At 37.8% G+C, this 144,179-nt stretch overlaps 1 protein-coding gene and 2 long non-coding RNA genes across 10 annotated transcripts; 1 reads left to right on the top strand and 2 right to left on the bottom strand.

Annotated features, from left to right (window-relative positions):
* Positions 1–58,966: 58,966 nt before the first annotated feature.
* On the bottom strand, positions 58,967–103,482 carry LOC132429609 (uncharacterized). Of its 7 annotated transcripts, none has more exons than XR_009520370.1 (6): positions 103,284–103,482; positions 97,042–97,172; positions 85,311–85,492; positions 71,589–74,267; positions 65,049–65,192; positions 58,967–63,863 (listed from the first exon to the last, which is right to left on the bottom strand). It is a non-coding gene; the product is annotated as an uncharacterized lncRNA (long non-coding RNA). The 7 variants fall into 7 exon arrangements; XR_009520372.1 differs by having other exon boundaries at positions 58,967–65,192; positions 71,589–72,712; positions 73,417–74,267; XR_009520373.1 differs by having other exon boundaries at positions 58,967–65,192; positions 71,589–72,712; positions 74,100–74,267.
* Positions 103,483–103,648: 166 nt separating this feature from the next.
* Positions 103,649–122,837, top strand: LOC138414149 (uncharacterized). The gene is made up of 6 exons (XR_011246569.1): positions 103,649–103,787; positions 106,655–109,632; positions 111,855–111,984; positions 113,674–114,577; positions 121,279–121,441; positions 122,563–122,837. It is a non-coding gene; the product is annotated as an uncharacterized lncRNA (long non-coding RNA).
* A 318-nt stretch (positions 122,838–123,155) lies between these two features.
* Positions 123,156–130,583, bottom strand: LOC132429608 (tripartite motif-containing protein 77-like). Of its 2 annotated transcripts, XM_060018120.2 has the most exons (6): positions 130,173–130,583; positions 129,383–129,478; positions 126,866–127,096; positions 125,814–125,836; positions 125,009–125,106; positions 123,156–123,661 (listed from the first exon to the last, which is right to left on the bottom strand). In XM_060018120.2, the coding sequence occupies exons 1-6, from the start codon at positions 130,581–130,583 to the stop codon at positions 123,168–123,170; spliced, it is 1,353 nt and encodes a 450-aa protein (XP_059874103.1). In that variant the 3' UTR covers positions 123,156–123,167. The 2 variants fall into 2 exon arrangements, with proteins under 2 accessions (XP_059874103.1, XP_059874104.1); XM_060018121.2 differs by lacking the exon at positions 126,866–127,096.
* Positions 130,584–144,179: the final 13,596 nt, after the last annotated feature.

The following is a 144,179-nucleotide window of genomic DNA, read 5'->3' as shown; positions in this document are numbered from 1 at the left end:
TCTTAATAACATGCAGTTTTATAGGCCACCAGTCCAAACCTTCATTATGTAGAAGAACAAAACGAGGCTCAAAAGTGACTTGCCCAAGGTCACACAGTTGGCATGTCTGTACTACAGATGTGATATGTCCCATGAGTGAGCGCTATCTCTCTGAAAAGTGCTGCTCTCTGGCTGGCCTGGGGGCAGACAGCCCAGAGCTTGCAAATACACCTGATGGTAACTTTAGTCATCAGCACCTCTGAACCATTGTTTTCTTTAGCCTCCCTAAGATTACTCATGTTGAGAAAATAGAGGTAGTAATGTATATTTTAAAAATGATTGTTATATTTTTATGATTGTTATACACCTAGGACTGAACCAGATTCCAGCTACTGAAACAGACATAATCATATGACCAATGACATGTCATAAGATTCCCATTCTCTCAGACTTGACCAGAGACTGCCGAAGTAGGGACATTTTTGGGGAAAGATTTATGAGGGTGAAGTCGGGGAGTGAGGACAGGAAACTAATATCAACAATCTACCAGGCACCATGCCAGCCCTGTTATAGATGCTGTATTATACAATACTCACAACATTCTGTAAGGTAGCTATTATTACCCCTATTTTATAGACAGAAAAACTGCGGCTATGAAATATTAAGCCACTTGCGGAATTCAGAAAGCAACAAAGTAACGTTGTTATTTAAACCCAGGGTTGTATGACTGCATAGGGTTTCCACCATACTATCCAAACTTCCAGACAGAAAGATCCAGCATAGAGGAAAAATTTAGTGTTTTCATATTATTCAAGAAGCAAAATTCAGATCCAAATTCAGATCATGATGTCACTGAGGACTTTATGAAAATATGTCTCTTATACTGCTTTTATTTTTTTTAAATGATGAATGACATGATTCTGCTCCTCAATAAAAGAAATAATAGAATCAGAAACAATAAGCAGAATATATTTATAAAGAATAAATCATTCTGAGCAAACCTAATTACTTTCTTTCTTCCAACAGAATTACATGGTCAAAAGATAATGGAAGTATAAAAGAAACAATGTATCTTGATTACTAATATAACAGAGAGTGTCTCTTAGACATTAACTAGCACAATTAATTGAAAATAGTCTCAATCTCCAATAAAAATTGACTACAAAGGAACAAAAGGTCAGTGTCATATAATGTCAGGGGTCAGTGTGGGCTGCCTGCCTTGCCCAGCCCCAAATGCCATTTGTAATCGTTCTTGTAGAAGCACCAATTGTCTGGAATGACAAAGCAAGACAAAATCCTTCTGCCTAGTGCTGGCTCTGCCTATCCAGGAGACCCAACTTGCATTAGATGGAGATAAAAGTGGGGTGGGGGATGGAGAATTCACACACTAGGGAAATGAGTAGCAACTGTAAAGCAAATACATAAGGATTCAGGATAGAAGCGTGCAAAACCACCCTGGAGAACCATCGTGACCTCTGGAACTGTGTTTGTTACCGAATGTAAACTAAATCTTACAACATATCTGAAGAAATAATGTATCAGTCAGAGTCAGCCTTGAAAGCATGGAGAAAGGACCTGCTGGGACAGAAAGTGAACCATTTTAGACTAAGCAACGTTCAGTAACCTGTCCAAGGGCACACTTTTGTTCAGGGACTGAGGGAGAACTAATCCACGGATTTGTCAGTGTCTCCTGATTTTAACCAACAGCCCTTCTCTGATGTTACTCTGTATAAAGATGAACAACGCTGACTCACAATTCTCTACCTCCATTATGGTAGACTCTGCTGGCCTCATAAATCAGAGAGATGACCTGTGGGTGATTGGTAGTAGAAATGCCACAACCTCCTGTAACGGAGATGATTAGAATCTACAGAGCGGTAAATAGAAAGACAGCTTTCTGCTTTCTTCCTAGGAACCTGTGGACCCTTGGTTTAATCAGAAGGCATGAAGAGCCACCTGCAATGCACCTATTGGGACTCTAGCTGGGATAGAGATGGCCAGGCTTGCCAAAGCGATCACACCCTCAGGTTTATCCTAGGAGGCGCCCTCCTCATTACGATTCTACATAGAATGACCATTTGAGATACTTAGGGAAAAAGACAAGGAACATTCCTCATAAATCATGCAGAGCAAAAAGCCTACGTTTGCCGTTGAGAGATAAAAAATATCTCAGGATGTAGCTTCTATTTGCCTAGGCTGAACGTAGGCAAACTCACCCTAGACAAAAATGTGAAGGCTACAGGTTGTTCTTCCATATACCTGGGATCGCATTTTGCCTATGAGTGTGATAGACAGAGACTACTACAGCTCAATGCTTCTCAAAATTGTGCAGATGGGAGCGTGCCCCAAAATCATAGTACTTCCTACAAAAGAACATGAAAGATTGTATGTTTAACTGCTATCAAACCATGTAGTTTTGTACTGAATCAGATGTTGTTTTATACTTGAGTATAGTGTTGATATATAATAGCAGACGCCAACAGTTTAAGAAAAATTCAGAGAAAATGAAAAAATAAGAACATTACATAAGCCTGAAATGTTTGATACATTTTTCTGAAAAAGGATCATTTTTCCATCTTAGCAGTAAGATGCGTCTAGTTTACATGCTGTGTAGGCATATTATTTGAGGAGTACTGACTTGGACCCAGGAAGTGCTTAACTTGCAAAAATTCTACTCCAGGATTTAAACTTTGTTCACTCCTAAAAGAAATTAATAAGTGATTGCCTCTCTTTGGGTTTGTAGTTCACTCCCTTCAGTATCTCAGGGTAGATAAAGTCTCATCTAATTTTAATACAGTCCTTCTTCTGCTGCTGCTTCACTGGTCCCAGGTAAACATTTTTGGATTATTTGACGTAGCATCATTTTTTTTCTAGAAATAACTATTTGTGTTATGTTAGTATGCAGCGATGATACCAAGGCTCTTTTGGAGTCCACATCGCCTTTTAGTGCAGAGTTTGGGGAAGGTTTTTCTGGTATAAACTCCCTAAGTAAGGGTTATTGTTTAAGGCTAGTCCTTTTCAGGCTGTCTAATTGCAAACATCATGGGCAGGCTCCTGTTTACAAATACCTGTGTATCAGAAGACAGTCCTCTCTCAAATAATACTGAATTTGATCAACGTTGAAGCTGGAGTAGAGCCTTCCTAAAAGTGCTTCTTTGGAGCACAATTTAAGGATTTAGAACCACTTACAGTATTCTCCAGTATTCATATTCTCTGAGGCTTATATTTATTTGGACAAAGTAAAGTTTTCCAAAGAGAAGACCCACTCTCCAGGTTTTCCACGGGGTCCACACATACCTCAGACTTGTTTCCAAACAGACCCTACTTCTCTTAAGATCATCACAGTTTAATGAACTCGTAAACATATTAAAGGAACATCTTCTCACTAAGACCAACAATCTTCTTCGTTTGGAGATTATAAACATCATTAGTAGGTGTTTTTACTGCTGAGCTTGACACTGAGCTCAACAGAGCACTTTTAAAAAGAAATGTTTTACTTGATATTTTGTAGGATCTCATTGTATATTGCATTATTTCTTCTTGATTAAACCAATATGTTCATTTTAATCTCAAGTGAAACACCCCTTGACCATTGAATCTTTTCCTAACCTACCATGTGTTTCTAAATCATTCTATGATTCCTTCCCACTAATCACACTTGCAGTTCTGGTCTGTATATAGGCACCATAGATATGCAGGTGCCATCAGATTCTTTTCTCTTATAGGTTATTATAAAATATTGATTATAGTTCCCTGTGCTATACAGTAGGTCTCAACTACCATTAGGGTAGGGCTCTGTCCTGACTTGTGCACCACTGCATGACCAGCATCTAGCAAAGTGCCCAGAACATACTTGACATTGAAAATATATTGAATAAATGAATTTACTGAAATCTCCAGAGGAATATTTGTGAAACTCTGTTATTATATTACCACACTGATGAAACAAATTCCAAAAGAGCTTTGTCTTAACTCACTGGGTCCCCTGGAAAACTTGACTTCAAATCTCATTGAAAACCAAACACAAAACGAAAATTCAAAACAATGAAAAGCTCTCTAGCTTCATCTCTCTAGTGAGATTTCACAATGACATGCCACAGAAATTAAGGGATCTGTTTATAATTTTTCAAACATAAGCAAAACAATTTTTGCAATGCAGTCAGCTGAATAAATAAAGTAGCCTGCAAAAGAAATGTAGGTTTTTCAGACATTATAAATCCCTATTTAAATTCTGGATGATTACGTATTTATGTGCCATAGATTTAAGACTGCAGAACAGATATTTTGTCCAACCTAAAGGCTATCTTTAGAGAAAATGATGCTCAAATTTCTTTATAACAGGATTTTTTAACGTGATGGGTCATGGATTAGCTTCATCAAGTCCATAAACTTCCTGAAATTCTGAGCAAAACTTTCAAGTGTGTCTAAGTACATTTTACTACAGAGAAAGTCCATGGTTTCCTTGTCTCCATTTCTAAGTCAAAAATGTTAAAAACTGCTTCATTAGAGTAAGGTCTAAGAATCATAGTGGCAGGTAATATTACCTTCCCTTAGGTGATATTGATTTTTCACAGGTCATTTGGATCACAAAAACTATAATTTTCAGAGGGTTGGTTCAAGAGACCCTAGATCCTTGCAGCATTCCCTGCAGTGTATACAAATGACTGATCACAAAGTATAGGCTGATATTTTGGTGATATGTAAGGCATAGGTGGTACCACATGTTAATTATTTATAAAAATACCAGACGGAATTTCTCATTACTTTCCTTATCCACGAAGCTGGAGACTTTATAAAAACCCTCAATATAATGATTTGTATTGATGCTATTCAAACTTCGCTGTGGTTTCAATATGATCATTTTTATTAAGAAATTCATTAGTCATTGCATATGGGAAATTGAAAAACTTCTTGGTAAGAATATCACTGTCAAGTCATACGTTTAAGGCTTCCATAACTCAATTACATATTTTCTGAAGAATACAAAGTTTATGATGTCAGGCAGGGAAATTCCATGCGTTTTCAGTCGCAAAAGCAGTTCATTTTAAGTTAGAACCTCTAGGCTTTTTTTATTGAGATATAGTCGACAAATAACATTATATTAGTTTCATGTGTACAACATATGATTCAATATTTGTATATATTGGGAAATGATCACCACAATAAGATGCATTAACATCCATCATCATACAAAGAACCTGATTAAAGATCTTAATTTTTGCAATTACTTGAATGCTGGTTAAAAATAAATTGTCCTGAAATACAAGCTGACATTCTTAGGGAAAAAAATACAATTTGTAAGTCCCTCCTAGTTGACATAAAATAAATGAGGCACTTTAAAATTTTTATTTTATTTAATCATCAGAACAATTCTGTGAGGTATATATTAGCATCCCTATTTTACAGAGGAGAAAACAAGTACAAAGTGGGTAAGTAATCTGCCCAAGATCACTAAATAAATATGCCATGGTATAAATCTGTGTTTCTGTCAACATATTCAATTTTTTCTGCTACTCGAAAGGTTTTTAAAAAATAAATTTATTAGGATATTATTTATGTTCAATAAATTGCATCCACTCACTTAATAGTACAGTTCAATGAGCTGTGGTAAATATATACACCCATGGGACCATCACCGCAATTAAGATATTTCCAGCATAATAGTTGCAGGATATTAGTAGCATCCTCATAAGTTTCCTCATGTCTTTTTGCAGTCAATCCTCCTCTGCTCCTGATTCCAGGAAGTCATTAAGATGGTTTTACTTTTTCACTTTTTAAAATTTTGCATATTTATTGAATATAATACATAAATTCAGCTGTTTAAAGCATGCAATTCAACGTCTTTAGTATATTCACAGAGTTGTGCCACAATTATAACACTCCATTTTTAGGACATTTTTATCACTTCAAAAAGAAAGCCCAGGGCTTCCCTGGTGGCACAGCGGTTGAGAGTCCGCCTGCCAATGCAGGGGACGTGGGTTCGTGCCCCAGTCCGGGAAGATCCCACATGCCGTGGAGCAGCTGGGCCCGTGAGCCATGGCCGCTGAGCCTGAGCATCCGGAGCCTGTGCTCCACAACGGGAGAGGCCACAACAGTGAGAAGCCCGCGTACAGCAAAAAAAAAAAAAAAGAAATCCCATACCTATTAAGAATTAGTCCCTATCTTTACTCTTTCCCCAGCCTCCCACCCCCAGGCCTCAATAAACGCTAGTTTACTTTTTACTTACTCTGCACATTTCATCTAAATGGAATCATACAATATATGGTCTTTTGGGATAAGCTTATTTCACTTACCATAAATGAAAATTCACCCATGTTGTGATATGCATCAGTTCTCCATTCCTTTTTACTGTGAATTGTTTTACTGTATAGATGTATCACACTTTATTTATCTATTCATTATTTGTTAGACATTTGACATGTTTCCACTTTTTGACCATTATGAATAATTCTGCTATGAACATTCATATATGTTTTGTTTCTCTTAGGGTATAATACTTAGAGTGGGACTTACAGTTTCCTGTCCATCATGTAAGGAGTTTGGAAGTTGTCACTTCTCTCCACACAACAAGAAAAATGCTGAACAAACAAAAAATTAACAACTCTTTTTGCATCCATTGGAGAACTGAGGTCTCAGGGCAAACAACTAACTCCAAAATTGGAGGGACAGGCAGGTAGATATAGAGAATCACAGTTCAGTGGAGCAGAAACCCATGAGCTGAAATCTCTGGGAACTGGTACCAGAGTGGGTAAACCTAAACTGTAATTGTTAAATTGCTAGAGGCTCAGTGTAGACAAGTCAGAAAGTTAAAAACTTCAGGAGGTCCTAGTCTTAAAGGGATTCCCCAACTTGGGTAAATTTCACCTCCAGAAGTCTTGAGAAGTTCTCACAATGAAGGAAACGCTTCCTCACACTTCTAGCAGGGGGAGGGGGAAAGTTGCCTTTTTGAAATACTCCTGGAGAATTCTGTTCTTAACAAGACCAGCCCTCAAAAGAAACTGTTTTACCAGAGCCTAACCAACTGGGATTTTACCAGAGCCTAAGCGACTTCAGGAAGGGACATACCCAACTGAAGCCTACTCTGCCCTTTGACATGAAGCTGGCAAATATCCAACTCTAGTCCTCTATAGCCTTCCTTCCTGTCTCAATTAAAGGTGCCGGGGACTGAAAAGCGCTTGTGAAAGTCACAGCCTAGGGGCACAGGCTTACTAAAAGACTGAGACCAAACCATAGGCTATGGAAGGCTTATCTTCCCCCTATACCTTATCACAGCATCATATGGTTCCTGCATAATAACAGGGAATACAGCTAAAAGAACGGCAAGTCCCGGGTTTTATTTGAGAATTCTCTAGGGAAACCCAAAGATAATAGGGAGACAATAACAAGGACACCTGTGAAAATTTTAACCTCTGACATCTACAGCTACAGCAAACGGTAAACATAGTCTAATCCGTAGGCAGATAAACATAAAACCTCATACTAAATGTTATTTAATTCAGTTACTTTTACCCAGTTCATCACGTCTGGCTTTCAACCAAAAATTACAGAACATACTAACAGAGAAAAAAAAAATTTTGCAGAGACAGAGCAAGCCTCAGAACCAGACTCAGATAAGGCAGGGATATTAGAATTATCAGACTGAGAATTTAAAACCACTATGATTAAATGCTAAGGGTGCTAATGGAGAAAGTAGACACATGCAAGAACAGATGGGCAGTATAAGTGGAGAAATAGAAAGTAAGAAGGAATGAAAAGGAAATGCTATAAATCAAAAACACTGTAACAAAAATGAGGAATGTTTTTGATGAGCTCATTAATACACTGGACATGGTCAAAGAGAAAATCAATGGGCTTGAAGAAGTGTTAATAGAGATTTCCAAACTGAAATGCAAAGAGAAAAAAAAAGTGAAAAAGACAGAACAGAATATCTGAGCCCTGTGGGACAATTATAATTCTGTAACATACATGTAATGGGAATGCTAGAAGGAGAAAAAAGGGAGAAAAGAATAGAAGAAATAATTTGAAGCATTAATGACTGTGAATTTCCCAAAATTAATGATAGATACCTATAGTGGTACCTGGATAATACAATAACTCTGTTTAATATTTTGAGTAACTGCTATAACTATTTCCAAAGTGACTACACCACTTCATTCCCACCAACAAGGTATGAAGGTCCCAATTTTCCACATCCTTGCCAACACATTGCTATCTGTCTGTTTTATTATAGTCATCCAACTGAATGTGAAATCTCTTTTGCGTTTCTTTAATGTATAATGATGTTGAGTATCCATGCATATGATTCTTGGTCATTTGTACATTTTCTTTGGAAAAATATCTATTCAAATTCATTTTTAATTGAGTTAGTTGTCTTTATTATTGAGTTGTACAATTTCTTTATATATTCTGGACATCAATCCCTTATCAGATATTTTAAGTGGGCTGTCTTTTTGCTTTCTTGATAGGATCATTTGTTTTTAATTTAATATAGTTCAATTTATGTATATATGTATGTTTATGTATGTATGTATACACGTGTACATGTTTACCACTTGTGCTTTTGATGTCATGTCTACAAAACCATTGTCTAACTCAAGGTCATGGAGATTTACTCCTATTTTCAAAGAGTTTTTATAACCTTAACTCTTAGATTTAGGTCTATGGTTCATTTGAATTAAATTTTGTGTATGGTACAAGCAAGAGGACCAACTTCATTCTTTTGTGTGTAGGTAGCCAGATGTCCTCACACTATTTCTTGAAAAGAATATTCTTTCCCCATTAATTTTTCTTGGCAATCTTGTTAAAAATCAACTGCCCATAAATTTATTTCCAGACTATCATTTCTAGTGAATTTATCTATATGTCTATCCTTATGGCAGTACCACATTATCTTGATTTAAATTCAGAAAGTATGAGGCCCCCAGTTTTGTTCTCTTCCAAAATTGTCTTGACTATAATAGGTCCCTTTCATTGCTATATGAATTTTATGATCAGATTGTCATTTTCTGCAAAAAATACCAGATTTTCATACAGATCACATTAAATCTGTAAATCAATTTGGAGAATATTGTCATCTTAAAAATATTAAGTCTTCTGATGCTTGAACATGGAATATCTTTCTATTTACTTAGATTTTCTTTAATTTCTTTCAACAATGTTTTATAATTTTTAGTATACAAGTGTGCTTTGTAAAATTTATTTCTAAGTATCTTATTTTTAGGATGCTATTGTAAATGGAATTGATTTCTTCATTTCATTTTCAGATTATTCATTGCTAGTGTATGGAATTTTAATTGATATTTATACAGTGATACTTTACCATGCAAACTTCCTGAACCCATTTATTAGCTATAATAATTTTTATGTGAATTCCTTAGGATTTCCTATATGCATGATCATGTATCTGCAAAAAGAGATAGTTTTCCTTCTTCCAGCACAATTTGTATGCATTTTATTTCTTTGTTTTTTCCCTGATTAGAAACTGTAGTACAATGTTTATCAAAGGTGGCAAGACCAGGCAACCTTTTCATAGTCTTAATCTTAGGGGGAGGGCATTCAGTCTTTCTCTTGATGTTAACTGTGAGTTTTTTATAGGTGCCCTTAGTCAGGTTAAGGCAGTTCCCTTTATCCCTAAACTGTTGATAAATTGGTTTGTTCATTTGTTTGTTTGTTTTGTGCTGTGTTTTGTTTTATCATGATGGGGTGATGGACTTTGCCAAATGCTTCTCTGTGTCTATTGTGATGTGTCACATAGCTTTTGTTCTTTATTCTATTAAGGTGATGTGTATATTGCATGGACTGATTTTCGTATGATAAATCAAACTTGCATTTCTTGAATACATCTATACATCAGTTTTGCCTGTTCTAAGGTGTCATATATATTGAATAATTCAGCATATTTTCTTCTGTTCCTGTTCTTTGGACCAGCATGCTATTTTTAAAATTCATCTGTGCTCCTCATGTACCAATAGTTCATTTGTTTTTGTTGTTTTTTTTCTCTTGTATGTGAATAACATAACATTTTTCATGCATTACCTGTTAACGGACATTTGGTTTGCTTCTAAGTTTCGGTTAGAATGAAAAAAACTGCTATGAATATTTGTGTATGAGTTGGGGAATGCCCTCTGCCAAAAAACTTGACTTTCTTGTCCTTTTCAGCTGCTGTTTTTTTAAACTCCAGTGGCTTTTGTTTTTTGTAATGTTTAAGAATTTAAATAATTATTTTTAATATTTGACTCAGTTTATAAAATTTATGTATTTGCTAAGTACAACTCCAATTGTTCATCAAGTTCTCAAATTATTTGGTTGACCACATCAATGTATTGATGTCTGGTTAAGTATTACCTGACCAAGTAATCCTTCTGTTCCTTCTTTTATGTGCTTTGAAAGCATTTGTATGTTATTTTAGTGCTTATCTGCCTTATAATGACGTCAATATATATATTGTTTTCGTGAGGATATAAGCACCAAAGAATTAGCATTATGTTTGTTTTGTGCACCACTGTATGACCAGCACCCAGCACAATGGCTGGAACATAATAGGCCCTGAATACATATTGACCAAGTGAATAAAATAAAATCGCTGGCAAACTATTTATAAAACGTGAAGTTAAAATTATCTCTAGTCTTGGGCTTCCCTGGTGGCGCAGTGGTTGAGGGTCCGCCTGCCGGTGCAGGGGACGCGAGTTCGTGCCCCGGTCCGGAAGGATCTCACATGCCGCTGAGCGGCTGCGCCCGTGAGCCATGGCCGCTGAGCCTGTTGCTCCGCGGTGGGAGAGGCCACAGCAGTGGGAGGCCAGCGTATCGCAAAAAAAAAAAAATTATCTCTAGTCTTAATGAAGCAATTCCAGCAAACATCAATAGTATAGAAACTTTTGACTTTAAATCACATTGGATTTAAAATCCCCAAATAATAAAGATTAAATGAACTGGCTAAATAGAGTTAAGTTTTTTTTGTTTTTTTGTTTTTTTTTTTTTAACACTGAAAGAAAAGCAACCTGGAAGTTGAGACACACATAAGAATTTTCAGTTAGGAATAAGTAAAAAATGGAAATAAGAAAAAAGACAACAAGTCTTTTGGGGAAGAGACAAGAATTTAATAAGAACAAACTCCTTGTGCTTTAATAGAAGCAGATCATAAATTCATACCAGTAAAATTTGGAAATGTTTTCTGGACATCTATAGAAAATAATCACAAGAATTCAATTATCAAAGTTCTTATAATGATTATGGAAAATCAGTGGGATGGGAGTTGGGGGCAAAAATGTTACTTGCTGTTGATAAAAACAGTAAAATCAGAAGAAAACATAATCAGAACTACTGGCTACACAAACTAAAGTAATATGATTATTTTGAGATTCTATCCTAATGGTTCTCATATATATATTTAAAAAAAAAAATATATATATATATATATATATATATATGTAGTAGCCATCTTGATGTTCCTTGCAAGATGATGTCAAAGGCATTTTGGTCTGGGTTAACTCTATCCCTCTATCCCTGGTAACAGAAAAGAGTCCACAGCAGCATTCCCTCCACTAAGAAACAAAAACCTGAAATCCCTGCCCAGTATTTTTGCCAAATTGGATAATCCAATACTAAACAAAAAGCTGTACAGTATGATAAAGGAAGAAATGGAAAAATAAATGAGAAGCTCTGTCCTTAATGAACTGTGTGACATGGAGTATTTCACTAAACAGGGCATCAGTGCTCTCAATGGCTAAGCAAGGAGGCTCAACAAGATGACACATAATATATATTCCATTTTTTATAGTTTTCTAATTTGTCATTTCAAATAATTTTCCACTTAAAGATCCACCTGTGATTATGATCTAAAACTTTACCAAAAAGACAAGTATTGGAGTAAATTTTTAAAATTATAAGGTTGTAAAGAATATCTTGTAGTCCTACATAGGATTACACTGCATTGCATTTTTTCATTAATTCAGTAAATACTAAGTGTCTGTTATGCTCCTAGGTACTGGGTTAGGCTGTGGATATGAAATAGTAATCAACACATTTCAAGTTTTCAGTTAAATTATAAAGAAATAAGGGAGACAGGCCAACAGAAAAATTTTGAACCTTATAAGAAGTGCTATGACTTGAATAAATGCAAAGTATTGTAAAAGCACAAAAGAAAATCACTTCACTTGGTTTTCAGGAAATTAGGGAAAGTTTTTCAAGGCAAATGATATCTTCTATATAAAACTGTGCTATGTTCTATGGAGAGATGCTGCAACAACAAAAAAACACCCTAATTTTAAGGTGATTATAGTTTTGAACAGAAGATAAAATGTAGGTAAATGAAATATTGGATAAGAAGTAAAAACTGACATAAAAAGTGACCTATATAAATTTTTATCATTTTAAAAGAGGAAATTTCCTCCAACTAAGGAAATCAAGATATCTGCAAAGAAGCTGTGGCATATCAGCTGATATTCAAAGGACAAGGGGAAGCACTCCTGAAAGAAGAGATTTATGCAGAGCTACGTAGTGGCCAACAATGTCACTTACCAAATCCTGAAACAAGGAACAGGACTACTACAGACAGCGCGTTGTGACTGATGACATCTTTAGAGTTGGGAAATGTTGAGGAAGGGGTAGCTCTCTAATAGAAGGGTGATTCTGAGTAGACAAAAAGACTTATACCCTACAGTTGTTGCCCTGAGGATTTGAGAAAAAAAAATTGGTACAAAGCCTTATTTTCCCCTTTGCTACATGTAAAAGTACATACTGTTATGTCAGTGCTTGATAAATATTTACTGATTTAAAAAGAAACATACTAATAATTCCCGTAAATGTCTACCATTTAATAACATTTTGTTACATAACCCCATCAGCAAACATAAACACACATTCCAGATGTAAAAGAATGGTTTGAATTCTATAAATAAAACGGGACGAAAATGTTTGAAAAATACTAAAAGATGAGATGAAATTATTAGAGCTTTTGAATGAGAACCATTAAAACTACTTAAGAAATTGATTGAAGGATTTTTTTAAATGTTTTCCACAAAGTAGAAGTAAATTCCTAATTTTCTTGAATGTAACAATAATATCTACTAAGGAAAGTAGAATCAATCCATGGTGGTTTATCCAGTTTATCACAGGGTACTTCTCAACAACCAATTACCCAGAAAGTAGGAAAAAGAAAAGCAGTCTTTCAAGAAAGTAAACTAGATGTCTCTGGAACTTGTGCTCTTGGGTAACAGGAAAGCCTCACTCAGAGTTTCATGTCTTTATATTAGCATCACTTATAATGAGCTTAACTAAATTACGTGCATGGATTACCTGTAAAAAATAGATTAGACCCAGTATGAGAAAGTAGTGACTGTCAAGTGGCAGGCATATTGATAAACACAAGGAAGGACAAAAGACACCCCCATGATGAGAGAAGAGACATAAATGAGAATATAAAAATCAAAGTATGGATGTAACAGAGATTATCATACTAAGTGAAGTAAATCAGAAAGAGAAGGAAAAACACCATATGATATCATTTATATGTGGAATCTAAAATATGACACAAATGAACCTATCTACAAAACAGAAACAGAATCACAGATATAGAGAATAGGCTGGTGGTTGTCAAGGGGGAGGGAGATGGGAGAGGGGTGGATTGGGAGTTTGAGATTAGCAGATGCAAACTGGTACATATATTGATAGACTAGATAAACAACAAGGTTCTACTGTATAGCACAAGCAGCAGTATTCAATATCCAGTGATAAACCATAATGGAAAAGAACATAAAAAGAATGTGTATATGTATGTATATATATATATAACTGAATCACTTTGCTGTACAGCAGTAATTAGCACAACATTGTAAATCAATTTAAAAAAAGAGAAAAAGTGAAAAAAAACCCAAAAACCCAAAAAGTATTTCTGAAAATGTGTTAACCTTAAACACAAAGCAGAGCACTGTTTAAGGCCTAGTGACTAAAAAGGTCAAGTAGGTTCAAGTTCTAAGTATTTTTTTCCTGAACAATATTTGACAGGATACTTATTAAAGGCAAGAGATATAATTATTTAAAAGAACCTGAGGGGAAAGAAATTAACAAGGACTGATTAGCTATTAAGTATAAATGTTTACTTATGCTATATCATTTATTTCAATGAAATATGTCTAATTTAATCTATATTATAAGTGAAAAAACCCAAGGCTCAGAAAATTTATCTGATTTCCTCTGGCTTTCAGATCATTGCAGGGAACTGCCTCACATTCTTATGTAAGATTTGCTTACTTAACATGTTGAAGTGCACGTTATATATGGTAAAATGTACCCATTTTAAGTGCACATTCCAATGAAAATTAATGGATTTATCTACTCATGCAATCACTATCACAAGCAACATGTAGAACATTTTCATTACACCATACATTTCTTTTATGCCATTTATGAATTGCTTCAATGCCTGGCCCTAGTCAATCACTAACCTTATTTCTCTCATGATAGAATAGTTTATAATTTCTTATATGCAAACTTTTATATTTTTATATTGAATATAAATTTTTGTATTTTTATACTGAATATGCATGCTTTTATATTCAAAAAGAATATGAATAGAATCACATTCTTTTGTGTCTGGTTCTTTAATTCAGCATAATCATTTTATAATTAATACATAGTGCTACCTGTATAGGAAATTTGTCCTTTTTAATTACTGAGTAGTCTATCATATGGATATACTGCATTTTTAATATAATCACCTTTGGCTCGATATTTAGATTAGTCCTAGTTTCCAGTTTGGAACGATTACAAACAAAATTTTATGAACATTTGTGTACAAATCCCTATGTGCACATATCTTTTTATTCTCTTGGTTAAATGTCTACCTGTGGAATAGCTGGATAATATTATAGATGTATATTTAACTTTATAAGAAACTTCATAAGCCAAATGGTTTTCCAGTTGCACCAGCAGTGAATAAAAGCTTTATATACTCTATATCTAGCAAATATATAGTATTTTTATTTAAAAAAATTTTAGCCATCCTAATGGCTATATCCATAGGTATTTCATTTTGGTCCTAATTTGCATTTCCCTGAAGTTGAGTACTTTTTATGTGCTTATTAACCATTTAAAATCTTCTTTTGTAAAGCATCACTTAAAATATTTTGCCCATTTTTATATTGTGCTGTTTGTCTTAATGTGTTGAAAGAGTTCTTCATGTATTGCAGATTAAAGTCCTTCATGAGATATATGTTGTATAAATATTTTTTTTACAATGTGTACTTTCTTTTCCTTAATGGTGTCTTTGAGGAGCAAATGTTTTAAATTTTGCTAAATTTATTAGTTTTGGGAACTTATAATTTTTGTGTGCTAGATAAGATATACTTACTATAAGGTTTCAAGGATTATTCTTACATATTATTCTATAAATTTTATATCTTAGACTCCACATTCATGTATAAAATCCATTTCAATTTGATCTTTTCTATATGGTATATGGTAAAGATTGATGTTCATTTTTTTCCACATAAATATTCAGTTATTCTAGCACCATTTATTTAAAAGGCTCTCTTTCCCCATTCATTTATAGTGGCATCTTTGTAAAAAATTTACCACATATTGTGAGTCTATTTTGGATACCATCTATTCTTTTCCATTGAACTCTATACCAATATCACATTGTCTTGACTAATATATATTTGTAAGTCTTGAAATCAAATTGTATAAATCCTTCAGCTTTGTGTTTTCTTTTTTAAAATTTTTGACTGATGTGGGTCCTTTGAACTTCCATATAAATTTTAGAATCTGCTTGTCAATTTCTCTCCAGAAAATCTTGCTACTACTGTAATTTTGATCTAGTTGAACCGTTGGATCAATCTGAGAAAAATTAACATTTTTTAGTAATACTATTGAAATTTTATTTTTAACTTTTTAATTTTCTAATTTTTAAAAATTGAAATATAGTTAACATACAATATTATGTTAGTTTCAGGTGTGCTACATAATGATTTAACATTTGTGTGCATCATGAAATGATCACCACAATAAGTCTAGTAACTATCTGTTTCCATACAAAGTTATTACAAGATTATTGGTCATATTCCTTATGCTATAAATTACATACCCATGACTTATTTATTTTATAACTGAGGTTTGTACCTTTTACTCCTCTTTGCCTATTTTGCCCCTCCCCACCCGCAATTCTCTTCCCTCTGGCAGCCACCCATTTGTTCCATGTATCTGTGAGTCTGTTTTCATTTTGTTTTGTTTGTTTATTTCTTTTGTTCTTTACATTCCACATATAAGTGAGATCAAACATATTTGTCTTTGTCTGAGTAATTTCACTTAGCATAATACCCTCTAGATCCATCCATGTTGTCACAAATGGCAAGATTTGATTTTTTTTCTTACAACTGAGTAATATTCCATTGTGTGTGTGTGTTTGTATACATATATATACACCACACCTTCTTTATCAATTCACTTATATGTGGACACTTAGTTTGTTTCCATGTCTTGACTATTGTAAATAATGCTTCAATGAATATAGGGGTACATATGTCTTCTCAAATTAGTGGGTTTTTTGGTGGGGGGCTGTTAAGTATCCAGAAATGAAATTTCTGGATCATATGGGAGTTCTACTTTTAATTTTTTGAGGAATAGACATACTGATTCCCACAGTGGCAGTAACAATTTATAATCCCACCAAGAGCACACAAGGGTGGGATTGTAAATTTTCATCCATATCCTCACTAATACTTGTTATTTGTTGTCTTTTTGATGATACCCATTCTGACAGGTGTGAGGTAATATCTCATTGTGGTTTTGATTTGCATTTCCCTGATGATTAGTGATGTTAAACATCTTTTCATGTGCCCATAGCCCATTTTTATGTTTTCTTTAAAAAATGTCTATTCAGGTCTTCCACCCATTTTTTGATTGGGTTGTTAGTTTTTTTGACATTGATTTGTATGAGTTCTTTGTATATTTTGGATATTAACCCCTTATCAAATACATCATTTGCAAATATATTCTCCCATTCAGTAGGCTGCCTTATTGTTTTGTTAATAGTTTCTTTCACTGTACAAAAGCTTTTGAGTTTGAGGTAGTCCCATTTGTTTATTTTTGGGTTTTTTTCCCCAGCTTAAGGAGACAGATCCAAAAAAATCTTGCTAAGACTGATGTTAAAGAGTGTACTGTCTATGTTTTCTTTTTTTTTTTCTTCTAGAAATTTTATGGTTTCAAGTCTTACACTTAAATCTTTAACTCATTTTGAGTTTATTTTTGTGCATGGTGTGACAAAGAAGTCCAGTTTGAATCATTCACATGTAGCTGCCCAGTTTTCGCAACACCGTATGTTGAAGAGGTTGTCTTTTCTCTATTGTATAGTCTTGCTTTTTTGCAGATTAATTGAACATAGAAGCATGAGTTTATTTCTGGACTCCCTATTCTGTTCCATTGATCTATGTGTCTGTATCTGTGCCAGTACCATATTGTCTTCTTTACTGTAGCTTTGTAGAATAGTTTGAAATGAAGGAGTGTGTTACCTCTAGCTTTGTTCTTTATCTCAAGATTATTTTGGCTATTCAGGGTCTTTTGTTTTTCCATGCAAATTTTAGAATTAATTGTTCTAGTTCTGTGAAAAATGCCATTGGTATTTTGATAGCAATTGCATTGAATGTGTATATTGCCTTGGATCATGTGGTCATTCTAAGAATATTAATTCTTCCAATCCATGAGTACAGTATATCTTACCATTTATGTCATGTTCAATTTCTTTCATCAATGTCTTCCAAGTAACTAAGGTAACATTGAGTTGAGGATTCATATGGTTGGAATTTAGCAGTAAATACCTTAGTAGTTCACTTTCATTTATAGTTAATTTATTGTAAGCTCTCCTGTTGTAGGACTATTCCTCTGTCTACTGTGTCAATATACCCAACTTCGTGACCTGAAGGTACAGGCGCAGGGACTACGATGTGATCTTACTCTAACTTTGGTAGAAATGTGCACAGTGGAGAAAAAAAAGGTTTGAAATGCATGGAGCCAGAAACTGGTGTGTGAAAAATTCTTCCAAATAGGAATATTCAGCACACAATATATTTCTTCCTCTCTGAAGCCTCAGTTGCAGTCAACTGAGTACTTAGGGCCTCCTGATGTCTCCAGAGCTGATGAAGGTGTTTGGGGAAAGGAAATTTCCTTTGTAAGGGAATCTCTAGAGTAAAATTCAAAGGCAGTAAATATTTTCTACACCTTTTCATATTTGAATGTGAGTATGAACTATATATAGTGATTAAGAACATGGAGTTTTGAATCATACAGACCTGAGTTGGAATCCTATTTTGCTATTTCCTAATTATATGACATTGAGCATGTTTCCATGAATTTTGGTCTCTTTCTCTATAATATCATGTATATGTGTATGTGTATGTGTATATATATATATATATATATATATATATATATATATACACACATATACATTTGAGAGACTGATATTTTTATCTCCATACTATCAAAAAATGTATGTATGGTATTTATTACTGTGCTTTTGAAAGTTTTGTGTTTGATGTTCCATCTAACACCTTTCTCAGTTTTCTCAAGAGACCCTCAGTAAAGATTTACATTCTTTTCAAGGGTTTTTAGAAGTAGTTTTTTTTTAAGTGACTTTGTGATGAGGATGGCTTTAAGGTAGGAACAGGAAAGTACAAATATATTCAATTTACAACCATAATCAAGTTAACTAAAACCAGTGTCACTGCAAGAGGTGACCAAAAAAAAAAAAAAAGGAATACATTGGGGAAATCAGGAAAAGCAGACTGAATATATGAACCTTCAGTGTACCAAATAAACAATAATATTAGAAGACATTTAAGCAGGTAAAATACCTGGGAACAGATCCTAGACAGTCCTGAAGCCAAGGATTATTTGTTAAAAGCCACAAATACGATCTTCGGATACTTTATTTCATGTCCATTCCAGAGTAACTCCTGAGATGTTTACAAACTCAAGATTATTGAAGGACCTATAAAAAGAACAGAACACAAAATATCAACCACCAATCACTTTATAAAAGATAAACTGTGACAAGAGGGAATATACAAACTCTAAAATCCTGTCTCCAGACAGTTTAATGCTTTCATTTTTTCAATGACATATTGGAAATCTTTCATTGGTAAATATATCCAAGACTGGAAAATAAATCAGAGTTCTTTACCAAATTAGATACAATGTACAAATATTGGACATGATAAAGAAACCTGTGGGGAAAACATTTATAGCACAAGGGCTCCCATGTTCTTGGGATAGGTGTTATAAAGCCTATTGTTATAAAACCTATCTCCTCTGGGGATGATGGAGCTCACTTTCATATAGCTAGAACACACAAAAGAAATGAAAATATAAGAGAAGAACTAACAATGGCAAATACCTGTTTTGAGCACCCACTATATTCTAGTTATTTCACATACTGTATTGCCAAACATTACAGTAATTATGAAAATATGAGTTATAAACCCAATATTATGAGTAAAAACTAAAAAGTATAGAGCTAAAATGATCTATGCAAAGTTATATGAGTTGCTGAGATAATACTCAAATTTAGATCTGCTTGGCTCCAAATCCCATATTCTTTTCAGCCAGAGGCTATAGGCATGGTCAATGTAGTAGACCCCGCAGAGTGTCAGTCTAGCACACAAAGAACCCTTAATTGCCTCCCCCTCACTTCCTCTACTACACACACATTCATATTTCATCGATACTGGTTCTTCTAGAAAACTATTTTTTTTAGACTACCATTCAATTCTTTACTTCATATATACCACTTCTTTCCTTCTTGGTCAGAGTTTATTCGTTCATGAGTAGATACCTGATACAAGTTGAGCTAACTGGGATCCCTCCTCCGGCTTTTTGAAATTAATGACAAAGAAGTGAAATTAATGACCAAGGGGTAAAATTAAGCGTGACATATGTGGCTTTGTAGACTGGGAAGCAGAGGATGCCAAACTGTAGAGAAAAAGAAGAAACATATGTACAAAGAGAAGTAAAAGTGAGAAAGAGAGATTGCTGCCTGGGCTTTCAATAGTTTCTATTTCCAGCACCCAATCCCAGTCCTTCCTGGGGCCCAGCTGCACTCTTCCCGTTGGGTTCCATGACGTCATCCCTTTGTTCCACCATAATTTGTTGTCCTGTTTTGCTTAAGTTAGCTCCAGCTGACTTTCTTTATTGCAATCCAAAAGTTCTAATACCAAACATGCCAGAGTTGATTTTCATCAAGAGGATAAACAGGCAACATTTTACTGACCTCAAAGATCAAGTTGCCCCTAGGGGCTTAAATCTTTTCTTACAAAGATCTGGGTAAACCTCTAACTCTGCATTTCTCTATGAGACCCCTGAGGCCACACATTTAGCCCCACCCACATACCGAGGACCAAACCTCTTTCCAGGCAACACTGATTTTAAGATCCTAGAGCAGGGGTTCCCAACCCCCTCGCCATGGACCGGTAGCGGAGACCGGTAGCGGAGACAGGCTGTGCAGCAGGAGGTGAGTGGCCGGCAAGCAAGCGAAGCTTCATCTGTATTTACAGCCGCTCTCCATCACTCACATTACCGCCTGAGCTCCACCTCCTGTCAGATCAGCGAGAGCATTAGATTCTCAGAACACAAACCCTACTGTGAACTGTGTATTGGAGGGATCTAGGTTGTGCACTCCTTATGAGAATCTAATGCCTGTTGATCTGAGGTGGAGCTGAGGCAGTGATACTAGTGCTGGGGAACGGCTACAAATACAGATTATCATTAGCAGAGAGGTTTGACTACACAGACACCATAATAAATCAATTGCTTGCAGATTCATGTCAAAACCGAGTGGCAAATGACAATTAAGCTGCATCTGGTGTCAGGCTTTATAGTGACAAGTGAGTTGATGCACTTCAATTGTACAGCTGCATCTGCTGTCAGGCTTTACGTCAGAACCCGACACTTATTTTAGTCCACACGTGGCCCGCCCATTATTTTATTTACTACTTCCTTCCGCGCCTCTTTCCCGCACTGCACATTTGTCTCAGTCACAGTTTTGGAAAGCCCACAAGCTAACCCTAGACAAAATGAGTAAAAAAACAAACATCGCTGGAGAGCTTCTTTGAAAGGGGGGAAAGACCCAATGATGAGACAGCAGAAGACTCTAAGACTGCCAGAAAAAGAAAGCTGCATTTAAAAGAAAATACCAGGAATGTTACTTAAATTACGGGTTCATTGCAACAGGTGATTCACATTCTCCAAGCCCGCTTTGTTTCGTTTTTTTTTTTTTTTTTTTTTTTTTGCGGTACGCAGGCCTCTCACTGCTGTGGCTTCTCCCGTTGCAAAGCACAGGCTCCGGACGCGCAGGCCCAGTGGCCATGGCTCACGGGCCCAGCCGCTCCGCGGTATGCGGGATCCTCCCGGACCGGGGCACGAACCCGTGTCCCCTGCATCGGCAGGCGGACTCTCAACCACTGCGCCACCAGGGAAGCCCTCCAAACCTGCTTTGTATAACACGTGGTGACCGGCTATCCAACAAAGCCATGAAACCTTCAAAACTGCTTCGCCACATGGAGACCAAGCACCCTGCATTAAAAGACGAACCTTTGGAGTTTTTCAAAAGAAAAAAAAAACGTGAACACGAAGAACAGAAGCAATTATTGAAGGCCACCACTTCATCAAATGTGTCTACGCTGAGAGCATAATTCTGAGTGGCTAACCGCATTGCTAAAGCTAAGAAGCCCTTTAGTATTGGTGAGGAGTCGATCCTGCCTTCTGCTAAGGACATTTGTCGTGAACTTTTAGGAGAGCCTGCAGTTCAAAAGTGGCACATGTTCCTCTTTCGGCTAGCGCCATAACTAGACAAATTGATGAAATAGCAGAGGATATTGCGGCACAATTGTTAGAGAGGATTAATGAGTCATCATGATAGACAATCCAGGTTGACGAGTCTACCTATGTTGACAACAAGGCAACAATGCTTGTTTTTGTGTGATATATTTTTCAGGAGGGTGTGCATGAGGATATGTTATGTGCACTTTTGTTGCCAACCAGCACCCTAGCTGCAGAACTATTCAAGTCTTTGAATGATTACGTATCAGGAAAACTGAACTGGTCATTGTGTGTTGGTATATGCATAGGCAGAGCGGCTGCCATGACCGGACAGCTTTCTGGTTTCACTACTTGGGTCAAAGAGGTCACTTCTGAATGTGAGTCTACGCACTGTGTCATCCATAGAGAAATGCTGGTCAGCCAAAAAGTGTCACCTGAACTTAACAATGTTTGAAAATTATCAACCACGTTGAAATATATGCCCTTAACTCATGTCTGTTCATGCAGCTCTGTGAGGAGAAGGACGCAGAGCACACACGTCTTCTCTTATACACAGAAGTGAGATGGCTTTCTAAAGGTAGATCATTGGCCAGAGTTTTTGAGTTACGAGAGCTGCTCCAGAGATTTCTTTTAGAAAAACAGTCACCACTGACAGCACATTTCAGTGACACAGAATGGGTCGCAAAATGTGCTTATTTGTGTGACATATTCAACCTGCTCAACGAACTCAATCTGTCATTTCAGGGGAGAACGACAACTGTGTTCAAGTCGGCAGATAAAGTGGCTGCATTCAAAGCCAAACTGGAATTATGGGGGTGACAATTTAACACTGGGATTTTTGACCATTTCAAACATTAGCAGAGATTTTGAAAGAGACTGAGCCGGGGCCTTCTTTCTCCCAGCTGGGGCATGATCACCTATCTCAGCTTTCAAAAGAGTTTGAGCATTACTTCCCAACCACAAAAGATCCCCGAACTGGGAAGGAATGGATCTGCGACCCATTTGTGAATAAGCCAGGTGAATTGACTCTGTGCTAGAAGAGGATCAACTGCTTGAGATCGCAAATGACAGTGGCCTTGAAAGTATGTTTGAGACAACTTCAAATCTCCATACATTCTGGATTAAAGTCAGTGCAGAATATCCTGAGATTGCCACCAAAGCACTGAAAAGGCTGCTTCCATTTCCAACATCCTATCTTTGTGAAGCAGGGTTTCTGCAGTGACAGCAACCAAAATGAGGTCACGGAGGAGACTGGACATAAGCAACACTCTTTGGGTGTCACTGTCTCCCATCACCCTCAGATGGGACCGTCTAGCTGCAGGAAAACAAGCTCAGGGCTCCCACTGATTCTGCTTTATGGTGAGTTGTACAATGGTTTCATTATATATTACAATGTAATAATAATAGAAATAAAGTGCACAATAAACGTAATCATGGCTTGAATCATTCTGAAACCATCCTCCCTCTCCCGGTCTGTGGAAAATTGTCTTCCACAAAACCAGTCCCTGGTGCCAAAAAGGTTGGGAACTGCTCTCCTAGAGCATTAATTCAAATGAATCAACATGAAGACTTGCACAGACTTTGGGTAGACCAGACCTGAATTTGAATCGCAGATGCCAGCTGCCTGAGCGATTCTGAAAAAATGACTTAGTCTCACTAAACCTTAGCTTTTTAAAAATGGAGATAATACGATGTATCTCAAATTATGGTTGTATGGATTAGAAAAGAACTATGTAATGTGCTAAACACAGTGTCTGACAAATAGTAGCCACTCAGTAGATGGTATTTTTTTCTTACTCGTCACAGTTCTGACCTTATTGCTAATAAGTGTCATTGCCATCTACGTGAATTCCTTAAATTGGTTTTCTATGTAATTGCTATATAATCTTCCTTTAAAAGAGTTTTCCTTCTTTTCCTTCCTTTCCTTTCTCCTCCTTTCTTTTTTCCCCCTCAAATATCTTTGATTACCAAAAACACAAACTAAAGATATAACTGCTGCCTTTAAGGGTTCATAGTCTAGTGGGAGAAATCTTACAGAGATACGACAGTGCAGGCTGGTGCTACTATAAAGGGAAAACCCCCGTGCTAAGGTGACACAGGTAGGAATATCTCACTCAGACTGGAGATTCAGAAAAAATTACCCGGTGCCCCAGTTCCCTAAGTCATTATTTGGAGAAAAGCTGCTCAGTAGAGCTGTTAGAGCTGCTTCCAACCGGTTCACTGTGAGTGAGAAATAAAATTCTTTTCCATTAAGTGGTTAAGATTTGGGAATTCTTTGTTATAACAACGAACGTTAATTACAATGACTAACTGAACTCTCAAGAACCAGAGCCACATTTCTGAACACAGCCCCCAGGTTACAAATTCCTGCACATAGACTCGGGAACCACTTTCCTTCACAAATTCCTGACTAGTGTTTGCTCTAAAGGTTGTGAATTCTAGATAGCTTGTCCTAGCTCCTTCCTTTTGATCATCCCAGGTTGCTCTTTCTGACCACTCTCCACACCCTTCCCCAGCACAGGCCCCCATGGTGATGTCTGATTGTATCACTTGACTCACCTCACAGTGTCTGTCTTGTCTCCAGCTGCCCAACTATGTTGGGAGGACAAATAGAACAAAGTCCTTATTACAAAGAGGCAGATTTAATTCCATTTTCTCACGTACTCCAAGTCTCAACTTCTGTTTTTATCCTTTTCTTAATTCTCCAAAAACACATTGGTCATGTTCACTCTCAGTGACACTGCTCTGTGATTAGATTAGACAGGATGACTCTTTCCTAACTGTTCCGAAGAATGGCTTTTGTTCTGGGCATAAGCATAGACCTTATTTTTCTGATTTAGTGTTTCCTAATTCCTCTTTATCTGTACTGACACAGTCTACAGTCTTGATTTTTCTCCTTACTCTCCCCATCTTCCTTTCCACTGCCCCTCCTCTTCAACAAACAACCACCATCTCCACACCACACACACCATCACTGATGTGGTTCATTCTCACAATAGATTTCCCGCAGAATCTTGTTTTGTCCTGTACCCCATCCAATAGGACTTGGTTCAGGTTTCTCTGTTCAGCTCTTTCCAGAGCTTTCTCCCTAGGGATAGATCTAATTCTCTGAGTTAGTGAAAGTCTTGTTAGAAAAGGAAATTAGCTTAGAATAGTCTCAGAGTTCTCCCAGATTCTGCTCTTTTGAATATTTTTACCCAGTAGGTTGGGTGCCCAGGAATCTTGCCTGGAAATATACTTGAGCTAGATGAACATTTGGGACATGGTGCTTTGGCAAGTTTGGCTGTCCTTACCGGATTTTCTTCATAGTATACTTCTATCGTTTTTGGTTCAGTTCCACCATATTTTGCACATAGAGGTGTTTGCATTATGCCTGCTTGTGCATAGGAGTGGCTGATAACTACTAATTCTGAGAGGGAGGTCTTTAAGTATGATCTTGGATTTTAACTCCTTCCCAGCTCGAATGCGTTGAATTTAGAATCTAATTTTATAAAACTGAAAAGTGACTTAAATCGAGCTCTCTTTGCAAGAGTTTGATCTTTTAGCCCTAGAATATTTTTATTTTTATTTTTGTTACATTTTTCTTTGTCAAAGTCATGTGAACACATTGCAGGGGGAAAAAGAAACAAATACAAGAATTATTCAATCTCAGCACCCTACAATAAGAAATGTTAGCATTTTTCTACTGTCTTTGAGCCATCTTTTAAATGAATACAGATGTTACAGACAAAATTATAAACATAGTATTCTTAAATTTTGTTGTAACTAATTATCCTACACCATTTGGGGTTTTAGTTATTTGACTATTTGCTCTTCACCTGCCTTTCACCTAAATACCTGAGTAAAGAGATACATAAGTAAGTTCTCCAAGGGGGTTCTTACCAACTTTGGAGTGATACCCAAAATGAAATAATTGTCCAATAAACAGCATTAGTTTATCCACTAAAGGAGGGAGAAATGATTTTTTTTCTACTGCTGTCAAAAAGGATATAAATAACGATGAACCACCAGATGCTATAACACAAATCTTCATCAGATCCTTAAGGTAATTTATTATCATGATCAGCCTTTCCTCCTTTCCTTTCTACTTTTTACTTTCCCACTTCTCTCTCTCTCTCTCTCTCTCTCTCTTTCTCTTATCTTCCAGGAGTAGGCACTGTGCTAATAATATCTGAAGATAAAGAGATGGATAAGATAGAATTTAAACAAACTTTTAACTAAATAGTACAGTATTTAAAGAGACTCTAAATTAACAATTTTAACAAATTTTTTTAGAAACTAGATAGCAGCCATATAAAAAAGTATAGCCCTACTACATCATAATATATTACAGATACTTTTTTCTAAAAAAAAACATTGAAAAATCAATAGAAAAAAAAGAACATATTTATTCCAGACATGGAGGAAGATTAATTTTCAAAGATGAAAGATCAGAGTGAAAAGGAACACATTACAGTCTCTTAGTTCAGACCTGAACTTTTTCTTATCTGGAAAACTTGACTAAGCTGCATTCAGGCTGTTCCAGGAATTATCTGTCTAATCACATTACTGTCCTGCTTAATCACCTTGGACAGAACCCTGTCACACACTCAATAAAGTCCAATGTTCTTGGCAGTTTTTCTTGATCTTATCCTTCTCTACCTTTGCAGTTTCATAATAATTCATGATCTCTCTCCCTTGCCTCCTTTTTCCACTCCCACCACAGTTAGCTAAAGATCTAGTGTTGTAGGATTGCTCCAAGGATTAAATCGCTTTAGACATTCTAATACTTTAAATAATACCTGGTACGTCAAAAGCAATTCAATAAATGTTACTGTAAGTACTATTCACATCACATCTCGCCCTATTAGCACTATTTCTACTACTATTCCTCCTTCTTCAATAACTACTACTTTTTTCTTCCTCCTCCTCATTATGATTATCATTATGACTCAGATTATGGTTAAGATTTTGATTAGCTAGATCCTATAGCTAGCATAGGATGGGTATTACCATCCTCATTTTTCCCTTAAGGAAATAAGACTGGGACAGTTTAAGTCAATTGCCTAAGATTAAAAGGTTATAAAGCAAGAACTGAAATCCAGGCAGTCTGACTTAAAACCTTGTTCTTTCTTCCATACCATTACCATTATGAATGAGAAGGGTGTGTTGTGCAAATCTTCATTTTGCAAACAATGACATAGTTCTTGAAGAACTTGGAGATGTACATGTAAACTACATAAATGGGATTATGTCTACTTCTGAAATTAACAATCTAAAAGTAAACTGAACTGGTGTCAAATATTTGACTGAAACCCAAAAAAAGCAAGGCATATCCAGAGCCAACAAGAGCAGCTTGGCCCTTCATATTCTGAATTTTTGCCATTGTTTAAAAATATAAAGACAGAATGTAACATGTTGGAAGTAAAATGTCAGCCAACGTCCTTAGTCAAAACTGGGAGTTGCTTTATTTTTACAGTGTTCTAAAATAATGTTATGCAAACATTATGACCTACTGAATATATTATTTGATTTTTTCATATTGGGCATGAAAATATGTAATAAGATGTCTTAATTTAAAAAGCATACTCATATTTTCAGGGAAAATATCCCTTGAATTGTATTATTATATAATACTTATAAACACCCTTACACATATTCTATTATATAAGGAATTGTACTAAAGATAGGCATATGTTTCTTTTTTCTCCTCCAGCTTATCATAAGTGAGCTTAATTTTTTTATTGAAATACAGTTGATGAGCAATATTATGTTACTTTCAGGTGTGCTACTTAATGATTTGATATTTGCATACATTATAAAATGATCACCACAATAAACCTAGTAGGCATCTGTTCTCATACATAGTTATTACATGACCATATTCTTCATGCTGTATATTACATCCCTGTGGCTTATTTTTTTATAGGAGTGAAATAGATGATGTTCTGGTGATCGAATGTACAGCAACGTGACTATATGTAACAATACTGTATTGCATACTTGAAATTTGCTAAAAAGATAGATCTTAAGTATTCTCATCACAAAAAAAAGAAAGAAAAGATAAGAAAATGATATCTATGTGAGGTGATGGATATGTTTATTAATTTGATTTTGATGAATATTTTACAATGTATATCTAACATCAAACTGTACACCTTAAATATACATATTTTTTGTCAATTTACCTCAAAAACACTGAAAAAGGGATAGGATTTAGTATGTTATAAGAATTGATATAAGTAGTTGAAGAATTATGATATATAGTAATACAATTATCAAAAACAGTCAGATGTAAGATGGCAGCATGAGTTAGTTAACAACTCACTTTCCATTGTGTAAAGTAAATAGATACCATCTGAATTAATATATCAAGAAATAGAACTAGAAGCATTTTATTAATAATAATAGAGATGACCACTAAGAGAAATAAAATCAGAAATGCTTAAAAGTGATTGCCTCCAGAGAGTGTGGCTGGAGAGGAAAGGAGAAGGGAAATCCATTCCTTTTCATTTTATGTATTTCTATGCTTTCATTTATGAATTTATAGATGCATTATTTTGAAAATAAAAAAGAAATCATAATTGCCATTTTTCTAATACTGCAGACTGTTTCATAATATTAGGACTACGTTTCTAAAATTTCTGGCCCAGGCAGAGGCACTGATTTGGTTAAATGTATCTCAATGCATTTCAACAAATATTTTTTTAGCTTCTACTGTGCTAAAACTATTTCATTCTTCCTTTAGGTCTCTGCTTAACTTGTCTTTGAGAGCTTATTACTAGCACCCTAGCTTAGTTTACATCTTCCTGGTCTCTCTTCCCATTTTATGTGTTTATTCATTGCCTGTCCCACTCACCTAGACTATAAACTCTGTGAGGGGAAGAACTAATACCTTTTAGCTTTTTCCTTCTCCAGAGTAATGTCAAAGCAACTTCTTAGAATGACCTGAGCAGCTTAGAAAGAAAATGATCAAACGGACAAACAAATGATATTTGGAACCCACCCTCTAATTTAATTGGTTTGAGATGGGCTTAGACATGGATATTGTTTAAAGCTTCCCTTAATACACAGCCATGATTGAGAGTCACATCTGGGGGAGTACAACTATAGTATATAGCAAAAAATTCCCAGTATTCCTCTGCACCACTTCATGCATGGGACCAAGAATATATGGGTCTTTCTCATCACCCTATCCCCACAGGACAGGGGCGGGGGAGTTATGAACAAAGAGACATGGTTACCCTTCCACAGAGCAAAAGTAACTAAGCAGACAAAAAAGCTTAGAAATTTAACTTCTGGCAGTTGATCATTTTGCAAGACACTAGATGAGATAGAGGGAGAATAAGCATACATAATTTTTGTAGGAAAGCATGACTGATTCTAGAGAAAATGCAAAGAGGTGGAATTTAGTAGCAAAAGAGAACTAATGTCTGGAGGGTGTGGAGAAGAGATCAGGGCACTGGGAGCACAAGGAAGGTGCACTGGGACTCTCACAGTGAGGCCAGGAAGTGAGGCTTTCCCTCTAATGTTGTAAGATTTCTCTGTCTACCTACCCTGATTCTCATGGTTTGTCCTCCCATTCCACTCCCTCCAGACACTTGGAGACTAATTACTTGAACAGCTTAAGAACCTTCACTAAACTCCAGTGTTCTAATGAAAATGTGGGTGGAATGGTAGCTGCAGCAGATACATGGTGAATTGGAACCACTGCTGTGTTTGTAGTCTACAGACACCTGCTGGAGAAACCATAAAGCTTACCTCCAGACTCACCTCCCCCACTGGGAATTCAACCAAAGTTTCAATCCATATCAGACAGCAAAAACAAAGGAAGTCTCATAAAGGTTTTATGTGTCCCAAGTTCCAAGACTGTTTTTGTCTTACATTATATACATAATGTAAGTAGTTTATTTCCTTTTAAAGAACATACTTAAAGGGATAGAGCTGCTGTTCATTGTTTATTGTAATTTCTGTGTAGAAATCATCTTGTCTGTTTCTTTACATGTATAGTTTTTCTTTATATTTTTTACTGTCATCTGGCACTATAAAGCATCGTTACTGTCTATGTTATTAACAATAGATATTTTGCAGACTAAGTCATGTTTTGTAGATCACCTTTGATTTTTTTACAAGTTAATTATTTTTAAAACAATAACCTCCTCTCTGATTTCACCCTCTTTTGTTCTCTGCTGTATTTCACACCATTAATCAACCCATCCTTGAAACTCTCCTGTCATAGTATTTTGTGGCAAACTGTGTCCTCTTCCTGTGTGTTAGTATCATGTGAAATGCTCTACATGTATTTTATAATACTGCATTGTCAAACTTGTTTTAAACACAAACCATGACAACAAATACAGTTTACACCCCAATACATTCTTTACATTAATACATCATATACATGTATGTATAAGTGTGTATGTGCTGAAATCTATCTCTAGAGTTCTAAAAATGTTTTTAGTATTATTTATTACCCTTTTAGTTCCTGTTATCATTATAAAACCCTTGAAAGAAGAAGTGATACTTGAATAGAATTTTTAAAGACAAGGTATTCTCCAGGTATTCTGTGGGAATTTGGGACGGGAAAGACATGCCAAGTGTAAGGGACAGGACGAACAGAGGTACGTACAGAAGTACAATGAGGCATCATATAGAAGTTCTATAAGATTCTCCAAAATAAAATGTTTCAATTATTGATAAGGAGTCTTGTCTTGGCTTTAGTGTGTGAATGTGTGTGTGTGTGTGTGTGTGTGTAAGTAGAGGGAGTAGATATGTATTATATACTATTTAATAGGCATTATAATCTGCATATTACCATACTCATACTGCCCTGACACTTCTAGTGGTTGGTTTATTTATTCAAGACTTTAGCTCAACAAAAGAATGTTTAAATAATGATGTGGGAACAAAAAGTAAACACATTATTTGATAATCTGTGGGACTCAACAAAAAATTTGTGTGCTAAAAACCTTTGTGAAAGGTAGCTGTCATCTCTGAAATACACAGACTTTTTAATCAAGAATAGGACAGTCAGCAAAAGCTTATATCTCTTATTAACTAATTATTGCCCTTGTGTACCTTGGACCCAGCAGCTAGCCTACCATATAGTTAACATAGACTAAATATTTATCAACTAAATAAACAAAATGAACAAATGGATGAATAAGTATGAGCATAGCCCTAAGCTAAAAGGAACACGATGGAGGTCCTGGGAGGAAAGCATGGGGATGAGGGGTTGAAAAGAGAAAAGAAACCTACATCTTCAAGAGTAATAGCAACTTTACAAGTCCAGAGGGAGAACTTTGAAGGAAGACATTCTAATATCGGGGGGAGGCAAGATAAAGAAATTAATTAAAACCATTCATTAAAAAAATGGGGTTCAGGAGACGAGTAATTGGCAGGATTAACTATATATATATATTTAGTCAGCTCTCTATTCATATATGTTGAGCTTTCAATACAGCTCAACTTCCATTCAAGACAGATCAATAATGAATGCAGTGAACTCTAACAAGCTTGGCTTTGAAATATGAAATCTCTTGGCACTATTATGGGACAATGAGGATGGGGGAAGAACCAAACACAGTAACAATGCTCTGGGCAGGAGTTCATGCAAATGTGCATGATATTTTAATGAAAATATGAGGTTGCCAATGCTAACTTCAAACATGCAGTCACATTACCATGACAACCAGTAGTTCTCTAGAGTTCAGATGTGGAGTAATGACTTGCTTATGCCTGAACATTTAAGTTTTTACTGCTGCTAACAAAGATTAAATTGACAAAGAACTCTGAGTCAATTCTGACAAGCATGGGAAAAATTCATTTCTGAAAACAAATGTTTAAAATAATTGCTGGCTGTAATTGCTTCTTAATTCTTAGGATCACCCCAAGGTGTGTGGCAATACAAAAGCCTAACCTATGAATTTTTCAGTGGTGAATGCTAGAATTCTTAAGTGAAAATGACTTTGCAGCATAAACTTGAATAACAATTATAGCCAGGGTAGTGTTGGAAGTACTTCACTGATGACTACTTCTCTGGGAAGGAAGAGACCCAAGCCAGGTCAATTAATTACATCTCTAAAGAAATCTTTTCTCCTGGAAGACTTTTGTGCTGCATCATTGACACATCTCTGAGTAGTAAATCACATCCTTTAAACACTTATCACGTTCCCTGGTCCCTTGCCTGCCTTCTGTTGACTCTTTAAACATAAACAACTGCCAAGTACTGACATAATTTAAGGAACAAGAAAAAATAGGTTTTACTCCTTTTTCTGCAGCTGGGACTGACTAAGTTTATTGGCACATGCAGAAAGGTAGTCTGTATTTCATGCTACTTGAACTTAGTCTCCCACAACATGTAGCCGGGATACCCCTGAAAGCAGAGAACACTCTGGGAGCTATTCTTTAGGGGAGGGGGAACCTACTTGAAAGCAGGATACATGACTCTCAGTTATCCCGTTCAGGTTCCGAAGCAGAGACTTTTGTAGAAAAAAAAGGGTTGACATTTCTGTCTCTAAGGGCAAGGAAATCTGACTTGAAAATCCAACTTGATACTTGCCACGTGGGGAGGTAGGAGAGGGACAAAGGGGAGGAGGGAGTTTTTAGAGATGTGACAGATTTCTGTTTCAGACAAAGCTCAGGTTAATATATGATCTTGTTTAATCTTTACCTCAACCCCAGGACTATGATGAATGGTTGTGCAGTTTGCTTCCTGTATTTGGAGTTAGTGGTCTCGTACCCTGACTATGACTATTGGAAAGAGGAGATACCTATTTTGTTCGAAAAAAGGCCATCTCCTTGTCAAGCCACTAACCAGAGGAAGTGCATCAGCTCAGAGTGGGTTGATGTTTACTAATGCACAGAAAACTTCCTTAAAGGTTAGCAGTGACTCTGCCACCCCATGAGATTTGTCTGGTTACCCCCATTTAAGAGATAAGGAAATCAAGCTGTGAAGAGCTTAAGTAACTTTCTGAAGGCCACTTAGTAAATGGAGAGTTGATTTTAATATCGTAGTGCCTCTACTTTCAAGACCCCTGCTCTTTCCCTTCTATCATACTTTCTGAGTCTGGGTTTTTGGTAACTAAGTCTGGTTTGGAATAAATTGCTCCCTAACTAAAGACGATGCTGCCTACAAGTAGGTACTTAGTAGGTACTTACCTGGAAGCCAGCAATAATGCTTACCTCCTCCGCCGTCCCTACATTATCACCTGGGTTCAGTAGGAGCCCAAGTGTACCTCAGGTGTGATGATCTATCCTTTCAGAGAAGGTATTTATTGTTCTAATGCCTATGGTTAGCCCACCTTCATTTCATGCAGCTCCTTACATTGAGGTCACCCAAGGATTCCCAGGGACACATGGCAACTAGGTTTTGATGCCACGGGCTAATTTACATTCCTTTCATCTATTTCCAGATTCTATGATTAGAATAAATTTACTACATTCTAGGAACCTCTCACCTAGGTGTATATCATACACACAATAACAAATGAGGAATAGAAAAAGGAACTGAGAAAGTGAGAATAATTGGAGGAAGGAACCTAACTTAGATGAATGCTATGGAAAGCCAGTCTGAGAAAATGAAGACAAGGCCTAAAAGAAGTATAGGAATTATAGGACTTAGTGATATCCAGTAAGCGTTTAACAGCTGACTTTCCGTGGAACACAGAAACCCTAATTTGTAGCATTAATAGCTTTCTGTGTTATAAATACTCCCACTGTGGCCAATTTCAAACTACCAAGCTGATGTCACTGAATGTGGACTTTGGAAGAGATACGAACACCATTATTTTATGTTTCTAATATGCAGATTTAATAGATGTAAGTCACTGAAAAAACATAAATAACAGTCAAATGTAGCAAGATAATTAGAAAATTATCAGTTTTGAGAATTTATTGCCTCTGTTTTAAATTGAATTAATTGTAAGTTTAGTAAGTTTATATAATGTAATATTTAATAATTGCTGTTTTTAGGAGCTGACTCCTGAAAATTTACAAAGGGCCTCTCATGAGCTGGTATGAGCTGGCTCCAGCACACAACTGGAATGCAAGCCAAGAGTGGGCACAAAAGTGATGCAGACAAAGGAGACAATATACGGGAAATGTCTGAATTGAGAAAGAGTTCCGTGTATTAAGCCCATTATTAGCAATCCTACCATGCGGATGCTCCCCAGCTGTTATGGGTTGAATTTTTTTCCCCAAAAAGATATGTTGGAGTCCCAACCCCTGGTATCTGTGAATATGACCTTATTTGGAAATAGGGTCTTTGCATGCAATTGAACTAAGATAAGGTCGATTAGGATGGCCCTAATTCAATATGAGTGGTGTCCTTATAGGAAAGGGAAATTTGGACACAGTTACCTACAGAGATGATGGCCACTTGATGATAAAGACATAGGGAGAATACAACGTGATCACAGAGACAGAGACTGAGAGAAATAATTGCAAGCTAAGGAAGGCCAAGGATTGACTGCCACCATCAGAAGTTAGGAAGAAACAAGGAAGGATTCTCTCCTACAGTTTCAGAGGGAGCATGGCCCTCAATACACTGATTTTGGACCTTTAATTCTGATACATTTGATTTCTATTCTCCAGGACTATGAGGCAATACATTTCTGTTGTTTTAAGTTACCTGGTTTGTGGTACCTTGTTACAGTATCCCTAGGAAACTAATACACTACCTGTCTTTTAAAATTTGTTCTAGCCTACTCTCAATACCTCTGATGACCATTTCATAAAGAATTAAAATACATTTAATCAATAGGTAAAGCTACAGTGACATTCTGTGCTGCTTCAGTATGCAAGCAGAAGGTGGAAGAAAGCAAAGGGACACAGGCAGACAGAGTGCAACCCAGCAGGTAAATAGCTAGGAAGCATGGAGTCTGTCCAAGTATAACAAATCACTATTTTGTCAGAAGATTATTTCTCCACCCATTAGTACAATCTATGTAGTTCTCCCAGATGTCCATCTTGCAGCATTGCTGTGATGATTGGAGCTAATGTGGATGTCAAAACATAGGTTCTTAAAAATGAAACTAAAATAATGATAGTGAGAGTAATAATTGCTAATGTTACTCATGTTATATTCATTACGTTGATTAATTTCTCTAGGCTTCAGTTTCTTCATGTGAAATTCTTTCCTCTACATTTTATAGATGTATTCTTTTTTATTTTTAATTTTTTACTGAAGTATAGTTGATTTACAATGTTGTTACAATCTCTGTTATACAGCATACATTTTATAGATATATTCTTTATTCATTTGCTTGATAACTATCTATCTACCCTGTACCAGACACTGTCCTTGGTGCTGGAAAGGTACAGCAGTGAAGAAAACAAAATCCTTATCTTTGTGGAGCTTACATTCTAGTGGAAGAGACTGATTGCAAAACATAAGTGACTGTAAAGAACATCAAATGGTGATAAGTGTTATGGAGAAAAACAGCAGGACAAAGCAGGATTGAGAGTGGCAGGAGGGTGAGAAGTGGCCTTTGCTATTTTATATAAAGTGGTCAGGAACAAGCTGATTTTGGAGATTATGAAGGAATGAGCCACGTAGATGTTTGAGGGAAGAACATTCCAGGCAGAAGGAAAAAGTACAAATACTCTGAACTGAGGCAGTGCCCATTTTGTTAGAGAAACAACAAGGTGAGTGTGATTGAGAAAAAAAGAGTTACTCCCAAAAACCTCTGGGCATTAGAACATCCTCAACAAAAACATTAATTAATAAGCAACTATAGTCACTTACATGCTAAATATTCTTAATGTTCAATTAATTGGAAATATTCCTCTTTATAAAGTCTGGTGAAAACAATAACAATGCCAATGTAAGTGCACATGAGAAATATAACTGAAAAGTAAAAAAACAGCTGTGGCTTGGGGGAAATTAGAAAGGGTCAAAGGAAAGAATGGGACCTTAGGAAACTTGCCCATGACTAAATTCCACAGAAGATTTCACGTGGGAAGCAGAATATAAAATTCCAGTGGCTGGGGCAGAGAACTTAGAAAGGTGTCTCAAGGAACAATTCAAATAAAATCTTGGAAGAATGAAAGACCATTGTAGGCAATCCACTCCTTGTCCCCAACCTTCTCTTTCTCTACCCACTCAAGCACTCAGCTAATCAATAACTCCTAACAAAATTCTTATATCCATCTAGTCTCTCTTCTGTCCTCCCTCCCCTTCCCTCTTCTCTTATCTTTTTTCATTATCACTAGTCAAGTTCAGGAGCTTAGGACTTTACCAACCTCACACATAAATCATTAAAATAGCCTCGTTAATAATTTCCCTCTCTCCAACCTCTCCCTGATTCCACCACTGACTACACTGTCCTAGGAATTTATCACCGGTATATATGAGCAATGTGAAATGGTAGCATGTAGGACATTTAATCTTCTGAAAAAAGCTGTGGCGGAGGGCAATATTCTTATAGGGAAGCAGTGGGCTTCTGGGCCTTCTAGCATCACAAATGCCAAATGACAGTGGCAGTGGTGTTTCGGTTATAGAAACCCCTCAGTGGGACTGAGTATTATTTCTTCCTCTTCCACAGATATGCTCTCATGCTCTGTATTTTCTTTCATGTGCCATTTCTCAGTGAATTCCTTTACCTAGAAAAGAGTAAGTAAGAAAAAAATTTCAGGCTAGGGGATCGTCCATTTGTTTTTGTCCTCTGGGGCTAATACAGGTATCTCAAGACAGCAGATAGAATAGAACTCAAAAACCCAGGAGTATGCTAATTTTAGTATAGACTATTTCTTGATACTTAGCAAAGACTCTTTGAAAGTTCCATATTATCTCAGCTGTTGTGAAGGAAGGAAAAAGGAAAGAGGTCTTTGTCTGTGTCTGGGGTAAGGAATTAAAAACAGAGAAGCCAGCCTGGTGGTAGCAGCAGTAACTGAAGTAAGACAACTCCAAATAGAAAACGATCTCCAGGGAAACTGAGCCAAAGCTCATTTTCTATCTAGTTCTAACCTGCAGAGATTCTGGACTGTCTTCCTTTACAGCTAACAAATCTCGCTATCTATAATCTGGGCCTCTTCCCATCTATACCACCCATCAATGCCAACATGAATAATCTGTCCATATTTCTCTCCTCTTTGATTAAAATCCATTGATTTCATCCTATTACCTCCAGTCTAAAGTACTTAATATCATTAATAAGATTCATAAAAACTTGGTCTCAATTTCTAACCCTGTTTTTTACCCTCATGAAGTCTAAGAGTTAAGCACATGGAACTATGGTTTGTTCCTTATCATCTGTTAAGGCCCAGCTCAAAGAGGAATTTTTTTATGAAGCCCTTCTTGATATCCCCTGTAGAATGGAATACTCCTTCATACATAATCTTGTGACATTAGTGCTATTATGGAACTTTTCACCTATGATTTATTTATTTGTTTATGATTCTGTCTTTATCATGAGAACATAATCTTTTCTGAAGTGCTCCCATGTTTTATTTTCCATACACCATTTTCAGCTAGCATGGTTCCTAGAACAAAGTTGAACCTTAATACATACTTTTTGAATAAATTAATGAATAGAGAAATTAGTCCAGGGCCATCTAAGTAGCCTATCAAGTAAAAGTGTTAATCTTGAAGCGGTCAGGTCCAGCTAGGAAGGCACTAGTGACTTCTAGTCGAAGAAATGAGTAATGAATACACCACTGACAATAACCTTGAGAAGAATCGAGAGAAGGATAGTCTTAGAAGTAAAGAAGGAACTAATAAAATGAAATGAAGTGAAGGGCTAGAGGTTGAAAACAAATTACAATGAATAGATAAGTAGTTAGACCTCTGGTTTGTAACAAAGATCATTGTGAACAAACAAAGAGGATCATTTTGCAGTTTAGTGTGCCTGCATGCTACACTTCCACTCTATCAGTTAGAGACATGATATAAGCTCGGCAAACTTTCACGTGTACTTGAACATTGGGACTGAAACTAGAGTCATAAAGAGAGCCACGGAGAGAAATTAATTCCTGGAAAGACAATGACATTACTGGTTGCAAAAATGGTAGTATTGAATTGATTATTCATTCCTTGCTCTGACACAAAAGAATAAGTAATAAATTGACTTTCTGGCAACTGTCTAATTTTATGTCTTTACACGTAATATATGTAGGGATGGAGGAGGTTGTGAAAATTTAATCAAGACCTCAACATAGTAATTCCCAGGTTTGCAGACTTTAGTTTAATTCACCTTCATGCAAACCATAGACATTTTCACAAGGAAGATTGCTAAGCTACAGCCAGTGTGCTTGCCTTGGCAGAAGCTGACAGTGCTCCCATGCTGGGCTTCCAATAACCAACTTGAATTTACACATCAACACACTGCCTTCTAGTCCATTGGTTTTCATGAGAAAAAAGTATAAGAAGCCATGTATCAAACTCATTTGTGAGCAAACTCAACTGAAAAATAAAAGTTCACTTTAATGGAAAGAATGCTGGACTAGGACTCAAAACCTAAATTCCGATCTTGAATTGTTCATTATTCTTTGTAAATATTGTAAAAGATAATTTGTTAGACTCAAATTCAGTGGAAATTTTCTTTTAGAGGCAGTGAGGAGGAATGAAAAGCAAGTAATAGATTTAACGCTAGTAAGAATTTCATTCAAGTAGAAAATTGTGGAGACACAATCATGGTGGGGTAGGGGAAAGAGAAAGGCCATGATAAGGTTGTTAGTCTGGGAGGCTGGTAGAAACTAGGGATCTGGATGAGATTTAGGAAAACAAGAGAATGAAAGGAGGCTGTCAGCATAAAGAGGAGCTGTATAAAGTCAAACGATTTACCTTAATTTTGTTCAGCTTTTGATATCTCTGGTAACAACCTAAAATACCTTCCTGCTAAATTACCACAAGTTTCTACTCTTTAGGAAAATGGAAGAGATAGTTTGTGTATGGGAGGGAGATTTTGTACTACTCTGAGTTTTGGCCTGGTTTCTAAGTTCTGAACTTGAGCAGTGACTCCTTGAGAGATTGATTTACTCCAGCTTCATCTCTAACTCTCCCTCTAAGTCTCAACTCCAACTTCATTTGGTCTCTCTTGTGTATATTTTTGCCATTCCAATATTTTCTCTTTTTTCTTCCAGTTTTATTGAGATATAATTGACATACAGCCCTGTACAAGTTTAAGGTGTCCACATTAAGATTTGACTTACATGTATCATGAAATGATTACCATATAAGTTTAGTAAACATCCATCATCTCATATAGATAAAAGAATTAAATAAATAGAGAAAAAAATTTCCCCTGTGATGAGAACTCTCAGGATTTACTCTCTTAATAACTTTCATATATAACATACAGCAGCGTCAATTATATTTATCATGTTGTACATTACATCCCTAATATTTATTTTATAACTGGAAATTTGTACTTTTTGACTGTCTTCATTCAATTCCCCCTCCCCCCTACCTCTGGTAACCAAAAATCTGATCTTTTTCTATGAGTTTTTTCTTCGTTTGTTTTTGAAGTATAGTTAACCAACAACACTATGTTACTTCCTGCTACACAACGTAGTGATTCAATACTTCTATACATTCAAAATGATCATCATGATAAGTCTAGATGCAATGTCACCATTCAAAGATATTACCTAATTATTGACTATATTCCCTACACTGTACATTTCATACCCATGACATTTATTTTCCAACTGGAAGTTTGTACCTCTTAATCTTCCTTACCTATTTCTATACCCTATAGATCCATCCATGTTGTCACAAAAGGACACAATTTGTCTTTTTTAATGACAGAGTAATATTCCATTGTATATACGCACATATACCACTTCTTTAACCATTCAGTTGCTGGGCCCTTAGGTTGCTTCCATATCTTGGCTATTATAAATAATGCTGCAAAGAACATAGGGGTACAGATATCTTTTTGAATTAGTGTTTTTGTTTTCTTCAGATAAATACCTAGGAGTGGAATTGCTGGATCATATGGTAGTTCTATTTTAGATATTTTGAGGAATATCCATGTTATTTTTCATAGTGACTGCACCAATTTACATCCCCACTAACAGTGCGCCAGCGTTTACTTTTCTCCACATCTCCACCAACACTTGTTATTTGTTGTCCTTTTTTTTTTTTTTTTTGATGTTGGGGGTAGGAGTTTATTAATTTATTTTTGCTGTGTTGGGTCTTTGTTTCTGTGTGAGGGCTTTTCTCTAGTTGTGGCAAGCGAGGGCCCCTCTTCATCACGGTGTGCGGGCCTCTCACTATCTCAGCCTCTCTTGTTGCAGAGCACAGGCTCCAGACACACAGGCTCAGTAGTTGTGGCTCATGGGCCTAGTTGCTCTGCGGCATGTGGGATCCTCCCAGACCAGGGCTTGAACCCGTGTCCCCTGCATTAGCAGGCAGATTCTCAACCACTGCACCACCAGGGAAGGCCCTATTTGTTGTCTTTTTGATAAGAGCCATTCTGACACATGTGAGATGATATTTTGATTTGCATTTCCCTGATAATTTGTGATGTTGAGCATCCTTTTATGTGCCTGTTGGCCATCTGTATGTCTTCTTTGGGAAAATGTCTATTCAGGACCTCTCTGCCCTTTTTATAATCAGGTTTTTTTTTCATGTTGAGATGTGTGAGTTCTTTTGCACATTTTGGATTAATTGCAAATATTTTCTTCCATACAGTAGACTGCCTTTTCATTTTGTTGATAGTTTTCTTCATTGTGCAAAAGCTTTTTAGTTGGACATAGTCCCATTTGCTTATTTTGCCCTTATTTCCTTTGCCTGGGGAGACATATCCAAAAAACCTTACCAAGACCAATGTCAAAGGGCATACTGCCTGTTTTCATCTAGAAGTTTTATGGCTTTAGATCTTACATTTAAGTTTTTCATACATTTTGAATTTATTTTTGTGCATGGTCTGAGGAAGCAGTCCAGTTTGATTCTTTTGCACATAGCTGTCCAGTTGTCCCAATATCATTCATTGAAGAAACTGTCTTTTTCCCATTGTATATTCTTGACTCCTTTTTTATAGATTAGGTGACGATAGGCACATGGGTTTATCTCTGGGCTTTCTATCCTCTTCCATTGATCTACATTTCTGTTTTTGTGTCAATAGCACACTGTTTTGATGACTGTAGCTTTGTAGTATAGTTTGAAATCAGGGAACATGACACCTGCAGCTTTGTTCTTTCTCAAGATCGTTTTGTCTGTTTGGGGTCTTTTAAGTTTCCATACAAATTTTAGAATTGTTTGTTCTAGTTCTGTGAGGCATGTCATTGGTATTTGAACAGAAATGACATTGAATCTGTATATAGCCTTGGGTAGTATGGTCATTTTAACACTATTAAGTCTTCCAATCCATGATCATGGTATATCTTTCCATTTGTTTGTGTTGTCTTCAATTTCTTTCATCATTGTCTCATAGCTTTCTGAGTACAGGTCTTGTACCTCCTTAGTTAGATTTATTCCATTCCTAGGTATTTTATTGTTTTTGATGCAATTGTAAATGGAATTATTTTCTTAAATTCTCTTTCTTATAGTTCATTGTTAGTGTATAGAAATGCAACAGGTTTCTGTATATTAATTTTGTATCCTGAAACTTTACTGAATTTATTGATGAGTTCTAATAGTTTTTTTGGTGTCATCGTTAGAATTTTCTATCATGTCTTCTGCAAACAGTGACAGTTTTACTCTTTCTTTCCAATTTGGATTTCTTTTATTTCTTTTTCTTGCCTGATTCCTGTGGTTAGGACTTCCAACACTATGTTAAGTAAAAATGGAGAGAATAGGCATCCTTGTCTTGTTCCTGATCTTAGAGGAAATACTTTCAAATTTTCACCTTTGAGTATGAAGTTAGCTGTGGACTTTTCATAAATGGCCTTTATTATGTTGAGGTATGTTCCCTCTTTACCCACTTTATTGAGAGTTTTTATCATAAATGGATGTTGAATTTTCTCAAAAGCTTTTTTGTTAATGTGTTTAACACTGATTGATTTCCAGATATTAAACCATACTGCCATCCCTGGGATAAATCCCATTTGATCACAGTGTATGATCCTTTTAATGTATTGTTGAATTTGTTTGGCTAATATTTTGTTGAGGATTTTTGCCTCCATGCTCACCAGTGATACTGGCCTATAATTTTTTTGAGGTGGATATCTTTGTCTGGTTTTGGCGTCATGATGATGCTGGTTTCCTAGAATGAGTTCAGAATCATACCTTCCTCTTCATTTTTTTGGAATACTTTGAGAAAGAGGTGTTAACTCTTTAAACGTTTGGTAGAATTTACCTGTGAAGCTGTCTGTTCCTGGACTTTTGTTTGTTAGGAGGCTTTTAAATTACTCATTCAATTTCATTACTGGTAATTGGTCTGTTAATATATTCCATTTCTTCCCACTTCCCAGTCTTGGGCAGGGGCAAGCCTCCTGGTGCTAATAGGCTAGAGGGAGGATTCCAAAATAGTGCTTGCTTTCTAGTGCCAGTGTCAGGGTGGTAGATCAAGAACACAAAAATGGCTTCCATGAGCATCTCCACCCCTCAGGGAAGTTTCAGCTGCCTCCTACCTCTCCAGGAGGGGCTCCAAGATCTGCAAGCATGTCTGACCTAGGCACCTCTCAAACTACCACCTCTACTGGGACTGGGAGTGTGTGATTGTGTGTGTGTCCTTTAAGAGCAGAATCTGTTTCCTATAATCCTCTGGCTGTCCCAAATATAAGCCCCCCTGGTTGTCAAAGCTAGATGTTCCTGCAGCTCATCTTCCAAGGGCAGACCCCTGAGCTGGGGAGATTGATGTGGGGCTTGGACCTTCCATTCCTCAGGAAGGAACTCTGAGGTTAATATCTCTCTCATTTTTGGGTCACTGACCCCAGGGTGTGAGTGCTGACCACACCACATCTACACCCCTCCTACTCACCTTGTTGTGGCTCCATCTTTATATCTTTAGTGGTGGAAAATTCTTTCTGCTAGTCTTTAGGTCATTCTCATAGATAGTTGCTCTGTAAGTAGTTGTAATTTTGGTGTGCCCATGGGATGATGTATGTTCAGGGTCTTCCTACTTCACCATCTTGATCCTGCCCTCCAACATTCATTACCTAAGGTGTTTGGTAATTTGGATTTGCTGCCTAATTTCAAATCAGAGACTTTTTGGATTATTTTTCTTATTTTCTCTCCCAGCTTACATAGTGGGTTGATTCTTTCCTGTGTAACAGTTTTACACAACCTGCAACACATATTTCTTATCACCCATTCTTTTTTGGTTTCTGGACCCAATTCCACAGTGTGTGTTTGTGGGGGAAAAGTGGATCCCACACCAGCAGGATGTCTAGGAATTCAACTCAATTCTGACACTCTGTACCTGGAGATAGCATCACATTCCACAGGTTAAGGATTCAGTCCTACAGGACCCTCCTCCACCCCCTTCAGATGGCAATTGCAAGCCCAGGTTGTTACCTATACTTCTGACTAACTAGCTGTAGATCAGGGGTTTTCCTTGGGTTAAATTAAAAAGCGTTGGAGCTGTCAGTCGCAACCATCTCCCTCACTCCACCTCTGAAGGTTGAATGAATGGGCAACGACCAATGATTTAATCACCCTCAGCTATGTAATGAAGCTTCCATGAAATCCCAAAATGACAGGGTTCAGAGAGCTTTTTCGTTGGTGAACACATGGAGATGTGGGGAGACTGGCACACCTGGAGCAGACAAGGAAGCTCCATGCCATTTCCCACATCCCTTGCCTTATGAATCTCTTCCATCTGACTGTTTCTGAGTTATACCCTTTTATGATAAACCAGTAATCTAATAGGTAAAATATTTCTCTGAATTCTGGAGCTCTGTTAGCAAATTAATTAAACCCAAGGAATGTACAACACCAAGAGTGAACGCTAAGGCAGACTGTTGTCTTGGGATGACTATTGTGTGTCAATGTAGGTTTATCAATTGTAACAAACATATCGCTTAGAAGGGGAATGTTGCTAATGGGGGAGGCAATGGGTGTGTCCCGGTGGGAGGTGTATGGGAAGTCACTGTGCCTTCCTCTTAATGTGCTGTGAACCTAAAAAAATATACATGTCCTAAAAGTTCAGTCCAATGTGTGTAGCTCAATACTCCCTGCAGTCATTACCTTATACTAGAGGGGATGGAGAGTTAATCCCTATCCTGACCTCTAAAATCATAGATTAACTTTGCTTTAATTTTATATAATTTAATCACAGATTCTGTACTCTTTTTTTTGGTCCAGCATCTTTGCTTAATTATGTTCATGAGATTACTCCATATTTTTCCATGTTTTATACACATATTTTGTGCACTGTTTATTCTCATTGCTAGAGAGTATTCAGTGTAGCTATTCTGATAGGTGCAGAGCACTATCTCATGGTGATTTAAATTTGCATTTTCATGGTGATTAATGAGATTAAGTATTTTTCATATTTTGAATTGCCTGTGGATATTGTCTTAGTTGACTTGGGCTGCTATAACAAAATACCACAGGCTGCATAGCTTATAAAAAACAGAAATTTATTTCTCATAGTTCTGGAGCCTGGAAGTCCAAGATCAGGATGCTAGCATGGTCAGGTGTGGGGCCTCTTCTGGGTCTCAGACTTGTGGTTTTATCCTTACATGGTGGAAGGGCCTAGGGCTCTCTGTGGGATGTCTTTCATAAAAGCACTAATCCCATTCATGAGGGCTTTATGTTTAAGACCTAATCATCTCCTTAATGCATCGCCTTATAATACCATCACATACATTAAGATTTCAACTTGAATTTTGGGGGGACACAAACCTTCAGACCACAGCCTAGACCATATATGGCTTACCTTCACTTTTAACTCTTCTATCTAACTAGAAAAAAATTTTGTATATGGTGTGAGATAGGCCCAAAATAAATATATTTTATCCAAATGGCTATCCAATTGATCCGGCACTACTGATTTTAAAGACCATCTTTTTCCACTATAGCCCAGTGTTTGTTTTTCAAAAATCAGATGACGTTGTATTTCTGGACTCTCTCTTCTGTTCCATTTTCAGTTTGTTCTTGCACTGAGATGTAGCAAGGTTATTTAATTATGGATTGGATTGCTTTAATAAATATAAAACCGTGAGGATATTTTCATTTTTTTCCTTGTGTCAATTGGAATGCTGTATCTTTTAAAAGAATTTGTCTATTTCATCTAAATTTTGAAATATTTTTCATAAAGTTGTTCAAGAATCTTCCCTTATCTTTTTAGGTCTGCAGAATAGTATTAATGACCACTTTTCATCCCTGATTTTGATTATTGGTGCCTTTTTTTTTCCTTCATCAGTCTCATTTAGAGTTTATCAATTTATTACTCTGTAAATAACTATCTTTTAGTTTTGTTTGTTTTCTTTAATATATATTTTTCTTGTTTCAGTAATTTCTGCTCTTTTTTATTATTATATACCTCCTTTTTTTAATCTTTTGGTTACTTTTCTAATTTATTGAGGATTGATTAGCTCATTGTTTTATCAATCTTTTCTATTTTTTGAAATATGCACTCAAAGCTATAAAATTGTCTGGAGACACTGTTTTAGCTATATGCCACAGTATAATGTATAGTAGTTTCATTATAATGCCATTCAAAAATATTTTCTTGTGTCTATTTTGATTTATCTTTAGTCCCATGAGTTATTTGGGAGTGTATTGCTTAATTTCTGTACATATGGGAATTTTTTTTTTTTTTTTTTTTTTTTTTTTGCGGTACGCAGGCCTCTCACTGTTGTGGCCTCTCCCATTGCGGAGCACAGGCTCCGGATGCGCAGGCTCAGGGGCCATGGCTCACGGGCCCAGCCACTCCGCGGCATGTGGGATCCTCCCGGACTGGGGCACAAACCTGTGTCCCCTGCATCGGCAGGCGGACACTCAACCACTGCGCCACCAGGGAAGCCCCCCATATGGGAATTTTTTAAAGGTTTAAAAGTTTTTGTTTTGTTTTACTGCTTATTTTGATTTATTTTTGCTAAGGATCTCTACCTTCTATGAATTGTGGCCAGAAAACATATCTGTATGATTTCAATCCTTTGAATTTGATGAGTATGCTTTATTGCCAGTACATGGTTAATTGCTGTTAAGTGCTCCTTGTGGGAATAAAAACAATGTGGCTTCTGCAGAATTACATTCTATAAGCCTTATTCTGTTGTTGTGTTTTATATATGCCAATGAAATCAAGCCTTTTATATCTTTTTCCTATCTTTTCCCATTCAATGTATCTGTATTTTTTTACATATATCTCTTTGAACAGAATATAATTGAGTTTTGTTTTCATCCAGGCAGATAACAACTGTCTCTTAGTTACATAGTCTATTTACAGTCAATATTTCTTTTATATGTGGGTTTATATCTACAATCTTGCTCCACATTTTCTATTTGTCCTACCTAGTCTTATGCTTTTTTTTGTCTTTTCTTGACTTCTTTTGGATTAGGTTTATCCTCTATTTTCCCCTAAATTAATTCTATTTAATCCTCTTTTACTACACTTCAGTAGTTTTACTGATGTTATAACGTGTACTTGAGTTAATTGATAGTTACCCTCTTCCCAGGCAATGCAAGCACATTAGAACACCTCCCCATTCAACTTATATGCTTTTTTTCATTTATTTTAATTATATATTTTAATCCCCATGAGACAATATATTAGTGTTTTACACATTCAATATTCACGTAGATTTACCTGCATATTTTATCATTGCTGTTGCTTTAACCGAGTTTCAGGAACTGAAATTTTCTTGGCCACCCAAATGACTCAAACTAGCTGTTTTACTTCTGATGCATCCTTAGACCTAGAGTGTATCCCCTCTGATTCCAGCCCCAATCACAGGGGACTTATCAGGGCCACCTTATTTGGTAACACTGGCTTCCAACTTAATTCTCCATAGACGCAGAAGCCTTCCAAAAGTACTGCTCAACCTGTCAGACACCTATATTAGATTGGCAGATGCCCACAGAGCAGAAGCAATTCAAAAAACCAGGTTTCTCTCTGGATTTCTGTTTTCTTTCAGAGGTTGATGCTAGGATTATTATTTTATTAGCCATCTGATAACTTTAAGAATATGTCATTTTTTCAACATTTTTGTTATTTTATGACAGAAGTTTGTTTCAAAATATTTAGCATGCTACTATAAAATGTCAATAAATACCTTTTATAAGCCTTTTTCTCATAATTAGACTAAGAGTTATTTTATTTTTCTTTGCACTTTTAAGTACCTGCCTTGGACTTAGCAGGCAAAAAGTCAGTTTTATTAAATAAATCATTCACCATACTCAAATAGCTCCAAGGAAAATACCACAATACATAAATAGTGCTATCTCAGAGGTCCGTATGTTTAGAGGTAAGCCTTGGTGAAGACAGAACATAGTGTTTCTATGGCAGTGTTTGAATAACTCAAGTAATTACCTAGTGCCAACAAGTCACTAAAGATATTAATAGCAATAACTGAAATTTACATTTCTAGTGAAGCTAAGTGCTTGTTAAGGAATTGAAGTGTATTGTAATAAGGGTTATATTTTTCACTGACTTCCCAAACTGGGCAGAACCAAATAATGTTTTCCCTCTTTGTGATGGTACAAGAGTTTGTTTCACCCAAGAACCAGTTTTATGAGCAGCAACCTGCAGATCTATATTAAGATAAAAGAGAAGATGAGTGAAAAGTTAAAATGGGGAAGCACATCTACTGCAAAACTGAGAAAAAATAAGGACAAACATGACAATTTAGACTAAATGGAAACATTTATTGATTCTACTTGCTGTACATACCATGTAAGGCATTGTTCGTTGCCTACAGTTGCAGGTAGCTATAAAGGGAAAATATGGCATTGCTTCCCAACACCCAGGCATGTATATCATAAACCATTTCTCCCACTCCTTCCATCAATATGATTATAGCGGTTCTTTCCTTTTCCCCTGTCTTTCAGCCTTCCTTCCTTCTTTCCCCCCTCTTCCTCCTTCTCTCCTGTCCTTTTCCTTCTTTACCCTTCCGTCCTCTTCATCTATTTTCATTGTCCCTTTAATACCTTTAAGTATCAGAAAACCACTGGATCCTTATTCCAATCTGGGTTTTGTCACTTGGGAAAGGCTCCAAACATTTATTGTCACAGTTGACTAACCTATAAAATAAAAAGTCATTAGAAAAGTAACATTTAATATGTCTTGTTGTTCCAACAGTCTATAAGTCTATGAATTCTCCATGTTCATACACATCTGTATCTTTGGCCACAATTGTTGGTCTTGTTTTAGGCACATGATCCAAGCTGACCAAATGATTCTCTTCTCTGAAATGTTTGGACTTAGAACCAGATATAGCAGCAGTTAGTAACTCTTTCTAGGGGTCAAATTGTAAGATGTAAAACATAGCAATTACTTGCAGTCAACTTTGCTGCCAAGAGGGGAAATTTCTACTGAAGGGAAAGATAAATTTAAATAATTTAAGTTTAAATCACATAAAAACAATTCTGAGCTTTGATAATCTCTTCTTATTTATTTAATTCTGAGTGATGCTATATAAGATAGATTTAGATTTAGAAGATTAAGTCACAGGATATACAAGAAAGATTTTTTAAAAATCTATTGTATGAGCCAATTTTCTTAAGCCACTTACATATCTTACTGAAAAAGGGAATGCTGGAAAGGCTGGGATAAAGGATTTAGATAAAAGAGATCCAAGCAAGAATTACTATTTGAAGATCACTTATTATGAATCAGGAACTTTACAAATATTATTGTCATTCATGAGATAACCCAGAAAGATAAGAAGTATTATCTCAATTTTAGGTATGAGGAAATTGAGACTCAGAAAGATTAAATCAATTGCCAAATTTATACAGCTAGTAAATCACTGAGCTGAGATTCAGCTCCAGCTCATTATGACCAGAGAGCACAAACTTTTTCCATTCTATGATACAGAATTTTCTCTCAGTATGTCACTATGTAGATATTAACCTTTACAATTAGATTATAATATGTTTGGAAGTATAGGAATGAAATAATTTATGAACTAAATTCACATAACAATTTTTTAAAAAAATTCACATATCAGTAAGTTACTTAAAAACAAATCCAGGAGAATTTACTTTCCTAAGAATATATAATATTCTGAGGAGTATGTATGATTTTGTAATCTGTAAATTGCACATTTCTGATGGAAACTAAGTTTGAGATTATGTATTAATGCATATGTGTTAGTTTTGTGGGAATTTGCTTCGTGACACTTGGACATCTTAATTACGCAATACCATATGTATTCTTGGGGCTCTGGAAGATGAGTTTTTGTGACCCACACTGATTTTCACAGTTGAATGTCCCAAGCCTGCTCTTTTTGACAGACATGCTGGAATTTTTTCATGTGCCTCATGTTCCAAATTATTACTTAAATTATTGCTAATAAATATAGCTGCCATTTATTTACTACAATTGATATTCTCAACAACCGTGAAATATAGGTACTGATATTGGCATTTTACAGTTAGGTAAACTGACATACAGGAAGGTTTTCTTATACAAGATCACATGGCCTGTAAATAGTACAATCAGCTAACAAGCCCAAAGCTGTCTGACTCTAAGGTGAAGATGCCATAGCTTCAAACAACCTCAGTCAGTCAATGTTGGCTCCATAGACTTACTGAATCAAAGGGAAATATTTTTTAAAAATGTAAACACAATTAAATCAAATTCAGTAATTATTTCTGGAAGTATGATCTCAAAATTGTATATATTACATGTTGATATATACAAAGCTTCCTTTAGAAACAATACAGTGAAAACTTTTATCCACACAAAAACCTGCACCCACATTGTTTATAGCTGCTTTATTCATAATTGCTAAAATTTGGAAGCAAACAAGATGCCCTTCAATAGTTGAATAAAAAGCTTGTACTTAACATGCAATGGAATATCATTTAGCACTAAAAAGAAATGAGCTGTGATGTCATGAAAAAGCATAGAACTTTAACTGCATATTGCTAAGTGAAATAAGCCAATCTGAAAAGGTTACATCCTCTACGATTCCAACTATATGACATTCTGGAAAAGACAAAACTATAGAGAGAAGAAAAGAGATCAGTGGTTGGCAAGGGTTCAGGGGTGGGAGGGGAAGAAGGAAGGGATGAATATACGGAGCACAGGGTTTTCTTTAGGACAGTGAAACTATCCTGAATAATACTATAATTATAGACACAGGTCATTATACATTTGTCAAAAACTCACAGAATGTACAACACAAGGATGAACCCAAATGTAAACTGTTGACTTTAGTTAGTAATAACATATCAATATTGGCTTATTAACTGTAACAAAATTATCACACTAATGCCAGATGTTAATAATAGGGAAACTGGAGGGAGTGAGGGGGGAGTATGGGAACTCTGCACTTTCTGTTCAATTTTTCTGTAAATGTAAAACTACTCAAAAACTAGTCTATTAATTTAAAAAATATAGCAGATGCCAATGTTGTGGAGATCATGAGTATACCACCACAGATCAAATGAAAAAATGACTATTTACAAAATATGCAAATGGATTCTGCTGTTTGAAATAAAATTCCCAGAGACCATAAAACCACATATTTTAAAAATTCTTAGATTCCAGTGAAGTTGTTATATCGTGGAAAATAATGATGATGTTTATAAATGTAAAAGATGAAGATTCCATGATGGACTCATGTAAGATGGATTCATGTAAGAGTCTGAGTAAATTTTTTCACATAATGTGAGAGAGAAAAATTGTGCTATTTCTTAAATATTATATTGTTTGAAAAAAAGTGATTGAAATATGTAAGTGTAACTAATTTAATAACTAGAGCAAAACAACTAGCTATTAGACTATCTCATATATGATAAATAAATTTATATTTGTCTTGGGTAAAACCCTTTCATTTGTAAAACTCCCATTCGGAATATGGAGGCTTACTCTATTGGGGGGATTATATTATATTCAGGAATTTACGGTATTTTTTAGGTGCGTATCGTACATTGGGTTGTGGGTTAGACACTGTAAGGTAGGTACAAAATAAGACAACAACATACAGTTCCTGCTCTGAATCCTTAAATATGGTCCAATGATAATATGGAATGGCACGGAGATAATTCAAGTGTAACTCTAGTCAGTGCTTAATATTTATAAGTAATAAGTGTGAAACATGGAGTTTATTATGCTCATTTAACTAAGGAGAAATTGCCTCTGTCTAGAAAATTCAGAAATGTCTCTGTGGAGAAGGCAATATTTTCAATGGGCTTAAATGGATTTGAAAGATGGAGAGGGAAAAAGTGGAACTTCAAGGTAGAAAGGATTTTCACACAGATGGAGGTACAGAAAAGAGTAAGTCATGTCCAAGGATTGACAGTTGATTCAGTTTGGTTAGATCACAGGGATCTGAATACAGAGTGGAAAGGAGAATTTTTATGGAAATTATGGATAAGGGTTAGTCCTGTGTTGCTCTTACCAAATCCAAGCTCATACTGCTTGCTCACTGTGCAACAGGCCAATAAATCAAGAGACATGGTGTTGGGGCAGGGAATGGAGACTTTATCTGAAAAGCCAGCAAATGGAGAAGATGGTGGACTAGTGTCCCAAAGAGCCATCTTCCCTGAGTTGGAATTCAGGCTTCTTTCTTACTAAAAGGGGAAGGGGTAAAGTCAAACATGTCCTGGTTCCTGTCTGCCTCTGGATGGGATGTGTTCATTTTTTCCTTCCTGCAGTCATTCACAGGTGGGCCTGATCAGGATGTTTCCTGTGAGCTAAACAAAGGCATTTTAGCTTAATGCTCATATCCTGGGAAGCAGGGTTCCCAGAGATGGGCTATTATGTGTAATTTTAGCTTATAGGCAACATCCCTTCAGTGATTAACTTGTAATACAATACAGTTTCTTCCCTGTTACAGGGCTCTGACATAGAAAAGTGAATGTTAGTCCTTCATTCAGTTAGAAATTTGATGGGGGGAGATATTGAAGATATTGAAAGTTTCTGAGCAAGAAGATACCCTTCAGAAAAATGAATGTTTCATCTCTTTTGCGATAATAAAATTTATGTTACTGCATTATATATTTTCATGTCTATTTGCCCTTTAGACCATAAGATCCTCAAAAGCAGATGTCATTTTATTCATCTTGTTATTTTCAGCACTTAATACATAACTGGTACACAGTGTAAATTCTATAAATGCTTACTAAAGAATAATTGAATGGTACTTCTATTAATCATTTAAAAAATAATTTTAAGAACCCTAGAAGTATTGGTTTTAAAATAATCAAGTCTGAGTTGATCCAAATAACCATTGATTTACTACTTCTGATTGGGCTCTTCCTCTAACCTCCTTTGTTGGACAGCAGGAGTAGATAGGAAAGAGGCAACAGAAGGAATGGAAAGGTCATGGTTCAAAGGTAGACTAACCACCTAATAAGCCAACCGCTGCTTTTCTTTAAATCCAGCATCCTTTCAATATACTGGACCTGGTAACTGGACCCTTGGATGGTTCCTTGTGCCTGAAAAGCTTTTGTCACATGTCTCAGACCCCAGCTTCTCTGAGATTGTGGGCTTTCTCCTCCAAGGTTCCTGCTGGAAGTTAGAGTTCAACCTTGAAACTCAGGCCAGTGCCTGGAATCCAGAGAGTCACCTGCTGACAGGTGTTCTTCAGGAGATTCTTCTGGAAATCTAAATGTTGCTACTTAAAGGTTCTCCCCACCCCCACTTTCAGGGCACTTCTCTGAATCCTACACTCTGTCCTCTAGACTGCCCTTCCCCTCAGCACCTGTCACTCAGTTTCTATACTCAGTGCCTCCGCTCCTATATAGGAAGATTTTTTTCTTGGTCTGGTCCCAGACTGCTATAAATAACTGAGCCATATACAAGCAGCTCCCAAGATGTTACTGAATATAACATTAAAGCAGTCTTTATTTTTAATTTAAAAACACACAAAATAACCCCGCTAAATTTAAAAATACATACGCAAAATAACACTTCTTTTTTATGCTTTATCAAACTAGCATAGCAATATTAAATGACGAGTCAGTTGGCTTAAACATGATCAGAAAATGTGTACTTGAAGCTAATTGCTTTTTAAAATATGACAAAAGGTCTTAGAGAAATCAGAGGTAGTTTTAATATAACATATTCTGATGTCTGAGAAAGGTTGTCCTCAGCACTGCATAAACTCAGGTGAAACTTAATATTGTTTATTTTTAACATTTCCAATGGTTATTAACTAACAGACCATCGGGGTTGGAAGAGACTTTAGAAGTCAGCAATAATTTCCTTTTTGAATGGAATAACTGCAGTAAACTTATAACCTTTTTAAAATAAACTGATTAGCTAAGCTAATTCCTTTCCCACATGGAGGTACTAGGCAATCTATCTGAAAAACTTGACTGCATCTATTCCTGTTGCAGCAAACAGAAAATTTCTTTTGACATCTTTTGCTGGTAGCCTTTTTAATAGCAAAGCTTTATCCTGAAAGGAACATAAAATAGTTTCTAATAGAAATAATATTATAATGAATTTGTTGTAATAAGTTGCCTCCTCCATAGTGAAGACTTTCCCCTGAGTTATGCTGATGACTTTTGTACTGTCACTAGCCCTCTCCCCATCTCTGTTGTGGCATTACCTCAGGTATTGCTTTGGTCCCTCAATTGTCTGTCTCCCCACCTGAGTGAGCATTCTTAAGGGTTGCATCTTTGTTTACCCAGAACCTACTGCTGTGCTTTGCACACAGCAGGGTTTCAATAAATACTGTTTTAAAAATAGGATAAAGGAATACATGAAGGAAAGATGAATAAATATATATTTGTATCAACACAGAGCAGAATGTATATTTGGAATTGAGTCAGAGTTAAAAATCAGCAAAGCCTTTGAAAAATAACCTGACTTTCGCATTCTTCCTTTTCTTCTGGTGTCTTTATGGCAGACGTAATGTAAGCCAAACACTGCATCTTCTTTAGGGTAGTGAATTCTTACTCATTCTTCTTCGGACAAAAATGTAAAAATTATGTGAAGCCTTTCTCTTTCATTCCCTTGGGCAGGACTTTATTCCTACTTCTATCATTGCTTATCACATTGTATTGTCATTTTCTCTTCTAGTATTATCTAGGCCCTAAGTGAATATTAAATGTGAATCTTTATGCATCATTCCAAGGTTATTCACTGTGTTTTGTAACTTTGGATTTAAATTTGCTGCCCTTGACACATTCTCTATGTTTATAGATACATTTGATGGATATATATTTATTTTCTATTGTTATCAGTTTCACGCCATAGGTAATTAGCCTTTTAAATGGACTTATATTACTTTTTTTTTTTTTTTTTTTTTGCAGTACGTGGGCTTCTCACTGTTGTGGTCTCTCCCGTTGCGGAGCACAGGCTCCGGACGCGCAGGCCCAGCGGCCATGGCTCACGGGCCCAGCCGCTCTACGGCATCGTCCCGGACCGGGGCACGAACCCGCGTCCCCTGCATCGGCAGGCGGACTCTCAACCACTGCGCCACCAGGGAAGCCCTGATTTATATTACTTTTTACTCTACCACATTAACAAATATTATTACAATGTAGTAACAGTGGTCTGAAACCTGTGGTAAATAAATAAAATTGAAAGTGTATGGCACCAATAATGAATATACTGCTGAGTTTTGGTAATTTAATTCACATGCGGTTCAGTGGTTTGCATGTCAGTTAACGATGGACAGTCTTAAGCTGACTGAGGTAACCACTTATAGGGAAGTAATGTGTATTTTATATTTTAAATAGTACAGTCTTGTTTTCATTTTTCTAAGTAGCAGTGTGTAGTTCAACAAATTCAGCAGTTAAAATGTCCAAAACAAAATTCTCTACCTAAAAATACATGACTAACGATGATAGATAGATAGATGGATAGACAGACAGACAGATAGACAGGTATGTGTACATATAAATGGATATATACTTCTATTTATCTCATTCTATCTATCTATTGATTTATTGATCTATTGATCTGTCAATCTGACTCTAGAATACTATACTGTGAATGAAATGGGAGCTTACTCATATGCAATGAGTTGTTTCATTATTTGTTTGTAGTCTAGTAACCTTTGGGACATGCAAGGCCTTGTGGCCTAGGGGTTTTTAAGTTATTTCTGGTGGCACCGCCTCTATCCTCTCACGTCCGTCCCCAAGCTTGTGATCCCAACCAAAGCTTCACCACTGTTGACTAGCCAAATATTGCACTGTCAAGTTTCTGGCATCACCTGAGGTTTCAGACAACACTGGCTTTGATTTCCCTGGCAATCTTTTACTATCCAAATTTCCGAAGGCAAGAATTTAATATCATGTCATTTAATTCCCTGTGTATCACAACTTTGATTATCCTTACTTACAATCCATTTCCTCTACCTTTACTTATGACTGTATCTTGGATCTTTTCATCACAGTGAAATGCTGTACAGCAGAATACTAAACTATGACATTCCACTCTCTCACTACGACTTCCTTTTCCTCCAGTTCTCTCCCTTTTTTATTGCTACCAAAAGTTCCATGCAGTCTGGTTACGCTCTCATCCCTTTATCCCTCAATTCTATCCCAGACTATTGTATTCCATTGGTCTCTACTTCCTCTCCTATTCAACTTAAGCCCTATAAGAGTAGCAGGCATCATTTATTGAGTACTTATTAAGTGTCAGACACTGTGCTAAGTATTTCAAATGCATTATTTAATGTCAATTCTCACAACTCTGTGAGGTAGATACCATTATCTTCACATGAAGGAAATGTGATGGTGAAAAATTAATTAAAAGTCATTCAACTAAGTGTCAGAATGAGATTTGAATATAGCTTTGTCAAGCTCCAAAGCACATTATGCAAGAGAACGCACTTAACTCATTTAAGATAAACTCACTCAGAGGTTACTGTACATCAGGCCTTATTTTGGGCCCTGAGAATACAAAGATTGATAAGAAACAAATCTTTTCCTCAAAAAATTGAGGTTAGTTGGTGGTGAAAGCTTGCATACAATCAAATAAATACAAAACAACATAATGCAATAATAAAGGAAAACACAAGGTAACATGGTAACAAATGGGAGAAAATTATTAACTTTTTAAACAGGAATCCTTACAGATGAAGCAACAATTCAGCTTAATCTTAAAGAACAATTTGAAATTGACTAGGTGGAAGACAATTTTAAGGGACATTTCAGGAAGAAGACACACCATGTGCAAAGGTGTGGAAATATACCTCAACCTGCATGGTCTTCTACTGCTAGAGAACACAGAACTGGGAGGTGAAACTATCATTTAGCCAGAAGGAATATCTTCAAGAATCTTGAGTGATTTCTATGGAATTTGGATAGTTTTCTGTAGGAAATGGAGATATGTTATAGGGTTTTATGGTTTGGTGTATGTTTTAGAAGGAGGACGCTCCCAAGACACTGGAAATGACAAAGTTTGGGAGCAGGGAGACAAGGGAGATATACGAAGAGTTGAGGAAAAAGACTGAATAAATGCCTGAAACCATACGGGGTCAGTGCAAAAAGAATACATTCAAGGAAAATACTGGAAGTTGAATTATGAGAATTTAGAAATGTATGCAGGAGTATGGAAAGGAGAGGAATAGAGGCATCTTGATGACTCAGATTTCTGTCTGAGAAGACTGTTAAAGTGGTGATGCCATTATAGGGGTAAATAGATTAAGGAGAAAAAGCACATTTTTGGGAGAAGATAATGTGCTTAATTTTGAAATTATGAGTTCCAGATACTAAAGAGAGGATTTCCAGAGACAGAGATTCTGAGAGTCAAGAGTTAAAAGGGCTTACCTTTTGGTGAGAATGGGTGATGTGAAGAGAGACACCTGGAACACAAGTTCGGGAGAAAAAGGACCTAGCATCTAGCAAAGGAGACTGTAAAGGATTTAGATAAAGAAGATCAAAAAGTAAGAAAATTACCCAGTCACAGAGGTGTCCTCTAAACCAAGGGAGGGGAACAAGAGAGGTGGGAAAAAGAAGTTTCAAATAGAGCAAGAACAAATAGAACCTTTGGATTGGTGTAGTAGGAACAACTTCACTGGAATTTTGGAGACAAATCAATTAATAATTAGTTGAATAGTTAAATAGTTAAAACTATTTCTATGTATCCAACTTTGTTTATCAAACAGTTGAATACATTTATATTGATTTGTACCAAAATATCCCTATATATGTATATCAATATAAATAACTCTACTTTTAGGTTTTTCTCTTTTTGTGGATATGCATTACTTTTATTTTTTTAATATTTATTTATTTATCTTGGCTGCTCCAGGTCTCAGTTGCGGCATGGTTGCGGAATCTATTTTCCCATCCAGGGATTGAACCCAGGCCCCCTGCCTTGGGAGTGCAGAGTCTTACCCACTGGACCACCAGGGAAATCCCTGGATGTGCGTTAATTTTAGATTTTGAACATATAGCTACATTTTTAACATACTTTATGATGATTTTTAACATTAAAATACAATCATCAGGGCTTCCCTGGTGGCGCAGTGGTTGAGAGTCCACCTGCCGATGCAGGGGAGGTGGGTTCGTGCCCCGGTCCGGGAAGATCCCACATGCCGCGGAGCGGCTGGGCCCGCGAGCCATGGCCGCTGAGCCTGCGCGTCCGGAGCCTGTGCTCTGAAACGGGAGAGGCCACAACAGTGAGAAGCCCGCGTACGGCAAAAAAAAAAAAAAGCAATCATCAGTAACTTTATTTTTCTCATTGCAACACGCCCTCTGATTTATGAAAAAGCATAACAAATGCTTTCCTTGTTATTTCTTGTATCTACTCTCATGCTTCCTGTTCCTATCATATGATTCCACATGATTATAATTAGTTACTTTCTCAGTAGTGAATAAACAATCATTTGCTTTTACTCTGCCAAACATATACCACATTTAACAAAAATATACAATCTTGTTAAAATTGAAAGAATTGAGTTTAAACTTTTGTTGCTTGACCTTTTCTGATTCAAATAAATTTATGTTTATAGCAAAATATAACATGTTAATTGTGTAGTAGACACTAAAGTGTCAATGTTTGGGAAAAGTAATTATTTTAGGCGAAAAGTAGCTAAAAGTTTTATTTTTAACATGGCTTTCAAAAATGTTGTTAAAAAAAGAAGTATTTAGAAATACATTCCAGAAAACACCCACTTTAGACTAAAATTGTTTCCTATTCTGAAATGACAGAAACATTGATGATTGTGCCCATTTTAAGTCTCAACAGGTCATAAGGTTCCTTTGCAACCATGCAATAATAAATTACTAATTAATAATAAGAACATGCTTCTTCAGCAAGTGGTTGCCTGTCCCTGAGATAGGTCAAGGCAGAATAAAATTTTCACCTGGGTTTAGGCTGCAGATTTCTGCACTGAGGATACTAACTAAAAGGCTGTTGCTTGACATAACTAGACAGTGATCTTTGTGAAATAAAATGGTTGGCTGATTTCATTCTGTTTACTTTTGCTTAGGAGGTCGCCTGAGGGTGGGAGGGAGAACTCTCTTGAGCAGCATTTATTTTTACAACAGTCCGCATCAGTTGAATCCATGGGCAAGTCAACTACATTTATTAAGCATCAAGAATAAATACAGTGCTGTGAAAACAGGTGCTGTGCTCCTACCCACATAGAGTAAACATTATAATATCAATGGCTGAATATATAGACACACATAATTCAAAAAGAGTCATGTACCAAAATGTTCATTACAGCTCTATTTACAATAGCCCAGAGATGGAAACAACCTAAGTGTCCATCATTGGATGAATGGATAAAGATGTGGCACATATATACAATGGAATATTACTCAGCCATAAAAAGAAACGAAATTGAGCTATTTGTAATGAGGTGGATAGACCTAGAGTCTGTCATACAGAGTGAAGTAAGTCAAAAGAGAAAGACACATACCATATGCTAACACATGTATATGGAATTTAAGAAAAAAAAATGTCATGAAGAACCTAGGGGTAAGACAAGAATAAAGACACAAACCTACTAGAGAATGGACTTGAGGATATGGGGAGGGGGAAGGGTAAGCTGTGACAAAGCGAGAGAGAGGCATGGACATATATACACTACCAAACGTAAGGTAGATAGCTAGTGGGAAGCAGCTGCATAGCACAGGGAGATCAGCTCGGTGCTTTGTGACCACCTGGAGGGGTAGGATAGGGAGGGTGGGAGTGAGGGAGATGCAGGAGGGAAGAGATATGAGAACATATGTATATGTATGGCTGATTCACTTTGTTATAAAGCAGAAACTAACACACCATTGTAAAGCAATTATACTCCAATAAAGATGTAAAAAAAAAAAGAAAAAAAATTAACTAGAAACATGTAGTTGCAGAGGGGTCCCACTTCCATTATCACAACAAACAATTTAGTTGTAGTTGATTAAACGTGCCCCCAAATCCCTGGCCACGTTTTTTGAGAGGTGGAATTTCTTTCTCTATCTCTTTAGTTTAGGCTGACCCAATAACTTGTTTTGACCAATAGAATCTGGCAGTAGAAGCCCTGTGGAAATATCAAGACTGAATCTAAAGACATCTACAACTTATACTTTTGAGCACTTGGATGCTCCCTCTTGGAACCAGCTACCATGCTGTGAGAAGTCCACGCCACATGGAGAGGCTGTGTGAAAGAGAATCATGATAGGCTGGTCAGCAGCCTCATCTTCATCTGAGATCCAAGACAACAGCCAACAGCAAATGCAGCCATTTAAGTGAACTGTCTTGGACATTCTAGCTTAGCAGTGCCTCCAGATGACTGTAGAACTAGCTGACATCTGGTATAGTACGGCAGAAGAACCAACCAGCTCAGCCCAGTTAACACAGAATAATGAAGAGTAATTAAAAGTTGTCATTTTCACGCACTAAGTATTGGGTGGTATGTTACACAGCAATATATAATTGAAACACTAATTATTATCTGAATATTTTGTCTTTTAAATTTCCCAAGGATGCTTGCTCATTAAAATTTTGAGTTTTTGTTTTTGATGAGATTCATTTGATCAGAATGCATGTACTTAGAGATCAATGAGATCTGGCTAAAATAAAGACATTATTCCTTAGTAACTATATGACTTTGAGCTAGGTATTAAACTTTCCTAAAGCTCAGCTTCCCTCTCTGGAAAAAAAAAAAAAAAAAGGTAAATAACACCAACTTCTTACAGTTGTTGTAAGGATTAAAAATAAGTAAGGAAAAAATTTAGCACAGTTCATGATCCACAGTCTGAGATCCACTTACAAATATCAGTTTTCTTCTCATTTACCATATCCATATATAGCCATATATTTATTTTTCTTTCTTGCACTCCCAACTATACATATTTCCATTTTGTTACCTCTCAAAAGACTGAAAAAAGCAATCAACAAACATATTGACGAACTCATAAACAAATGATTCTGCTTGATGTTTGGAAGTTGCCAGAACATCCTTCTAAATTCTATTTCAAAATATGGCTCTTGCAACTCTTCAGGCAGGTACAAATAAATTCCACTAGAATAAACCTGAGCTGCCAATCTCTTTATAGCTCCAAGTGGCTCCTGGAGAGAAGGGATAGTGTGGCTGAAAATTATACTTTTCACCTCCCTTAACACTGATAGCTATTCATTCCTGATTTCCCCCCTCTCCATTCCCCATTCATGACCTCACTAGCTATTGAAACTTTACTTGGTAATTTGACTATCCAAATTATTGTTCCTCTACTTGACACAACTTCTGTCCTCACAAAACATTCTGCCATTGCACATATTTTGAACTCCCGTGTAATTATCCATCTCCTTTAGGAAACTTTCTAACTAGAGTCCATTTCATCAGGATCTCTCCTTTCTTTAAATTCAGGAAATTTAAATTTCACAAATTGGTTAGGGGGCATTTAATAAGGTAATGTCATGTGGCATGTCTTTTGTACTCATGTTATTGTGTAACTGTTCCATGACTATCGTTATTTACTCAGCCAGATTGAAAGCTTCTTGAGAGCAAAGTCCAGCAGTTACTCAATGTGTGACATTGAGCAATTTACTTAACCTCTTAAAACCTGGAAAATGGGGGTTATAAATACATTCTCTCCCAGTTACTTGAATTTAATGAGATAAAATACATGTAAAATACATAGTTTAGCATGTAATTATGTTCATTATAAGTCAGTTAATTTTATATGCAGTTTTTGACTATAATGGCTGACAAATGCCTGATGGGGAATAGATTGAAAGACATAATGTTTGATGGCATCCTTGATGTGCTCATCATGTAAATAAGAAAATACTATTGCACAGGGCTGACCTGATGCAGATGAAAAGTAGGTCACTGCTATAGAGATGATACATGGAATACCAACATCCATTCCTTGATTCAGTGATTGTTTCTTTCAGGAATATCATTATAAAATCAATTATGCCTTCAAATATTAGAGTTATAAACTTCAAATATTAAAACTTCATTCTGATTGTTTTAGTTCCAACACAGGAAATAACATCACATGAATGAGAATGATGTTTTGCTCTTGGATGCAGGCCTAAAATAAAGATCCTGGGCAAATGAGGACAACAGGAAAACTCTAAGAACATCAGTGAACAGTGGTGAAGAGTAGCAAAACAGAACCAATGTGAAGAGAGTGGGAAATAAAAAAGATGAGCTGAAAAATCATTAAAGTCAAAGTTTACCAACTTTGCAATTTTTATGACCTCCAGGGCACTTGAGTTTGGAAAGGACCTAACAAACATGTAGCCCAACCCCACAAGTCATGACGGAGGTGCCATGTTATTTATATTGAAAAGGATAGTAATTCACAGCAAGAAGATTTTATGTGCTGATCAAAGCAAGTTGCAACTGCTTGCATAGCTGTCCTGGGCCCCCTTCATGTAGTCTCTGCACATTTCTCCTTTGTTCCAAACTTGGGAGCATGCTCTAAGAAACAACAGCGGAAGCTAGTGCTTGCTTGTTGAGAGCACATGAGTACATCACTGTCTTTTGAGGCTCTTTTATAATTTCTGTAGAACCAGGGTCATTACTTAAAAGGATTGTTTACCACCTGGTTTTGATTGACTTCAATAAAGGAATATGGAGTTTGAACAAGAATAAGTCCCTGGTCTCCACCTCCTTTCAGATGCCTTTCCATTAACTAATAGGAGGGGAGTAAATGTTACATCTCTCATTACAAGGATGTAAATTCTAGGAGCAATGAGCACAGTGTGGGTATCACGATGGATGATGAGGAAAATAATGTCACTGTGTGTGAATGATCCAATCCCCCATATAAAGATCACCAGGGATAACTGTTGATCACACAAAGCTGAATTTATTAAGTTTGCTGAGCACAATGTTAGCAAGAGTATCTGTAGCTCTCAAAAGGGAAAATTTAGAGAAAGGTACTTATAGGATTTAGGAGAGAAGGAGATAGATAGACGTAGTGGTTTTAGAACAGAAGTCAATAAGCCTGGTCTGGGCAGGGATCGGTCAGAATTTATAAACAAGGCAAATTGCTGACCGTCAGTGGTCTTCTTTTTGAAATATGTGAGTTTAGAGATAGGGTAAGCCAATTCATCTGTGGTCTTATTTTGGAACATATGGGTCTATGGTGATGTTAAATCAATTTGGGCTTATGTGTGTTGCATACTATGATTTAGTACAGATTGTTATGCAAATCATAGTACAGTTTGCTTTGTAAATTGTCATTTTTCCTTTGACTTCTCAGAATGTATGTAATAAGCCCTTAAAAGAAACATTCAGGCTCACCACTGTGGTGAATTTCTAACAAGGGAGAATGAGAAAAAAATACTTTTGTGTCTGAAGGGAATATTCCAAACTTTTGTGTGAAAAACCAATGCTGTTATTATTTAACTCATTCCATTCAAGTAGCTTACTGAAGAAATACCTGGTAAAAATACATCAGATACTGAAAAACTGTGGGTAATTTCCATTTCCGGAATATATCAGATATATTTTCGTATAAGAAAAATTGCCAGGAACATCTGGCACAGTGAATGATTCAGCCATAGTTTCTCAACCTGTTTCCTAACAATGTCATCAGAATGACTGGAAAAGCTGGCACATTTGCCTTTGAGTCTCAGGAAGGTACTGTGAGCATCCCAGAATATGATAAAAGCAATAATATACCATTTGAGGAGCAAAATAAACAGTTTTTTTCCTGATGCACTGGCAAGGAGAGTTTGAAATATTTGAAAGAGGAGGTAAGATAGCAAATGGGTAGAGTAAATACACTGTACTACCAGGGAATCCCCTAATTCATTCACAAAGAAAGAAGCAGGAAACAGAGGGAGTCAAGTTTGCAATCAAACCATTATAAATAACTCTGAGGAAGCTCGGCTGTGAAAACATATTTCCAGCTTTATTACCACAATTGTACTAAAGAAAAATAATGCCCCAGTCTATTAAAACTCATTGTTCGAGTAGAAACAATTTTTTCCTGAGTAGTTAAATATATTTGGCCATAAGCGCTTGAATAAGCATAATACTTGCTGGCTTCATTTACTAGTAAAAACAAACAAACACAAACAGTGTTCAGAACTAAGCCCAACACAGAAACACTTATGATTCCAAATCATAGCGTATGCAAAAGTCTATTACTGTGTGTTTATTCCAAGAAGAGCCCTATTTAGTGGAAATAATTATTTAAAAATTATTTCTCCATGGGCAAATGAACTTGTGTTAAATGTGTAATTATGACTCAGGTCTCTTCAGAGTTTACAATTTATTCTTATATTATTCTAAAAGTTTATCCTCACAATAGCCTTGAAAGCAGACAGAATCAACTCTGTGTTAATCAAGAATATTTTAATTTCAAGGAAATCAAAGTACTTTAAGAACAAAAAGGAAGATAATTGGTTCATAAAACTAGGAAGTCCAAGAATTGTAGCTGCTTCAAGCATGGCTGGAGCCAGGACCTTTTAGGGATGTAATTCTCCTTCCTTCCCTTCAGTGCTTTCTTTTGTGTTTTGGGTTCATGTTCACTCTCCATTGGTTAAAATATATGGCCACTGCAGCAGTCCTTAGCCCATACTATAGCTTTCCTCCAAAAGTTCTTTTCTTACACGCACATATCAAATTTCATAGTCTCCAAGTGGCCTTGCTTGGGTCAGGTTCTCATCTCTGAATCAGTCACTATATCCAAAAGGATGAGGCACTTTGACTGCCATGTGGTTATATGCCTGTGGCTGGGGAAGGGAGTGGTTGCATAAGGAAGGATTAAGTTTTCAAGGAAAGAAATACTAGGCAAACAAATAATGTATTTCTAATACAACCTCCAAAGTACAAACGAGCAAATTTAAGCCCAAGGAAATTAACGTAATTAGTGACCCTAATTAAAGGAACTAAATATCTTTAGTGTAAAGTTTAGTCTGCTTTAGTTGAATCATAAGATTTATCATAATCTAATTCCAGGTAGTCTCTCAAAGTTTACCTACTTTATTCTCTTAGATATACCCTTCAAACTGTAAGCATCTTTCAGGTTCTTAAGATGATGGTTTCCCTCATCTCCAGGCTTTCTAACTCTTCCCCCTTGGTGTGCTCCTTTTCATCTCTTAATTTTAACTTCAACAGGAAATCTTTTTACGTTTTTAAACTGCCTTTCTAACACCTTCCACTGTTAGCTGCTACTGCCATCAGCTCTTGCAGTTCCCTGTACTTGCACAAACATAGCTCTTGGCTTATATATGTATAATTTGTCTACCCAGTTGTTAGCCTGCTAGACTATGAGCTTCACGAGGGTAGGCATTTTTCACCGCTATACTATATGCCTAGCAGTGCCTGGGACACAGTAAGTGCTCCATAAATATCTATTGAATGAAAAAATGAGCACTGGTACAGTCAGTTTTTTTATTCCTGCACCAGAGCTCATTAAATCACACCACACAATTTTACTAAAGTGCAGCAAAGTCCAAAAAAATTAAAAGACAAAAATGTCAAGCTTAATTTGCTACCACAAACAGTGCAGGAATAGCAAAATTCAACAATTTCACCCTGGCTATAGAGCTCACTTCCCGGCTGTGCAATGCCCCTACTAGACGCTTGATGCCTAATGAGAAAGGGCATTCCCTAAGCAAGGAAAGAAAAGAAGTGTTAGCCATAAATTAGAAGTTTGAGTTAATTGCTGGAATGTTTGTAACTCTAAGAAGAAAGTCACTGCTACTCTCTGGCTGATTTTTAAGTAAGGTGAAAATTAAGTAAATAAATGAGGCAGAACCCAATAGCAATCATTTTATGCTAACAGTCATAAAGTTGGGGGGTATGGTTAGAGTTAGAAGGAAAATATTTGCTTTCCTGTAAAAAACTACTTTATGGCAGAAAAAAACTTTTAAAAACATTCAATATCTATTTATGATAAAAACTCTCAAACATACCTGAATATAATAAAAACCATATATGACAAACCCACAGCCAACATCATATGCAATGGTGAAAAGCTGAAAGCATTTCCTTTAAGATCAGGAACAATACAAGGATGTCCATTCTCATCACTTTTATTCAACATAATACTGGAAGCCCTAGCCACAACAATCAGACAAGAAAAAGACATAAAAGAAATTCAAATTGGACAGGAAGAAGTAAAACTGTCACTGTTTGCTGATGACATGATACTCTATATAGAAATTCCTAAAGATGACACCAAAAAACTATTAGAACGCATTAATGAGTTCATTAAAGTTGCAGAATGCAAAATTAATATATAGAAATCTGTTGCATTTCTTTTTTTTTTTTTTTCCAGTACGCGGGCCTCTCACTGCTGTGGCCTCTCCCGTTGCGGAGCACAGGCTCCAAACGCGCAGGCTCAGCGGCCATGGCTCACAGGCCCAGCCGCTCCACGGCATGTGGGATCTTCCCAGACCGGGGCACGAACCCGTGTCCCCTGCATCGGCAGGCAGACTCTCAACCACTGCGCCACCAGGGAAGCCCCTGTTGCATTTCTATACACTAACAATAAGTTATCTGAAAGAGAAATTAAGAAAACAATCTCATTTACAATTGCATCAAAAGTAATAAAGTACCTAGGAATAAATCTAACTAAAGACGTAAAATACCTGTACTTGAAAAGCTAAAGACACAGATGGAAGAAATTGAAGATGACACAAACAGATGGAAAAATATGCCATGTTCATGAATTGGAAGACTTAATTTGTTAAAATGAACATAGTACCCAAGGCAATTTACAGATTCAATGCCATTCCTGTTCAAATACCAATGGCATTTTTCACAAAACAAGAACAAATAATTCTAAAATTTGTATGAAAACACAAAAGATCCTGAATAGCCCAAACAATCTTGAAAAAGTAGAACAAAGCTGGAAGTATCACACTCCCTGATTTCAAACCATACTATGATGCTACAGTAATCAAAACGGTACGAAAACAGACAGTAGATCCATGGAACAGAATGGAAAGCCCAGAAATGAATGTACTTTTATATGGTCAATTAATCTATGACAAGGGAAGCAAGAATACACAGTGGGGGAAAGACAGTCTCTTTAATAAATGGTGTTAGATAAAGTGGACAGCTTTGTGTAAAATAATCAGACTGGATAACTTTCTCACACCATATACAAAAATAAACTCAAAATGGCTTAAAGACATAAATATAAGACCTGAAACTGTAAAACTCCTAGAAGAAAACGTACAAGCTTTGACTTCAGTCTTGGCAATATTTTTTTTGGATTTGTTTCCTCAGGTAATAAACACAAAAGCAAAAATAAACAAATAGGACTACATCAAACCAAAAAGTTTTTGCACAGTAGAAAAAAAAGGCTGCCTACTGAGTGGGAAAAAATATTTGCAAACAATATACCCAATAAGGGGTTAATATCCAAAATATACAAAAAACTCATACAAATTAACCTCAAAAAAAGCAAAAAAAAAAAAAAAGAAAAACTGATTAAAAATTAGCAGAGGACCTGAATAGATATCTTTCCAGAGAAGACATTCAGATGGGCAACACACACATGAAAAGATGCTCAATATCACTAATTATGGGAAACACAAATCAAAACCACAATGAGATATCACCTCACACCTGTCAGAATGGGTGTTATCAAAAACAACAAATAACAAGTGGTGGGAAGTATGTGTAGGGATGGGAATTTTTGTGTACTATTGATGGGTCAGTAATTTGGTGTAGTCACTATAAAAAACAGTATGGATATTCCTCAAAAATATAAAATAGAACTGATATATGATCCAGCGATTCCACTCCTGGCTATTTACCTGAAGAAAACAAACACACTAATTCAAAGAGATATATGCACCCCTATGTTTGTTGCAAAATTATTCACAATAGCTAAGATATGGAAGCAACCTAAGTCCCATTGATAGATGATTAGATAAAGAAGATGTAATATATATATATCACATATACATGCATACACACATACATATATATATAATGGAATATTACTCTGCCTTGAAAAAGGAAATTTTACCATTTGCAACATCATGGATGAACCTAGAGGGTATTGTGCAAAGTGAAATAAGCCAGACAGAGAAAGTGAAATACTGTATTATTTGACTTACATGTGGAATCTAAAAAACAAAAGAAACAGAATTGTAGATACAGAGAACAAAATGGTGGTTTCCAGAGGGGAAGTGGGGAAGAGGGTGGGTGAATATCGATGAGGAAAATTAAGAGCTACAAACTTCCAGTTACAAAATAAATGAGTCACAAGGATAAAGTGTACAGTTTGGAGAATATAGTCAATAATAATGTAATATCTTAACAATGTAATATCTTTGTATGGTGATGAAGGTGGTCAAAATGTACAAACATCCAGTTATAAAATAAATAAGTACTAGGGATGTAATGTACAACATGATTAATATAATTAACACTGTTGTATATTAAATATGAAAGTTGTTAAGAGAATAAATCCTGAGAGTTCTCATCACAAGGAAAAAATTAACATTTTCCTTTAGTAAATTTTGTATCTGTATGAAATGATGAGTATTCACTAAACTTACAATGGTAATGATTTCATGATGTATGTGAGTCAAATATTATGCTGTACACCTTAAATTTATACAGTGCTGTAAGCCAATTATATCTTAATAAAACTGGAAGAAAAAGAACTAGTTTGTAGCTTTGGAGTCTTTTACACTACAACTCTGCCTTCTCATTTTCTGGTCTTCTTTTATAGAAAGGAACAGGTTTCTTCATTCCTTTTTGCCTGAGAATGTTCAGTCTTTCTTCCTCTTCATAGGATAGAAATTCTCTTATTCAGTTCATTCTATCTTCTTCCCTTCTGGCTCTCCAAACCATTTCACTTTCCATTCCCCCACCATGTCCTTCCCCGTACACAGATTTTAAAAAACTAATTACATTATTTGAAATGCCTACTTTGCAGAACTTCAAATATCTAGGAATCTTCATGGGAACAGCCTCCTTCTACTCTTGTTCTTAATCACAGATAAAGCAAACATTTGAGACCTCTTCACTTGTATATAAATTAATACGCTCACTCAATGCCCCCACCATAGCTCTTTGTTTCGTTATTGGCACACCACTTACCAAACTGTATTTTTGGTGGATATTGTTGGTATTTTCTGTCCAACATCTTCTCTCTTGGAACTGCTTGTCACCCATCCACATGTTCTTATTGCTTTTTAAAAATTAGCTTTATTGGGCTTCCCTGGTGGCGCAGTGGTTGAGAGTCCGCCTGCCGATGCAGGGGACACGGGTTCGTGCCCCAGTCCGGGAAGATCCCACATGCCGCGGAGCGGCTGGGCCCGTGAGCTATGGCCCCTGAGCTGTGCGTCCGGAGCCTGTGCTCCGCAACGGGAGAGGCCGCAACAGTGAGAGGCCCGCATACCAGAAAAAAAAAAAAATAGCTTTATTGTGATATCATTAATGTACAGTAAAATTTACCAATTTTAAGAAAATAAAGAGTTTTGCTAAAGCTATTGGTGTAACTGCCACCAAAATCATAATATTAAATATTTCCATCACCCCAACATTTCCTTCACGTTTCTTTGTATTCAATCTCTTCCTCCCATTTCTGGCAACCATTTGTCTTCTTTTCCTCACTATAGTTTTGCCTTTCCCAGACTTTCATATATGGGAAATCATATAATATACAGGGGGTTTTTTTGTGCCTAGCTTCTTTCACTTTCCGTAACCTTTTTGAGATTCATCTGTGTTGCCCTGTGTGTCAGGATTTCTTCCTTTCACATGGTTTTAATGACCTTGATTTTACATGATTTTGTTACCCAAATCCTGATTGATTGGTCCAAGGATGGGTCACTGGGCCAAGCTCAACCAAAAAGAGTTTTAGAATATCTCTTTCTATGTCTGAAGTCAGGAAATGTAGAACTAACAAACTGAAGATAGCACTATATCCTAAAGTAGAGAAAGCTAGTCTAAAGTGAAAGAACAAAGGACACAAAAAATCCTGGAAGCATTTGAGTTTCTAGCTCCAGGTTTTTCGAAGATTAGCTATATTCCTGTCCTTCCTGTAGCTTAGCTGTTGAACATGTGTTTTGATTTTATAACTCAATAAAGCAATCAGTCAGTTGGCTCTGGCTTTTTTGTCACATAGAACTCAACTATAGCTGATGGATACTGGATTATTATGGCCTCTAGCATATGAACTCCTTGTAGATAAGGGCCATGTCTGACTCACATTTGCACTTCCATCATCTGGCCACAGGCATTCCGTATGTCTGTTAAAAAGTTTAACTAGCTTTATAGTAACTAGACTTATTGTGGTGACCATTTTGCAATGTATATAAATGTCAAATCATTATGTTGTACACCTGAAACGAATATGTCAACTATATTTCAATTAAAAAAAAAGTTTAGCTAGCCTGTATCAAGCCATATATGATCATCATTATTTGTTGAGCACATACTAAGTGTGTGACACTGGGGTTAGTGTTAGGGGTAGAGATGCTATGTTTGTCTCCCATCTACCTCTCCAATCTCATTTCACACCAATTTCATTCTTTTTTCTCCAGCCACACTGACTACTTCTATACATGGGTTGTTTAGAGGCTTGGCCATTCTACCTCTTAACTCACTGTCAAGGAAAACTTTCCTTGCCTTGCAATTAAGACTTGTTCAAATCTCCCATATATAGATCCTCAGAAGAACATGCACTGGTATCTTTAAATAGCACTGGTTAGAACTGCAGTTTTGTATTTATTATTGTGATGATTTATTTAACTTCTGTCCCCTCTGGTAGCTTAAAAGCTTGAAGAGTGTAGGGCTCCTATTTATATTCATACACCATTATATCTCCAAAGCCTAATAAAGTGCCTGGGACATTAGGGGTCCAATATATATTGCTCAATCTATGAATGTATGAATAAGATTGAGACTTGCTTTAAGGAGATTATAATCAAGTTAGTCTATACACATTTTTAAAGTGCATTAAGTCCTCTTTTTATTTGCTAAATCTGTAAATCATAGATGAATCATGGAACAATTAGGGAAGGCTTCATGAAGGACACAGTACAAGAACTGAACATTATTTGAAAGATATCTGCAAGTATACTAACCTACTTTTGTTGTAGTAACTAATATTCCCATTATCTCAGTGGTTTATGACAACAAACATTTATTTCTTAGGTTACCTGAAGACTATGATATGGCTGCAGCTCTCATGAATGACACACAGCCTGGCTTGGCTCAGCTCAGTTTAGCTCCACCTGTTTTCTCATTCTAGAAGGCATGTAAATGGAGTAACCACTATCTGGGACTGACTGTTTTAATGGTGGAAGCGCAGAGTTAGAGGGACTGAGCCACACCATGAATGCACATTCTGCTCATTTCCATTAGCCAAGTCAAGTCATGGGCCCAAGGCCAAGATCACTGGGAAAGGAAATGTGCTCATTAACCATAAGTAAGGAGCATGGTAGGGGGAATTGTAAGGACTGGTAAGAACAAAAGGACAGATGAGAGAATGCTCTTGTAAACAAATGTTTTGGAGGACTTCAATTTATTTTTTATTAAACTTCCTATCTTAGAATATTTTTAGATTTATAGAAAAGTTGTGAAGGTGGTACAGAGAATTCAACACACCCACATCCAGTTTCCCCTTCTGTTAACATCATATATTCATATGGTACATTTGTCATAACTATGGAAGCTGTATTACATTATTATTAACTAAAGCCCATACTTTATTCAGATTTCCTTAGATTTTACCCAGTATTCATATTCTGTTCCAGGACCTTATCCAGGAAGTCATATAGCATTTAGCCATTATGTCTCCTTAGGATCCTCTAGGTTGTGATAGTGTCTCAGACTTTTTTTTTTTTTATGACTTTGACTATTCGGAGGAATATTGGTCAGGTATTTTGTATAATGTACCTCAACTGAGGTTTTACTGATGTTTTCATCATAATCAGAAGACTTATATGGTTCTTAGAGCTGAAGATCGTAGAAGTGAAGTACCATTTTTATCACATCACCTCAAGGATACATACTATAAACATGACTAATCACTATTGATGTTAACCTTGATCACCTGGCCAAAGTAGCGTTTGTCAGATTTTTCCTTTGTAAAGTTCGTCTTTTTCCTCATTTCCATATGGAACTTTTTGAAAAAATATTACTATGCCCACCCAGTACTTAAGGAATAGGGAGTTTTGCTTCACCTCCTTGAAAGTGGAGTATCTACATAAATTATTTGGAATTCTTCTACATGAGAGATTAGTCTATGCCCTCCCTTTGTTTACTTATTCAATCATTTATATGTATCAGTATAAACTCATGAATATTTATTTTATAAACCTAGAGTAAATTTCCCTGGATTTTTTTTTTAAAACAAAGTCCAAACTGTGATCATATTGTCTCACCCTACTTTCTGAAAAGACTGATTTACAACTGTTGGTTCTGTAACAGAGAAGAACAAACCTAATAAAATAAAAATTAAAAAAAAAAAAAGAGGAACAAACCTGACTCCATACTGTATCTATTCCTTTAGCTCTAACCTTTGTGCTCTGTTGCTTGTGCTTAGTCATGCTGGCTCTGCATCTCTGTAAAAGAATATTGCCTTGGGCTTCCCTGGTGGCGCAGTGGTTGAGAGTCCGCCTGCCGATGCAGGGGGCACGGGTTCGTGCCCTGGTCCTGGAAAATCCCACATGCTGCGGAGCGACTGGGCCCGTGAGCCATGGCCGCTGAGTCTGCGCGTCCGGAGCCTGTGCTCCGCAATGGGAGAGGCTACAACAGTGGGAGGCCTGCGTACCACACACACACACACACACACAAAAGAATATTGCCTTTAGCCTGAAATGTACATGATAGCCCATTCTCAAGGCTCTGCCTCCCAGGCTTGACCTTTAAAGATATTAACACTTTCCATTCATATAGAGTTAAAAAGTTGCAGAACAGAAAATAACATTTGCCTTGTTGGAAGATTTACAGGAACATGGTGACCAGACCCTCATGGACAGATTGGAGAACAAAGGATTACCTTAACCCCTCCAGGGTCTGGCCAGCACCAAGAAGTTTGCAATAACCATCCACATCCCCTTTCCTTCTAGTATAAAAGAAGTCTGAATTCTAACCTGGGTAAAAGGGTTCTTTGGGACACTAGTCTGCCATCTTCTTGGTCTGACAGCTTTCTGAATAAAGTCGCTATTCCTTGCCCCAACACCTCGCCTCTTGCATTATTGGCCTGCCATGTGGTGAGTAGTATAAGCTTGGACTCTATAAGAGTTTTTAGGGCATGTTTGCATCTGGAGTCTACTGAAACAGAGCTGAAATGTAGTGTCACACATCTGGGTGACACACATTCTAGAAAACCAATGGCTGAGTTACTAAGGGACTGGATTTTGAGAGAAATGCTGAATATACATATCCTTTTCCACCCTTATATTAATGATATATACAGGTAATATTAAAGCTAGGAAATGATGACTTTTTTGAAATGTAAGAAAATATACAAAAGATTGGCTTGGTGTGGAGCTGTCACATTTTACATGTTATGCTACAGAGTAAATGTGAGATACTGTAGCTGTAAGATCCAAATGTGAGATACTGTAGTGGTCCAAGGAAGAGATCTTGGGCTTCCAACTGGCTGTAGAGAAAGTAAATGGGGTTAGTGTAAAATATAAGAACGAAATTTAAAGCAAATATACAGAGAAACTACGGTAACTCCATTTCTAAACAAAAATTAGAATAGGTGTTTTTAATTGATTTGAAAACAGGACAAAATTTGTCTGGGAAAATGCAGAATGCTGAAATGCAGAATACATTTCTGCAGAATGCAGCTAACATATTGAATAGACTGTTAGGTATAATTATAAATATTCATTTACTATCACAACAGCCTATCAGATAGGTTTTATCATCTACATTTTTCAGCTAAGGGAGAGAGACACAGAAAAATTAAGTAACTGGCATATAGTAAGTTTCTAAATCTGGCACCAGAGTCAATGCCATTGTCTCTACCCTGCATTGCGTCTCTGGTTGGACTCTGTTAGTACATGTGATGGACACAGGGATAAACCATCCAGACTTCCTTCAGGGAAGGATGTGTGCCCTCATTTCTGGGAGTGCTGCCTGTAGACAGACTTCTACAAAGTGGGTAGAAGAAGTCAGCCCCTTTGGGGAGTGTGCAGACCAGAGACTCTCCCTAGCACAGTCATTTTTGGGGCAACAAAAATCCAATGACTACAGGAGTTGGGGTTGTAATGGCACAACCGTTGTGTCCCAAAGGGGAGCATTTTGATAGGCCATTTAAGCTCTGGAGCTACCCGTAGAATTTGTCAGGGATCTTACCAGGTCTGCATTGCAGTTTGACTCCTGCCCAGTCCTGCTTTCTCTCCTTCCTTTCCACAGGTCTTGATCATAAGGGCACTTCCTACTAAAACGCTGTGCACTAAACTCTGTCCCAAAGTTAGCACCTTGGAAACCAACCCATGACAACACGCCTGCATGTGAAAGGCTATAGAAAATGAAGGCGATTTTCTCTAATTCCAGATTCCCCATCTACGTTAATAGAAAGGAAATAATAATGATTAACATGGCAATAGCTATATGTGTCAGGCATTAGTCTAAATACTTTATATATTTTAAATAAGAGTATTTTCCCAGAAAATGTGTGACGGTGGTAATAGTACCCCTATTTTACATAGGAGGAAACCAGTTCACACAGAATTTTAGTAACTTGTCTAAGATTGCACAAACAGATGTAATTTGCTGAATGGAAGTAGGTCTGCTCTATTTTACATATAACAATTGTTGCTCCCAGAGCTAATTAAAGGCAGAGCTGAGACAAGACCTGGCCCAGTGCTTTTCCCCTTTTTCCAGGCTTTTTCTGGTCCACAGTGCCATGGGGGTTGTTGAGAATACCCTAGCTTACATGTGTGAATGCACTCTGAAAAGAATAAAAATTGACGTAATTTTCCTTTCTTTTGCCTTTTTTGACTGAAGACTAATATATTAGCCTAAATGTTACCAACTTTTTAAAGTTAAAAACCAACAGACCGGGCTTCCCTGGTGGCGCAGTGGTTGAGAGTCCCCCTGCCAATGCAGGGGACACGGGTTCGTGCCCCGGTCCGGGAGGATCCCACATGCCGCAGAGCGGCTGGGCCCATGAGCCATGGCTGCTGAGCCTGCGCGTCCGGAGCCTGTGAAAAAAAAAAAAAAAAAACAGACCTACATCAAAAAAGAGATAAACTAATTTTCTAACCTGTCGATTATCTACATACTCGAATAAATCCTCAAATCAGAAGTCAGTAAGTTTAAAAGGGACAAATAAAGAAAAGACAGCCTTTTCCTATTTGCTTCGAGCAATGGTCTCATACTGAGACATTTACTAAGGGCAGCAAATAAGGTCAGAGAGTCCCATGTGGGAGATGGTACTGACAGGGCAAAGGAAAATTTCACCACTAAAACAGTCTGAAAGTGAACTGGGCGTACTCACATTCACAGAGTTGGGATGGGTGATGGTGATAAATGGTAGCAACCAAATCTTTCAGTAACATCCATGTAATAAACATTTATTTAGTAACTACTACAAACTCAACAAGGCCATCCTCTTAGGACTGCACAGACATAGCCTATTATCGTCCATGTTCCTAGCCCCCAACAGACTATGGGCTGTTTGATACCATAGTCTATGCCCTACTCACTGTGTATCCTCAGCACCTTTTGCAAGTGTGATGCAAAGTAGGTACAAAATCAATGTTTGTACAATAAGTGAATTAATGGAGGGGGCTTCTTGAGGATATTGAAAATAAGTAAAAATTTTCATTTAAGTATTCTGCATTTCAGGCTAACAAGAACTAGAGTAATGACCATAGTTAAGCTCAAGGGTGTCACTTGCATTGTCCAGCAAGCAGTCATATTTGGAAGAAAGAAAGAAAGGGAGAAAGAGAGAAAGAGAGAGAGAGAAAGAAAGAAAGAAAGAAAGAAAGAAAGAGAGAGAAAGAAAGGAAGGAAGGAAGGGAAGGAAGGAAAGAAGGAAGAAAGGGAGAAGGGAGGGAGGGAGGAAGAAAGAAAAAAGAACTAAAGAAGGAAAGAAGGAAGAGAAGATTTATAAAAGCATTAGATTAAGTCTTAAATGGCAGACTGTAACTCTCCAGGGAGAAACAACTATTGCCAAGAAATTAAATTTTAATAAAAACTTAATCTGCCTTATGTTGTATTCGATTTGCCACACTCTTTGATTTCTTGTACATTGACATGGTAATCAGATAAACACAAAGGTGCTACACTTGCTTTTACGGTCATATTTTTCTCCTTTCAGTGAGGGTAAGGTTGAAAGAAACCCCACTTCAGATTCAAACAAGATTAAAGCCAACGCTAAAATTGTCAGTTCAAATAGAACATGATGCACGTTGGTGAGAACAAATCTTAATCTTTCAAAATTCAAAGCAAATGTAATGCTCTTAGTTGCTTCAGGAAGAGTTAGAATTTGTAAATAATATTTGTGTAATGGACTTCATTTTAATTACAGTCATGTTCTTTCCACATGCTAGTGCTGAGGGTGGAATGGGAATACCTTTCCAAACCACTACTGTTCAAGGACACCATGCTCTGTTTCCAGGGCTTAGGAGTGTCCTGGACAGTTAAGAGAGGAGTAGCCACAGCACAGGTAGCTCAGGTGTACTCAACAAATCTTCTGGCTGATCAGCAACTCTCCCCGAAGGTTCTCAGACTTGAAGCAAGTAGGTGATGATGGGCTATCCGGTCTAAGAGTTCTGAGATCAGATAACACGGAACCTCACATAGGTGATGTGCAGTACCTCTGCAAATGGTCACAAGCATAGGACTACAAGCTTTCTCTGGCATCCATGGAGCTGTGAGCACTGGTGACTGAAATGTACTTGGCAGTCTCTTGATGATTCTGGGTCTCTACTCATACCACCCCTCTATCTGTCCTTCTTCTCAGGCTCCTATGACTTCCTCCAAGGTCACTTTCCATCTAGATCTCCTTCATGCTCTACCCCTACCTTTCAATTCATGAATTTCAGCTAGTTTCCCTTAGGAGTGGGGCTAGACTGCACTTATCATAAAGGAGAGACCTAAGCAAACAGGTTTTGTTGACTATTAATCTGAATTGAACTCCATCAAGAAACATTTTGACTGTTAGCTATCTACACTTAGATTAGTTTCACTCTCAGATTTGTCTCTTGTTCAATGTCCTATGGACTCATAGTTTTGCTAAGACGTGGTATAAATAAAACACTAAAAGAGCTATTTCACTATAAACTTTGTAAATTATTGAGAAACAAACATAAATGTTTTATGGTCATGTGGAACGGTCATACTAAAATTAAGAGAGAGGTACTCTCCCCACTCCTCCATGAGAAATGCAGCTCAACTTCAGGTCATTGTCTTTGAAGACTATACTGGGCGCCAGCTTGGTGCCTCCAGGATTCCAGCATGTCAGCAGCACCCGTACTCAGTAGCTCGTGCCTGCTGCATTCAATTTATCCATGGAAAGGGAGCTGGAGCATGAAGAGTGGGAAGAGAATTTGATAGAAGCAATAAGGCCACTGACCAAATTTATCCATGGCAATTTGAAGTAAAATATTTGTAGAGATGTTATCAGGAAATGAGTGAAACATAGACTGCATACAGGTGAACAGGAGAAATAAGCAAAAGATAATTTAATGAATCTTAAAGTTGTAGATAACTGAGACAATGGCGAATAAACAGAACACAAGCAGACATTCATCACAGTGTAAATCTGGCCAAAATGGCTGTATCAAGGGGTGAAGTGGAATTAAGAATATATGTCTGAGTTTGATTGCTTGTGTTTGGCTCCGGTTGAGATATATCATTTGCAGAATGGATTTCCCAAGTATAAGATGAAATAACAGATAAAATTTAGTCTGCTGGGATATGATGCCAACAGGAAGAAACAGAGGTGCTTTTAGGATGCTATCCTGATGACTTACAGTCCTGCCTGTGCTTCGACACTGGAAACAAAAGGCAACAACTTTGCCCATGAAGATGTACTTATTGTAGAAGGCATTAGAAGGCTAGCTAGCAAGCAACCTCAATTCCCCAGGAAATGTGCATTCACTGCAAAACAACTATTATGGGAAGCATTGTGTTCAAAGGGCAAGGATGTCTGTATGCATCCTAGGGAGCTGAGAGTTAGGATTTAAATGTGGACTTTGACTTGAGGTCTGAGGATTCTCCATCCTTATTGTACAATGGGACAAGTGCTCACCACTGCATCAAAGACCTATATGTTGTTAAAAGTTCTTCTTCACTGACTCTAAGCCTGTCACCCATTCCAATGATACCTTAGAGTTCTTAGAGTTAAAAAGATCACTATGGGGCTTCCCTGGTGGCTCAGTGGTTGAGAGTCCGCCTGCCGATGCAGGGGACATGGGTTCGTGCCCTGGTCCGGGAAGATCCCAGATGCCGTGGAGCGGCTGGGCCCGTGAGCCATGGCCGCTGAGCCTGCGCGTCCGGAGCCTGTGCTCTGCAACGGGAGAGGCCACAGCAGTGAGAGGCCCGTGTATCGCAAAAAAAAAAAAAAAAAAAAAAAAAAGATCACTGTGCTTAGTACGATTTTTTGTGGCATAAAACACTGGTAAAAGTAGATGAAATGAATACCAATAGAAACTGAATGTAATAAAAGCCTAATGATGAACTGCAATACTCCAGGGGAAAACTTATATAAAATATCTAATAAAGTTGTACTATAGGAAAGAGAGGCCCTTGAAGAGATGGTGAGAAGAAATGTTCCCAAGGGAATTTAAAGGGGACTCTTAAAAAATGGTAGAGGGAGAAAGGAAAGATTACAACAACGAGAATAAAAGAAGCAGTTATCTCAAGCTATGACACTTAAGAGGGTTTCACTTCTGGACCACAAATTTTAAGAGCACATAAGGTTACTGGAAAACAGCAGAAGGCTACCTTGTGGCCAGTGAATTCCTGGAAGGCAGGAGGTACAGAGATCATAGAACAAGTACAAAGGCCAGGAGGTGAGAGAACTCATCATGGGTACCAGGAAGATGGCTTTGGTGATTTTTTTTTTTGCAGTACACGGGCCTCTCACTGTTGTGGCCTCTCCTGTTGCAGAGCACAGGCTCCGGACGCGCAGGCTCAGCGGCCATGGCTCACGGGCCCAGCCACTCCGCGGCATGTGGGATCTTCCTGGACCGGGGCACGAACCTGTGTCCCCTGCATCGGCAGGTGGACTCTCAACCACTGTACCACCAGGGAAGCCCGGCTTTGGTGATTTCTAAAAGAAAGAAAAAAGTCACAGCTGAAGAAACTCTTTTTGTTTTAACACCTGCAAGTAAATTAACTCACAGGCCAGGAACATGGCAGCAAGGCTGCAGAGGCAGGGAGGAAAATAGGGTAGGTATTCATCAAATTTCTATATAATTCTCCCAGCTCATCATGAAATTTGTGGCTTTTGTTTAAGTATGCTAATGTACCTCTATCCCTCTAGTGCCTGATGCAAGCCTCGTGTAAGAATACTGCCTCGTTTCTTATATTGCACCCTACTTTATTATATTACACGTGCATATTAAAACACTGACCAAAGTGAGGCTATTTATAAAATTTGCCATCTGCAGCCCTCAAGTTCATCAAATGAGGTATAGAAGTTACAAGAACAATTCCAATAGGTCTTCTGCACACTTTGGAAATTTGTGGCAAGGAGCTAATATTTTACCTAAATTAATAGGTAAAATAAACTTTATCTAACATTTAGATATGCTAACCAACCAAAAGTTAGATGTCACAGGTTAGTTTCCCTGGGAAGCAGATTCTGAGAAGCAGATTAACTTGCAAAATGTTTAGTAAAAAGTACCCTTGGGATCCACACCTATGGGCCTGTGGAAGGAAGGAGATGGAAACAGGATGGGGTAGGGAGAAATGGATATGCAAGGTAAACTTAACAACAGTCTCAGCTGACCCCATGGGGAGCTCTGTAGTTATAAGGATCCTTCAGCATTGTCCCAACTTGGGTCAACACAGCCAGATCTTCATGCCCTGACATGTACTAGAGATTTCATGTGGGCCACCCCGCAAAGAGCGTGTGTTTGGGCAAGGTGGCGCCATAGCTGGGATGATCTCTGAAGGGGCTTGTGATTCACAGTCACGACTGACAACCCTCTCAGCTGTCAGGATATTGAGTCCTTCACTGATGGGGCATCTGGAAAGCTCATCAAATGTCCACCCTCTAGGATGTCTGTGTGTCCAAGACTACAGCAGGTAATATAGAGAAGATAGATGCATAAAATATTTAAGATATTGTTCTCTCCCTTGAGTAGAGAGTAGAAGAGCCTATGTAACATGTCCATTCAAGAGGAAGTAGAGTATATTTGAGTCAGTTCAGACACTTGGGAGTTGTGTGAGCATAACTCTTCTATGGCTCAAATTTTTACTTGGAAATTGTAGGTAACAACTGTATTAGTTTTCTGCTGCTGTAACAAATTATACAAATTTAGCAACGTAAGACAACACACATTTATTATCTCACAGTTATCTAGGTCAAAAGCCCAGGTGGGCTTGGCTGGATTCTGGGCTCCGGATCCCACCAGGTGGAAATCAAAGTGTCCACAAGCCTGCATTCCTTTCTAAAAGCTCTAAGGGAGAATGCATTCCTGCTCATTCAGGATATGGGCAGAATTCAGATTCTTACAGTTGTAGGACTAGGGTCTTCCTTCCTTTGCTGTCATTTGAGGGCTGCTCCCAGGTTCTAGACACCAGATATATTCCTTGGCGTGTGGCCCCCCTTACTGTATCTTCAAAGATACTAACAGTGGGTCACGTCCCTTTCATGCTGTGGATCTCTCCTGCATCTTCTTCTGTCACATCTCTGATTGCCTTTAGTGTCTTCTTTTTCCACTTTTAAGGGCTCATGTGATTAGACTGGGCCCAGCCAAATAATCCAGGATAACCCCTCTTTTTTAAGGTCCATCACCTTAATTTGCAAAATTCCTTTTGCCAAGTAATATATTCATAGGTTCCAGGGATTAGGGTGGGGACATCTTTGGGAGCCATTATTCTGCCTATCACAATGACTCATAATGATGTGTGAGGAGATACTTTTAAATGTCTGTGTATCTGTCACAGAGTGAACCCTCAGCAAATGAAGCTCACACCGGGAGTTTGGAAAAGAGATTGATTAATAAGCACTGGAATCATCAGTGAAAGCTTCATAGAGAATAGGGGCTGAGTCTTGAAGGATAAAGAGAATTTGGATAAAGGAAAGGATGGAGAAAAAGGCCATGATGTCCTAGAATAATATAAAGAAAAGAAAAAATGCAGCAAGTTCTTATAGCAAGAGGCAAGATTTAAAGACAAATAGTCCTGAATTCAAATGCTTACTTTGCTTGTAATAAGATCTGTTATCTTAAGCAATTTAGTAAACCTCTCTGGGCCTCAGTTTTTGCTTTTTAAAAAATTGTTGTTGTCTATTGACAACATTCTAGGACAAAAGCAAGATATTTTAGTATCCTCTCTTTGCTTCCTCAGTTTCACTGATTACAGCAAACCCACATTGTCTTTACAACCACATTTATAGCTATTCTGGGGGGTAAACAAATTCATCTCTAACCTACTTGTGTCATTGCAAAATACTGAGGTGAATAGCTCCTCAGGTTTCATAAGCAGATAAGGAGAAGGGCTAGAGCAACAGTTTTCAAATTTCCTCAATGCTTCAACCCATCAGTGGAAATTTTGGCGAATGTATTTCCAATATATGAACAATATGTATATTCACTGAATATATACATTCATCCAAATGTGTTCATACATTGGAAGTACATATTATACATATGTGATATTAACATATACATTTGTGTAAATATGAATAAACCTAAATCATGTTTTATTTTAATTTTAGATAAAATAATTATTAACAGAAGTGTTAAGAGATTCCTTTTACGTTACAATTGATTGTCATGCATAATTCTTAAAGTGCCTTTGAATAGAGATCGCCTTGAATTTAGTTCAGAATGCCACAGCGTGTTCATTCTAAGTCTGTCCCTGACACACTTGCACTGTCTTCATAACCTCAGAGAGCATCCTTCTTTTTTGACTTGTTCAAAGAACCATCCCAACAAGTACCTAAAAAAGGTATGTTTGGTCTCACGGTAAAAGACTGAACTGGGGTGGCTTCTACTTAATGTTGCTTTAAGAAGTACGCAGATCAAGAGAAAATTTTCAAACAGCCTAAAACTGTTACAGATCAAGAATTCAGTGAAACTTGTTCAGGAAAATTCTGGAGATTAAGAAGTAAGGTAAAGTGTGCGTTTTACTTGGTGCAACTGCATGTGACTGAGGTGTCAGGGTCCCAGTCCTCAGCAACTGCCAGGTGGCCTCGTCACTATAGGGAAAAGAGCTCTTGGGAGCCTCCACCTGTGCTTTTTTTCCTCCAAGAGGAGTGTTCTGACAGCTCAAGCTTCTTCTCTGAGGAAAAGACTGCCTCTTGCCTCTGTTGCTTCTGATTGCCCCCCGTCCTCATGGATTATGCCTCTGACTTCAATATTAAGATCAACGCCCCCTACACACAAGCAGTTCTTACTCCTCCACAGCTTAAAATTTTAAAAATTGCCTCACACACGTGGAAGCAACCTCTGTCCATTGACAGAGGAATAGATAAAGAAGATGTGGTACATATATACAATGGAATACTACTCAGCCATAAAAAGAATGAAATAATGCCATTTGCAGCAACATGGATGGACCTAGAGATTATCATACTAAGTGAAGTAAGTCACACAGAGAAAGACAAATATCATATGATATCACTTATATGTGGAATATTAAAAAATGATACAAATGAACTTATTTTCAAAACAGAAATAGACTCAGACATAGCAAAAACTTGTGGTTACCAAAGGGGAGGGGAGGAAAGGATAAATTGGGAGTTTTGGATTAAAATATACACATTACTATATATAAAATAGATAAACAACAAGGACCTACTGTATAGCATAGGGAACTATATGCAATAATTTGTAATAACCTATAATGGAAGAGAATGTAAAAAAGGAATATATATATTTTTATATCTGTCTATCTATCTATCTATCTATACAGCTGAACCACTTTGCTGTATACTGGAAAGTAACACAACATTGTAAATCAACTATATATATTTCAATAAAACTTTTAAAAAGAAGTGAGATTTGGATCCACATATATACACTATTGATACTAAGTATAAAATAGATAACTAATGAGAACCTACTGTATAGCTCAGAGAACTCTACTCAGTGTTCTGTGGTGACCTAAATGGGAAGGAAATCCAAAAAAGAGGCGATATATGTATACCTACAGCAGATTCACTTTGCTGTACAGTAGAAACTAATACAGTATAAAGCAACTATACTCCAATAAAAATTATTTTAAAAATAAGAAGTGAAAAAAAATTGTCTCATGCATACCTTCCCTCTCCATCACAATACTAGTGAATAGAGTTAGATTTGTAGAACCTTGTTAGAGAAATTTAGATTTAATGTTTCTTGAAATGAATCACTGAGGATTTTGTTCTGAGAACTTAAAAGACTTTAGGAAGATGGTCTTGTCAGCTGGATTGGAAAAGCATAGGATATGGTGGCTGGGAATGATTGGGAGTGGGGAGAAGGGCTCAGAGTTGTACTAGCCAATAATCTAACCATGGTGTGGGGAGATGCTCGCATGGGTCCCCCACCTATGTCTTTCTTTGGAGTGATAAAAGAGAAAGTTTAATCAGGTGTTTACAATATTTATGATAGTTATTTGCAATGCACATTGGATGAGCACACTGCTAGATGCTATATAAAAAAGGAAAATTAAAATTTGATCATAAATATATGCTTTCAGAACTTCCTCTTTTTTGTAATATAATCTACTCTGGGGATTGAAAAGGAGAAGTTCAAGTGAAATTAAATTATTAAGTAATAGGTTATTAAGGAAGTCAGGGGCTGGGGGGATTCTGGCACATAGTTGAAAACTAACTATGTTCTGGTTTTGGTGCTGCTACCAATTGACTGTGTGATTTTGGGCAAAACACTTAGATCTGTAGTTTCCTCAGCTTAAAAAAAAAGTATTCAATAATACAAATTCCAAGAATCTTCTTGATTTAGAAAAGAATATGATTGTAGAAGAATAAAAAATGCTGAATTGGGGGAAATTTTCCTTCTTTCTTCTCTTTTTCAAGCATCATGCATCATTCTTCAACCACAGTTGATTTTTCTTCAACCGTGGTTGAAGAAATATATAAATAATATATAAGTAATATATATGTACTTATATATTATTAATCTATAGCATATGTGATCCTATTTTCAAGTGTTTTTAAGAGGATGTAGCATATAATTAAATAGTCCCTATATGGCATTTTAACAGTAACTCAACATAAATAGAACCAACATTTAATAATAATCATTTCTTCATAAAAACACAAAATGATCAAAATTACATTTTCCTCTGGAAGTTGTACTGTTGCAATATTGTAAAAGAACTAAGAGATTTCCAAGGTAAGAAAGCTAAGTGCCGTGTTGATAATTTGAGGAAGTCCATGCATATGATACATATAGAGGACTCCTCAATTATCGCTCTGATGGATAGAAGCATTAGCACAGAGAACCTAAAAACAATTATGTTACATCTAACTCTGAACTAAGCTTACAAAATTATGTGTAAACATGACTGTATCTAATGTCTTGACTGTATCTAATGTCTTGAGGATTAACAATACTTCAAATTAATACTTCGAATTAAATAATGAAATTTCAATTCAAGAGACACAGGAAGTGTCCAGTTTCACCATCAACAAGTGCTTTAAAGAGAATGAAAATTATCACCTCTGCTTCCAAGCAAAGAAATAGCTTAAAACTGACCAACCTATTTCTTCAAGTTTACTTTCTGTAGACAATTAATACTTTGATTTAAATAATACTTTTGGTGGATTGGAGTAAGCTTGGAGTCAGAAGACGTATATTTATATATTGGCACCTACTTTTACTAGCTATGTGACATTGAGCGAGGCCACAAATCCTTGAACTTCAATGTGATCATCTGGGACATGAGATAATAATAGAGATATATCTACCTGTGTTCTTCAAATGAGTATGAATAAGACACAACAAAATGATTAATGTGGAATTACTTTGTAAAGTAAGCTTATAATGATTTGATGAATTATTATAGATAAAATGTTTTTTATCTATATAGATATTTATTATAGATATATTATCTATTAGATTATATCTAATAGATAATAGATAATATAATATCTAATAGATTACATCTATTATATATAGATATATATTTATTATAGATGAAATTATTATTATTATAGATGAATTATTATAGATAATTTGATGAATTATTATAGATAAAATTATTATAGATAAAAAATATTATAGATAAAATTATTATAGATAAAATTAAAATAGATAATTATTATAGATAAAATTGTAACAATATAAATAATTATTATATCAAGCAACTTCATACTTCATGAAAACTTTCTGAACTAAACCAAATTTTTAAAATGACTCTACTTTCAAGTATAATATGATTTATCTGAAAAGACATAGAAACAAGAAGACTTAGCATTCTTCCACTAACACCATGTGAGCTTGGAGTTGTTTCCTCAGCTGTAAAGAGTGAGTATTGGTTTGGTGGCCTCCATGTTTTCTTGAAGCCCTAAAGTATGATTTGAGGAAAAAAGTCAAAAGAAAGTTGACTTTTGGAAGTCACATTTGGCATTAACAAAGGAAAACAGATGCTAGTGCATCTGGCTTTGATTGCAGATACAAGAATGAAAGAGAACCGTAAAGATTCAGTGGTATCTTTAAATCATATCAGCTTTTAAGAATAGTGGGTAGAATGACTGTATAAATAACCTGCATATGAATAACACAATATGACACTCATGGAAGTTTACAATAACCATGACAACCAAACTCCATATAGCTCCATATAGCTATGTCATGAGTTTCTTTCAAAATGCAAAGTACTGTAAGACACCACACAGGACTGCTAAGTTTTCAATCAGACTCTCAACTTTGGCATATATGCCTCCATAAACCCATGGGCACCGTACTTTGCACAGAGCCATGTGATGTTGTTTTGAGCAACCAGAGCACTAAAAGTCTGCAAATAGATCAGTCCTAGGCTGTCAGGCAGAACAAGACACGGGTACTCAACCTCGGGGACCTGGAAACCCTCCGAATTGGATGGAACATTTCATACATTACCTCATATGATGCTGCTAAGGAAGTACAGTAGGTAGAATTCTCCATTGTTTCCTCCCTCCCTCTGTTCTTCTCTTCTTTTCTTCCTTCCATCCTCTATATATTGAATAATAACATTTCAATGTGACTGCTAAGTACAAACATGACCCAGTGGAACTGTTTAGCTGAGGCAAGAGCCCATGTACCTGTCAAACCACCAACATATAAATAAAGAGTAGAAATGAGTCACTGAAACAAAGATCATGAAGAATAGTTCTCTAAGAAACACTTGAACTGACCCTTGAAAAGTTATCAAAATACATGAAGAGGGAGAGGCAAGAGAACATTTTATAAGTTTCAAAGAGAAATCAATTGGGTGACGTTAATTCAGTCTCACCTCCCAGTGTATCACCCCCTCACTAACGAATAAGCACAAACCACACACAGGCAGTTCTCCAGTTTAATATACAGTTCTGTGTCTCTGTTTCTTTGCCTCTGCTGCCCCCTTTGCCTGAAATACTCTCCCAACCTCCCATCCAAACTTGCTGACTTTTTCTTTGAAATGCAGATCAAGGGTAACTTTGTAAATCTTTGTGAAGCCTTCTTGGGCTCCCCCAGATGGCTTAGGCTTGCCTTCCTCTAGCTCCCCACTGCCCACTGACATAACTCCACTGCAACGTCCATCACTTTGCTGTGTCCATACCTATTCGTGCTGTGCCCAGGCTACCCGGTGTACTATTTGTTGTCTAAATCTCAGACCATCAACAGTGCAAAGCGCTTAGTAAATACGCAACATATGTTTCAGGAATGAATAAATTCTACAAAAACATTTGTAAACTTGGTTCATGTATATTGGGTAGTGGATTATTGGCTCTAAGTGTTAAGGGCTCCGTCTAATTGAGGTTATTCTCAAAGATACTACTATATGGCTTAATCCATAGTAAGAGAATTACAAAGGAATGGTTTGAGACTGCTGGACCCTCACCATCAAAAGAACTACCAAATGTAAATAGATAGCTAGTGGGAAGCAGCTGCATAGCACAGGGAGATCAGCTCGGTGCTTTGTGTCCACCTAGAGGGGTGGGATAGGGAGGGTGGGAGGGAGATACAAGAGGGAGGAGATATGGGGATATACATATATGTATAGCTGATTCACTTTGTTGTAAAGCAGAAACTAACACATCACTGTGAAGGAATTATACTCCAATAAAGATGTTAAATAAAAAAGAACCATATGAAATGTGTATATCAACCAATGCATAAATATTCACAAAAAGAGATAAATGAGGCACTCATACAACAACAGTGTCTGAGTCTTCTACAAGTGGTTTGTGATTGCAGGCTGCTTGTAACACCTTAAATAAAAGATTAATCTGTATGAGTTTTAGGTAGGTGGATGGGTAGGCAAGAACAGAGAACTGGTAACAAAGAGAAAGAATATTCAGATTAGTATTCAGAAATACCTAAGGTACATAATTCATTTCCCAGTGAGAATGAAACCCCCAAAATGACTGTTGCTAAAAGTATCATATTTACATATTGACATCTTAAACAAATTTTTTGCAACATTTTTAAAATAAAAATGGAATTCTCTAGAGGGAAAAGGAATTTCACACATGTCAACCAACATCTGGAGATGGTGTGGCAATGAGAACCTGAAGGTTTTCCAGCTTCACAGTAGGTCACAATCCATGAAAGCCCTCATTTAGAATAAAATTGAGTGTGTAAAATGTACCCAGAATTCTCATGTGAGCTGACTTCCCAGTCACCACTGGAGGGAAGGAACTCCTTTCTATGCCCTAAGGAGTAGCAAGAGGAGGGAATAAAATCATCAGAAGTTAGAGCTGAAGTGTTTATGGGGATCATCTTCTTTTGCTATCCTTATTTTCAGATGAGAAAGCTTTCAGAGACCAGAAAGGTGAAGAAACTTACCAGGTAGTCAAAGAACTGGAAAATGTCAGAGACCAGTCCCTCCCACCAGGAAACTTGCACAATCCTCTTAGATAGCCTCATCCACCAGAGGACAGACAGCAGAAGTGAGAAGAACTACAATCCTGCAGCCTGTGGAACAAAAACCACATTCACAGAAAGATAGATAAGATGAAAAGGCAGAGGTCTATGTACCAGATGAAGGAACAAGATAAGACCCCAGAAAAACAACTAAATGAGTGGAGATAGGCAACCTTCCAGAAAAAGAATTCAGAATAATGATAGTGAAGATGATCCAGGACCTCGGAAAAAGAATGGAGACAAAGATCAAGAAAATGTGAGAAATGTTTAAAAAGACCTAGAAGAATTAAAGAACAAACAAACAGAGATGGACAATATAATAACTGAACTGAAAACTACACTAGAAGGAATCAATAGCAGAATAACTGAGGCAGAACGGATAAGTGACCTGGAAGAGAGAATGGTGGAATTCACTGTTCACTGCTGTGGAACAGAATAAAGGAAAAAGAATGAAAAGCAATGAAGACAGCCTAAGAGACCACAGGGACAACATTAAATGCAACAACATTCATATTATAGGGGTCCCAGAAGGAGAAGAGAGAGAGAAAGGACCCAAGAAAATATTTGAAGAGATTCTACTCAAAAATTTCCCTAACATGGTAAAGGAAATAGCCACCCAAGTCCAGGAGGCACAGAGAGTCCCATACAGGATAAACCCAAGGAGAAACACACCGAGACACATAGTAATCAAATTAGCAAAAATTAAAGACAAAGAAAACTTATTGAAAGCAGCAAGGGAAAAACGACAAATAACATACAAGGGAACTCCCATAAGGTAAACAGCTGATTTCTCAGCAGAAACTCTACAAGCCAGAAGGGAGTGGCATGATATACTTAAAGTGATGAAAGGGAAGAACCTACAGTCAAGATTACTCTACCCGGCAAGGATCTCATTCAGGTTCGGTGGAGAAATCAAAAGCTTTACACACAAGCAAAAGCTAAGAGTTCAACATCACCAAACCAGCTCTACAACAAATGCTAAAGGAACTTTTCTAAGTGGGAAATACAAGACAAGATAAGAACCTACGAAAACAAACACAAAACAATTAAGAAAATGGTCATAGGAACATACATATCAATAATTACCTTAAACATGAATGGATTAAATGCTCCAACCAAAAGACACAGGCTCGCTGAATGGATACAAAAACAATACCCATATATATTCTGTCTACAAGAGACCCACTTCGGACCTAGGGACACATACTGACTGAAAGTGAGGGGATGGAAGAAAATATTCCATGCAAATGGAAATCAAGAGAAAGCTGGAGTAGCAATACTCATATCAGATAAAATGACTTTAAAATAAAGAATGTTACAAGAGACAAGGAAGGACACTACATGATGATCAAGGGATCAATTGAAGAAGAAGATATAGCAATTATAAATACATATGCACCCAACATAGGAGCACCTCAATACATAAGGCAACTGCTAACAGCTCTAAAAGAGGAAATCAACAGGAACACAATAATAGTGGGGGACTTTAACACCTCACTTACACCAATGGACAGATCATGCAAAATGAAAATAAATAAGGAAACAGAAGCTTTAAATGACACAATAGAACAGATAGATTTCATTGATATTTATAGGACATTCCATCAAAAACAGCAGATTACACTTTCTTCTCAAGTGTGCATGGAACATTCTCCAGGATATATCACATCCTGGGTCACAAATCAAGCCTCAGTAAATTTCAGAAAATTGAAATCATATCAACCATCTTTTCTGACCACAATGCTATGAGATTACAAATCAATTACAGGGAAAAAACCGTAACAAACACAAACATATGGAGGCTAAACACTACGTTATTAAATAACCAAGAGATCACTGAAGAAATCAAAGAGGAAATCAAAAAATACCAGGAGACAAATGACAATGAAAGCACGATGATCCAAAACCTATGGGATGCAGCAAAAGCAGTTCCAAGAGTAAAGTTTATAGCTATACAAACCTACCTCAAGAAAGAAGAAATATCTCAAATAAATAATCTAATGTTACACCTAAAGGAACTAGAGCAAGAAGAACAAACAAAACCCAAAGTTAGCAGAAGGAAAGAAATCATAAAGATCAGAGCAGAAAGAAATAAAATAGAAACAAAGAAAACAATAACAAAGATCAATAAAACTAAAATCTGGTTCTTTGAGAAGATAAACAAAATTGATAAACTATTAGCCAGACTCATCAAGAAAAAGAGGGAGAGGACTCAAATCAATAAAATTAGAAATGAAAAAGGAGAAGTTACAATAGACACCACAGAAATCAAAGCATCTTATGAGACTACTACAAGCAACTCTATGCCAATAAAATGGACAACCTGGAAGAAATGGACAAATTCTTAGAAAGGTATAACCTTTCAAGATTAAACCAGGAAGAAATAGAAAATATGAAAGACCAATCACAAGTAATGAAATTGAAACTGTGATTAAAAACCTTCCAACAAACAAATGTCCAGTACCAGATGGCTTCACAGGTGAATTCTATCAAACATTTAGAGAAGAGCTAACACCCATCCTTCCCAAACTCTTCCAAAAAATTGCAGAGGAAGGAACACTCCCAATATCATTCTATGAGGCCACCATCACCCTGATACCAAAACCAGACAAAGATACTACAAAAAAGAAAATTACAGACCAATATGACTGATGAATATAGATGCAAAAATCCTCAACAAAATACTAGCAAACAGGATCCAACAACACATTAAAAGGATCATACACCATGATCAAGTGGGATTTATCCCAGGGATGCAAGGATTCTTCAATATATGCAAATCAATCAATGTGATACACCATATTAACAAATTGAAGAAAAAAATCCATATGATCATCTCAATAGATGCAGAAAAAGCTTTTGACAAAATTCAACACCATTTATGATAAAAACTCTCCAGAAAGTGGGCATAGAGGGAACCTACCTCAACATAATAAAGGCCATATACCGCAAACCCACAGCAAACATCATTCTCAACGGTGAAAAACTGAAAGCATTTCCTTTAAGACCAGGAGCAAGACAAGGATGTCCACTCTCACCACTATTATTCAACATAGTTTTGGAAGTCCTAGCCATGGCAATCAGAGAAGAAAAAGAAATAAGAGGAATACAAATTGGAAAAGAAGAAGTAAAACTGTCACTGTTTGCAGATGACATGATACTATACATAAAGAATCCTAAAGATACCACCAGAAAACTACTAGAGCTAATCAATGAATTTGGTAAAGTTGCAGGATACAAAATTAATGCACAGAAATCTCTTGCATTCCTATACACTAATGATGAAAAATCTGAAAGAGAAATTAAGGAAACACTCCCATTTACCATTGCAATAAAAATAAAATACCTAGGAATAAACCTATCTAAGGAGACAAAAGACCTGTATGCAGAAAACTATAAGACACTGATGAAAGAAGTTAAAGATTATACCAACAGATGGAGAGATATACCATGTTCTTGGATTGGAAGAATCAATATTGTGAAAATGACTATACTACCCAAAGCAATCTACAGATTCAATGCAATCCCTATCAAATTACCAATTCCATTCTTTACGGAACTAGAACAAAAAACCTTAAAATTTGTACAGAGACACAAAAGACTCCGAATAGCCAAAGCAGTCTTGAGGGAAAAAAATGGAGCTGGAGGAATCACACTCCCTGTTTTCACACTATACTACAAAGCTACAGTAATCAAGACAATATGGTACTGGCACAAAAACAGAAACATAGATCAATGGAACAAGATAGAAAGCCCAGAGATAAAGCCACACACTTCTGGTCAACTAATCTATGACAAAGGAGGCAAGGATATACAATGGAGAAAAGACAGTCTCTTCAATAAATGGTGCTGGGAAACTGGACAACTACATGTAAAAGAATGAAATTAGAATACTCCCTAACACCATACACAAAAATAAACTCAAAATGGATTCAAGACCTAAATGTAAGACTGGACACTATAAAACTCTTAGTGGAAAACATAGGAGGAACACTCTTTGACATAAATCACAGCAAGATCTTTTTTGATCCACCTCCTAGAGTCATGGAAATAAAAACAAAAATAAACAAATGGGACCTAATGAAACTTCAAAGCTTTTGCACAGCAAATGAAACCATAAACAAGACAAAAAGACAACCCTCAGAATGGGAGAAAATATTTGCAAACAAATCAACGGATAAAGGATTAAACTCCAAAATATATAAACAGCTCATGCAGCTCAATATTAAGAAAACAAACAACCCAATCCAAAAATGGGCAGAAGACCTAAATAGACATTTCTCCAAAGAAGACATACAGATGGCCAAGAAGCTGCTCAACATCACTAATTATTAGAGAAATGCAAATCAAAAGTACAATGAGGTATCACCTCACACCAGTCAGAATGGCCATCATCAGAAAATCTACAAACAACAAATGGTTGAGAGGGTGTGGAGAAAAGGGAACCCTCTTTCACTTTTGGTGGGAATGTAAATTGATAGAGCCACTATGGAGAACAGTATGGAGGTTCTTTAAAAATCTAAAAATAGAATTACCATATGATCCAGCAATCTCAGTACTAGGCATATACCCAGAGAAAACCATAATTCAAAAAGACACATGCATCCCAATGATCATTGCAGCACTATTTACAATAACCAGGTCAGGGAAGCAACCTAAATGCCCATCACCGGATGAATGGATAAAAAAGATGTGGTACAAATATACAATGGAATATTACTCAGCCATATAAAGGAACGATATTGGGTCATTTGTTGAGATGTGGATGGATCTAGAGACTGTCATACAGAGTGAAGTAAGTTAGAAAGAGAAAAACAAATATCGTATATTAACGCATATATGTAGAACCTAGAAAAATAGTACAGATGAACTGGTTTGCAGGGCAGAAATTGAGACACAGATGTAGAGAACAAACGTATGGATATCAAGGAGGGAAAGCCATTGGTGGGTGGGGGTGGGGATGGTGGTGTGATGAATTGGGCAATTGGGATTGACATGTATACACTGATGTGTATAAAATGGATGACTAATAAGAACCTGCTGTATAAAAAAAATTAAATAAAATTCAAAAATTAAAAAAAAAGTCTTAAAATCTTGATTAAAAAAAGAAAGAAAATGTCAGAGTTGGAGCTAAAACCCAAGATTCTGATTCCCAGTCCAGTGTTCTTTATTCTAACCTAGATTATGTCAAAATCAGGTCAAAAATAAAATATTACAGCTACTAGGATTTACATTCAGATGAGTTTCTACAAGGAACTAGATTTTGCTTCATGTTACAATGTCAAGCCTTTGTTTCCTTCTTGTTTACATGGACCACAGTCTCCTAGTGACATCTGGTGTCTAAATCAGGGTAATACAAAATATAGGAATAATAAAAATAAAGTACTTTTGTATTTATGTTTATTAACATTTTTCTAGGGTTATTAAGTCCAAAATTTGGAAAGTATGTTAAAATTTTTGAAGATAGTCTTTCATTGATCCCCTCTTATTAATATGTCTATAAACAAAGCTCTGTTTTATAGTAATTTTCTTTTTAATAACAGTGAATTGTTGCCAGTATTGTGCCATCTGAACCTAAATTACATAATCTACTCAGAAAGACATAAGAGAACTTACTACATGACAGAAACAGTTCTAGCAAAGGTAGATATCTATTACCCCTTTCTTCAGGAACCTCACTGCCTATCTGGAGAAATAAACTCGTTAGAGGGAACTATAATAAATGTGATAAGGGCTAAAATTAAGACATGTAAAAATATGCTGATGAAAGGATGATGAAGAAGGAGTGACTGACTGGGAAGTCAGGAAACCTTCAGAGAAAATGAGACCTTTTTAACTTAATTCTGAAAAGGGGTTGGAAGTCCACTTGACTTAAAAAGCAAAAGGTCTCAATTCATTCTCTCAAATGTATCAAAAAGCATCTAGCATCCAAATATATTTTTATTAAATTTAATTTCATGAGTATGAATGTCACTGATATTTCTTCAGTATTGATCAACTTGGTCCTTGTAGGGAAAAAGAGTATGTTACTGTTTCTGGTCAATAACACAGGGGTGTTCCTAGTGTTCTCAATATTTCTTATTTCTGTATCTGGTAAGTAGAGGAGCTGGGGGACAGAAACCAGAGTTGTCTGACTTTGAGACACTCAAGTGTTATTTACTGAGTGCCTACTATGTATCAGATATTCTCCGTGGTGCTAGAGATAGAACAGTAAACAAAAGCCAGGCCCTCATTTTACTTACATTCTAGAGGGGAGAAAAGTCAATAAATAAATAAGTATAATATATTGTAAGTCAGATGGCTATAAATATTATTAGGAAAAATTGATGAGGGATGGAGGATAGATAGTGCTGGGAGGAGTATAATTTTAAATATGGTGGTTATGGAAAGCCTCCCTGAGAAACTGACATTTTAGCAAAGACCTGAGGGAGGTTATGGAGGGAGACGTGGGTATTTGGGGGAAAGTGCTCCAAGTGAAGGGCACAATAAAACTCTGTGTTGGAAGCACGCGTTGAGTGTGAAGAACACCAAGGAGGACAGTGTGATTAATGAATGAGGCCTGAAAAGAGAAGGATAAGTTAGGTCTGAAGAAAAAAATGGTGGCCAGATCACGCAGGTCTGTTGGCCATTGTAAGGAGGATGGTGGGAAACCACTGTAGAGTTTAGGGTTCAAGGGTGACATTACCCAATCTGACCTAGCTGCTATGTTCAGAACAGACCATAGGAGGGAGGCAAGCGCTGAATCAGAGACACCAAAAGTAGAGTATCGTATTTACCCAGGAACCAGATCAGGGCCACCTGGAAGAGTTGGCCTTGGGAGAGGAATAATTAGATTATTTATACATTTTGAAGGTATAATTAACAGTATTGATTGATGGATCGAATATGTATGAGAAAAAGAGAAAAGTCACTTGGGAAGGGGCGGTGACTCCAAGTTGCTTAAGCAACTGGAAGAAGTTGACGTTAAATGAGATCGGGAAATGTACAGAAAGATCAGGCTTGGAGGAGCTGGTATCAAGAGTCCAACTTAGGATGTATTAAATTTGAGATGTCTATTAACTTTGCAAGTGAGGATGTCCAGTAGCAGTTGAATAGAATCTTAAGTTCAGGGGAAAGAACATTTGAACATCATCAACGTACAGATAATATTTAAAACCATAAGAGTGGATGATATCACCTTGGGAATGAGTGTTGATACAGAAGAGAAGGGATCTAAGAACCAAACCCCAGTGAACCCCAGTGGAGAGATGAGAAGAGTCAACAATGGGAGCTAGAAGAAACAACCAAGGGAAATAGGAGGACTGAGAGGGAAGCTTTCAGAAGCCAAGTGAAGAAAGTATTTCAAGGAAAGAGTCATCCACAAACCAATCAAAAAATGGACAGATGATCTAAATAGGCATTTCTCCAAAGAAGATATACAGATGGACAATAGGCACTTGAAAAGATGCTCAACATCGCTAATAATCAGAGAAATGCAAATAAAGACTGCAGTGAGGTATCACCTCACACCAATCAGAATGGCCATCATTAAAAAGACTACAAACAGTAAATGCTGGAGAGTGTGTGAAGAAAAGGGAACCCTTCTACACTGTTGGTAGGAATGTAAAATGGTGCAGCCACTATTGAGAACAGTACAAAGGTTCTTTCAAAAACTAAAAATAGAACTATTATATGATCCAGCAATCCCACTCCTGAGCATATATTTGGAGAAAACTGTAATTCAAAGAGATACATGCACCCCAATGTTCATAGTAGCACTATTTACAATAGCCAAGACAGGGAAGCAACACAAATGTCCACCGATAGATGAATGGATGAAGAAGATGTAGCATACATATATATATGAATACTACATGGCTATAAAAAAGAATAAAATAGTGCCATTTTCAGGAACATGGATTGACCTAGAGATTATCATACTAAATGAAGTAAGTCAGACAAAGACAAATATCATATGATATTACATATATGTGGAATCTAAAATATGATACAAATGAACTTATTTACAAAACAGAAACAGACTCACAGATATAGAAAACAAACTATGGTTACCAAAGGGGAAAGCGGGGTAGGGATAAATTACGAGGATGGGATTAACATATATACTACTGTATATAAAGTAAATAACTAACAAGGACCTACTGTTTAGCACAGGGAACTATATTCAATATCTTGTAAAAACCTATATGGAAAAGAATATGTATATGTATAACTGAATCACTTTGCTGTGTACCAGAAACTAACCCAACACTGTAAATCAACTATACTTCAATAAAAAAATTTTTTTTCAAAGCTATGGAGAAATTAATTAAGACAAAGACTGAGAGTTTACCAATGATTTTAGCACAATGGAAGTCATTCATAATCTTGAGAAGGGCTACTTTTTGTTTATTGTGGAGACCTTTTGGAGTAGATTCAAGACAGAACTGGAAGAGAGAGAGGGGACAGAATGAGTAAAAGAGACTTCTTTCAAGGAATTCTGATACATAGGGAAGCAGAGAAACCAGGTAATAGTTGGAGATTATTTAAAGAAGGTTTTTTTTTAAAAAAAAGATATTACAGTATGTTTGCATGATTTTGGTAATGGTCTGGTTGAGACAGAGAAATATTGCATAAAAGAAGAGAGAGAGAGTCTAATTGCTGAAGTGAAAGGGAGTGAGACCCAGTGTACAAGTATTAGCATATAGGATCACGGTTAGTTCATTCCTAGTAGCATGAAAGAAGAGAGAATACTCATGTGCAGATAGAACAGGTTAGTTGATGTGGTGGCAGCAGGACAGAGGAGCTCACTACGGATTGTTCTAGGGTACAACCAAGGACCTGAGTAGCTGAAGTAGAATGGAAGTTCTCTGAAGGAGAGGTCAGGATTTTGGAAATTTAATCCATGGACATTTATCATGAGTTATGACAGGAGTGTTAGAAAAACTTATATGACACACAGGAGTGCTGTAAAGACATATATGATATAATCTTAAGGCAATAAATAAGAGTAATAAGTAACATAATCTAATGATATGAGCATTATGCTGGGGGAGTTTTAAGGAGAACAGAAGGAAAATGATCTGGAAGTGTCAACTAGGAGAAAGAAGGACAGACAACCTTTCTACATCTAGGTCCAGCAACAGAAGAGGTATTAGAAACAAGCCAGCTACCTCTTAAGAGCATGTATGCCCTAAATTTGTTATTGATATTTTTATTTCAACAGATATTTATTGGAATGCCAACTACCTTCAGGTCAATAAATGAGAACTTCATAAATAAGGGCTTTAGTATCGTTTGAGCCTGCCATTTATTTTAATGTTTCACCCCATTCATATGTATTGGAATCCAGCGTGTTTTAGAGAAGATGGGCACTCACATGTCTATGTTCTAGCCAATTTCCAACTCAGAAAACAATATTGTGCTTCCCTACATATCTTCCTGCTATTTCAATGGACAAAAACTGTTCTCTGCTTCCTCTCTGGCACTCAGCAGAAAGAACGCTGCCTGCATGTTTCCAGAGCATGAGGCTCTAATCAAATGGTGCTTTATATTGCCTCCTAATGGTGACGCAGCCTCTTCAAAGTGCTTTCAGAGTCTGTAGAGGAAAATTACCCAACAGACATAAAACCTGCTAGGAACTTAATCATGCACCCTAAGCAGCAGATCACTCAGATATAATAGGCTAGAGATTTCATTTAATTTTGTTTTGTTGGTCACATATAAGCATCCCTGTACGCCCACGTGTTCCCTCTTCCAGACTTACAAATCGTGTTTTCTTGAATTTGTTCTCTTTTTCAATTCAAACAATCCTAATGATTCTTCTTTGACAAGTCTTTCGCTCCGACAGTTCAATTCAATTCATCCACATGCTTATTATGAGCAAGATCTCAGGTCCTAGTGGGAAAAGGAATGAAAAGATGAATGAATTCTGGTCCCTGCAGGCCAAAGGCTTGCTGTGAAGGGGAAGTTTGGCTCACATTGCTTCCCTAACCTTTGGGCTGAGTGAGAACAGAATATTGTCTCAAGCTTCCTCACATCAACACTCCCCTGGGGTAGTGCCTGGAAAGAGGGATTATTAAGAGGCACCTCAGATGCTTCTTGTGCACATTGAGCCATCCTAATAATACATCTGTATTTCTCATCTGGATCTTCCCTTTATTAAGGGCTAAGGGATTCTATATTCCCCAATTTCTTCCTGCTTCGACGTTTTAGCATGTATATACTAAAACACATTTCAGTTCATGTAACTACTTTGCCAAAGTTCTATTTCTCCCTTTGTTTATTCTAAAATAAACTTTGCAGTCTTTAGCTAGGAATACAAAGTATTCCAAAATCTGCCTGCAAGCCATCCTCTGACTGTAGGTGGGGACACAGTCCTTTTTCATGGAATAAACAGTTTGTTGGAGTTAGAGACCTCATTCCAAATCACAGCTATTCCTATGAATCAGTCTTGGTGGTGTGTTGTGTGGTATGATAACATGAGTTCAAAGCAATGGCTGAGCAAACTTCAACATCCTCATCTGTAAACTGGGACAACTACAGGCCACCTCATAAAAAATGTGAATGTAAATAAGATAATGTAAACCTTTGTTTTAGTACCTGGCACTTAGTAAGCATTAAAAAATAATAATAGCTATGATTACCATATCATTCTGCTTATTCTATTTCTTTATGTTCCAGACAAGTGGACTACTAGTGACCCAGAGGTTCATGCTTATTCCCATCTTGGGAATCATATGTAATCAAGTGTACATCACTGTAAATGGGGTCTCCCCCTACCCTCTATCAAAGTCAACTGCTCTTTGTAAGCTGAGCTCAAATGCCCTCCCTTGGAGGGCTTCCCAGACCATCTCACAGCAAGGATGATCACTGTTCCCTCCTCTCTGCACAGTTGTTTCTTTCCTACTTGGCCATGATCACATATTTGTATGCATTGAAATTACTATTATAAAAATGTGATTTTCCTTAAAACTATTTATAATAACGTGCAATTATTTTGTCTTGCATATGTTCTTAATGCTTCACCCCACTGCCATCTTCCAGATTATTTCCTCCATGAGAGTAGGGGTCAGCAGCTCTTGTGCTCACCACTGTGAGATCCATATCCTGACTGAGTGCCTGTTACATAATTACATCTGGCACTCAATAGATATTTGATTAAAAAATTTCATATTTTAAGTCAGGAATCATGTTTTATATATATATATATATATATATATATATATATTTTTTTTTTTTTTTTTTTTTTTTTTTTTTGGTACGTGGGCCTCTCACTGTTGTGGCCTCTCCCATTGCAGAGCACAGGCTCAGCGGCCATGGCTCACGGGCCCAGCCACTCCATGGCATGTGGGATCTTCCTGGACCGGGGCACGAACCAGTGTCCCCTGCATTGGCAGGCGGACTCTCAACCACTGCGCCACCAGGGAAGCCCTCATGTTATATTTTGTATCCCTTAAAAAACTACCACAGAGTAAAGTATGTGACAAGCAAATTTACTTCTCCTGATGAATGCCTACTTCAGTATAGAACAGAAATGCCAAAGAAAAAAAATCTGCAGTTAACAAGACAGTTGTTTCACTAGAGACACTGTATTAGTTTCCTAGGGATGATATAACAAAATTCCACAACTGGGTGGCTTAAACAACAGAAATTTATTGGTACAGTTCTGCAGGCTAGAAGCCCAAAATCAAAATGTTGGCAGGGTCGGTTCCTTCTGAGGGCTGTGAGAGAAAACTCTGTTCTGTGTCCCTCCTGCAGCTTCTGTTGGTGATAAGGATTGGCATCCTTGGCATGTAGAAGCATCACCCTGACCTCGGCCTTCTTCTTCATAAGACATGTTCCCTCTATGAACGTCTATGACCAAATTTCCCCTTTTCATAGGGACTCTAGTCATATTGGATTATGGCCCACTCAAATGGCCTCATGATTTCCTCTGTAAAGACCCCCTCTCCAAAGAAGGTCACATCTGAGGTACTAGGGGTTAAGACTTCAATATATAAAATTTGGGGAAACATATTCAACCTAGAACAGGCACATATAAATTGGGCTGGAGCATAGAAGTGACACATTTCTAGACTTAGTCCCACCAAAAAAGATTTGAGGTGGCTTATAAGGGGGTTGTGGAGTTTGGGTGAAATGGGGTCTAAGGACTGTCATTGAGTATGGGGTTTCTTTTTGGGGTAATGGAAATGCTTTAAATTTGATTTTGGTGAAGGTTGCACAGCTCTGTGAATACATTAAAAACCATTGAATTGTATACTTTAAATGAGTGAATGATATATGAATTATATCTCAATAAAGCTGTTAAAAACAAAACTAGGAAAAAAATAAGATTCACGAAGTACAACAGAATGAAAAATAAACAAGAATATAGGGAAGATGTACTAAATAAGCATACTTCCCTAACATGTTATGGGCCATAAAATGGTTAAACAATAACAATTCTAAACTGTTTCAGCCAAAGGAAGATATTCTATGCACATTTCTGTCCAATGGAAGGAACTTTTTCATTTGAGATCTCCATGAAGAATACACTCTTTTTGGGAAGAGAAGTGCATTTTAAATGGTGCAGGCAGTGGTCAACACACACAGGGAGAAACAGAGACAGAGGGGGGAAATAGAGGGACACTGCACATATACACCTGGATATGTACAGTGAATTCTGAACACTAAGGATGTACATATATATGGTTAATTTCTTTTCAGTACAAAGAATCATCTGAATGCAGAAGAACAGAATATGAAGACGCATAGAAGAGCATTTGCAGAATTTAGGCCATGCAAAAGAGAAGAATTCTTTAATTGTATTTCAAAGTCCTCAGTTATAGAACTCCTCCATATTTGGGGCTGGGACAATGTTACCTTACTCTTGCTGTCAAGATTTTAGAACCCAGAATGTACAAACCCAAAGCTATAATAGTGATGATGATGATGATTTTGGAGGTGTCCTATCTGCTGAAATATGAGCTAGCACAAACATCTGTCCCACTTGCTTATTAATCCAAATTACTTTCCTGTGTGCAGAGTTTTAACTGAACGATAGAGTTGATCCGGGATGACAAAGTCCAGAGTGTTTTTGTCAGTAACTTACTCCATGTTTATGTAAAGTCAATAACGAAAATAGAAAGGGAAAAAAGTGTTTATGACCTCAATTCTTTTCAATTGAAAGGAGGTACAGAAAGAAACTTAAAAAAATGAGAAAACTACTCTGGCCTCTTAAGAATCTTGGCTTCATACCTCTAAAGAAGTTATGCTTCCTCTCCTCCCTGCTTCTCATTCCACCCCATTATATAGCACCATGTTCCCTGGGGCTTCTGAATGAAGGGCATGACTCAGCTGTGTTATGTATCTATGATAGTAAATACACTGGTCTTGCAATGCCCAGGCTGCTTTCTAGTGAAAGTAAGACATTCAGATGCTTAGACTTGACAAAAAGTAATAATAAAGGCAGACTTCTCCTACTGAGTTACTCGGCTTAGCTGTAAAAATTGTCTGAAATACTTCCCACTTATGCCTAAAAACAAAACACACTAATGATTGCCATAGATAATTTTATTTTATATTTTATTCTGTAACCAAACTGAATATTATCATATATATCTAGTGTGTTGCTTACTTAACATTTCATTTATTTTCAACTGCCTGTAAACCATTTATCACAATCCCAGACACATAACAAATAAGCAATAACTGTTAGTTATTATTACATTATTATTTCTTTTATTTAAAAAAATTGTGATCCTTACTATGTGTTGTTTTATTTACTCAAAGATGATTCCAGAATTTTTACAGCAGCTGTTGCAGCTTGTTAAGAAAAGTAATTAAGAATGAAAGTACTATGAATAATTTTGTAGCAGTTTAAATAATTTTAAAAGCTAAATAGTTACAAAGTAAGAGGACTTTACATTGTTCTGTTACCATTTCTTTTAAACCACAGCTCCTGATTCCTGGTCTACTGTTCTTTCTATTAAACAGCAAAATCCAGTTGAATTATATATTAGTATATGATAACAAGAAAATAATACCCAGATAGAAACACAGATGGAATTGGGCAGTTTTCCCAAGATCAGGAAGAAGAGTATCTAAGAGACACAGGGATGGTCATCTAAACAGAAGCTAAGCTGTAGATAGATATTTTGGCAATCCATGCGGGGACCCTGGTTCTTCTGGAATCTGAAACTATGTTGCAATTTAGTCCAGAGACTAAATCTGTTCCCTCACTATTAGCAGTAGCTGGAAAATCCCTACACACTGTAAAAACTAAATAATATATATATATTTTATGGGCAGAAGGTTAAAGGATTTTTTTTTTTCTTTTTTTTTTTCTTTTTTTTTTTGCGGTTCTCGGGCCTCTCACTGTTGTGGCCTCTCCCGTTGCGGAGCACAGGCTCCGGATGCGCAGGCTCAGCGGCCATGGCTCACGGGCCCAGCCGCTCCGCGGCATGTGGAATCTTCCCAGACCGGGACACGAACCCGTGTCCCCTGCATCGGCAGGCGGACTTTCAACCACTGCGCCACCAGGGAAGCCCAAGGATTATTCTTCTAGAAAAACTCCTGGTTTCCACTTCATATCAACTTTCTTGTGACTGGGCTTTCCAAAGAGGGCCCTCCTTACTGGCTTGCCATTTAGGGATAAGCCATTCCCTTACTCAGTTAGGTCTGAGATCTGGAAGCATTCCTTAACCTATCAATTCAGCTAGGACAAAGGTGGAGTTTTAAAATCTAATTTGTACTATAACACATTTTTAAAGGAGAATTAAAAGAAAAAACTGGAGCAAAAAGACATAAAGAAAAAAATTCTAATCCAAATTCAAACTCCACAATCTGTTTCGACTGGTTGGCGTAATTCTTCATTCTTCCTGGAGAATGTCACCTTGAAACCCTCACCCTCAGGTCTTCATCACCACCACCCCCAACTCCCTCCTCTCCTTTGATTTACTTGCTGTGAAGGGGAAGAGCTGGAACAGAAGAACAGATCAACTTCCTCATCGGAGTGGACAAGAAACAATGAACTGAATTACAAAACCTGCATTAATATCACTTCATATAATCATGTCAGAGTCACAGGTGGATGAGCCAATTCTGAGGAACAGCTCGATTTTCCTGCCACTTCTGAAGGGTAAAGAGGTCTTTCTCCTCCAAAGCCATTCTAGCTAGCAAACTTATATCAAAAAAAAGAACTTTTTTGCATACTATTGGCCAGTGGCTCAAAATACATCTTGTTTAGTTCAGCTCTTGGCAGAAGAAAACGTGGAAATTCATAAAGAGTTTCTTAACCAAGATATAGTGCATATTGGAAATGGACGCAGTCATAGTATAGACATTTCTGAAGAAAATTACAAAGTATTCTAGTGCAAGAGGGCATTGAGTACCCCAATATAAATCAGAAGAGTGTGAAATAGCTCACAAACAACCTCGTCTAAGCCCTCAAATGGTTGCTTAACGAGCTACTGCTCCAACAACAACAAAGTCCTTATAAACCTAAATAACTTGCATCAGAGATATCGTTGGCAAGAGATCCTTGCCTGATACCCATTGGACTTGCGATAAAATCCAAAATCCTGAACCTATAAATGAGAAGTGTTAAATTAATTAAAACAGGAAACTATTAGATGGTGTGGCCCTAATGCCACGGTGGCCCATGTAACCAAACCCAAATCTAACCCTATAAATGCCTTAATGTTATGAAATCAAAATGCCAAACACAGCCAATCACAAACAGGAAACAAGGCTTTAAACTATACCCAATCAATAATTTTCTTACTTTTCTCCCGATTTTTCTCTAGAAAAGCCTCTCCCTGTGCTCCTGTCGATGGAGCATTCCTAACCACTTCTGGCTTGATGTTGCCAAATTCCATTCGATTTTTGCTCTCATAAATTCTTAAAAATTTTAATATACCTGAGTTTATCTTTTAACGGTTCTGGTTTCAGACTGCGGAACCAAAGGAGACTCCCTCCAACCTCCCCCAACACCCCCAGGAGCAAGAAGCAACCAAGCAGTTGTACCTGCTGAGCCCTTGAATTCCCTGCTTTCTCGATGCCTCTGGAGATGGTGGGTACATCCCTCTTGGATCCTAGCTCAGCAGCTTTTACATTATTAGCTTCCAGAATTTATTCGTGCATTTCTTTTTCCAGACTAGGTCCGGAAACTGGCCAGAGTCAGACTGGGTTTGACTTACTGGACTGGGTCTGAGGTTGGACTGGGCCTGACTTAAGCCTCGGGTAAATAAAATTTTGTCCTAAGGCTGAACAAACAAGTTAACCTTATCAACAAATATTTTGAATTCATTGACCACAGTGGAGAAATTTTAACTTCGATAAGCTTATCTATATATGAGGTAACCTAGAGAAAATGAGGTCTCAGACAAGCACTCACCATAAAGGGTACTGGGAAAATTATTTTTCCTCTGCTACAGTTCCTGGTGACCAAGATGGGACCTGCTGGGACACCCCACTCGTTCCAGAGCCTGCAAATGGGATCCTGGGCAAAATGGCAGAAGCCAGCAAAGGGTGAGAATTCCTACCAAAGTCAGTTCTCTCAGATCTCTATCTGTGGTGCTTGGTAGAGAGAGGAAGGTAAATTTCATGCTGTTCCTTCCTTTCCAAATTCAGATTGCCAGGCCAAAAGAAAAAAAAGTAAGAATTAGATCTTTGACTTGTGACTCATGAATTTGCTTTCAGGTACTCATTGGTTGTCTGCGCTTTCTCTCCCAGGAACAGCTATTACCTTCTTGTCTGTTTTGTTTTGTGTCCTGAGAACTTGGCTTGACAATTGTCATGTTGTGGACCCCTAAAATATGACTGGAGATAAATGTGGGTTACATCCTATTGGTGGCTAGATATGGCTGAACAGAAACGTGCATTGTACCATATTTGCAGTTAGGGTCCTACCACTATTGCCAGCTCTCAGGATAATTGTCTAATCCATTTTTTCCTTTGCCGATCTGTGCAAGTGGCTCTGGATATTGAGAGGATAGTATCTTTTGCATCCCTTTAGACCATTGGGAATGAAGAGGACATTGAAAAAGGTGATTAGAGGGCTAAAGACACCTGAAGCACTTAAGTTGGTGACAATCTTTCTTCCAATGTCCTGGCTCTTTGCACTAATAGCAGAAATTAGAAGGGCTTTGGTTTTGTTTGGGAACCTTCATTAGCTGGAGTTGAAAATTAAGAATTTTAGCAGTCTTTCTTTTAGATGACTCATCTAGGGTACGAGTGAGATGATTTGCCAAATTAACTAAATCTGGAGTGGACATAGTTTCTCATTCCACCATGGTCCTTTTAACTGAAAAAGAAAGACACCAGTTCAAAATGTTAACAAGCATAGAGTTAAAGGCTACACAAGTAGATTCAACATCTGAAGGAAGATGAGGATTTTCTTTGAAAAAAATCTGAAGTTGATTATAATAGCCATGAAAAGGTTCATCAGATTTTGGTGTGCTAGCCTGAATTTTGTTCCAATCAATAGGCTTAAGAAAAGCTACTGTAAGTGCTGGGTAGAGTTCTACAGCGAGTGTTCTAGCCTCTTGCCAAAAGTTAGGAGTTTGTTTTTTTAAATCTCTTTCAGGGAGTTCCCATTGGGCAAGTTTCATCCAATGTTTGGCCTGACTCTCACCAACAAGCATGTAAACTAACTGATATAGATCTGAAAAACCAGGCTGGGAAGTCTGATAACGATGTTGAATTCTTCAGCAAACCTATGGGGTGGGGGTGATCCTTAGTTACGTTAGGAAACTCTTTAACTGTGGCTCACAATTTGGCCTTAGTCCAGGGAACATAAAAAACTTGAGGTTTGTTTGTATCATCAGAAGACTTAACTTTAAAGGGGCAGGTTCTGATAGGTTCAGAGGAGGAGAGAGTGTGGAAAGTTTTAGGAAAACAGGGAAGTTCGGTGAGAGAGTTGGAATGGAGAAGCAGAGGTTATAGGGGAGGTAGAGGCAGTGCAGAACAGAAGGAGAAAGATGGCGCTGGAGGTGGGGCCTGAGCACAAGGATGGCTCCCACGCATCTGGATAAAAAGACTTGGGAGGTTGGGGGAGGGAAAGAGCAGCCTCAGAAGCCATTGTGTCTTTCGTTAATTGTTCGTTTGCCTCAGTTATTTAAAAATTGTATTTTTCAGAGAAGAAATTTTAGACTTCTGATAACACTTGAAAGCCTCAAAATACCAATCGACATAAGTATCCCATTCAGTTTTGACAATTTTAAAGCCATGGCTGTCCAATACAATTTTAAGTAAGTTTGGGGAGTTCAAAAAGTTCCCTGTAATGGGCATCAGTGTTCTAAATTACTTTTGGTTAAGTAGGTCCACTTAGATAGAAATGTGCGTGACTGCGGACTGGAGGGACTGTGGTTTTAATTTATAAAACCAGCTGGGGTTTCTGAAAACAGGGGGCATGCTCAAAACTTTTAGATAACTTGGATGCCATTTCTTAGAGGTTTTACTCTAGAAAAGCAAAGAAAAGTCCTAAACTGCACAACTTCAATAGGTACAGGCTGGTTCCAAAGGAATCTGACCAAAGGCTTAGCAGCATGTTTCCAGTAGGAACAGCCCAATTTCAAAAGAGTCAGTGCAAAGTACCAAATGAGTATTCAGAAAAAAGATAGAGCCTTTAACAGAAAGGACAAAACCTTCAAAAAAAAAAAAAAAAGCAGGTCCCGTGAATAAAGCCTGGAAAGTTTTAAAATGCAAAAAGAGCACAGCTCCAGGGTCTTCAAGAAACCAGTGAGCTCAGTGGGCTCTGTGGGTACCAGCACCAAAGAATACCCCCAATAACCAGCCTCAGAGTTATTGGGGGGTCTTCTCTGGATCCCACTCTCTGACACCAAGTAATGTTGACCTACACAATAAAACAGCCAGTTATTTTACCAGCAAAATGAGTTTATTTGAGAACAGAAAAAAAAATGCAATTTGGGACATACAATTTATGGTGGTGAACCACAGGCAAGTCTGGAGGACAAAGGAGAGGAAAGTTCTTTTCTAGGAAAGGGAGAAGTGAAGGAGTTGTTATAAACAGAGAGTCCTATTATAGGAACTGGAAGTTTTCATTGGCTAAGCTGTGACAGTTTCTCATTGGCTGGTCTGTGTCCAAGCAAGGAGAAATTCTTTCTTTTTCCTGCTGGGCAGTAAAGTAGTAACCTTCTTCCTGTTGGAGACATAAAGGTAAGTTTCTTCCTGTTGGGTCTGCAACTGACATTAAGTGGTAGGGCATGAGCGCTCCCCCTTCTGGCCTCCCAACTCCATTCTAAATGAGGTTTCTGTTTATTAATTTTCCTAAAAAAATTGAAGGTAATGTAGTTGAATGGATAGGTCAGCTTCATTGTCGTTTAGGTTGCAACCCATTTTTTGAGGAATTGAAAACAACTGTATTTTTCTTACAGATCAAGTCTTTACAAGAACAGAAATGCAGCTCTAGAACAATTAAAAGCTCACCTATCTTTTTACCAATCGCCAAACATCCCCTATTCATCTCAAAAGACTTGTAAGTATTGTAAAATTCTGGATTTAGGATCAAAAGTCCTTCTTGAAGAAACTTGCATTCATTCCCTGTATCTTCGAGACGTAAATGTTCTACCTGGTCTTCTCTAGGAACTGAGGGCCATCTCTTTGAAACAGAAACTTCAGAGAGATAATTCTTATCAGAGGAAAAAGAAAAAAGAAAAGAAAAGAAAAAAAAGGGGGAAAGCCTATTTGGAAACTAATCAAATGAAAAAATGGAAAATCTTAACACTCTCCACAAATATTAGTAAAAAGTTTGTGCCATCTGAGCTGGTAAACTTAACTTATGCATCTGCCAGAAACACAGTTTGGATCCAACCACTCTTTTCTAAACTTGTGGGTTTGTATTATTATACTATTACTAAAAAGCTGGCTTCGCCCCCTGGTGGGTGTCAGCCAAATTGCACAACCAAGTCAAAGATCAGGAGAAGGAAGGTTGTATTACTTGCAGCAAGTAAGGAGTGGACCGGGGATCTTTCCCACAGCAGTGTCTCCCTGCAGAGCAACATTGGGGAAGTTTTAAGCTAAGTGTACATACATTCTCATGAGGGGGTTTGAGCAGAGGAGAATTCAGTATAGAATTAGGGCAAAGTTCGACAGAGTCCAAGCTCTAGTTGATTGAATTCAGACAGGGTCAACATCATCATTCCTTAGGTTCCGCCTGATCTGGTGGTTGAGTGCTCAAGGGCGTCCGATTTCTGTGAAACAGCTCGAAAATGTTCTTCAGGTTAATCTTTACCATTGTGGAACTGGGAGTCTTTACAACTGATTTATTATCTTTGTTATTGTTACTTCTGTTGCCTGATAACAGTCATCTGTTCCTGAATTATTTTGTTCTTTTAAGATCATTAATTACTGAGACCTGTTCAAGAACAAGCATTGTGGCCAGGCTTAGATCACAACATAGCTTAGGCCAAAAAATAGCTTTTCTTATGTCAAGAAACCCATGTCCGGTTCTCCTCTAGGGACCCCTACCCTATCTGCTTCTTGGTAAAATTTTAGAACCATAAGTTCTTTGTTTTTGCCTCCCTGTATGTTTATGTATGTCTATGTATGTATCAGTGTGTGATAGTTTTCTGCTTCCAATGGTATTGACAAAGTTAATTTTTAAAGTATTCTATTTAGTTGGCTTAAAGACAAAGCATTTCTATACATCACGTATACTATCAGGAATACAGAAACTAATCCAAATGCTTTTCAGAATTAAAGACCATTCCTACACTTGAGTTAGCCTAATGTGGAAGAAAATCTCTCAATAGTAATTTCATGTCCTTTATGCTGTAACAGATGTGTAGATGGAGTACTATGGCAACACAGAAGATGAAAACGTCTTCTTGGCAAAATCCAGAAAAAGTGAACTGCAGAGGTGATATTTGAGAAAAATCTTAATATACAACTAGAACATTTCCAGAAAGCTAAGTGGTAATGGGCATTTGAGGCACGAGACAGATTTTATAAAAGCCTAATGCCACAAAACAGCCAAGAATGTTTCAGAAACCATTTGAAATTTTATGTAATAAGTTTTTATGATAGATGATGGGATTAGAGAATGGGAGAGTAGAGTTGAAGGAGAGATGAGGTTGAAGAGCTTAAGTATTCAAGATTCAGTGTTGCAAGTAAAATAAACTAAAATTATTTTAAGCAAAAGGGAGGATGGACAAAGGGGTAGGGGTTTATTACAAGGACACAAGAGTATCTCATAGAACCCAAGGGTAGGAATGACACTGGGTGTCAAGAAACCCTGGAATCAAGATCAAGGTCAGGAATTAAGGGAGTACTCCATTTCTAATACTATCTCTGCTCCTCTCTGGACACGTGCTTTATTATACTTTCTAGTTAATCCCAGTTCTCTGTGAATGTATCCATGTGGTAGGCAGAAGCTGACTGGTCACATATGTAACACTTCCAGCCACTTCAAACTACAATTCAATACCTCAGCAAAGAATACCATCTGCTAAATGGAATCAGGTATCTTTTCTTCATTCAACTAACTGTACCCAGAGGCATGAGGTTTTCAAGGTAGATGTCCACTGCAAGAATAGATTAGTATAAGGTCCTGGGAAAATGTGCATAACCTGATGAAAACAATTCAACTTTATTTTGAACGGTTAAAAAGAGTAAAGGCAAAGATTTTCAAGCAAGAGTCAGATACGATCGCATTTATTTTTTAGGAGGACCCTAGTGGTGGTTGGATATGACTAAAAGAGAGAACAGCAACCAGGTTTACTTTGTTTACTATTGTATCTGCTGCACCTGGCATAGTTCCTGATGCATAGGAGACTCAATAAATATTTCCTTGGTAAATGGATAAAGAACGCCTTAGGCTTTTATCCTGAACAACAATGGAGAATGGTGTCATTTATTCAGATAGGGCAGATAGGGAAGCTGGGTGGAGGTGGGGGTGATGCTGGAGAGTGGACAGTAAATGTGCTGGGGGTGGTAGTGAAGTGACTTTTATGTATCAACTTGACTGGATTAAAGGATGCCCAGAGAGCTGGTAGAACATTATTTCTGGGTGTATCTGTGAGGGTGTCTCTGGAAGAGATTAGCATCTGATTCAGTAAACTGAGTAAAGAAGATTCGCCCTTACCAACGTGATTGGGGTCCTAACAGGACAAACAGGTGAAGGAAAGATGAGTTTCCTCTCTCTCTTCTTGAGCTGGGTCATTCATCTTTTCCTGCACTCAGACATCAGAGGAAGTGGTTCTTGGGCCTTCAGACTTGAAGACTTATACGAGAGACACACCCCTACCACGCCCCTTCTCGGGCCTTCGGTTGAGGACTGAATTATACCATCAGCTCTCCTAGCTCTCCAGCTTTCAGGCAGCAGGCTGTGGGACTTCTTGGCCTCCGTAACCATGTGAGTCAGTTCCTATAATAAATCTTCTCTTTTGTATATCTCTATATAGCCTATCAGTTCTGTTTCTCTGTGGAACCCTGACTAATACTGGTGGGCCTGATAGACTCTCAGGTGGAGATTTCAATTAAGCAATTGGATGTTTAATTCTGGATCCCAGGAGTGAAGTCTAGGCTGACAAAAAACATGAAAAAATGGAGGATTCTATCAAGATCAGTGATATTAGTGACACTGACTTCTGTGACAAATCTATAGGATTTAACAAAATAGAAGTTTATTTTTCACATCTATAAAATCCAGTGAGCATTCTTTTTTTTTTTTTTTTTTTTTGCGGTACGCGGGCCTCTCACTGTTGTGGCCTCTCCCGTTGCGCAGCACAGGCTCCAGACACGCAGGCTCAGCGGCCATGGCTCACGGGCCCAGCCGCTCCGCGGCATGTGGGATCCTCCTGGACCGGGGCACGAACGCATGTCCCGTGCATCAGCAGGCGGACTCTCAACCACTGCGCCACCAGGGAAGGCCCCAGTGAGCATTCTTGATTGCTGGTTACTCCTCCAAGTAATGATTCAGAAATGGATGCTCTTTCCATCTTGAGGCAATACCACCCCCTAGAGCCTCTGATATCTCTCCTAGGTCTTGTGTATTCAGTCAGATGATTGAAGTGAAGAGAGAGGATTATGTAGGAAGTATTGAAAGGCTAGGCTTGGCAGTGGTATATATCACTTCCTCCTATATTTTATTAACTCTTACACAGTAATGTGGACCTACCTAACTTCAAGGGAGACTGAGAACTTCTGGCCTAGTTGTATGCCTAGGAAACAGGAAATGTGTTTGGTGAGCAGTTTCTACCAGAGCATGGATCATACTTAGAGTTTGAAATCACCTCAGGAGATGCTATAGAAAGAAGAGAGCACAGGGCCAAAGGCAGAGCCTTGAGACAGTCCAACACTTAAAGGGCTGGTAAAGGAGGAGCTGGCAAAGGAGACTGAGAAGGAATGCCAGTTTGAGAGAAGTGATGTCATCTGGTCTGGAAGAGAAAGTGTTAATTGGGGAACTAGCATTTCACTTTACTAAACTCTTTGAGGATCTGTATTGTAACATTTAAAAAATTGTTTTGAATATCCTTAAGGGCAGGTTTATACAGAAAAAAAAACTATTCAGAATTTTTAATTTTTATAATCTATATTTGGTTGATTGAAGTTTGAAATTTAAAAAAGAACTTGTTCTTTCTTAACTTTAGTTTCAGTATATATATCTTATTCAATTAATAAATCAAGTAAATTTTAACAATAACCCTGGGACCTTTCATAATTTTAGTCTTATTTTACACAGTTAATTAAATACTGTCAAACATTTTAAACAGCATTTAATGTATTCTGTTAATTTTTAAGCAATTCAATCACCTGACAAACCTTATCAAGTACTTAAAATTAATCCTTATAAGTCTAAAAAAGATTAATTTATAATTATGGGGAATATTAACTTCTTTTACATATTTCAGTAAAACTGCATATAAATATAGCAAGTAATTTCAATTTAAAACCCAAAAGATTAACTGAATTACTCAATTATAGAGCTTATATTAGAATCAAGTCTAATCGAATAGGCCAAATTCTCTTAAATATCACACAGCACAATTTTGAAATAATAATTAATGGAATAATAAATAATTAATTTGGTTACCTAAACATTTCTATGTTTAAATCTAAATATTCTAGAGGTAAAAGTATGCTTTCTCACAAAGGAAGTATTGGTGCCATGGCAAGGAGTCTTCAAGGATACTCTTGCTTGCATTTTGTTGCTTGCATTTTGTCTCATCTTGGAAACTTATGACTTGTGGATTTTAATTTGGTCAAAAGTGTGATTTCTGGCTCCCACATTTACCAGCAGGGTAATTTTGAACAAGAAATCCTGATAGAATGGTTGTGACACTTAAATGAAATAATGGAAGTAGAAAAGCTTAATTAACTACCCTTTGTTAAGTCAATCACTGGCTGGTACTATTACTGATTGATTTTTCAGACCAATTAGGACACACCGCCTGGAGCTATAAACTGAATGAAACTCCAGATGTCCAAGCTATTTGGAAGAAACTAACATCACAACAAAACTGATTTTCTTATATACAGAAGGAAAACTGTTGGAGAGGTGGATGACTCTTGGTTAGGAAACCTTTATAGGAATTTAAAAACTGATTTTGACTGGAATATTCTTTTTTCCCACAGAGACGATTTCCTTCAGTAAAGAAATAAGCAATCACAATTATCTAGCTGTTTGACAACGTGAGAAGTTTGACGTGTAGACATGACCATCAAGATGTATCTTTGAATTCTGAAGGATCTAAATGTTTTTTTGGTATGGTCCACTGTATTGTGAAAGAATTATTATTATTTTTTTACTTGAAGTATAGGTGATTTACAATGTCAGTGTTAGTTTCAGGTGTACAGCTAAGTGATTCAGCCATATATATATATATATATATATATATATATATATATATATATATATATAATTTTTCATATTCTTTTCCCTTATAGGTTATCACAAAATATTCGGTATGGTTCCGCGTGGTATAAGGACCTAAATATTTTAATGTATGTGAAACATCATAAAACATCACTGATGTGCTCCCCGAGCAGCGGCAGGGATGCACAGAGGCGCAGGAGGAGAAGGAGGCGGGGAAGAGGAGGGGAGTCGCCGCTTCCCAAACACTCTCCGGGGGGCTGTGCGCGACGCCCGCCGCCGGGAGTCCGGACCCAGCTGCCCGCGGCCTCTTCCCTCCCGCGCCTGCAGCCCGGGAGCAAAGTTGCCGAGAAACAGCGGGCCGAGGGCGCAGCGGGGCGGCGCTCTGGCCTCTCTACGCGCGCCGCTTGGGGGAGGCGGCGGCGCGGACCAAGGGGAGGCAGCAGCAGTTGGAGGGCTTGGCCGGACGCAGTAGACGTAGCCTCGGCGCGGCGGGAACGGCGGCCGAGGCGACCCGACTTCGCGGCGCCCGGACGTGAGCCGGTCCTCAGACGGCAGCCACGGTGCCAGAGTGCTTCCCGGGGGCCCCAGGCGGCTGCGTGAGCCCCGGAGAGGAGGGCGCGGTCCTGCGCGCGGAGGAGCGGGAGGCCCCACACCCCCGCACCCTACCTTCTCGCCGAACTCTCTAAAAATAACTCCGGCCCGCTGGGGCCGGGAGGAGCCGCAGCCGCAGTCCCCTAGAGCAGCCAGGGAGGCGTGTAGAACCAGGGTCCGGAGGGAGCCTTCCCGGCTGCGCGGAGCGAAGTTGGCGGAGGAAGCAGGAGCTCCCGGCCGCCGGCCGCCGCGCGACCCTCGCCCTGCCGACCCGCTGCCGCCGAGGTTTGACTAATTGGGCCGAGGCGGGCGGGCAGAGCGCGCAGGGCGGAGGCGGCGGCCGAGGGCGCAGAGACACCCTGTCCCGGGCCGCGGGGGCAGATGGTGTCCTATGTGGATAACAGCTTCCGCCAGGCGGTGATGAAGAACCCGGCTGAGAGGACCCCCCCCCCCGCCCCCGCAGTTGTTGACTGGATAATGACGCATTCTCCTAAGCGTTGGGATGGTGACTACAGGGGATCCTGCTGCCAACCGTCTTCAGAAAAATAAGCCCTCCTGACCCTTGGGACCATCAGACACTTAGGATCTAACGCTTGAAAGCGTTGCTTCGCATGTTAGGTATTGGATGCCATTTGTTCAAATCGAAATGCTCTCCTCTGCCGCTGTTATTGTTTAATGAGGGGAGAAGAGAATAAAATAGACTCTTCCACTGGCTGCCTTTGGACAAGGCCCAGGAACGGCACCTGGTACTATTATTTATTATTATTTTTTTTCTGATGCAGCCGTCACATATGGGGATCGTAGATAGATTGCATATATTCATCAAACGTGTGGAAGATGGATGATAATTTTACAAGGAAAATTCATTTCACAGTGTCTCCAGAAAGTTCCTATTCTAAAGGGTTGCTTTATCAAAAACAAGGAATATCCTGCTTTGGTTGTGTTGCACTGCCTCTCATGTGCCTTCTGCGTCTGTTTGTTTTACAGTTGTCAATCAGTCAGTCTTCTGCGTCTGAAAATGCACGTTCCAGGGCTTCCCTGGTGGTGCAGTGGTTGGGAATCCGCCTGCCAGTGAAGGGGACACGGGTTCGATCCCTGGTCCGGGAAGATCCCACATGCCACGGAGCAACTAAGCCCGTGCACCACAACTACTGAGCCTGCACTCTAGAGCCCGCGAGCCACAACTACTGAGCCCACGTGCCACAACTACTGAAGCCTGCGCACTTAGAGCCTGTGCTCCTCCACGTGAAGCCACCACAGTGAGAAGCCCGTGCACCACAACAAAGAGTAGCCCCCGCTCGCCACAACTAGAGAAAGCCCACGCCCAGCAACAAAGACCCAATGCAGCCAAAAATAAATAATAAAATAAATAAATAAAAGAAAATGCACGTTCCCAGTCACACTGTGATGGAAAAGCAAATTTCAGTGAAATGTTTCAATGCCTTTCAGTGTTTGAAGTTCCTAGTGAAATCACACATGCTGAGAATGTTAGAACCTAGCAAGGTGGGTCAGAAATTATGTCAAAGGCCTTTAGTGGAAATTAGAGAGCGGGGAAGTGGTGTCTTTGGTTGGTTGATTAGAATAGTAATGACTCGAATGTGTGTGTGTGTGGGGGTCACCAAACAAGACTTGAAGAGACAAAACCTCCACTGTGACAGGGTGTGGATTGTGCCAAAGAAATGAACTGTTAAACTTTTCTGTTTCCGTGCCAGTTGTGGAGAACAGAGTGAAAACCGACCAGCACAGAACTTGGCCTGAGTCAGAAGTGGGCCAGTTACTACTGAATGGCAACGTGAAAGCTTCACTGAGGGTCTGAAAGCAGCACATTTCCTCCCACCACACCTTCATAGATCGTCACCTTAGAGAAACCTACCAAACATTTTGAACGTTCGTAAGTGTCTACCCTACTAATTTTGATGCTCATTTGGTTATTACTAATGCAAACTCATGTTTATTTATTATTGTTTTAAAGAGAAAGTAGTTGGAAATGTGAATGTTTTCCATCTTTACCTGGCTTTTCAAAAATAATCTTCTAAAAGTTTGAAATTTACTCAAAAGTAAAAAAAAAAAAGCATCACTGATGTAGTGGGGATTACTTGAACTCTGGCAACCATTACTGGGAGCCGGATGTGGGTGACTCTTGGGACTCTAGGCTGCTGTAAGGGTTCCTAGGTAAGAAAGAATGGTACACTGAATCTGAGGACATATTTCTTCTTTTATGTGAGTGGGAAGATAATCATGACTGTCTCTTGACCACTTCCCCAGTGTTGGCAGTATATAGAGAAACCTATATACTGGGTTGGGTTTGTGTGTTCCTTGATAATCACAGTGGAAAGGTGAGGTTTTTTAATACTGTTAAAATTTCCTTCATATGGAGGTGCCCAGCTTGATCCTTCAGTTTTCCTGTCAGCCCTTTGATAAACACTGGCCACATGTAATGAGGGATAAATCAGGAACCTGACTATACCCAGCAACTCCCTATCTGAGAAGACCTTCCCAGTCGAAGTAAATCAATAATACTTTATTGTCGTTTAAGCTTTTTCTACTTTAACCTCCTTTTATTGCTATTTAATATGAAGATACCATGAGATAAATTTTGTTGGTTCCATCTTTTTAAAAGTAAAGTCATCTCTCATGGCCCATTATCTAGAATATATGCTGTGGTTGCTCACCTGTTTTGTGAGCTGGATGTAGTTACAAAAATATATGTGTGGTGTGTATGATTCCAACTTAATGGTCTTTTTTTTTTAACTCTCAGCTTTATTACCAAAGACACACTCTCAGACACTTCATTCAGTCCTCAATTCTTTTTTTTTATATATAAATTTATTTATTTATTTACTTATTTATGGCTGTGTTGGGTCTTCGTTGCTGAGGGCGGGCTTTCTCTAGTTGCAGGGAGCGGGGGCTACTCTTCATTGTGGTGCACGGGCTTCTCATTGCGGTGGCTTCTCTTGTTGCGGAGCACGGGCTCTAGGCGCGCCGGCTTCAGTAGTTGTGGCACATGGGCTCAGTAAATGTGGCTCGTGGGCTCTAGAGCGCAGGCTCAGGAGTTGTGGCGCACGGGCTTAGTTGCTCCGGGGCATGTGGGATCCTCCTAGACCAGGGCTCGAACCCGTGTCCCCTGCATTGGCAGGCAGATTCCCAACCACTGCGCCACCAGGGAAGCCCAAAGATTAAATTCTTAAAGAGAATGTTGAGGATTCCAAAAATAAATTTGAATAATGGATTATTTTCGTGGACAACACACATATTCAATATTTCTTGAATTGCTAACTACTTAAACTACACTTTTTTTTTTTTTTGGTCTGGGGAAATACAGGAAGCAGACAATATTTTAAAAATCCCATATGTAGTTAGGTATAAAACTAATGAATTTAATTTACTTTCTTGAAAATTATTCAGAAAAGACATACAATCAGATTTGTAGGAATGTTATTTTTGGAAAACATTTTATGGGAATAATTTGGAGGAATGTTATTTTGTACTTAAAATTCTGAATATATGTGGTATGATGAGATGATTTCAACATGTTATATAGGCAGCACAGGACAGTGAACCCTGAGAAAGAGGAAACAAATGAGGGAAACCCAGTGATAGACCCACCTTACTGCCTGAAGATTTCTAGGTCACAACACAGGGTGGGGGCACCCTGAGTGTAGATGTGAGTTCAGGGAGGTCAAGGTGGTTGGCGTTCCCAGGACTGAAGCCTGCTTGAGGGTAAAGCTGCACAGAGAGACAGAGACAGACAGAGACAGACATCTCTAGAGGGCCCCAAAGGTGGAGTCTGCAGCTGAATGCCGGTCAGTTAATGTTTGTGAGGAAATATTCCAGGTCAAGAAAAGAGGACCCCAAAGAGAACCAGTAGAACAATCCTGCATCTCACACAGGGCTGGGAATAGTTGTTGTTTCCTCATTCACAATGGGAAATCCTTGAACTACATGGGATATAGGGGAGAGGATGTGGAAGGGGATTGCCCCTCTGGTGGGGAAATCAAGCCCAGATTAAAGACTTCTCTCTCCCCACTAACAGTTTAAAAGCACGCTTTGAAAGTCAAGATTTGTTCCAGAGTTAACCCCACTTCTACACTCCTGTGCAACCATGCCTTCTGTGGCACAAAGAGGCAAAGATAACAGAGAAATTAAAGGCGGTTCCACCCACACTCTTCAAGTAACAGACACCCCTTCTCCCAATTACTCTGGCCTGAAGGAAGGGCTCTCCCAGGGCCACTGGTGCCCATGCCACTGACACCACTCTGCCATTTTGCTGTTGCTACACAGCGCAGCTTCATGACTGAGCCTGATCTTGGGTCAGGGGTGGGAGAGAAAACAAGAAAAAATGAGACTCCCCACCTCCACACTTTCTGTTTTCAGGGGCCTCTTTGCTGATCCTCTGACGGGAAAGAGAGGGTCTCTTGGAGTTTTTCTGTGAGCTCCTGCTGTGCAGTTCAGAGACTGGGGACTTTCTTTGGTCCCGGAGTAAAGCCAGGAAAGAAAAGAGCCAGAGGAAAACCAAATTTTTGTCACTCAGTTCTTTGAGATTATAATTCATTAGACTGATGCGCGGCCTGTGCAAGCACCAGGCTGACCTGGCTCTGCTCAGAGACACCCTCTGGTCTGAGTCTTCTTGTCCCTGACAGTCGATCACTCTCCCCAGCCTCTGCCACCCCCTGCCCTGCTGTGGAGCCGTCGGGCTCACGTGAGCTTTCCGCAGGTATCGGAGCAGTGGGCTATGGCAGTCTGGCCTCTGTCAGAGATCAGGACTTCTCCTGATGTGCTGCTGGGTAAACTACAGCAATGCCTCTCCCACCCCGCTCAGATGCCTCCCCAGTCCAAGAAGCCTCTGCGTTCTACAGCCAGCTCTTCGCCGGGCCCTGGCAGCCCTTGGTCCAGTGCAGAGCTGCGATGTGAAGTATGCTTCGTGGGGCTGGAGTGTTCGCTAGGCTCAGGCTGGGCACGTGCTGGGGCAGTTTTCAATCTGCCATTTCTGCCCTGCCAAGGGAGCCAGCAGGCACACACATACTCCTCACAAGCAGAGCCCAGGCCTCCCACATCCCTCCTGTTAGTCCCAGAGCAACTCCAATCAGCCAAAGGAGCTAGTCTTCCCTACACAATATTATACACTAAATGGTCCAAAAGGGTTGTTTATGTACTTCTTAATGAAAGAAGTTTAATGAGAGAGCTTAAGATTTTAAAGAGAATGTTGGGGATTCAGAAAATTAGTGAAACATTTTGGAAAATAGATTATTTTCATGGAAGATATACACAGTTATATTTTTTGAGTGATTTGCTTACTATAAAAAGAAGAAAACTTCCTTTCTTTAGTTTAGAAAATACAGGAAATGAACAATAGCCAAAAAATACTCTAGATGCAAGTAGGTAAAACATTAGTGAGTTCAATTTACTTTCTAGAAGATTAGTCAGAAAAGACTTTGTAATCATATATGCATTATTGGATTATTTAAATTTCTGGGAATACAGTCCTAAAATGAGAGGATTCTAAGTGATTACTGTATACATATAAATTTTACACTAGACATGGATATCAGCAATTTTACACTAGACATGGATATCAGCAATATTAAAGCAGTGTCCTTTCCTGGGTCAAAATATCAAGTACATATTCTGAGATGTCAGTAGCAGATGTTATGATCTCAGGACGCTGTAACAATTAAGCCATGGCCCATTGGCACAAGATGGAGAAAATGACCACAGGAACCAAAGAGAACGCCTCAAACTCTCCTGATGTATGAATGTCTGATTTATGCCTGAACAGGCACGCATTGCATGTGGGTGTAAAATAGACTTCTCAATAAATCTGCTGTGGTATTTACCTAATGCCATCCATGAAAATCAATTTCATGTGGATTGAGTTCAATGGGAAAGACAAATTCATCATTTTAAAAGGAGTGAATATTAAAAGAAAACCTTTTTGACCCTTTGTTACACAGTGATTTCCTAATAAAGAAAGAAAAACCACAAATTGAATAAGAAAAATGATCAATTAACTATAAACATTAAGCATTTCTGTTATCAAAAGTCATCTTAATGGAAGAGAAATGCTAGGAAAAACACTGTAATCCATAAAACTAGCAAAGGATAAGTGACCAGAATATACCAAGAGACCTGAAAATCTGTAAGACCAATATAAGCCCACTACCCCAAGCACAGAAGGACAAAGAATAAGTTCACAGGAAAGAAAGGCAGATATACATAAAAAGATGCTCAAACTCATAGGAAATCAGAGAAATAAAAATTAAAATCACAATCACTACCTTCAGATATTTTTAAAAATAACATTTATAATATTATTAATATTTTATTTTAATAACATTAATATTTTTTAAAAAACATTAAGCTCTGGTGATGACAAGAGGAACCCAAAATATGTTACAGGAGTAAAAATTGGTACAATTCTCTTGGAAATCAATCTCTAGTGAAATTCAAGTTGAACATATTTAGAATCCTGATTGAATAATCTAGACAAGAACAAGTGCTATATGTGGCAGGTACAAATTGGTCATAACAGCATAATATACAATCACCAAAATAATAATAAAAAAGAAACTCTGGCCAATCTCAACTCCATTACTGGTGAAACGGCTAAGTAAATCTAAGTATAGTCTCATTAAAGAGCATCATATGAGGATTGAGAGCCAGGAAATTAACCTGTGCATATACAGTCAACTAATCTTTGACAAGACCAAGAACACACAGTGAGGAAATGATAGGTTGTTCAATACATGATGTTGGGAGACTTTTAAGTTCCTTCCTGCATAGGGCAGTGCTTAGGTGTTACCAGGGTTAAGAAGTGCTCAAAGGAATTAGGAAAGCTCTTGGACGTTCCCAGCGATCCAGTGGTTAAGAATCCACACTTCCACCGCAGGGGGTGTGCGTTCAATCCCTGGTCAGGGAACTACGATCCCACATGCCTAGCAGCCCTGCCCCCCAAAAAAACAAAAACAAAGGAAAGCTCTTATCCAAAGCACTGGGTGGTGCTTAGCAGTACTGAAGCAATCCTGACTCCAGGCTTCTAAAACACTGGACCCACGAGGGTTGGGTGATCCAGTGCCAGGGGTCCTTAGCCCCTGAATGGGAACATCTAAACCTGGGAGTCACCTAGCAAGGCAGGGTCCTGATGGACCGTAGTGACCATGATCCTGGAATTCTCACCCCTCTTCCTTCTTGACCCAGCACTGACATATTTGCCTCAAAGGTCATGGGATTCCTCCTCTTCTAAGTCAGATCAGTGCTTAGTAACCATCCAGAAGAGCTTCTCTTTCCAGTGGGTAATTCCTGCCATGGGGGTGGAATAGAGGAAGAACACTCATCCCACATGACCCTTTGCTGGGACCCACAGCTTACAGTGAAACCAGGGCTTAGAATCTAGTTTCCAGAAACTCAAATGGAAGGCCCCACCGCAACATCATCAAAACCTGGCATACGTCATTTATTCAGCAAAACAAATATCTAGCAAAGGCCAATGTTGATAAACTTGACAGTCTAGATGAAATGGGTAAATTCATTGGAAGATACACACTACTAAAGCCCACTGAAGATAAAAGTAAGTAAAATGAATAGCTGGATATCCATTAACAGAATTGAATCTGTTATTTAATAAATTACTCTCAGACTTCTCTTTTGAGCAAAAATGAAGTAACAGGGATGGGATTTGCTCTTCTATCTTAAACAAGGACAACCCAGAAATGTGACATATAAAGGCAACAGTTTTCAGACATTTGACAATAAGCATCACAGGAGAGTAGACTTAGGGACCAAAGGAAGGGAGCCTTGTGACAGTCCCATTTTACTGCCTGGAGATTTCTAGACTTGTCACAGGGAGGGGGAACCCAGACAGAGCCCAGTGGTCTCCCCGAGTTGAAGAGACAGGGTTGGAAGTTCAGTAAAACCAAGGTGGCTGGAGTTCCCAGGATCGAGTACTAGTTGAGGGTAGAGTTGCACAGAGAGAGCTCCAGAGAGCTCCCACAGCAGGAGCCTACATCTGAGTACAGATCAGTGAATGCTTGTGAGGAAAATATCCAAGATCAAGGAAAGAACCACCCCAAAGGGGAAGATGGAGCAATACCTCAGGTCACACAGGGCTGGGAATAGTTCCCACTATCCAGAGTGAAAAATCCTCACGGTACAGGGCATATCTTTTAGAACACTCAGGGGGCAGGGAGGTTGGTATTGTCCCAGTGGTGGGGAAAATCCAGCCCAGATTAAAGACTTCTCTGCTTTCTCCTTACACCGTTTATAAGCAAGCCTTGAAAACCAGAGATTCTTCCAGAGTTAACACCACCTTCTAGCCCCTATAGGACTGTGGTGGTCCTCAAGTCAAAGCAACAATAGAAAACACTTAAGAAGATTTCACGCACACACCCCACTTTGGACAATAGGGGCCTCTTTCTGCAGTTCCTCTGGAAAAAGGAAAAAAGGGCTCTCTTGGGACAAAGCGTCCCCATTTGCCATTTTACTGTTGCCACTCACTGTACCTTTTTGACAGTGGCTGATCTTGGGGCAGCACTGGAAGAGAAAAAGAGAAGATGAAAAGAGAAACAGTGATCTCCTCTCACACTTTCCTGTTTGCAGGACCCTCTTTTCCTGGTCCTCTGACTAGAAACCAGGTGTTTACGTTTGAGCTTTTGCTGCATGCGCATGCTGTGCAGATCAGAGAACTGAGTCTTCCTTCAGTTCAGTCAATGCCAGGAAGGAGAAGAGGAAAAATAATTCTACCAACTCACCTCCACTGTGGGTAATTATTCAAGTCTTAACTTCTCTCCTCATTTCACTTTCTAGTTTTAATTTTTCACATTCCTCACATGGTTACTTTTTATGGTCAGTTCAGAGCTTTCAGTTGTAATCTGTAGGTGAGACAGACTATGGAGAATTTCCTCCGTTTTGGCCAGTGCCAGAGTCAATACAAAACTTTTCAGTATGCAACAATTCTTGGACCCCTTCCAAAGATGAGGGCATTATTAGATTGCTTTAAATCCCTAAGCAAATATCTGGAAATCTAGTTATCATTTCTTTTCCACCACAACTTCATAGAAATACATATAATCCCCAAATTATTCCCTAAGCAACTTCTCTTTAAAGAGAGAGAGCAAAAGTTGGAGAGATATACTCCAATAAAGATGTAAAAAAAAAAAAAAGATGGAGAGAGGGAAGGAGAAAGGGGAGTGGGGAGAGAAAGATTGATTCTTCTAAAATAGAAGAAAAAGAAAAAATTGTTTTTCCTTTTGATAAGCTCTCCTAGAATCTACTCTTTTAACAGCTTTCCTATCTATCATACTCAGTGTTAACTAGAGTCATTATGGTGGACAACACATCCCCAAAGAGATAGATTTCAGTGTCTGATCACTTTACAAAGTTGTAAGATCTAAGTCAGTGACACTCTCTGAAATGAAATTTCACTGTTAACAGCTTGGATGTTTTGTGCCTGTAAGAAATAAAGTTTACTGTCCATCCTTGAAAATGTATATTCAAGGTATTTTCACTCTACATATCTTCCTTAAAAGTACTGCAGTATCCAAGCATCTAGGTCTTATTATCTATACTACTACCACTCTGAGAAAATATGTGTATGTTCCTAAAAATCTCTGTTCATCATTGAGAGCTACTAATAGAAACATTGAGGAATCAGATCATACACAGTCTATATTTTGCCAGTTAAAATGAATTTCTGAGCCATGTACCTGAACAATAACTTAATTCACATCTTTATTTAATATTTCTCATCGCTTCTTGAGCTGCTAATTGTGTCTACATTATAGTAACTTTTTTTGGTTATATAGCCTTTGCTTTTAATAATTTTCCTACACATTCATTCATTTGTTCCAATATATTTTTGATGTCTCTCATATCCTTAACCAGGTGTTTCATCCCTGGAATGTGGCTGGGAAGAGGACTAACGTTGGCCTTCGCTTCTTGCAGTCTGCAAACTAGAAAAGAAGACCCAAAATCTATTGTGAGTTTTACAAAGAGAAAGAATAAGCTGTTCTTGAGGTCATATTATAATTGACCTAATCTAGTTTGGTAAACTGAGGATTAAAAGAGGAATAGGATTTAGCCAGATGAGTGCAGGGAGAAGAGAATTCTACGCTGCCCTTGAGTTTTGACAAGGACTCTCTGGAAGGAGAAGCCTCTGTGCTTTTTGTTCATGCATTTGGCTGAGTTTCCACACCCATGTATTCTTTAACCTCTAGCAACTTCAGATGGCAAATGAAAAGTACATGTATCCTACCCAATAAAATAAAAGAGATTACTTTTATTTAAATAAAACAGAAAAGACAAATGTACATCGTTAACATTATTACCACTTTAAAAAATAACGCAGCCATGATATCTCCTGAAGGTAAAATGAAGTTAAACACAGTGAAGTATACTTGATTTTCCCCCATTCTAGAAGTCCCCAGGATAGAAGCCCCTCAGCTATTAGAATTGCCGAGACCTTGGTCAGGTTTGGGAGCTGTTCCTGATCATTTGGGTCCACACCAAATGAAAGGTCTGAGAGGGAAAGAGAAAGAGCGTGAGAGGAAATTACAAATGAGGGAACTTCTGGCAACATTAATAAAGCTTATTATACCACATTCATAATCTAGAAACACCCCTATCCAGCCCTGGGGTCTTTGGATATAGTGGGGTAAGAGTGGGCATGTAGAAAAGAGACTGAAATGGTCCTCCACGCTGACACACAGAAGTAGAAAAATATCCTCAGAGTTAAGTAGCATATCATTCCTACTTGTCCAGGATTCATTGCAAAGTCCTATAATCCAGGTGCGAGAGTTTCCCACATTCACCTCCCAGTAATGTTTGCCAGTGGTGAAGGTCTGAGCACCCCATGAAGGAGTATTCTCTGAACTTGCTGGATTACGGGGCACGTCTTGATGGTCAGGACTGCACTGCAAACGTCTCAGGTCTTCAGTCAGAGCCACATGACAATTTCTTATTTTATGATCCAACGTAACATACACTTCAGTAAAAAGAAAACAGTAAAGTCAAAGAACAGAGTTTTAAAGTTCTGAGGGATGGACAAGTGTGGCGGTATTGTGGCAGAGGTTTAGCAACCAAATCTCTGGAACAAAGCAAAGCTGGTTTGCCTTATTTGCTGGGAATATTCCAGCCCACCGTGACCATTTTCAAGGTGCCAGCCATTCAGTAATTGCTCCTAAAATTCTGGAACTTGTAACAATTCGCTCCCATGAGTGTGTCAGTACGAGCTAGCTCCAGAACACCCCTTTACCAAAGGTGACTAGACAGAGTGTGTCACTGGAAATCCAGAGAAAGAACAGGAAGGGCTTCTTGTCTATCTAAAGAGCCAGAAAATCTCTAATCGTACAACTAGATGAAGAAAAATTTTGAGAATACATAAAGATGTGGGATATCAGGCTCTGGCTTATTTTTACTAACTAACTCCTCAAAAACTGAGGAGTTCATTCATAGATGTCAAGAAAATAGCAAAAAAACAAAGAAAAAAACAACCAAAAAACAAAAAAAGAAAATAGCAAAATGGCCCTTAATTCACTTAAGTCCTCTCATTAATCCACTCTCACAAAATAAAATAGTAATAAATATATTATACATTATACTTTAAATATGATATTGTTTTTATTTTTAGTCCTAAATAGTGATCACATTGCTTAACATTTAAGCAAGCAAAAATAAAATAAACCAAAACCCCATCTGTGCCTTTTTTTAGAAGTGATTTCTCTCTTAGGATTTCTAATGGAGCCACCGCTGAATCAGAATCCAGCTCATCCCATCTCAGGCCTGCTTCTCCTTTGTCTGCCAGGCTCACCCTTCAGTTGCATTTGTCTTAAGGGGCCCTCTATGCAACAAATCATGGGTTCAATTTGTTTTGTGGTTGTACTTGTTGTATATAAAAATACTTTTAAGCTTTTTAAAAGTCTTGTGATTTTTCAAATGTAATTATTACATTCAATATTCAGATAAACATTTAAATAACAACATTAAGGTGATTCTAAGAATCTGAATATCCGCATATAACCACAGTTAACTACAAGATGAAATACACTGAATGGATATGCAGTTTTATAGGGCAGAGTGTTCTTTTTTTTAGAATTTTAACTCACCACAAGTAACTATATAAGAAACTGTCATATTCGATTGATTGTTTTTGACAGACTTCAGTCAGCTTTCTCTGACTGATAATTAACAATAAACTATAAAGTTAGTTATAAAGCAGTGCCTGCTTCCCTGTTCTCTGCAAAGAACAGACAGAGCAATGAAGAGAGATCACCAGCATGTATCTAGCCATGAAGGAAATATTACTGCCTTCACCCAGAGAGCTGCCTCTTACCTCGGAAACTGTTAAGCCTTTCCAACATCCCAGTGATGGTCCATGTACTGAGCTGTGGGTCCATAGGCTGAGGAATGTACAGCTGCATTAACTGACTCCTGTAAAAAAAAAAAAAGACGCACTTACTAACAGGGCCAAAGGTACCATTAGCAGTCCACTGATGGGGCTGCATCAGAATCCTCATAATTAGGTGTGAAGGGTGTGAATTTAATTCCTCAGATGGAGGAACACTACAGTTGCTATTATATTTTACAATCTGTTTCCCTGCTCTTAGCATATCAATCTTAGAATATGTCACCTCAATCATAATTGTGTGTTTCCTCTCTTCTAGCTTCCCTAGGGGATCCACAGAGCAATTCCTGAAATCTAATAGGTGGCAAATAGTTAGAATTTGCCATCTGATACATATGGATCCTCAGCACTATCGTATGTTCTTTCTTGATGATTCTACCTCCCTCCTCGTCTCAGCATCCGCCTACCTTCTGCCTCTCTGAGCTTATCTGCCTTTCCCATAGATGACCAGAAATAATCCTCAAATATCAATAATTAGAATTTGGAAATTAGGGGGCAGGAAAAATAGTTGTCTCTTTGCAACTTCTACAGTAAGGCTTGCAACTGAAACTACACTCCCCTCAACCCTACTTTCACCTAAGGGTAGACTATATAAAACCTGGCAGACTTTTAGAGAAGGAAGGAATAAACGCAGACAGAAAGAAGCTTCTCATTAAAAAGGGAGGGTCCATCTCAACAGAAATAGCCTGATCACTATCACAATTACCATGATTTGAATAGGGGGCAAACTTACCTTTTCATTGTGTCTCCCACATCCTGTAAAGAGAAAGAAAGGAAGGCTTAGCTTTCAGCAAAAGCTCTCCTGTTTAGTCTAGTTTGAGGATATGAGATTATACTGGGAAATTCACTATCTCCAGTTTTCTTCCTTGGGGAAAATCATTTGCCATTTCCCTTATCCTTAAAAAGATGAAACCCAGTCTCACATTTACATACAGTTGATAAAATCATACTCTTGATAAAACTGTAAGTCAGAAGATGTTCTTAGGGTGCACGAATGGCTGTGCCTCGTTGTAATCTACAGCTGGATTCACAGCGTTCCGCAAAGTTCTTATAAGGGTGTGAAAGCTGGAACTTCACAACAGAAAGAAGGCATACATCCCATATTCACACATATTACCAAGTACACATACAAAGTTAAATTATCTGCTCACAAGCTGCTCTCTTGCAGCTGGTCAGAAACTGTAAATATAGTCGTCCCTGAGTATATGAGGGGGATTCATTCCAGGACCCCTTGTATACCAAAATCCATGGATGCGCAAATCTCTTATATAAAATGGCACAGTACTTCCATATAATGTATGCACAATTTCCTGTATACTTTAATCACCTCTAGATTACTTATAATACCTAATATAATGTAAATGCTGTGTAAATAGTTGTCAGCATTGACAAATTAAAGTTTTACTTTTTGGAAATTTCTGGGTTTTTTAAAAATATATATTTTCCATCGGCAGTTGGTTGAATCCCCGGATGTGAAACCTATGGGGATATGGAAGGCTAACTGTATAGTAGAGGAATAGAACAAGAAGGTTTGGGAGATTTTCTTCTGGATCTGTTACTTGAACTTTTCCACACAGTTATCCTTCTTCCATATAAGGCAAAAGTGATGTTTCGTCTCCAGATTATACTGGAGGAGCAAAACCCGCCATCATAGAGGCAGAAGAAGAATCTGGACTTTGGAACCAGAAAAATAATGGAGGCCAAAAAGGATATAACTCCAGTGGATATAAATGCTTTCCAAGCAGGCTGGTGTTCAGCACCCTAACGTCCTTCCTTAGTCCTTACCTGGAGCATGTCCACGTCTGCTTTAAGGCACAGTTCCTTCAGCTCCTCATATATTCTTCTCAGGAGTTTCCCCATATGAACCATTCTGGCTACATTTCTCCTGAGTCGCTGAAAAACAATCTTGCCTTCAATTGCCAACATCTCTAAATGTTTTTGCTTTTCTTCCTGGAGATATTGATATACCTTAGGGTATTCAGCTCCTATCATCACCATCCGTAGATTCACAAAGCCCTGCAGTGACATTGGATTAATTAGATCATGTATCTGGATGGTTTTATTCTTCTCCTTTCATCTATTGTCTACGTGTTATGTATAGAATACTTGTCTTAGTTTGTTTGGGCTACTATAACAAAAGCACAATAGACTGCATAACTTATAAATAACAGAATTTACTTCACACAGTTCAGTAAGGTGGGAAATCCAAGATCAGTGCCAGCAGATTTGGTGTATGGTGAGAGCCACTGCCTAGATAGCTATCTTTTTTTTTTTTTTTTTTTTTTTTTGCTTAATAATGATTAAAATATATTCTACTTTACAAAGCACATTCACATACTTGGTTTTCATTTTTTTTACCATATGCATGTATCTTTTTTATTGAAGTGTAATTGATTTACAATATTGTATTAATTTCAGGTATACAGCAAAGTGATTTGGTTATACATACATATATATATATATATGCATATATCTATATTGTTTTTTCCCAATTCTTTTCCATTATAGGTTATTACAAGATATTGAATATAGTTCCCTGTGCTATAAAGTAGGTCCTTGTTGTTTATCTGTTTTTTATATAGTAGTGTGTATATGTTAATCCCAAACTCCTAATTTATCCTTCCCCCCACTTTCCCCTTTGGTAACCATAAGTTTTTTTCTATGCCTGTCGGTCGATTTCTGGTGTGTAAATAAGTTCATTTGTATCATTTTTATTTTTAGATTCCACATATAAGTGATATCATATGATATTTGTCTTTCTCTGACTTAATTCCCACGATATGGTAATCTCTAGGTCCATCCATGTTGTTGCAAATGGCATTATTTCATCCTTTTTCATGGCTGAGTAGTATTCCATTGTATAAGTATACTACGTCTTCTTTATCCATTCATCTGTTGATGGACATTTAGGTTGCTTCCATGTCTTGACCAGATAGTCATCTTTTGGTTGTGTCCTCACATGGCAGGAGGGCCAAGCCTCCACAGGGCTTCTTTTATAAGAATCCCACTCATAAGGACTCTGCCTTCATGACCTAATCACCTCCCAAAGGCACGACCTCCTAACACCATCACTTTGGGGGTTAGAATTTCAACATTTGAACTTGGTGGGGGGGGAGACCCAAACTTTTGGACCATACCTTCTGTTTTCTCTGCTCCAGAAGGATGGTTTCTCAGAGAACTGCTGGTTCACTCCCTTCGCTTCTTTAGATCTCTACCCTGATGTAACGTTCATAATGAGTCTTCCCTGACCAGCATACTTTCTCCCCAAGCCTGTACTATTTATACACATCCCTGCTTTAATTTTCTCCCAAGAACTTTACAAATGTGAGGTATTATAAATGTTACTCTTTTTTATTTGTCACATGACTTCTCTTACTAGATTATAACCAACTGGGGTCAGTGATTTTCTTCCTTTTGTCCATTTCTGTACCTCTTTGTGGGCCTAGAACAGTGAGCAATGCATCATATGCCCTCCTATGAATGAGTGGTTTATTAGGAAATCCATCCTAAATGATCAAGAAAATTTTATTATTGCCTTTGGTATTTTCACAGCACTGTATACAAATTTCTGTTTAATGACATATTCTATACCATAGCCTGTTGATATGTCTTCTTTAGAAGTGATTGAGTTCTTTGAAAATAAAAATGTAGTTTATTTTTATTAAATCTTCAGTTTCAGGTTCCCAGTTCATATATGTGAATCAATGAATGATACAACCCAAAATCCTTAGGTAGACGTTCACAATCTTGCCATGGTTATAATTACATTTCTAGCCGTAACTCTCACTGCCTGCTTCATACCCTATGTACTAATTAATAGGAGCTACTTGCAGGTCCCAGACAATTCCATGATTTGTCTCATTTTTAGCTTTCTTGTCCCTTAGGTGTCTGTGTCATAAATACCCATTAATTTACAGATTCTACTAACACATTAGCATTGGGATGATTTTTACTTGTTTGAGAAGATTTTCTTAACATTCAAAGTTTATTAATCTCCTACAGAACTCTATTTTTACCTCCATCCCAGTGACCATTGCATTTTGTTTTGTGATACTGCATTTTCTTGTCCCTGCTAAAGTATAATATTAGTGGTAGACATTGCTTCATCAAGAAAATCAGGAAAAACCTTTTAGTTACATATTGGGTTCATTCAACATGAAATCCTATATTGAAGGTCATGTATGTAGCTCTCTCTGATCACTCACTCAGGGGACATTATGATTTAATTCAAGTTCTTCCACTGTAAGTTACGAGGCTATTTGTCCCAAGCTGGTTCCAGTGGATACAGGGTCTACTGCTTACCTCCCATACTCTGAATATGTTGGTCACTTTTTTTATATTTCTCTGATTTTCTTTTTTCTTTTTCCAAATAGATTTCATTTGCATCAGAAGGTTCTCCTGCAAAATAACTATAAATTGGAGTACTAGAAAAGCAAAGGTAGTACATTTCAGATACTTAAAACAAGATAGAAGTGTATGAACATGGGACAAACAGTAAAGAGAGCAGAGATGTCAGTGATTTTCCTTGGGAAACTAACTGATAAATCAGAGATCAACCAAAAATAGAATGCCTAAATTTAGAAAATGTAATCTATTATCTGAGGAATCTAACACTGATATTGTAGTAACCTGGTCAATTTTCAGAAGTGAATCTTGCTTTATATTTAATTGTGAAATATTAGCCCTCAGTTTTCCTATGGCACTATAAGAAAATATTGGCCAGTGTTTCTAAATCTGCTATAATTAGAACAGGATCATCGTAATCATAGTTGTAGGAGCCAATGACTGTTACTGAAACTAGAGATTTATCCAGCACGTTACTTACACTGAAATACCAGCACCCTAATTCTCATCAATTTCATCATCATTCCTGTCTTTCAGCCCAACAGAATTTAAACTTAAGGAGAACAAGAATGTTGTCTAGTTTCTTCACTGCTTTATCCCTAGATTTCAGAATAGTGCCTGGCATGTGGTGTTCAGAAATTCGATTTGTTTCCTACATAAAATAATAATAACAATCAATGTATTTGCCTCATTGCCTATCAGATACAGGGTCGTCCACATTTCAAAGGCATTCAGAGATATCACTTACCCTGTAGTGCTCTGCAACCTGCTTTACTGGATAGTGTTCATGCGTGGCATGCTCTGGGGAATGAGAGCAGAACAAACACAGCAGGCTCTTGTCAGTTTGACAGAAGTAGAGCTTTATCACTTGGTGTATCCTACACATCTGCTTGGCAGAGCTAGGTAACTGGCAGACAACTGATCCTCTGGTAGGAAGAACATGTTCCTTAGCAAAAATAGTGCTTTTGAAGTCCATTTTCGGAGATACTGCCTTGCACACAGGACAGCAAGGAGCTGTTTGGACATCTTCCCACAAGAGACAGAGGCAAGGAGTACAAAATCTGTGCCCACAGCTAATGGTGACAGGGTCTGTGAAATTGTCCTTGCAGATGGAGCAGATGAACTCACTGGGGAAACACTGCGTGAAAGCAGATTCCATGTTTCTGAGAAAATAAAAGGAAAGGACATTCTTTACCCTTGGCATGTGAGTTGAGCTTTGAGCCTTCTCTCACTAATACACATATGTACTGTAGGAGGACAGGCCATGTTTTGAATAGGATGGCGAGGCACAAAGAGAGTCCTACAGACTGGTAAAATGCATTATTATTTTCTTACATTGGCCTCCAGCACTACTTCTCATTTCCCTATTAGAAATCCAGGATTTTTCACATATATTATCTCTCTTTCAAAGACAAAGAAATCAGAGGTTCTGGGCTCATTCATAGGCAGTGCGTCATATTGTGTCCAAAACTATCACAATTTTCCCCTTTTTTCCTCTCTCTGATTGGTTAGCACAGGGTATTTGTTCCAATTCTGGCCAATGAAATAAGAAACTAAGACTCCTAGGACAATTCCAGAAAAGATTTTCTTGCTTCAGAAGAGATGTGTGGAATTAAAAAAAAAAACACTGCTTTTTCTGTTTCTGGACATTTTTTGGATACAATACCCATTTGCATAGCCATCTCGTGGTCACAACGTGAACTAGCCTAAGGAGAAAAGACAATAGTCTAAGGATAACAAAAAAGATGGAAAGAAACTGGGTTCTTAACAATGACATTGAACAATAGTTACCTAATTCTGGAGACGCCAATTTCTGACTAAATTAACACAAATCCCTATACTAAAGGCCTAACAGAAGAAAGTTTGTGCTCACTACCACATAAAAAAAGAACTTAGCACAGTATCTACTGTCATATGTGATACGTCAGGGGTTCAACAAAAATTATGAGGCATATCATAAGGCAAGAAAAATGTAGTCTGAACAAAGCAGTCATCAGAACCAGACTTAGATACAACACAGTTGTTAGAACCATCAGACAAAGAATTTAAAATAACTGTGATTAGTATGTTAAAGGCTTTTATAAAAAATGCAGACAACATGCAAGATAGGTAATTTCAGGAGAGGGATGAAAACTATAAGACAATCAGATAGGCTAGATATAATATATGCAGAGAATTTTGTGTTTGCGTTCAGGAGTAGTTGCAATACAAGAAAGAAAAGTATCAGTGACCATAAATGGTAGGTCAATATAAAATACCAAAACTAAACACAAAGAAGAAAAACGAAGAGTAAAAAATTAAAACAGAACAGAGCATCAAAGAGCAGAAGGACAACATTAAATGCTGTTTAACATTGTTTAGCATCTGTGTAATTAGATTTCCAGAAGGAAAATAAAGATATAACAGAGCAAAAGAAACATTTAAAGAAATAATTTGAGAGACTCTTCCAAAATTAGTGACGGACACTAAAATAAAGATCTACGAGGGAAGATGGCGGAAGAGTAAGACGCGGAGATCACCTGCCTCCCCACAGATACATCAGAAATACATCTACACACGGAACCGCTCCTATAGAACACCCACTGATCTCTGGCAGAAGACCTCAGACCTGCCAAAAGGCAAGAAACTCCCCACGTACCTGCGTAGGGCAAAAGAAAAAAAAAAACAGAGACAAAAGGATAGGGACGGGACCTGCACCAGTGGGAGGGAGCCAAGAAGGAGGAAAGGTTTCCACACACTAGAAGTCCCTGCGTGGGCGGAGACTGTGGGTGACGGAGGGGGGAAGCTTCGGAGCCTTGGAGGAGAGCTCAGCAACACGGCTGCGGAGGGCAAAGCAGAGAGATTCCCGCACAGAGGATCAGGGCCGACTGGCACTCACCAGCCCGAGAGGCTTGTCTGCTCACACGCGGGGACAGGCGGGGATGGGAGCTGAGGTTCCGGCTTCGGTTGGAGCACAGGGAGAGGACTGGGGTTAGCGGCGTGAAAACAGCCTGACGGGGTTAGTGCGCCACAGCTGGCCGGGAGGGAGTCCGGGAAAACGTCTGGAGCTGCCGAAGAGGCAAGAGACTTCTTCCCTCTTTGTTTCCTGGTGCACGAGGATAGGGGATAAAGAACGCTGCTTAAAGGAGCTCCAGAGACGGGCGAGAGCCGCGGCTAACAGCGCGGACCACAGAGCCGGGCATGAGGCACTAAAGCTGCTGCTGCCGCCACCAAGAAGCCTGTGTGCGAGCACAGGTCACTCTCCACACCTCCCCTCGCGTGAGCCTGTGCAGCCCACCACTGCCAGGGTCCCGTGATCCAGGGACAACTTCCGCGGGAGAACGCACGGCGCGCCTCAGGCTGGTGCAACGTCACGCCGGCCTCTGCCGCCGCAGGCCCGCCCCCGCACTCGCTGCCCCTCCCTCCCCGCAGTCTGAGTGAGCCAGAGCCCCCAATCAGCGGCTCCGTTAACCCCGTCCTGTCTGAGCGAAGAACAGACGCCCTCAGGCGACCTACAGGCAGAGGCGGGGCCAATTCCAAAACTGAGCCCCAGGAGCTGTGAGAACAAAGAAGAGAAAGGGAGATGTCTCCCAGCAGCCTCAGGAGCAGCGGATTAAAGCTCCACAATCAACTTGATGTACCCTGCATCTGTGGAATACCTGAATAGACAATGAATCATCCCAAATTGAGGAGGTGGACTTTGGAAGTAAGATAGATTATTTTTTCCCGTTTCCTCTTTTTGTGAGTGTGTATGTGTATGCTTCTGTGTGAGATTTTGTCTGTATAGGTTTGCTTTCACCATTTGTCCTAGGGTTCTGTACGTCCGTATTTTTTACTTCAAAAAAATTTTTTTTCTTAATAATTATCTGTTATTTTAATAACGTTATTTTATTTTATCTTACTTTATTTTATCTTCTTTCTTTCTTTCTTTCTCTTTCTTTCTTTCTTTCTTTCTTAGTTTCTTTCTTTCTTCCTTCCTTCCTTTCTTCCTTTCTTTCTATTTTTTCTCCCTTTTACTCTGAGCCATGTGTATGAAAGGCTCTTGGTGCTCCAGCCAGGAGTCAGTGCTGTGCCTCTGAGGTGGGAGAGCCAACTTCAGGACACTGGTCCACAAGAGACCTCCCAGCTCCATGTAATATCAAACAGCAAAAATCTCCCAGAGATCTCCATCTCAACACCAAGACCCAGCTTCACTCAACGACCAGCAAGCTACAGTGCTGAACACCCTATGCCAAACAACTAGCAAGACAGGAACACAACCCCACCCATTATCAGAAAGGCTGCCTAAAATCATAATAAGGCCACAGACACCCCAAAACACACCACCAGACGTGGACCTGCCCACTAGAAAGACAAGATCCAGCCTCATCCACCAGAACACAGGCACTAGTCCCCTCCACCAGGAAGCCTACACAACCCACTGAACCAACCTTAGCCACAGGGAACAGACACCAAAAACAACAGGAACTATGAACCTGCAGCCTGCAAAAAGGAGACCTCAAACACAGTAAGATAAGGAAAATGAGAAGACAGAAAAACACACAGCAGATGAAGGAGCAAGGTAAAAACCCACCAGACCTAACAAATGAAGAGGAAATAGGCAGTCTACCTGAAAAAGAATTCAGAATAATGATAGTAAAGATGATCCAAGATCTTGGAAATAGAATAGACAAAATGCAAGAAACATTTAACAAGGACCTAGAAGAACTAAAGAGGAAACAAGCAACGATGACCAACACAATAAATGAAATTAAAAATACTCTAGGAGGGATTAATAGCAGAATAACTGAGGCAGAAGAAAGGGTAAGTGACCTGGAAGATAAAATAGTGGAAATAACTACTGCAGAGCACAATAGAAAAAAGAGGGGCTTCCCTGGTGGCACGGTGGGTGGGAGTCCGCCTGCCGATGCAGGGGGCGCAGGTTCATGCCCCAGTCTGGGAGGATCCCACGTGCCGCAGAGTGGCTGGGTCGCTGGGCCTGCGCGTCCGGAGCCTGTGCTCCGTGGCGGGAGAGGCCACGGCAGTGAGGGGTCCACGTGCCACAAAAAAAAAAAAAAAGAAAAAAAAAGAAAATATAATGAAAAGAACTGAGGACAGTCTCAGAGACCTCTGGGACAACATTAAATGCACCAACATTCGAGTTATAGGGGTCCCAGGAGACGAAGGGAAAAAGAAAGTTACTGAGAAAATATTTGAAGAGATTATAGTTAAAAACTTCCCTAATATGGGAAAGGAAATAGTTAATCAAGTCCAGGAAGCACAGAGAGTCCCATACAGGATAAATCCAAGGAGAAACATGACAAGACTCATATTAATCAAACTATCAAAAATTACATACAAAGAAAACATATTAAAAGCAGCAAGGGGAAAACAACGAATAACACACAAAGGAATCCCCATAAGGCTAACAGCTGATCTTTCAGCAGAAACTCTGCAAGCCAGAAGGGACTGGCAGGATATATTTAAAGTGATGAAGGAGAAAAACCTACACCAAAGATTACTCTACCCAGCAAGGATCTCATTCAGATTTCATGGAGAAATTAAAAGCTTTACAGACAAGCAAAAGCTGAGAGAGTTCAGCACCACCAAACCAGCTTTACAACAAATGCTAAAGGAACTTCTCTAGGCAAGAAACATAAGAGAAGGAAAAGACCTACAATAACAGACCCAAAACAATTAAGAAAATGGGAATAGGAACATACATATCGATAATTACCTTAAATGTAAAGGGATTAAATGCTCCCACCAAAAGACACAGGCTGGCTGAATGGATATAAAAACAAGACCCATAAATATGCTGTCTACAAGAGACCCACTTCAGACCTAGGGACACATACAGACTGAAACTGAGGGGATGGAAAAAGATATTACATACAAAGGGAAATCAAAAGAAAGCTAGAGTAGCAATTCTCATATCAGACAAATTGACTTTAAAAGAAAGACTATTACAGGAGACAAAGAAGGACACTACATAATGATCAAGGGATCTGTCCTAGAAGGAGACATAACAATTGTAAATATTTATGCAGCCAATATAGGAGCACCACAATACATAAGGCAAATACTAACAGCCATAAAATGGGAAATCGACAGTAACACAATCATAGTAGGGGACTTTAACACCCAACTTTCAGCATTGGACAGAGCATCCAAAATGAAAATAAATAAGGACACACAAGCTTTAAATGATACATTAAACAAGATGGACTTAATTGATATTTATAAGACATTCCATCCAAAACAACAGAATATACATTTTTCTCAAGTGCTCATGGAACATTCTCCAGGATAGATCATATCTTGGGTCACAAATCAAGCGTTGGTAAATTTAAGAAAATTGAAATCATATCAAGTATCTTTTCTGACCACATCACTATGAGACTAGATATCAATTACAGGAAAAGATCTGTAAAAAGTACAAACACATGGAGGTTAAACAATGCACTATTTAATAACGAAGTGATCACTGAAGAAATCAAAGAGGGAATCAAAAAATACCTAGAAACAAATGACAATGGAGACACGATGACCCAAAACCTATGGGATGCAGCAAAAGCAGTTCTAAGAGGGAAGTTTATAGCAATACAATCCTACCTTAAGAAACAGGAAACATCTCAAATAAACAACCTAACCTTGCACCTAAAGCAATTAGAGAAAGAAGAACAAAAAAAAAAACCCAAAGTTAGCAGAAGGAAAGAAATCATAAAAATCAGATCAGAAATAAATGAAAAAGAAATGAAGGAAACGATAGCAAAGATCAATAAAACTAAAAGCTTGTTCTTTGAGAAAATAAACAAAATTGATAAACAATTAGCCAGACTCATCAAGAAAAAAAGGGAGAAGACTCAAATCAATAAAATTAGAAATGAAAAAGGAGAAGTAACAACTGACACTGCAGAAAAACAAAGGATCATGAGAGATTACTACAAGCAACTCTATGCCAATAAAATGAACAACCTGGAAGAAATGGACAAATTCTTAGAAACGCACAACATGCCGAGACTGAACCAGAAAGAAATAGAAAATATGAACAGACCAATCACAAGCACTGAAATTGAAACTGTGATTAAAAATCTTCCAACAAACAAAAGCCCAGGACCAGATGGCTTCACAGGCGAATTCTATCAAACATTTAGAGAAGAGTTAACACCTATCCTTCTCAAACTCTTCCAAAATATAGCAGAGGAAGGAACACTCACAAACTCATTCTACGAGGCCACCATCACCCTGATACCAAAACCAGACAGAGATGTCACAGAGAAAGAAAACTACAGGCCAATATCACTGATGAACATAGATGCAAAAATCCTCAACAATGTACTAGCAAACAGAATCCAACAGCACATTAAAAGGATCATACACCATGGTCAAGTGGGGTTTAACCCAGGAATGCAAGGATTCTTCAATATACACAAATCAATCAATGTGATACACCATATTAACAAATTGAAGGAGAAAAACCATATGATCATCTCAATAGATGCAGAGAAAGCTTTTGACAAAATTCAACACCCATTTATAATAAAAACCCTGCAGAAAGCAGGCATAGAGGGAACTTTCCTCAACATAATAAAGGCCATATATGACAAACCTACAGCCAACATCATCCTCAATGGTGAAAAACTGAAACCATTTCCACTAAGATCAGGAATAAGACAAGGTTGCCCACTCTCACCACTATTATTCAACGTAGTTTTGGAAGTTTGAGCCACAGCAATCAAAGAAGAAAAAGAAATAAAAGGAATCCAAATTGGAAAAGAAGAAGTGAAACTGTCACTGTTTTCAGATGACATGATACTCTACATAGAGAATCCTAAGGATGCTACCAGAAAACTACTAGAGCTAATCAATGAATTTGGTAAAGTAGTAGGATACAAAATTTATGCACAGAAATCTCTTGCATTCCTGTACATTAATGATGAAAAATCTGAAAGTGAAATTAAGAAAACAATCCCATTTACCATTGCAACAAAAAGAATAAAATATCTAGGAATAAACCTACCTAGGGAGACAAAAGACATGTATGCAGAAAATTATAAGACTCTGATAAAACAAATTAAAGATGATACAAATAGATGGAGAGATATACCATGTTCTTGGATTGGAAGAATCAGCATTATAAAAATGACTCTACTACCCAAAGCAATCTACAGATTCAATGCAATCCCGATCAAACTACCACTGGCATTTTTCACAGAAATAGAAAAAAAAAATTCACAATTTGTATGGAAACACAAAAGACCCCGAATAGCCACAGCAATCTTGAGAACAAAAAATGGAGCTGGAGGAATCAGGCTCCCTGACTTCAGACTATACTACAAAGCTACAGTAATCAATACAGTATGGTACTGGTACAAAAACAGAAACATAGATCAATGGAACAGGATAGAAAGCCCAGAGATAAAGCCATGCACATATGGTCACCTTATCTTTGATAAAGGAGGCAAGAATATACAGTGGCTAAAAGACAGCCACTTCAATAAGTGATTCTGGGAAAACTGGACAGCTACATGTAAAAGAATGAAATTAGAACACTCCCTAACACCATACACAAAAATAAACTCAAAATGTATTAAAGACCTAAATGTAAGGTCAGACACTATTAAACTCTTAGAGGAAAACATAGGCAGAACACTCTATGACATAAATCACAGCAAGATCCTTTTTGACCCACCTCCTAGAGAAATGGAAATAAAAACAAAAATAAACCAATGGGACCTAATGAAACTTAAAAGCTTTTGCACAGCAAAGGAAACCAAAACCAAGACAAAAAGACAACCCTCAGAATGGGAGAAAATATTTGCAAATGAAGCAACTGATAAAGGATTAATCTCCAAGATTTACAAGCAGCTCATGCAGCTCAATAACAAAAAAACCAAAGAACCCAATCCAAAAATGGCCAGAAGACCTAAATAGACATTTCTCCAAAGAAGATATACAAATTGCCAACGAACACAAGAAAGAATGTTCAACATCATTAATCATTAGAGAAATACAAATCAAAACTACAATGAGAATCATCTCACACCGGTCACAATGGCCATCATAAAAAAATCTACAAACAATAAACGCTGGAGAGGGTGTGGAGAAAACGGAACATTCTTGCACTGTTGGTGGGAATGTAAATTGATAGAGCCACTATGGAGAACAGTATGGAGGTTCCTTAAAAAACTACAAATAGAACTACCATATGACCCAGCAATCCCACTACTGGGCATATACCCTGAGAAAACCATAATTCAAAAAGAGTCATGTACCAAAATATTCATTGCAGTTCTATTTACAATAGCCAGGACATGGAAGCAACCTAAGTGTCCATCATGGGACGAATGGATAAAGAAGATGTGGCATATATACAATGGAATATTACTCAGCCATAAAAAGAAAGGAAATTGAGATATTTGTAGTGAGGTGGATGGACCTAGAGTCTGTCATACAGAGTGAAGTAAATCAGAAAGAGAAGATCAAATACCGTATGCTAACACATGTATATGGAATCTAAGGGGAAAAAAAAAAAAGGTCATGAAGAACCCAGGGGTAAGACGGTAATAAAGACACAGACCTACTAGAGAATGGACTTGAGGATATGGGGAGGGGGAAGGGTAAGCTGTGACAAAGTGAGAGAGTTGCATGGACATATATACAGTACCAAACATAAAATAGATAGCTAGTGGGAAGCAGCCACATAGCACAAGGAGATCAGCTCGGTTGTTTGTGACCATCTAGAGGGGTGGGATAATGAGGGTGGGAGGGAGGGAGATGCAAGAGGGAAGAGATATGGGAACATATGTATATGTATAAAACTGATTCACTTTGTTATAAAGCAGAAACTAACACAACATTGTAAAGCAATGATACCCCAATAAAGATGTTAAAAATAAAAAAACATAAGTAAGGAATGAAAAAATAAATAAATAAAATAAGATATATTAAAAAAAAGATCCACGATTTTCAGAGAATATGAAACAGAAAAATACAAAATGAATAAGCAAACAAAAAACACACTCAGGCAAGTCATATTCAAACTGAATAAAAACCAATAACAAAGAGAAATTCTTGAAGGGAGCCACTGAAATAGAAAAAAGAGAAATGAAGATTATATACAGAAGAATAAAGACAAAAATTATGGCAGAAAGTTTATCAGAAACCATGCAAGCAAGAAGACAGGTAAGTGACATCTTTAGATTGCTGAAAGAAAACAACTGTCAACCCACAATTCTATATCCAGTGAAAATATACTTCAACAGTAAAATAAATATTAGAATTTTCCAAAAAAAGACAATGAGAGAATTCAGTTCCATCAGGCCTAATCTGTAAGAAATACACAGCGAAGTTCTTCAGCAAAAGCATATGATGCTGGGAAGAAAACTGATCTACAAAATGAAGAACACTGGAAATTCAATAAAGACAAAACATATGCTCTTATATTTTAATTTTTTAAAGATAACTTACTGTTTAAAGCAATAGTTTAACAATGTATGTGTTTATGAAACTTATGACAACGATGACACAAGAAATGGAAAAGAGGAATTGGAAATACTATAAGGATTTTACATTACATGAAAAGTAATATAGTATTACTGAAGGTGGATGAAGTTTGTTTAAAGAGGTATATTTTTAACTATATGTATTCATAGATGACATGACTGTGAGTGTAGAAAATTCCAAAGTATCTACTAAAAAAATCCTGGAAGTAATAAGTAAGTTTAACAAGGTCAGAGAATAAAAGGTCAATATATAAAAGTTGATTTCATTCCCATATACAAGTAATGAAAAACTTGTATTTTAATTTTTTTGAACCTCATATTTATAATAACTTGAAAAAGTGAATTAACAAAATGCAATAAGTTCTAGAGGTCTGATATACAACATTATAGCTATACTTAACAATAATGTATTATATAATTAAAAATGTGTTAAATGGGTAGATCTCATGTTAAGTGTTTTTATACTACAAAAAGAAGATAAATTAAAGAGGCAAAGGAAACTTTTGCAGGTAATGTATTGATATGTTCATTGTCTTGACTGTGATGGCGGCTTTGTAAGTGTTTACATATATCAAAAGTTTGTCAAATTGTACATTTTAAGTATGTGGAGTTTATTCTTTGTCAATTATGTCTGAACACATAATTTTAAGTTGTAAGAAAGTGAATTAACTAGTTATCATTTTAAACAAAATATGTGCAGGATTAGCATGGCAACAGCTACAGAACATTGATGAAAGAAAAGAAAGATCTAGATAAACGGAGAAACATATCATGTTCATACACTGAACAATTTAATACTGATAAGGTGGTAATTTTCCTATATATGATCTATCAATTCAGTGTAATCTCTAACAAAACTCTAGAAAAATTTTGTAGGTACCCACAAGATGTTTTTAAAATTTGTTATGGTATACCAAACAAATAGAATAGCCAAAACAATCCTAAAAAATAAAATCAGAATACTCACGTTACTTGATTTTAAAACTTAGTGGAATTCCACAGTATTACAACAACACAGTATTGAGAAAAGGATAGACATACTGATCGTTAGAACTAAACAGAAAGTGAAGAGGAGACCTGCAGAAATACAGTCAGCTGATTTTTTACAAGTGTAATGGCACTTCAATGGAGAAAGAACAGCCTTAGATAAAACACCAAAAGTACAACCCATGAAAGAAATATAGATAAATTTGACTTTATCAAAATTTAAAACTTTCACTCTCTGAAAGATATAATTATAAGAATGTAAACCAATCCACACTCTGAGAATATATTTGCAGTCAAACAACTGATAAGGAACTCATATTCAGAATATAAAATGAACACTTAAAACTCAAAAATTAGAAAGCAAACAACCCAATTTTTTACATGGGCAACAGATATAAACTTCACTAAAGAACATATTTAGATGGCAAATGAGCATATGAAAATGTGCTCAAGCATTAGGCATTAGAGGCATTGGAATTAAAACCACAATGACACATTGCTATATGTCTGTTAGAACGGCTAAAATAAAATTTTTAAAAACTGACAACATCAAATGCTGGTAAGGATGCAGAGCAACAAGAACTCTCCTTTACTGCTAGTGGGAGTGAACAATGGTACAGTCACTCTGGGAGACAATTTGGCAGTTGACTTTGTTTGTTTTGTTTTTATAAAACTAAACGAAGAATCATCACACAGCTCAGCAATTTCATTCCGAGATATTTATCCAAATGAACTGAAAAGCCTGACAAGACAGAAGACAAGACTTCTCTGGATCCACAAAGATCACAGAAATGTCTCACTCTTCCTATTAAACCTGGAACTACTATGAAGGGAGACACTGCAGAGGTTTCTCCCCTACGAGTCAATAGGGAACCCCCTCAAAATTTGCCCCACCTCCTCTCCTGGCTTCCTTAAGCCTCAGCAAAGCCTAACCATGAAGACATTTAGCCTGAGAATTAAGATACTATATCCTAAAGAAGCTGGGAGAATTATCCAGCATGTACTTGAAGAAATTGTGAGAGTCCCCTTAGGACTGGATTTTGAGCATGCCTGATCAAGGGGGCTAGAACATAAAACAGGATAAAAGAGAGTTTATTGGTCTGGGAGCACCTTCTCAGGATATAGGATATAACACTCTGGAAGGATATTAGAAGATTAGAACATTTGTGGCTTGCAGGCTCCTACAAGCCTGGAAAAAGCAATGGCCCATGCTTAGTAACAATGAAATGCATGAATTGCTCTGTAAGATGGGACAGGACGGGATTAAAAGGCAAAAGAGGCTTCCCTGGTGGCACAGTGGTTGAGAGTCCGCCTGCCGATGCAGGGGACACGGGTTCGTGCCCCGGTCCGGGAAGATCCCACGTGCCGCGAAGCGGCTGGGCCCGTGAGCCATGGCCGCTGAGCCTGCGCGTCCGGAGCCTGTGCTGCGCAACGGGAGAGGCCACAACAGTAAGAGGCCCGCGTACCGCAAAAAAAAAAAAAAAAAAAAAAAAAAAAAAAAGGCAAAAGGGCATTTGTATCTTGGAGTGGATATATTATGAGGTCAGAAGGTCAACCATAGCACTGTGTTTGTCAATAAAGAGAATACGCTATTCACCAAGGTTATCACAAATGTGCCGGTGAGAGGGATCTAGCATCAGAAAGAAGTTCAGTGGTAGCTATCCTCTCCAGGATTGGGATGATGATAAAAGTGCTTACAGAGCTTGGCTACTGATATCACTCAGATGATAGGGCATTTAACTGCCAGATGCCAGCAGACTGCATTTTTGTAATGGCCAGCAAGATTAAGCAGGAACCAAGATGGCTTGGCCCACATGGAATTGCAGAGATGGTTAATAAAATGAATAGGATCCCCGGGGGCAGAACAGATACAAGAGAAGCCAAGAATACTGCTTTAAGATATAATCAAAAGAAATCAAGAAAGTGTGATCAGGAGGCAGAGGGTTGTTTTCTCCAATTAATGTAATGATCCTTTTTTCCAGTTCCCAAGACTGAGACAATTTTCAGACTTCGAACTCCTTGATTGATGAGGTGACCACATCCCTAGGCGTAAGTTCCCTGTGACACCGTGACACAGTATTATATACTGTAATGATTACCCAGTCCTAATCCAAAGGGACCTATGGCTAATAACTCAAGTGACTGTTCATTAGGAAAATGGGAAGATGCATACATTTAGATTTCACACAGGGTATGAGATTTAATTGATACCTGGAGACCTGAAGCGTAACCCTCACCTCATGTTAGACTGGGAACTAATGAGAATCAGGTAAGAAATGCAGCTCTGGAAAATCCCAGAGCATAGTGAGTCTGTTGGGTCTGTAGACCCACCTAGTGGTCATTCTCTTGGTAACTGAACATGCACTGGAAACACAGAAGACCTCACGCACAAGTCTGGCAGTTGACGCTCTCTGAGTTACCTCAGCTGGGGCTGTTGCCCAGAATATCTTCATATAACCTCTTCATGTAGTTGTTTGGGGGCTTCCTCACAGCATAGTAGTTTGCTTCCTAGAGCGAGGATCCCATTACTGTCAGATGGAAGTTATTCTACCTTTTGTGCAACACAGAGTGTCTTATCTGTTATTGCCACAACCCTACCCATGTTCAAAGGGACGGAACACTTTCAACGGGGAGCAGTATTGAAGTTACATTGTAGGAAGAGAATGAGGGATGGGATATATTGTTGAGTCTATTTGGGGGTAAGGAGGGGAGGAATAAAACCCGCTATATCTGCTCTTCCTAAGAAGCTGATCTCAGGGATCTGCATCCAGAGAGTGAGGGCCCTGGATATAGTGGATTCAATGAGATAGCTCCACACTTCAAGCTCCAGATTTCTATTAAATGCATCTCTAGTTCTCTGGAAAATTGGCACAGTAAATATTTCTTCTGTTGTGGGGTCCTTCAAGGACAACTGGACAATTACTCTGAATACAACATAGTAAAAGAGTGTTGACACAGATATGCACAATACTGAGTGGGAGAGATGTTCATCTCCTCATACAGCACCAGGAAAAGACTTGGTGATTCTAGGACTGAGTGGTGAAGAAGGTCAGTACCTCTCCTCTGCAGGAAACCCCTTCTGATGTCTCCATATTTCACTGAAAGTCTTATTAATATGGGCCTTGTGGACTTCTGTCCATGGGAGTATTTCTGAGTAGAGGGTGGCATATCCTGCCTTTAATAGACAGATGTTAAAAACCCATAGCTGAGTCATCCACTGGACTTTACCAGTAACTGTGGCCCGAAGAGACTGAAACTTGCCCCCACTCTCAGACAGAAATTGCTCCATTCTCACAGTCCCC

This window comes from Delphinus delphis, chromosome 8 (assembly GCF_949987515.2).
Source record: "Delphinus delphis chromosome 8, mDelDel1.2, whole genome shotgun sequence".
Classification (NCBI taxonomy): domain Eukaryota; kingdom Metazoa; phylum Chordata; class Mammalia; order Artiodactyla; family Delphinidae; genus Delphinus; species Delphinus delphis.
Note: the sequence above shows the minus strand (reverse complement) of the source record. Positions and strands in the feature narration are given on the sequence as shown.

What these genes read in the sequence shown, in the direction of transcription:
- LOC132429608 (XM_060018120.2), bottom strand. Translation starts at nt 130,583, where the DNA reads ATGGAATCTGCTTTCACGCAGTGTTTCCCCAGTGAGTTCATCTGCTCC. An exon ending in CAGACGTGGACATGCTCCAG is followed by an intron (nt 125,837 to 126,865) that starts GTAAGGACTAAG and finishes TTCTCTTTACAG; the next exon opens with GATGTGGGAGACACAATGAA. An exon ending in AAGGCTTAACAGTTTCCGAG is followed by an intron (nt 123,662 to 125,008) that starts GTAAGAGGCAGC and finishes TTTTTACTGAAG; the next exon opens with TGTATGTTACGTTGGATCAT.